This window comes from Podarcis pityusensis (genome assembly GCF_964106645.2).
Source record: "Podarcis pityusensis genome assembly, chromosome: 1".
Lineage (NCBI taxonomy): Eukaryota > Metazoa > Chordata > Lepidosauria > Squamata > Lacertidae > Podarcis > Podarcis pityusensis.
Window position 1 is genome coordinate 110,185,159 of NC_138028.1, and position 124,176 is coordinate 110,309,334.

The 124,176-nt window shown below is 41.9% G+C and overlaps 1 protein-coding gene across 6 annotated transcripts; it reads right to left on the reverse strand.

Annotated features, from left to right (window-relative positions):
- Positions 1–9,104: 9,104 nt before the first annotated feature.
- COBLL1 (cordon-bleu WH2 repeat protein like 1) lies at positions 9,105–92,271 on the reverse strand. Of its 6 annotated transcripts, none has more exons than XM_081005764.1 (15): positions 91,836–92,271; positions 36,949–37,134; positions 33,058–33,259; positions 32,135–32,363; positions 28,755–28,793; positions 27,241–27,338; positions 26,222–26,461; positions 20,873–21,023; positions 20,420–20,494; positions 19,159–19,317; positions 17,703–17,940; positions 16,554–16,639; positions 14,445–16,003; positions 14,073–14,252; positions 9,105–11,058 (listed from the first exon to the last, which is right to left on the reverse strand). In XM_081005764.1, the coding sequence occupies exons 1-15, from the start codon at positions 91,880–91,882 to the stop codon at positions 10,969–10,971; spliced, it is 3,579 nt and encodes a 1,192-aa protein (XP_080861890.1). In that variant the 5' UTR covers positions 91,883–92,271; the 3' UTR covers positions 9,105–10,968. The 6 variants fall into 6 exon arrangements, with proteins under 6 accessions (XP_080861890.1, XP_080861889.1, XP_080861894.1 ...); XM_081005763.1 differs by lacking the exon at positions 91,836–92,271 and adding an exon at positions 82,779–82,990; XM_081005768.1 differs by lacking the exon at positions 91,836–92,271 and adding an exon at positions 77,025–77,122.
- Between the last annotated feature and the right edge of the window lie 31,905 nt (positions 92,272–124,176).

The following is a 124,176-nucleotide window of genomic DNA, read 5'->3' on the forward strand; positions in this document are numbered from 1 at the left end:
CTTTATACTTTACTGGAATGCAGTTTTGCATCCAACCACTTGCCAGTTTTTAAAGGGAATCCCATATAAAACAAGCAATTACTTTAAGCCATTGCGTTTTATCGACACGTTTTCTATAGTTTTAATTTGAACACTGTCATAATTAAAGCTTCATCATTTCATACAGTCAGACTGCCTGACTCACAGCCCTTTGGATTCCCTCTTTATGAAAGGACACCCACGCATATATCAATGTTCCTATAAAACCTGGTTGGCTTTAATTAAAGTGGCTCAATGTGGAGGAAGAAGTGAATGAACCCTCATATTTTTGTACCTTCCACACATCTCACCTTCTACGCTGCATTTTAAATTATTATTATTATCATCATAAGTCAGTCGACACAGGGTTTATTCTAACATGCAGCTAGGCACATTTTGTGCCGTGTCAGAAAATGTCTGGAAGGCCAAATAATTTGTGATGCGGCTGGGCATATGGGATTTAATAAGGAGCTAGGTAGCTTCTAAAAAAGAAATAGATGAGCAAAGGAACTTGTAGGTTGAAAGGATGTACAAAGGATAGGGAACATATGGGTTAAAAGAAAGCAGAGTAAGCAATTTATCCTCTGCCCTGCTCAAAGCACCCCTATGTCTGCAAGGAACTCTTTCCAAAGGCAAAGTGGTACAGTACAGTGTTCAGCAGCCTGTGGTCCAAAAGCTGTCTCCAGAAGCTACAGTTCTCCTCAGGCCTTGCATGTGGCTCCTTTCTGCTCAGTCCTTCAGTAGAACTTAGGCCTGGTAGCATAGTTAGTTTTCTCCTTTTTTAAGCAGGCTGGTTGGCAAATTACAGGACAGGCCCTTGACTCTTCTTTCAGCTCTCTGTGCTTGTGCCTCCTTGTCCTTCTTTTTCCAACTCTTCTGTTGCTTTTAAAAATTATAACAGCAGCTACAGCTTGGGCAGGTTATGCTACAGTTCCCCAGGTTCCTGGAGCTTTGTTCTTTATTCTTTTTGCCCTTCACTTATCCTGGAGAACTTAACCTTGAAGAAGACTCATTTCACATGACTAGACTTCTGGAATGTTTGTAGCAAAAACATGCCATCAACAGATCACCCTAATCTGTGAAATGCTTGGGTGATGATAGAGTCATAGAATTGTACAGCTGGAAGGGACCCTAAGGATCATCTAGTCCAACCCCCTGCAATGCAGTCCCATGTGGGGATCGAACCTGCAACCTTGGTGTCATCAGCACCACACTCTAGCCAACTGAGTGGTGTTAAAAGATTTTACCTGGGGCCAAAGGGATGCTCATGATAGTTCTTGGCACATCTCATTGGGGAGAACATTTCACCGAGGGGGATAACAATATTAAGTAAATTGTCTTGGTTGGCTAGGATGCTTTTGAAAAGAAGTGGGCACATATAGTCTTGATCAAATCATCTGTAAATTAAAATACAGTTCAGTAGCAACTTTCCTAACTATTCTAACCATTCCTGTTAATCAAAAATCTCCATTCAGTAGTTGCTTAGGAGACATTCCAATTTCTAATCTAGCCATTTTGCTACTGCTATATAAAATAATAGCTTTTGCAGTACAAATAATCTTTCTACTTGATGGAATCTCTAGCTTACAAGCATTCCAGCAAGCAAAAGGAACATCGTGTTGTAGTTCAGAATAACCAGACGAGAGGGCTTTTTGATTATAAAATATATGAACATATGAAACGGGGGTTTGAATCTAGATCAAAAGTCAAACCATCAAATTTAAAGTGGGGTTTGACTGAGGAGCAAATAACTCTGGTGGTTATGGGATCGGAGCCACAGAAACAAAGGTCACAGATGCATCCTTCCCATGGACAATAAATCCCACTATGTTCAGCAAAGCTTCCTCCCTAGCAACTGTATTTATTATTGTAGGATGAGGGATGTTCATATAACATTACAGCTGCAATCCTATACAGTATAGGCCGAAATGAACACAGTGGGACTTACATCTGGGTAAACAGGCATAACATTGCCCTGTAAATTGCAGTGTAGAAAATTGCCATTCCTAACTAAGGAGGGATGCAGGTGGCACTGAGGGACGCGGGTGGCGCTGTGGGTTAAACCACAGAGCCTAGGACTTGCCAATCAGAAGGTTGGCGGTTTGAATCCCCGCGACGGAGTGAGCTCCCGTTGCTCGGTCCCTGCTCCTGCCAACCTAGCAGTTCGAAAGCATGTCAAAGTGCAAGTAGATAAATAGGTACCACTCCGGCAGGAAGGTAAACGGCATTTCTGTGCGCTGCTCTGGTTTGCCAGAAGCGGCTTAGTCATGCTGGCCACATGATCTGGAAGCTGTACGCCGGCTCCCTTGGCCAATAAAGCAAGATGAGCGCCGTAACCCCAGAGTCGGTCACGACTGGACCTAATGGTCACGACTTTACCTTTAACTAAGGATATAACCCTATGTGCTATTATGTGGAAATTAGACCATTTGGACCCAGTATTACAATAAAATCCACAGAATCTCTGCAAGAGCCATCAAAATGCACCAATGTTACACTGTTTCTACCACAAGTTTCCCACATGTCAGTTTGTGACAAAAATTAGGAGAATTTAGAAACGGCGTGTACATGAATCCTCTATCAGTGTACCACTGATGTATATACCATCTCTAGGACATGGCATGATTTGGCTCTACTGCAGCCCTTCTCATTGGAGGTTTTCTTTCTTGTTTTTTACAGGATGAGATGACAAAGATGACAGCATTGCCCAATAAATCTGTGCAAGAAGCAAATACTGTTTGACATTAAAAATCCTACACTATTACAGCCCAATTTAAGAGGCAATTTTAGGAAGCCAGAACACACACAAAAGGCATTGACTCTCATAGACAACTTCTACCCAGGAAATTGCTCTGCTTGCCACTTTGTGATAAACCTGAAAGCATAATTAAGGCCAGTAAGTGCATTTTAGGGTTAATTTTGCAGCTGTTCAGATTGCCTTATTGTTACAGCAAAAGTGTTAAGCAAAGCATGACATCTCATTTTAGAAAGTGCAAGGTAGTCAGGCCGCAAAGTTACAGTAAGAGTTCCTGAAAATTTTCAAAGCGTTAGAGAGTTATGCTTTTGCACATCACAATAGCTGTAAATTGTACAGTGTTTTCCTCCTTCCCCACCCCCTTTATAATATTTTTCCAGCACTGGCTTACATGGTGGGAAATCAGATGTTCCCACATTCAGCCATGCAGACAGGAAGATCTCTTGAATAATAAAAGCCAAAATAAATGCAACCATTAACATGAGCCTCATCTGCTGGACATTTCAGCCTTGAAAAATCTCTGAAAACATCTCTGTCTGGAACGTAAATTGCAACGGAAGATATAAATACATAACCTTTACATCCACATGACCTCCCCGTATTTGGCAAACAGCTTTGCAGCAAACAGCTGAGATTTCTTATTTTGTGCATGTAAGTGGGACCATTTGGAAATGTGTGTCAGATTGCACTGGAGAGGACTGGTGGGTGGTGGAAGAATTAATTGCAGGCGAGTGTGTTTGCAAAGTAGAAGGTTGTTGCTAGGTTAAAAGGCTTTAAAGACTTAGGACACAAGTGCTTGATGCAAATTTGCATATGACTATTTATATGCACGGCCAGGGGTCCCTTTACCTTTACTATTTATATGCACAGGTGCAAATATACTTGCAGAGAGAAAAACCTCTGGCTCATGCTTGCAGGCCTTACTCTGAGTAATGGGGTGCAACATGATGCTTTGAGCCAGTACACTGGATGGACGCTCTGGAATTTAAGATTGTGAGCAGCTGGGGTCTCCATTTTGCAATGTGTCCAGCTGCCCTGTAAGCAAAGGACGAAGGGCCCCCATGAAAAGCATAAGAAAACCGCTAGCAGCATGAGTTGTAGATAAGACAGACAGCAGCTCAATAAGGCAGGAAGTGATAGGAAACAGGCTCTGCCTGAGGTTCTGAAGAGTCCATGGGTAAGCAAACTAAGGCCCAGGGGCCGGATCTGGCTCAATGGCCTTTTAAAGCCGGCTCGCGAACGGTCCGGAAATCAGCGTGTTTTTACATGAGTAGAATGTGTCCTTTTATTTAAAATGCATCTCTGAGTTATTTGTGGGGCATAGGAATTTCTTCATTTTTTCTCCAAAATAAATTCCGCCCCCCACAAGGACTGAGGGACAGTGGACCAGTCCCCTACTGAAAATGTTTGCTGACCCCTGGAGTAGACAATATTATGTTAAGGGTGAGTTGGCTGAGTGGAATTTTGCTATTATAATGAGAAATTGGAGGGAGGGAGTAGGTTCTAATCAAAGGGCTGATTTCAAATGTACCTGCAATGCAGCAGAGGTACATTTGAGGACAGTCCAAGATTTCAACAGGGGATACCTCCCCTCCTACCTGGAGATTCACCAAACTTATACTACAGTGTTCCCCCCCAACATTTTCCCCATGGACCATTTGAAAATTGTTGAAGGTGTTGGTAAAACAATCCCCCCCCCCCCCCGCATTTTGCAGCCATTGTGCTGTGTTAGATGCGGGGCGATTTTTAATTGTGTTTTAACCGTTTTTAGTTCCTGTGTTTTATTGTATTACAATTTAGAATTGCATAGAAATCAAATTAGAATACAATAATGCAATGTAAGAAAGACACAATAAAACAGAATTAAAAATCACTATGTTTCATGTAATGGACATGCCATCCCCTCTGTCTTCAACCACAAATCCAGACATGCTATGGACCACTTGAATGAGCTTACCAACCACTGGTGGTCCACAGACCACAACTTTGAAACCTTGCTCCACTATACCATAACAGTAAATATAAACAGAACTGAAAATTTGACATTAAAAAAAAAAACAGAGAGAAAATTATAGTCATTGCTATTAAAAGATGAAGGGGGAGTCAGCTCCTATGCTTTCCTCAAGGTTGGGATAATTCAAAAATAGCAGAAGACATTTGGGGCTTTTTCAGGTAAGTTGTGAACTCCTTTTGGCATCCTCATCAGATTTTTTATTCTCCTTCAATTAACAATGTAGACACTAAATATGCATAAGCTGTATGCAGTCCTTAATGTTTTATTGTGTTTTTAATATCCTGTTGGAAGCCGCCCAGAGTGGCTGGGGAGGCCCGGCCAGATAGGCAGGGTATAAGTAATAAATAAAATAAAATAAAAATAAAACAGCAGCAGCAGCAGCAACAACTTTTGAGAACCCTAGCTGTCAGTGGTGGCTGAGGCTACTGGACCTGATAGACTTTGCAGATCACAGAGTCATGGTCAAAAAAATATCATAGGATTTGGCCAAGTTGCTTTGGTTTTCTCCCTTTCTTCCTCTCTTGTAAAGATACTGTGCCTTGCTTTGGTTCAGAAGCGGTTCCGGCTGTCACCAGATATTCAAAGTTGTATTAATACATCTAAGTATCTTACCTTGGTTGAGAAGGGGTCCCTGTTTTCAGAATTTCTAATGTGGCTTCATGCCATCATAGCTGTGTGCGCACTGTTTTCCTTAGGCTGACAAAGCCCTGTATGTGTTGCAGTTAATGCTGAGAGAGGAATGATCGTGTTCTGCACGAGGGGGATCCATAGCTCGGATGGCTTTGAATGCAGAAAGTCCCACTTTCACTTCCAGACAACTCCAGCTAAAACGATCAGGTGACAGGAACGACCTCTATTTACCGGAGACCCTGAAGAGCCACTCCCAGTCAGAATTGACAGTGCTGGGCTAGATGCAGTCTCAGCTGATGCAAGCCAGTTTCTTGTTCCTGAGCACCCTTGCATGATGCACCCTCCTATTGCCAGTCTCTGGGTCTCAAATGGATGTGGGCGCAGGCCACGTTTGAAAAGGAATTAAAGAATTAGGGCAGACAACCTGTTTATTGAAACATTCACGCAATTTTTTTGCAGCGAGACTGTTGGCTGCTTAGAAGGATTCATTCTGGTCTGTGGGGAGGATAGCATTGTGTCAAAGTGAGTGTTATCCCAGAGTTTCCACTACATCTTCCCATTTCCCTTACTGCAAAAGTCTGTTGTTTGAAGGGGGCAGGTTTCTCGTGCATGACTTCCCAATCAAATACAATTGTGCAACCTGAATTTGGCCATATGTGATTCAACTCCACCCCAAAAGAGCAACAGCCTGGAATGGGTATAGTCGGCCAAATGGTGTTAAAAAAGGATAGAACTTTCTTTATGTATGCAACAACAGCAGCAAGAATACTCATCGCAAAGTATTGGAAGACACAAGAACTTCCCACGCTGGAGGAATGGCAGATGAAACTTATGGAATATATGGAACTGGCTGAAATGACTGGTAGAATCCGTGACCAGGGAGAAGAGTCGATGGAGGAAGACTGGAAGAAATTCAAAGACTATCTTCAGAAACACTGCAAAATTAAGGAATGTTAGAGTGATGTTGGACTGAAAATAAGTGGTTTCCAGCTGCACAGGTTAAAGTTATGGAAATTTGATATTAAAAGGGAAAACTTTAAAGTTATATGATATTAAAACCAAGGACTAGGTTTAAAAAAAAATTGAAGTTATATATTTTAACATTTTACTAAATTAAAGATTGGGATTAAAAAAAGTGGAAAAGAAATTGCTGAACAAACAATGTGGACTGGAATACAAAGGAGGGAGGTTTGAGGAAGTCTAGAAAATAAGTCACGTAAAATTGGAAATGGAAAAGAGAGTTTGTTTTTAATTGTTGTGTTTTGTGTTTTTATTGTTAAGTTTTGTATTATTTTTATGTGAGTTTTTCTGTTCTTTTTTTGTGTTATGTTGTTTTAAACTTTAATAAAAATTATTAAAAAAAAAAAAAAAGAGCAACAGCCTGGAAGCACCCTAATTTGTTAGAACAGGTTTTTTTTTAAAAAAAAACACACCAAAGAAACCACATTTGTCTTGGTGACCATTTCCATTATTATAACCAGATAACCATCAGACTCACTGGCAGGTATTTTTTTCCAGCTGATATTACAGAATATCGTTAGTGTTTATTTATAGCTGCTACAGTTATTCCGCACAATTACCCCCTACCGTATTTCTTTAATAGCAATTAGACAGGTTGCCTGTGATTAGAAACTGTAAACTATTTGGATGAACTTCACACTTCAAAGTGATTCTCCATCCCTTGAATCTTTTAGCATTTCATTCAACGCGAGATTGTTCTACGAAAAGAAAATCCAAATTTAGGTTCTAGGAAACACAGGAGTTCTTCTGCCTGCTGTGCCTCTTTCCCTAATTGTGTCAAATTATAGAAGCAGAACCCTGTACTATTTTTGCATTTTAGCTGAGACAACTGAGAGAATTTTTAATGTGCTGTTCTCAGCATGTTACACATCTGTGCCTTAGCAGCAAAATTGTGTATTCAATATTGGTAAAATTCTTCTGATATTAATTGCCTCTAAGGTATGGGCAGCAAGCAGTCTCAGGGAATCCCACCTTTTCTCATATGAACCTGCCCTGGGCTAAGGGCAGACAACATGGTTTCTACCAGGAGCAAGACCCTTTTAAAAAATAATAATAATAATTTTCCTCTTTGGTCACTTTTCAGAGACATATAAAAATAATTTATATGTAAAGCAAGAAGATTTTGTGCACACAGGCATGAATTGATGCAATCAGCAGCTATGTTGCTAGTCAGTCAGTAGGCATCCACCTGTTTAGTGTGGACCTTGGCAATTTCACCTCCCAACATTGCCTGGGAAGAGCCATTGCTCAGTGACAGAACACAACTGAATGCAGAAAGTCTCGTTTTCAATTCCTTGCATGCATCTACAGGCCAGTTATAGAACCTAAGGTAGCAAAGGATGGGAAAGGCGTTAAGGATAATGATTTAATTTCCTGAAATGGGAATGTTTACTTATGTTAAATTACTGCGTACCTTTAACACGGGTGTGTCCGTCCCCCCGGACAGTAGCTCTCATGCGATTGGCTGACTGTGAATCCCATGACAGAGGCATCCCATTTCTGTTGTGACTGTTATTCCAGTAAATGTTGTTTTTTAACTGCTTTCTGTTTCGTGTGGTGAATGAAAGAGAGAGGGGAGAATGGCTGCTGTGAGAGGCTTCTCAGGCTACTACTGAGGACAGTGTTGTGTCAGTGTGATCTGTCTGAAGTGAAATAGACTTGTTCCGGCACTGATGGAAAGCCCCATGGAAACTTCCACCAGCGAAGGGACTGATAAGTGCTCTTAGGTCCTCTTGTCCTGATTCTATACCCCCTCTTCAGTGTTGGGGAATCTTTTGAAACCAGCTTCAAAAAGTCTTCTGTCAATGTGAGAGGCATCGGTATATTTAATTTCATTCTCTTTATCTTTCATCATTACCAACCTTTCCCAACTGTGATGTTTTATGTCAACATAGTAGGCAGCTACAACTACACTCTTCTTTTTACTACGCAAATGAGGCGTAGTCCTTTTCCACCTCTCCTCTATTCTGTCTGTGATTGTTCTTGCTGCTTCATTGAACTTGTTTCACTTTATCTTTCTCTGCTTGCAAGTAACCAAAATGGGATACTGATCTGGAAATAATGCCTTGAATAACAGTTTTTTATACTTCCATCTCGCTACTGGAAATGCCACACAAGACATCCAAAATGTTCATCTAATTTATAGCTCCATTGCATTAGTGACTCAGGCAGCAAACCTATGTTTGGTGCTGCTTACCAGGAGGTACAAGGGGAAATGGTGAGGTCAGAGGGTGCATCCATACAGGTTAAACCAATACAGCAGGCATAGGCAAACTCAGCCCTCCAGGTGTTTTGGGACTACAACTCCCGTCATCCCTAGCTAACAGGACCAGTGGTCAGGGATGATGGGAACTGTAGTCTCAAAACATCTGGAGGGCAGAGTTTGTCTATGCCTACGATACAGCATTGCTGCTGGTGCATTTGCATCAAATCAACCTCGTTGCCATCTACTGCCAGTAATGAGGAGTGATGTGGCCAATCAAAGGTCAGGTATGAAACAAAGTCATTCCTTTAGTTACCAACTGTGTATTGCATGCCTTCCTTCATTCTGGAAGTCCGGGGGGGGGGGGAGCGTAGGAGCTTACTTGATTTTTTTTGAGGGGGGGGGGAATAACAATAATGTTCTAAAACGATAAGTCGTTCAACGTAATCATTTAAGAATGAAACTAAATACAATTACTTTTATTTAACAAAACCGTAATTATTTAGAAAATATCCCAATATTTGCAGCATATATCTACAAATTCAGTTGCTTGATCAGAACTAGGATCACAAATAGATGTTGTCACACAAATGCAACATTAATTGGAGAGGAAAAGATGAACAGAAAAAGAAGCGCCACTGAGCATTTTGCTGTCTTGCACATAGCTGCTCAACCTAACATGTCTATTTCAGTAGCAATTTTTAAATTTCACAACTGTAGAATTTATTAGACTCGCAAAACTACTTCGTTGACATCGCATTGTTTAAAGTGTCATTAAAGAAGCTTTTATAATGCAGAAATCACCACCACCTCTTCTCCTACTTACAAAAAGAGGAGTTTGGGCTTTATTTTGTTTTGCATCCCCTAGCTTTAATTTTTTGAACTTAAAAGAAATATTTTAAAAGTTACCCAAACGTGAAATAAGATACTGCTTTTTTCTGAGAACAAGAATAAATTAAACTTGGTAGCTCTGGGCCAATGGCCTTGAGAATGCCTCAAGCTGTACCTGAGCCACAGTCCTCTTTTCCTTACCCATAAATTTGTATCAACTGCCAAATAAGGTTCTGGAGTCCTCACTGCAGTTCAGAGCCGTATTAGCTCTCGAGAGAGAGCTCTGCATGTCAGCTAACAAAATTTCCCATATGCTTCATTCTGCAGATCCCAAACTCTGCGTCCCTGCCCATGCCAGCACATCCCCCTCCCTATTTTTGCTCAGCCATCACACTTGCAGCACGCTGAGAGCATGGGGTATGCTAAAGGTAAGCACAGGACAGTAAGAAAATAAACACTGATTCCTATTCATACCTACTACCTGTTACATTTTAGATTGCGCAAATCTGCCCTCAACGATTCATCTCATAGAGCAGGGCCAGAGAACTTGTGGCCTTCCAGATGCAACGCCCGCCATCCCTGACCATCAGTGATGCTGGTTGGGGCTGAAGGGAGCTGAAATCGAACCACATCTGGCCTCAGATTCCCTGCCCTGCCCTAGAGGTTGCTAAAAAGTGCTCTTGACATGCTGCTCAGATTCTTCTATAGAGGCCTGGGATGCTGACCAAGTTATTGCCTTTGGAAAACAACTGCGATTTTATCAGCATTGTTACAGCAGTTAAGGCACTTTCTAGTGTGCATGAAGACACCACCAGATAACAATGCTAGTATTTATAAGAAAACTCACCTTCTATTTTATTTCTCCACTTTGGTACTGGAAAATATACAAAGGCCAATAATGCTAATCCTAAAAAGACATGATCCAGCCAGAGTTAAGCACTTTTAAACCCTACTGATTTGAACACAGAACTTAAGCAATCTATGGGATTCTGAAGCAGCATGACTTTGGATGGATCTTGTCCTGCACTTTTAGCAGAAGGAAAGGAAACTCGCCCAACTGCATTTCTAGAGAGTACAGCAATAAATTTCCAAGGCAACAGGTGTCAGAACTGTGCATTTAAATTCATGCATTTGTGAACAATATTATTAGGCAGTTAAGAGCTTCATACATTAGCATCATACAACATATTGCTAAACATCATTAATTAAGGTTAAAGTGGAAATCAACATTACCAGATCACAGCAGCAAAAGAACGAAACTTTTATGCCATGTTATGCGTTCTGAAGCAGCAGTTTCAGCTTTAAAAGGGCAAAAAAAATATTGCTATAAATTATATCTATTCTAATAACTCTTTCAGGACTTCCATGAAGTTTCTGTGCTTCACATGACAATATATACCAACGCAACCTTGCATTTACACACAGTCCTCAGCAATATGCAATTAACCGTAGTTTTATGCAGTAGTGGATAAAGTGCAAAATATTTGGTATGAAGTCCTAGTGATTGTTGTATCTTGCTTCTATGGACACTGAGGAATTGAGACTGGATCTTCCATTAATAGCAACTGTATTTGACGGAGGCGCAACCTGAGAGAGAAAATAAGGTAGTCAGGTAGATGGAAGACCTGATGCAAAATGGAAGTCACCCACCAGTTAATTTATAATTGCAACTGTTTCGAATGCTGTCACTGAGAGTAGACCTGCTGAAATAAACTGGGCCTATGCATCAGTCAATTAGAGTTCCTTAGGAAGGGCGGGATAAAATGCAGCTACAGGAACAGATATACTTACACCCTCCTCTCCAGAAAGGTCTGATGCATCTTACACTAATTTAAATGTCAAAATGCTGGGAAACTCAATTCACCACCTGGGTACATCAATAGATGTTACTCTGCCTTAGGTCCAATTGCCATATTACTAGGGATCTTCGGGGCACATCAGAAATTTAAGAGAGGTGCATGGTTGTTCCACAAAAATGCATGGCCTACCTTTGTTGAGCTAGAGTGATAGCCACAGAAGAGCTACACCCCTGTGGCTCAGTTTCACAAAGCCTATGTAATATTGGTTATGTTTGTGTGGTAAGAATTCATATGGTAACCAGCCTAGGAAAGAGACTCAGGCACTGAGCTTTCATATATACTATACTTTTCTGTGTATAAGACTAGGTTTTCTTACTCTAAAATAATGTTTAAAATCTGGGGTCATCTTATACATGGATATAAGCCCCCCATTTTCTTAAATCAAAGTCTCCAAAAATAGGCGTCTTATACATGGAAAAATACGGTATATATGCCTGTCAGTGTTTTTAGCCAATGAATAAAGCCAGAGCTGTGATTGTTAAGTGAGTTGTTTGGACACCAAGCAATAGGAATTTATTACTTGTTTCTCTTTTAATTCTTGCTCCAATTTGTGGTTTCATGTTCCCCACAAAGCTGATTACTTTAATGATGTCACCACACACTTGCCTCGCTCCTGTCTGCTAAAGCTCAACTGATTTTCAACATCACTACGTAAAAGCTAGCTAGTTGAAACAGTCTGATCAAACATAGGGTTCAATATGCACTCAGCCGCATGAAAAATATATAAAACCCATGTTTCCAAACCACACGAGCGATTATTCATCTGGAGAACATTTATTTCTTGCCACATCACTAATTTTACTGTGCACTGTAGACTAGGGCTGGGTGGAAGGTTAATTTGGACCCGCTGACAGATCGTTGGATGACTTGCAGTAGATTTGGCTCTGGCTAGTTAGAATTTACTCAGATGTAAATTTTTGTCATTGTAAATGACAGCCATCCCAGTGCATGTTTCGTGGGGTGGGGTGGGGCACAGGTAACTGGGCTCTGCCCATTGAGCCACCATTTTGCACCTGGCTTTGTTCTTCACCAAGCCACTGTTTTCCAATTGGCTCAAATTGGTTCTGGAACCTCCAGGTTCTAGTTTTTTTTAAAACATAGTTCCAAGCAAGCCTGAAGTTTGCAGATGCCTGCTGAAGACAACAATACAATGGGCCTATGCATTCATTTGATTATTAAACTGAAAGTAATGCCTTAAGATGCGTGAGCCCAAGGGAAACTAACAGGGAGAGTTCAGTCATATGATGGAAATATTCTGGAGAGAGAGAAATAGTTTCAAACCCCAACCTCATTTGACCCATTTGGTTAGCAATTACTGCAAGCTTTATTCAGCAGGAATAAAACTGCAGCACAAAAGACCACAGAGTTTGGCTCTGTACCCTAACGAGTTATTAAAGCAAGTGGGGGGGGGGGGGCAAATGCTTGGCTGAATGCAGTGGCAATTTTTGCCTTGTTTCTTGAATGCTTGGCGGATGCTGAGAGCACCTGACAGACCTTTTACCCAATTTAATAGCACAAAGCATTAGCCGAACTTTGCCATTTAAATAGGAGTTAAATGTCCTTTCACTTGTTCTTCACACACAAGTGAATGCAGTAACTTTGGGTCTGCTGACTTAAGTGTTTAATTTTTCCCCCGTGCAATACGCCTTGTTTTAAAAGTTGAAGCAATGTTTTACAGACACTGTCTGACTTCATCTTCACAAGAGGCTTAAAAATAAATTTGATACCACACTTTTCTCACCCCAGCTTCACTTCTTCATACTGTAAGATAGTGAGTTAGCACAGTCATTATCATGCTACTTTGAAAGAAAGAAAAATGTTCTCTTAAACAGAATATAATTGAGGGAAACTTAAAACTCCTGGAAAAAAATGACTTATACTTGATTATGTCAATACTGTCTGCATTCTTTGGTACTTGCTCTCCTTATGATGCTTCCTGGGAAGCGATTCATAAATTCATTAATTAAACAAATGTGGGATGGCACAGGAGGTGACAAGTGAGAGAGACAAAGTGGGATTAAATTTTGCATAGCACAGGAATAACAAAAGCAGAGAAGGAAGGAGATATCTAACTATATATGCAGTTTGGGCTAGAGAGCTTTAAAAAGGCATCTCTCATGACCATATTCTAGTCATGGACAATTCATAATAGGATAATATCATTGACAGGGCACTGTCAGAATAATTTTTTTAAAAAAGTTCATCTTCTTGCCACAAACCAAACAAAGCACTCTTTTTTTAAAAAAAATAAGACCCCAGGATATTCAATTTCCAGCTCTATATGGATGCCTTCTTTCCCCTAACTGATGAAATACCTTTCTGAAATCTGAGACAGGAAAGCAGAGCATTAGCAAGGAATTTTCAAATTCTGAAGATAGGTAGGAGAGGCAAGGTCCTTTTGACCTTGATCTTTAAAGCTTCTTCCTAACAGCTGTTTCAATGGAGGATTTGGCAGAGGGAATCAGCCCATACACTTTATACCAAATGTATGTTTAAAGGAAAAGCTGTATACACTCTTTCCTTTACTCAAAGCTAGCAAGAACATTTTGCAACCAGTCCTTACATCTCCCCTATTGGCACTATTCAGAAATCACACTCGTGAGATTCCTTCAACAAGATTAATGCCAGCACCGATTGCTATGGTGATTTTGAAAGTAAGCACTGTAAATCCATTGTTATTTATTTTAATGATGAGAAGAAAAAGGAAAGGGGAGAGGAGGGGAAAAAACCCAACCACCTCACCCTTCTCAATTTGGCAGCAGCTTCTCCCGAGCGGATTGCAGCCAGCAAGCTCTGGTGGATCTGTTCCGGGTCAGGGCGCTGGAGAGCCACAGCAATCCCTCTCTGACAGACGGCAGTTGTTGGGTGGCCAGATAAAGAGGGCACCTGCCTATTTTGCTCATCGGTTGCACAATTATTTTTCTGTTGGGAGAAGAAGAAAGAAAACCATTGCCCCGAGTGAGCTCACTCTACCTTAGACAGCAACACGCAATGCAATGCACACTTTTAGTGAACGACAGAACAGTTCTATGTTATTCTGCAAAATGCCAAGATATATGCATGTAAGAAAGCACCGCGTGGAAGTTGAGGACAAATGTTATTGTTGGGTTTTACCTTGTCTGCAAAATTCTGTTGCAGCTGTCCAGTTGGGCTCTGTAGAGGAGAATGGTTCTTTATCTCCGTGTTGGATACTGATGAGGAAAGGTCAAGGGACAATTGCTCTTTCAGTGGCCTGGGTGCACATGTTTTGCTGAACGACTGCGACCTCCTAACTGCTGAAGATACAGCAAGAGCAAAAGGTGACGGCCTGGAGCTGGAATACGGTTGCGGCAAAACGAAAGTCCTCAGGGTTTTCAGATTTAATGGAGGAGGCTGGGAGCAGGGGGAATTCAGAGGTTTGGGCATTGTTACAGGAGGAGTGGTGACTTTTGTCTTTTCCTCGCTGTGTCCGTTTTCAGTCTTTTCCTCTACTAATTGAGAAGGAACAGTAACTGTCCTAGGAAATGGAAAAGAAGTATGATCTGGCGAGGCCAACTTTTTTTCTGGCTCCATACTCTTAGCTTCGTTTTGCATAGGGCTACTAATGGAATTGCTTCTTGCAATCGCAGACGTTACATAATGAGAAGAAGCTCTCTTTTGCATCTGTAAATAGAAGTTGCTTGGTTTTGCTGTAGGACTTAAGATCCTTGGTTTTTCTTGCACCGGTGGGGGCGGACTTTTCTTCTCCGTGCTTAGCACAAATGGAGCTGCAACATGTTGCGGACCAGGTCTGTAATGCTCCCCTTCCATTTTCCTGCCTTCGGCATTAGGGAGAGGAACTGTGGCATTATCAGCACTGTATGTTTTATGCAGCGAATCGTTCCCTAGCAACGTAACTTCATGTCTAAAAACAGGTCCTGTTGGGCTCAGGCTTTTGGAGTTATTATGCATTTCTGTTTGCGTACCAAATTCATGGGAATTCTCCTTGGGAGACATGTGCAAGTGGGCCGCTTCCCGATCCTCCGCAGTGTCGGACTCCCAATTCTTCACTATCTCCAGAGATTTTGGAGGCACTATTTTATAGGTAGTCATTCCAACTTTGGGTATGTAGTCTCTTGTAATCTCATTGGAAGGTTTAGGTTTAGGTTTAGAGTCTTGCCAGTGAGGTGGGTAACCTTTTGGAGGAGAACTAGCAGGGCTTTTGATGACTTTCTGTGGTAAAATGGGGCTATCCTTTTCAATTGTGTTATATTGGTTGTCGTTAGAATTTGCTCTGTCATGTGCCGATTGTTCCCTCTGTTGGTTGAACTCTGTCATAGTTCCTACGGTCTCATGTACCCTGCTGAGGAGCCCTGAGGGTTGGTTCTCCTGAGCTGATTTGTGCAGGTGAGTTGAATCTTTGCGTGTGACCAGTTGGCAGCCTTGAGGACCAGTACTCTCCCTTACTTCAGTCTGACCCAAATTACCGTCGGGTGGGGTTGCCTGAATTGCAACATCCTGAGTCTTTACTGTCTCCACAATGGACTGATCCCATTTTTTATCTTGCACCCCTAGACATGCTTGAGGGCTGCATTCCTGATTTACGACTATGTCATTTTGATATGCTTGGCAGTTCAATGATTCAAGCTTGTTACTTTCTCTCACATCAATATTACTTTCTTCTGTTGGAGGAAGAAATTTTGCGTCACTGTGACCTTTATAAAAAAAAAGGAAACAAAAATTTGAAATTAGCATTAGGATCAAGTTGTTTGAATCATGAATCACTCTTTTTCATTCCAAATTGTATTAAAATGGAGCTAAACTTTCCCAGAGTACAGCTTTTTGGTACATAGCTTTTGTAGTCTTAAGTATATGTCATAGTATATGTCATATGACAGACATGAGAGGTTTTTAAAATATTAAAAATATACATATGCTTTATATTCAGGTTTCTCTGAGCAACTGCAAGGACCCATCAATACCACTTAGGAAAAAAATTGTGGAAGACTCCTTTACATTCGCCATTCACACAATGGGCTGCATCCAATGTAACACTACATGAATGTTCCTTCAGTGCAAGGATTTCTGCCTCCCCTGGCGTACCTCCGGGGGGAATTCCCATTGTGCAAGCAGAAATCTTTTGTGCTGATGGGACACTGTAGTCGGATACCAACCGGTATGTTTGAACAGACACCAACAACATTGCCAGGATTCCGCTGCAACTGAAAATACATCTTGCACAAATAACAATATAAATTTACTCACCATTGCTTGCATTTGGCTGCAATGCTCCAAGTGGCTTAGCACTGCCAAGTGTAATATTTGCAATGAATACTTGACTATGTTGAGCTCTGCAAAACATCACACCATAACAATAGACAGACTGGCATCAGTAACGTATTGAGAAAAACACTCAAATTCTATTCAGGCATTCTTCTCCTCATGTGATTACATCCTGGCCCCATCCCATGCATTACTGCCACTGCTTCTGTACCCCCACCAGGTGTTAAGGACTCCAGACAAACCATGAGCCGAAACCAAGCTATCCCATGGTTTACAGACTGTGGGTTGGTAGGAAAAGCTAAACCATGGACCAGGGTTTGGATGACACAACAAGCTAAACCATGGCTTAACTCAGCAAAACTGGGTGCAACCTCTTTCCCTGGCGCCTACACATTTGCTTGCTTGGGCTAAGCCACGGTTTGCCATAGCATTAAATGTAAACAAGGGCACTGAGTTTCCAAGTCTCAGTATAAACGTTCATGGGCTTTCAGATGTATGATGTGTTATCCTAAGTTGGCAGGTACTGATGATACACATAAGTAGCAAAGAAAAAGTAGTGAGCTCAGAGGGAAATGAAACACACACACACACACACACACACACACACACTGTTATAATTTGAATTATGTAAAATAATTTTAGTGACCATTCACAAAGCACTACTGATGATAAACACAAACATTATGGCACTGGCAAAGTTAATTATCACATGTAGCAAGTTAAAAAACCCACTATCTTGATTGAGGCCAGAAGTGTGATGGAAATGAACAAGTTCAATTCTATCAGTTCAAGTTATGCAGTGGTGTCACACTGGAGTCTTCTTTTGGAGTTATTTTGTTTGGCGCTAGAACAAGAGGGTGAACGACTTGTTTAATCGTAAGTAACTCAAAGAAGAAATACTGCTACAGAGCTCTGCATAAACACTGGGTGCATTGCTTTGTACTTCGGAGCACCAATGCACCACTTTTCTCAACCCCTTCTCATAGATAAAAGTATTGATGTACAAAGATACCATTACAGCGGACAGGATACCCTTGCAATCACAAACATAGGCTCAGCGATCAATTGCTCTCCTTCTAGGATATAAAGGGGGCTTACCACCATTTACAGAAAGAAGCCTGATGCACTCACTTGTCACGTGCAGTCTTATTTTCTGCTTCTTCATTTGAGTCTTGCAGAGTATTGTCACGCCCAGTGCTAGGATCTGAAGCCAACGAAGCAGGCTCGTTTTTCTGAACGCCCCGTGGAATTTCAGGAGTACTGAAGGAGATGGGGGCCTCTGGCATAGTGAGAGGAGCCCCTGCACTTTCTTCATGCATTTCTTCCTTCTCATCTATCTCCTCTAGACTATATTCGGAGCCTATGTCAGCTACGCTCCCAAGGAAAGCATAAAGAGCAATAATAAGCCAAGATAAATATATCACATTACATTGTTAAAAATAAAAAAAATACCATCCCAAATGGAAAATCAGAGTATGCTTACTAAGGAGTTTGGGGTGTGTGGGGTGAGGGGGATGCTTGTCCCTGTGGCTCAAATAGTTTAAAATTCTGATAAACGTGAGTATAGACCAGCAGGGCAGGGTGGTAGGTTTTGCTCTTATGGAGTAAAAGCTCGTATGAGCAGAGAAAGACTGGCAACCACTTGAAAACATTCCTACCTTAATGTCTCCTCATTCAGAAGATAATGAACTCATAGGAAGGCGACTTATGCACCAGGAGTCAGTTCGTTGGCTTATCTAGCCCACTGATTTTCTACACTGACTGGCCGCAACTCTTCAGGGTTCAGGCAGAACTCTTTCCCAGCCCTACCTGGCGATGCTAGCGATGGTCCCTTCCGCGGGCCAAACATTACCTCTACCACTAAACTACAGTGCCTCTCAACACGTTAACAGTCCTCTTTGTATTATTCTTTCATTTAATATTTCAGATTTATTTAGATTCCGGGGGGGTGGGGGCTGCTTGCATGAATCTCTTACAGCAAAGCAACAACAAATCACGTGGCACTTTAAAGTCTAACAAAACTTATTATGGCGTAGGCTTCATAGCCTATGAAAACTGCCTAACAGCCTGATCATAATTTTGGGGAGAAATCAGCTTCCTCTGAACCCCCTTAATAAACCAACAAGCTGAGCATAAAGGTGCTGTGTTTTAAACATGGTAGTTGGAAAGCAGGGCAATTAACATAAATCTCTGAAATCATCGGTGAGAGAAGAGCTAAATGGAATTGTACCATGGGGGCCCATTGTTGTGGCCACCTACCCATGACACTTGAAATGAAACTGAATGGAAAACCCTGGTGGAGCTGCAGTCTCTGAGAGCGCCACCCACAGGTTCCTCATCTGCTGCTCTAGAACCGGCTCCTCCAACCTGTTGTCCTTCAGATGTTGTCATATTACAACTCCCGCCATCCCTGACCGCTGAGGTTGCTGGGGGAATTGGAATCCAAAACATCTGGAATGCACCAGGTTTCCTGAAGGCTGCCCCAGAAAAGATACCCAATTGCTTTCCCGACTGCATTATCACGATAACTTTTGCGCAAGTAATCTAAATAAACCACTCCTAAAGGCAAAACATGACAACCACCTACATTTAAGAGACACTTCAGATTCATCGGGATTATCAGCATTAGCCAGATTAGTTTCGTCTGGGACTTGCAGCGCATTGTTTTGGTCATGATTGGTTGGCTCCAAGCTGCACGAGGCATTTGTTGTTGACACTACGGTCCCAGTTAGATCAATTACATTGCCTAAGAAGCAGGTTAGGAGACAATACAATGAATTAGCTCGCATTAATCTGATCACTAAACACAAGAAAATATGAGGAAGGGAGAGTAAATGCAGCAGAGGTGCAGCCCTAGCAAGTTAGTTACATTAAAGGAGCTTGCGTTACACTGTGTTAATAGGGCTGAAGCATTTAGTCGATTAATCAAATTGAAACAAGTTGATTGATTACAGACGTAATCAAGGTGTTTTTTTAAATAATAAAAAAAACCACACATTTCGCTTTTAATACAAAAGAAACTAGAGTCAGCATCTTGAAAGAGGCAAAACAATCATCCCTTTCACGTGGACAGCAATGCCTTTTCCAAAATCGTGCCTGCTGCAAGAGGTGAATGAATCATCTAAACACAAGTAATACCCTTTTACTTCAATTTTTAATTTTTTTTTCATAGATTCACATTTAATTTATTAATCAACTACTGTTTATTTAATTGCATGACAGCCCTACAGATATTAGATTGTATGCATGTTTGAACTTGAGTTGTGATCTTACTTTTGATCTTACTACTCAGAATTACCACCAGCATGGTGACTGGGAATGAGCCTTCTTCCCTACAGCAGAGTGAAATGACAGTATTAAATAGTTGTTGTTTTAAAAAAAACCCCACTCAAACTGGATGCACTGCAGACAATAGGGACTCAGTTAAGACTGGTGAAGAAAAAGCGATGTGTATGCGTTGTATGTGCCCCATACAATATTGTGCCACCAGATGACGACGTGGCGTCCCGTTTTTCTCTACCTGTTTTCCCTGTTCAAATTAACAGCACTTCAAACTCAAGTTCAAACATGCATAGAGTGTGTCTAGATCCAACCCAAATGTGGCTGTAGGGGGAGCTACAAGCAAAGCTGTTCTAAGTTACTTCTGTTAATGTTTGCAAAGAAATGATCCTTCAACAGGCTGCTGAAGCAAAAAGGATTATTAGCTGTTTTTCTTGGGGTCTTTTAAAAACTGTATGTGTGGCAAGTGACTCTCAGCAGCAGCAATGGTGATGGGAATGGAATTTTGTGGCCATGCTAGTGGCTAGACCTATGCCTGTCTTTCACTAAATGACACATGGAAAAATTACCTGTTGGAGATGGTGCTTCTGAGTAACTTCCTTTGATGCTGCCTTCTGCATGAATTGATTCTGCAGACTCTGATCCTGAAATGTTAATGCAGTTTAGAATACTAGAGGAAACATTTCCTATTCTAACGTACTTTAAATACAAACCTATATACATAGACATGGTCTAAAATTTATAGAGTGGGAGAAATAACCTGAATAAATTTTGTCAAAGATGAACAGGCATGAAAAATTGTCAGTTTTCTATTTCTCTTGTGGGACATTCCTACTTTTCTTTCCTGAACACGTTATATGATTAGTCTCCTCTGACTCTCTCTCTCGTGTGTGTGTGTGTGTGTGTGTGTGTGTGTGTTTAACCTAGACGCCATTACTCCCCAACAGAGCAAAACCGCCTCAAGATTAAGCTGTGAATTCAGAAATAATATAACCTAACCTAATTTGTGTTGTAAAGATTACCTGTCTCAATGCTGTTGTCACTTTGGCCTTGCAATTTTCTGGGAGGTGGCGTTGGGGCTTTGCGCTTTGCTCGCCTCAGAGAAGAATTGACGGAAGATGTGCCACTGAGCTGAAGAGAGCCTGTCCTCACTATTCCTATTCCCGAAAGTCCCTGGGGAATTGGGGGAGGGTAGGAAAAACAAACAAACAAACAAACAAACAAACATCAACGATGCAGCAAAAAGATTAGTAATTTGCAGAAGCAAAAATGTGAATGTAATGAACAATTCAGCAGCCCCATAACAGACACTTAACATTTCTCATAAGTGAATCAGAAATCCAGTTCAGACATAATGCTAAAAATTTGTGGCTGAACGATGGTTTAGCACAGCCTTCCCTAGCCAGTGGTCAGGGATTATGGGAAAAGCAGTCTAATATACCACGTGGCACTCTATTGGGAAATGCAGCCTTATCATTATGAGAGTGAGATGTGGTGAGCCTTCAGGCAAATTTTTAATGTTTGATGTTTTATTGTGTTCTTAATATCCTGTTGGAAGCCGCCCAGAGTGGCTGGGGAGGCCCGGCCAGTTGGGCAGGGTATAAGTAATAACTTATTATTATTATATTATTATTAAATTGCTCCTTTAAAAAAATATGTTCTTTTCGTGACTTTTAACTGGAGAGCTAACTTAGGAAGCAGAAAAAGAAAATGCCACAAAACCAGTAATCTCCTGTTGCAATACCAATGAGAGTTAGCAATTTCCAGTGTGATGCAGCAAGTGTCCTTATGAACCAAACATTCAGTTATCAGAGACTTAACTTCTCGCAAACAACTTCTGCATGGACAGAATTCTCCATCACCGGCCACCATCCAAAAAATAATAAAAAAGTCCCTGCATATAGAAACTCATGTCAGTGAGAAGTGTAGTTCTTCCTTTCTCTCTGAATTCCCTCTATGTGAGATAGGTGGATGGATGGATAGATGAGCATTTAAACATGTAAACTCTCCCCCCCCCTTTTTTCCAATGTGAAGAAGAAGAATTCAGGCACGGTTACCCCCTCATTTGCTCTTTGTGAGAGTTGCGCCCATTTGTTACTTGGAAACAAGCACCAAGGCTTGCACTAAGATTCTTTGTGGCTCCGAAATTTAGAACAAACACTCAAAATGTCAGCAAACCTGAATGTTACAAAGCAACTTTTATTTATTTTTATTTTCTGCTACTGCCCAGTCTAGTAAGTTGGAGAAACTAAGAAGGTAACTGAAGTCTTATATTTTCCATTTAAAAATAGTTAAGACTGCAATAAATGACACAGTAGAGTCAGTGTTTGTTTTTGGCTGGTTTTTTCCCCTTGCTGTTGTCTGATATTACCGTTCTGGCATGGATAAACAGCCGCACTTTTATCAGAATTGAGCAAATTGTTCAGTTTGGACAAGGACGCTTCAGTAATCTACTATAAAGGCAATGCAGCAAGAGACGTTTTGTTCGCTTTCTCCTATCTAACTACAGATTGTTAGTGCGCTGTCAAAACTTTGTGAAAAGGCTTCATTCCAAACAAGAGGGATGTAGGGAGGGCTATTGCCAGACTTCAGGAAGTCCTCAGCAAAATCCAGTCAACGGGCTCCCCAAAAACCAATTTCCCCACCAGCCACTGGATTCCCCTGGATCCCTATAGTGCTACCATCCTCCTCTTTCCTCTTGATCACCCTTGTCCCAAGAAAGAGCCAAGGAAGAGCCAGCCACTCTGGTCTAAGTTGGTAAGGAAAATGCCTCTGCCACCACAATGGTTTGTTGCAACAACTAGAAATACTTATTTATACTAGCTTTTTTTTTTTTTTTTTAAAAAAAAACTACATTCAAAAGGCCTTTCTAGCTGTCACAGCAGCATGGACATTTTCCAAATCACGATTCCTAGAATGCCTTCCTCAAAACCCACCTGAGGCAGCAGGTAGAGGAAGAAGAGGTAGCCAACTAAGGATGTGCACAACAAACCAAGAAATTACTGTGGGATCCTTTCTTTCTCAGGGCAAGCCTGCTTCCCCCATCCTCTGACAGATATACTCAGAAATGATTGTGCTGTCGATTTTGCCCCCCACCCATACTTCATCATCTGTTCTTACATGTTCCAAGACGGGCAGAACACCTCAGGCCCACTGGACGAACGTGGCCTCCCCAACCTCTCTATCTGACCCTCAGGCCTCACCCCTTCCCAGGTTACAACCTTTCCAATCCTGCTCCTGAATTCCTCCTGTCTGCCTGGAATTTGTGTTACAACTCTTTCTTGCCTGGAGGTGTGGGTTGGCGTTTAAAAGCTTCTGGCTTGTGTGTAGCTGGAATATTGTTCAAAGGTAGAAGTTATTCAGTTACAGTGGTACCTCTGGATACGTACTTAATTTGTTCTGGAGGTCCGTTCTTAACCTGAAACTATTCTTAACCTGAAGCACCACTTTAGCTAATGGGGCCTCCTGCTGCCGCAGCACCGTCCCCGCCCAATTTCTGTTCTCATCCTGAAGCAAAGTTCTTAACCCGAGGTACAATTTCTGGGTTAGCGGAGTCTGTAACCTGAAGCGTATGTAACCTGAAGCGTATTTAACCCGAGGTACCACTGTACTTCACCAACTTTGCCTCTGGCTCTGACCATTACAGGCATTTGCTGCCCCCCCCCCCCGCCAGAAGGTGGTCCGCAAAGGATTGTGGCTCCTAGTCCAAAAAAAAAAAAAAAAAAAAAGGGTTCCCCATCTGTGCCCTAAAATAACATTATTGATAGCAGATTAGAAAAAAGAAAAGAAAGGCTAGCAAGAAGTTTAAAAACCACAGCACAAGAAACACCAAACAGTAATTTACTGCTGCAATGAGATTTATGGGAAAACCTTTTAAGAAGAAGCAGGAGGTTATTGGCCTGGGTCCTAACTTGCACTCATGGAGTGAGACTTTCCATGCTTCTGTTGTCTAATACAGTTGTATCTAGGAAGTCGAACGTCTTGCGAGTCGAACGTTTTGGCTCCCGAACGCTGCGAACCCGGAAGTGAGTGTTCTGGTTTGTGAACGTTCTTTGGAACTCGAATGTCCGTCACAGCTTCCCACTGGCTGCAGGAGCTTCCTGCAGCTAATCGGAAGCCGCACCTTGGTTCCTGGATGTTCTGGAAGTCAAACAGACTTCTGGAATGGATTCCATTCGACTTCTGAGGTATGACTGTAATTGTTTCAGGTATGCTATCTTCCAAGATGATGCCTCCCAAAATACTAAAACCAAAATTGCATGTAACACTGAAGAGAAACAAACCATGCATGTTGGTTCGTGTGCAACGCTAAGCCAGCCATTCTATGGTTTGTTTCCCTGGTCTACAAAGTAGGGAGAAAAATGGAAACTGCTCTAGCATGACTAATCTCAATAGGCTTCTATGCCCTGAATTTTTACTTTTGTTGCTGTTGCTGCTATGTGTTTTTTTTTTACTTGGGCCCAAATTTGCCAAACTTCAGACATTTACACACTGAAAAGAAGAGGGGGGAAAGACCCCGTCTTCTTATTTTATATTTGGAGCACATTATATTTGGACCAGTAACTTTTCTCAGAATGAGGATCTTCTCACCAAGACGCAAAATCCCAAACCTCTGTTGAACAGCACACTCTGGTGGCTACTACTTAACAGAAAATAAATTCCTGTGTTATTCTTGATTTGAGTAAAAACAATATTAACTGAAGGGCCTTGCATCCAATTCATCTCTTGGGCCTGTTCTGTTCTTCATCTTCCTAGCAAGCTCATAGGCTAACGTATTAGAAACGATGGCTTTCATTCTCAATTCAAAGTCATGTCTGAAACACAAATATGCAGTGCTCCAATTTACACTGCCACATTTAGCTTTGAACTTTAATTGGAATTCACAACTGACAATCTGTGCTTTACCAAGATATTACCCACTGCATTAATTTTCCCCAAAACTGTGCTAGAATAAGTTCAGCACATATTGGGATTTATAGATAGATTTGACCTGGCAGCCTGCTTCATAACTTCATTAAAATGCATTATTACACAAGCAGGCAATTTTATTAAGATAAAAACATGAGTTTTGAACATCCATGTTCTTTCAGTAAGGAAAATTTAAATTTCCTTAAGGCTCTAACTTGTTCATCATAACACAAAGATTTGAACTGTTAAGGAAACCTTTTCTCAGTAACAGATTTAACTGCATTTTTAAAATACAGGGCTAAGAAAGGCAATTTGGTAGTGACATAAAATGTCAAATCCTTCTCCAGTTACTGAATATGTTAATGCGAATCATAATTTCCCCATATTTAATGCAAGTTTAAAGACTATCAGTTCAGTAGAGAACTGAGGGTTCCAATTCCAATTTGTTATTAACATGTTTTAAAAGAAGCTTTTTTCCCCCCAAAAAGTTTTTTTTTTTAATAGAACGAGTGGCTGCACTTAAAAGCACTGATGCTTAAACTTGTTTCAAATTATCTCAATAGCAGGATTTAGTATTACTGAACAATGTCAGACTTCCACCAAAAGATTAATTTTAATTTCCAAACTCAACTTTTAAAAGGACCCCTTTGAAAATAACTGACTAGCCTTTTCACTTAATGTAACATGCCCCTCCCTAAGCATAGTGTAGACATACATCCCACCTATTTCAATTCAACCTATTTCAAAGCATGGCTGAGTTAGATTTAATTTACACTTTCCCAGTGCAGCAACTGCTTTCCCAAGTGATCTCTTGTCATACTGGCAAAGTGCTCAGCTGGTGGGTAAAGGTAAAAGGTAAAGGACCCCTGGACGGTTAAGTCCAATCAAAGGCAACTATGGGGTGCGGCGCTTATTTCGTTTTCAGGCTGAGGGAGCTGGTGTTTGTCCACAGACAACTTTCCAGTTCATGTGGCCAGCATGACTAAACTGCTTCTGGCGCAATGGAACACCATGACGGAAGCCAGAGTGCACGGAAATGCCATCTACCCTCTTGCTACAGTGGTACCTATTTATCTACTTGCACTGGTGTGCTTTTGAACTGCTAGGTTGGCAGGAGCTGGGACAAAACAATGGGAGCTCACTCTGTCACAGGTATTCAAACCACCGACCTTCTGATCGGCAAGCCCAAGAGGCTGTGGTTTAGACCACAGCGCCACCTACATCCCCCTTTTTACATGTGATGTGGCATGGAATGTGACCACAAAGGAAACTGGTTTCGAGGCCACGGCGATTCCAGAGACGGCCTATAAATTAGGCTCAAAATTGTGGTCTGCTACAATTTATTCAGAATGTATAAAGCAATAAATGTTCTTGCTTATCTGTTCCGTAGCTAAACAGAAGTTGCTCTGATATTATTCTCACAGCGGAAATTTAAAGGAAGGACGAGACTTTTGACAACCAACCTTATCAGTTTCATCCACACTGCTGGATTTCACCACGCATGTCATGGGTCTGCCCTGGGTTTGTGCAAGATCCTGGGGCACACTCTGGGAAGCAGGCATTGGAGGCAAGGGCGCTCGTCGCTTCTTCGGCATTTCAGAGGGAAGGGTATTTGAGTCATACTGCTTGGAGATTGTATTCGCTCTCATGCCAAAGGTTGGTCTTGGCTTATTCATTAATGGAGTTGCAGGAGCGCTGGCGGTCTTTTGAGAAGGGGAAAAGAGGTCAACAATTAAAAAATAATCTGAATAGATTTTAGCCAATGTACTTCTCTAAACCAGGGGTTCTCAACCTTCATTATAGAACTTAATTCAAATTTACCATTACCAGAACAGAAGTTATTTCTCCGAGGGAAGATCCTAGGGTTACTACAGTAATCGGAGTACAGGTACCATTTGAATGAGGGTGGGTGGGTGGGTGTGGGTGTGGGTTGTTGCCACTCAGTCATCAGCCAGCCTTGAGAGTACAGTTTTCTTTATTCAGGGAGAACGTTAAGTCTCCACAACTGTAACCTACAAGTATCTAAGGATGAAGCAGATCGAAGTAAGAATAAGGGCCTTTAGGCCATGCAGGACGACATTATCTTTAGGCTGCAATCCTAAAAACACTTACTCAGTAGTAAATGCCATTTAAAACAATGGCACTTATTTCTGAGTAGGCATGTGTATGATTGCAGTGTTCAATCATCTAAGGAAATACTTCCTGGAACAAAAAAAAAACCTCATGAAATATATTGAGTGAAATACGATCAATCCGCAAAAAAGAGGGCACACAGTTTCATGGCAGAAACTGAAAAAAATGTCATGGGGCAGTTAGTTTAACAACGCATTTTTATTGCCAGTCCAGATAACTTCAAGAAGGCAGAAAGGATGTTGGAGTCTGCTTTCTCCTAGCAACTGTCTGGATCAAGAGTGAACCGTAGAGGATCCAGTTGTAGGGGATTTCTACCATACATTAATATTTGTAACTTATGTTGTCTTACCTGTTCTCGTTTCTTCTTGCTTCTCTGAAAAAAGCTGAAGAATCCTTTATTTTCTTTTTCCTTCAAAATATCTGAATTTTGCGAGTTTTGGCAAGAGTCTAAAAATAAAATACATTACTTGATGCCATCATTTACAGACTGTACTGTTTCTTTCCTTTCCTGCATCTCTGTTTCTATTACAAAATATTTCTTTCAAAAAGAACATAATTTACAGAATACCATGTTCTCTCCTTTACATGCATCCCTTTCAGTGATCATAACTGTTGGAAAACATTTCATTATGCAAGGTAAAAAACATAAAAACTGCAAAGCACATTTAGTCTGATTTTAGTAGTATTTTTTTCTTTTTTAAAAGAAAAGTCATTTTATCTATACCAAAAGTAAGATGTAATCTACATATCTTTCCCAAGCAATTAAAAAGACAAAAGTAATAATGCAAAACCCCACGACCCTGATTGAAAATAAATTCTTAAATTTGTCTTTTGTTTGCAATATTGTTTAGTTTGGAGTTTGCTTTTTTTTAAAAAGTTGCAAGTCACTTCAGGTGCCTGTGAGCAGCAAAGCAACCCATAAATATTTTAATAAACAAGGTAATAAACAAGTAATCTAGTTGAGAAAAATTCCTTTTCCATCCAAATACAGTGGTACCTCGGGTTACATACGCTTCAGGTTACATACGCTTCAGGTTATAGACTCTGCTAACCCAGAAATAGTACCTCGGGTTAAGAACTTTGCTTCAGGATGAGAATAGAAATCGCACGGCAGTGGCATGGCAGCAGCAGGAGGCCCCATTAGCTAAAGTGCTGCTTTAGGTTAAGAACAGTTTCAGGTTAAGAACAGACCTCCGAAACGAATTAAGTACGTAACCAGAGGTACCACTGTATGGTAGTGAATGAGCTTTTAAGTGTTTCCAAAAGTTTGGCACATGCATCTTTAGAGGTTTTGCAGATAAGCCCAAGTGAATGTAATATAGATAAATTCCACCTAATTGAAACAAATGGTTCAAGAAATACTATATAATGTTAACCTGCATAAGACAAGCCATGCTGTAATTCAAAGATGGCAAACCCACAGGCCAAATCCAGCCCATCTCAATCAAACTCGAATCCTTTCCTGGCTTCCAGAAAAATTTGGGTGCCTCCTCTTCCTCTGTAGCCATTGCTAAGTGGTCTTACTGGTCAGAAAATAGGAAAGAGTGCTATTTTCTGTTTCTTGAGAATGAAGACCTTTGCAATGCTGCCATTCATGACAAAAGAAATAACCCATTTTAATTCCTGTTATTTTTTTAAAAAAATTAAACTCCTCTGGTGCTGGTCAGTGAGTATTCATGGGCTATTCTAAGTTAGGAGAACTTGCATGCCATACCAAAATCTGTGTTGTTTACTCTTCTAACAATAATTCAGACAAATCTCATTCATATTAGAAGATACTTGTTTGTCCTAATACTTGTTTAACTGGGAATGCCTGTGTTTAAGAATACTACATCATTCACTCTGAGGTAGGTACAAACTCACCCTGTAAAGATGAAAAGCTGAATTCAGCAGTCGGTGTGACTAGAGAGATGGAGAGGGGAGGAAGATGAAAACTTAATTATAGTGACAATGCTTCCCAAATAACTCCTTCATCACAGTCTCAAGCAAAGGAACCGAAGGCAAATTCTCAAAATGCAGAAGTGTGTGAAGTGATCCCTTCTATCAAATTTCACCCGGAAAGAAAGAAAACATTGTAATTTAAGCAAGGATGGCCAACTGGGCAGAGAAGGCACCTGGCTCTGCCCCCAGAGGCACCTCCACATTTGGAAGTCTCTAATTTGGAAGTATTAAAAACAAATGAAATTCACCAGATCTATCCATCTAAAAATAGTGGTATCCGTTGGCATACAACCAGACCAAATTGTCAGACCCAAATGCTTCATAGGAAATAAATCATGAAATGAAGGGCTGATTAGACGTAAACTTTTTAAGAATAAAAGCTGGAATTCTAAGTACAAAAGCAAGGAACATGCAGGTGATATTAACCACCACTTCAGATGCTGGAGTACTGTATTTGTAAATTTAATATTTGCTTTTTACTGTATAAAATGCCCCTCCTAAAAGTTTCTACCATGCACAAATCTCTTGCAGGATATAACAAAACCATGCTTTTGAGAGCTGTTTTTTGCTGTTTCCTCCTCAGCTGTAAAAGTAATTAACAATTGTTATTAGTAAAACAAATGTTCATAGTTTTAAAAAATACAGTACCATTCAGTTCTAAGTATGTCAGTATTTGGAAAATGGAATTCAGAGGCAATTTTGTCATTTTATTTTATTTTTATTTCAAACATGGGACTCAAAACTGAGACTTGAAAATTATTTTTAAAAACTACACTGGTATTATGAAGATAGCTACACAATATTAATATAAAATGGGTTTCTAACATTTGGTTTATTAACTTGCTTTAAAAAAAATCTATTGCATTTTAAAAATTTTGAACAGCAGTATGTGACAATGGAATGAAGAGGGCAATCTATATAACTAAGAGTATAACAAACACTTTGTTTTGGAAATGGATACATCATCTCTAACTGCTAACTGCCTGAAGGTAAATTAATGTAAGCTCTTATTTCGGTGTGTATTTGGCTCCATCTAGAATTATCCAATAAACTAGTCTAGAACTCACACCATGATCAAAAGAACTTTAAAAGGACAAACTTAACAAGATAAATTAAACGTCTCCCTTGTCCAAGGGCAGTAAACAAAATGAAAATGGGTGCTTACCCCTTAAATTAATAGCTTCCATGATGAAAGGCTTCAGTAACTTCTGTCTGAATTTTATTGAATGTTCAATAAGGGACCCAAAAATCCCTGATCTAAGCAGCCCAGAATACTTAACCGAAACAAAAACACAAAAAGTGACACACCCATATATTGAGGAGGTATGTAAGACAAGAGCAGACCTACCCAGTTTCTATACATGTGGCCTGTCCAGAGTGGAGGCAGGAAACCTGTTTATCTGTCAACCTATTTATCCGAACAACCCATTTATCTTAAAGTATTTGAACAAACATAGGAACATAGGTAAAGGTAAAGGGACCCCTGCCCATTAGGTCCAGTCGTGACTGACTCTGGGGTTGCGGCGCTCATCTCGCTTTACTGGCCAAGGGAGCCGGTGTTCAGCTTCCGGGTCATGTGGCCAGCATGACTAAGCCACTTCTGGCAAACCATAGCAGCGCAGGGAAACACCGTTTACCTTCCCGCCGGAGCGGTACCTATTTATCTACTTGCACTTTGATGTGCTTTCGAACTGCTAGGTTGGCAGGAGCAGGGACCGAGCAACGGGAGCTCACCCTGTCGTGGGGATTCGAACCGCTGACCTTCTGATCGGAAAGTCCTAGGCTCTGTGGTTTAACCCACAGCGCCACCCGCATCATAGGAACATAGGATGGGGCTTTTTACAGAGTCAGACCATGGGCCCATCTAGCTTAGTACTGTCTAGTAGCCTTGCTCAATATGGTGCCTCCAAATATTTTGGACAATAACTTCCATAATCTCTAACCATTGGCCAGGATGACTGATGCTGATGACAGCTGTGGTCCAAAAACAGTTGGATCCCACCAAGTTGGCAAAGGCGGACTAGTGCTTAGCTCTCCAAGGTTTCAGACAGAGATTTTTCCCAACCCTACTTGGGAGATACTAGGGGTTGAAGCTGGGATCTTCTGCATGCAAAATGCATGCTCTACAGTCCTCCCCTAACAGCAATCCTATATGCACTCTGATACCTGAACAGTCCTTTATTTATGAAAGCTGCTATGTCAGCTTCTCGCTATAAAGGGAACAATGATAATAAAGCAACCATTAACAATTGCTACTATCCTGAAAAATCAGTTTTATGCATGCAAGTTCAGGAACCCCTAGAGAGGGTAGGAAATACAAATGTAGGATTTAGTAGGTCAACCTTTGTGCCATTTTTTTCCCTGCACAAAGACAGATGATGCTGAGAGGGAATGGAAAGAAGAACCTGGTGCAGTGGCTAAGAAGCATCGAACTGGGAATTCGCCAGTGCGAATACTATGGCAGCTCTGAACTGAAAGGGGTTCGTGGCCACTTTTTCTGTGCCTCAGACTTACATCAGCAATTCAGAAATAATAATACTGGATCACATTACAAGGTCTTTGTAATGGTTACAGAAGGAATTCATGTAAGATAATTTGCACACCCCAAAGTATTATATCATTGGTTGTCATCAAGACTCTCTAAGTGCTGAAACTGTTGGAGAGAGAACAGAAAATTTGCTACTGGTCTTGATGAGGTATGGGGAGGCAGGCACAATATTGGTGCACTCTGCTCCCCACTGTAGGACAAGTAGCAGTGGAGGCTTGTCCATTGGGATGAATGGGGCATTGTCCCAACTACTTCAACCCACCCATAGCCAGCCACGACCTCCCTGCCTTTTTACAACCAATTTAGGATGTAACATTGGCTGTCAGTTTCCTCCTCCTCATTTTCAGCACAGCCCCTGTAGAAGTCAGTGAGTCTGGGGACAAAAGTAGAATTAGTTGCCTCTGCCTGTCGCTGGCTCCGGTTCTGCTTACTGTCTCCCCGGCCTTCACACTATGAGCAGCAGTAGCAACTTTGGGTGGGCAATTCTGATTGAGAAAACAGTGCAAGGAGAAAAAAGAGAGTTGACAATCTCTTCCTCGGCCAGGTTGCTCCGACTGAGCCAATTCATCCCTGTGGCTAAAATATTTTTAAATGAATAAAACAAGATACCAAGTCATCGGTTTCTCACATCGATGCAGACTGAATGAATGCAGAACAAGTTAGTGAGTGCATGTAGGTTGTACTGCTTCTGAAGATATTTGCAGCATTAACTTTCAGGAATAGTTTTGGTAAGAGACCAGTTTATAAATCTTACCTCTGCTGACATCCATAGCATATAATTCTCTGAGCCCAAGCTCATTTAGGGATTTCGTCAAGTCAAGAGTTTCCTGAGATTGGTAAGTCTTCAGTAACAGAGTGTGTAAACGGTCGAAGTCACATTTGCTGCAGATGATTTGCATGATATCTTGCAGTGGTGCATGAGGATTAACTCTGACAATAGTCTTCTGTGTCTTCTTGTAGTTTACAACAACTCTCACGGTTTGCTGAAACAAGGGGAATTTTTAAAACCAATTATAGCCTTTTGCTTTCTGAAAGACACTCAATCCATCAAGTGCATTGAGTTCATTGCTACTAATAACTTTCGCAAAACATTTCATGGGGCGGGGATGTAATAGAATTCTAATTTATACCCCATATTCTTCCAGCTCTTCTCAGTGTGAAATGAAGATTTGGCTTAGGCCACCCCTATTAAGATTCAAGACTTGGAAGAGGATATGAACAAGGCCTCCCCAAATTCAAATATCCCAAGGATTTGAACTCATGAACTGAATATGGCTCATGTGGTAGTGATGTCTTGCCCCTGGTTGTCAACACTTTCTCTGCTCTTCATAGAACTCACAGGGAATGAGAGACAGAGAACTGAGAATAAGCAAAAGGACTTTTTGCACTTGCTTAAGGCAAAACCCATGCACACCCCTCCTTAAAGCAGATCACAGCAGGTAGGAACCCATGGAATGAAAACCTATCTCCCTCCCTAGGCAACCACTCAGCAATTCATCTCTGAACCCAGAGCAGTCACAAGGCATGCACTACCAAAGACAAATATAGGTTAATTTCCAGTGACTTTCATATGCAATTTTATGAACAAATTCTGAATGATGCTACTGCCTCCAAAAGCTTTAGAATTTAAATGAAAAGTATTTAGGAGGTAGAAAAAGTTTCTGTAAAGTATCTCACCTCTGGGATGACAGGAGTAGGCTTCTTTTTATCCATCTGTTTTGGCTTTAAAATCACTTTGTCGACTTCAAGCATCCCAATGGGTGTATTTGGTTTGAATTTGATCTGCTTTTTCTCGACTGTCATCAGGTCTATGGTATGGCTGGCAGGATTCAAACGGTATTGTGCACAAAGGTATACCAGTAAGTCCATCATTGGTTTGCTGGAATAAAATGTTAATATGACTATAAATGGTTATTATATAATTTCCCCAAAGGTCATTAAGAAAGACTTGGTTGTGGTGGAGGTCTAGCTCTTGAAGACGCTCTTGCCTTGCTTGAACCAGAAGACAATTATGTACAGGCAGCTCCCCATTTGCATGGGGGATGCGATCCAGGTCATTGCAGGTGTCAGCCCGCCCCACCCCCACTCTGCCCCCTTGCAGGCCAAAAGCAGTGCACGCGTCAGTGGTTGCACATGCCTTCGTTGTGTGCAAAATTATCATTCCCTGTACAGTACATTTCAGAAGATGTAGGCACTCTCAAGACTACCATATTTTTTGCTCCATAAGACGCACCTATCCATGAGATGCACCTAGTTTTTAGAGGGGGAAAGCAAGAAAAAAAATATTCTGCACAGAGCATGTAAGCGACTCTCGCTTTTCTTGCTTTAAAGCAAGCAAAGCGAGAGCCGCTTACATGGCTTCTCTCCCGCTTTGCGCAGCTCTCACTTTGCTTGCCCATCCCTCCTCCTGCCTCGCTGTAAAGCGCGGCGACTCCAGAGCAAGAAGAGGAGGAGGAGACACCGGGATAGGTGCTTTGCTTGCTTTACAGCGAGGCAGGAGGAGGGATGGGCAAGCAAAGAGAGAGCTGTGCAAAGGGGGACAGAAGCCATGTAAGCAGCTCTCGCTTTGCTTGCTTCCATCAGTCCCTCCTCCCAATTCACTGTGAAGCCAGCAGAGTCAGAGGCGCTGCGCAGCTCTCGCTGAAGCCAGCAGAGCAAGAGCGATAGCTGTGCAGCGACTCTGGCTCTTCTGGCTTCACAGCGAAGCGGGAGGAGGGACAGAAGGGAGCCCTTACATGGAGCCCCTTCCGTACCTCATCCCGCTTTCCTGTGAAGGCAGCAGAGCCAGAGGTGCTGCGCAGCTCTCGCTGAAGCCAGCAGAGCAAGAGTGATAGCTGCGCAGTGGCTCTTGCTCTGCTGGCTTCACAGCGAGCAGCGGACGGGAGCCATGGCTCTGGCTGCAGAGGCATCTCTCAGCTCGCGACTGCAGTGGTAGCTGAGGGATCCCTCTGCCACCCAGTGCATTCACTCCATTTCCCCTTACCTTTTAGGAGGAAAAAAGTGTGTCTTATGGAGCGAAAAATACAGTAATTTATTTCATTGGGATTCAGCAGCGTCTGTAAGGCAAAAGCCACTTTCAACACTGTCAAGAAATAGTGCGGCACAGAGATATCGAACACTTTCGTAAGATTAAAGCCCTGCAGAATGTCTCAGTGACTGTAAAAAAAACAAGCAACATTCCTACTCAAGTTTAATCTACCGCACAGTAACATTCAGCATAGAAGCTTTAAAGTTGCTCTTGGGTCAACCCTGATAATGAATAACAGAGATTATGATGAAATAATTTTTCCACCTCCTAATTGGAACAGCTTACACAACGCCTCCCTGAATTATAAAAAAGGGCCTTGTTGAACGCAAGGCTCAACAAAACATTTTACCAAAAGACTACCAAACAGCCTAAGAGCCAAGAGTAACTTTAAAAAAGAAGAAAAAATATGCCTTCCACACTGCTTCCTCCCCTGTGACTGGTTGCTGTAGTGGGAATAGCAGGTCTCTTGACTACATTTCTGAAGGTTTATGGAGTTTGTGGCGCATTTGGCCTTGCACAGCAAGACAGTTCCACACTAGCCAATTGCAATAAACAGAACCGGTCTTCCTGAAATATTTTACCCAATCACTTACCGTAAACCTTATTTTTGTACGCAAGTATACAAAAGAGCAAATCATATTATAAAATGAAACAATTCCCTCCTAAAACAGCTTCAGGAAGGGCAGGGGATGCAGAGACACAGCCCATTAAATAGTTAAGCACTGACTGGTGGTTACTTATTTAAAATGCTAGGACACATACCTAATTCCTGCTGGCTCATGAACAAGGACCACCCAGATATAACTAAAGACTAGTAAATACACATGCAGCTTTTCTTTGCTGTTTTACAGTCTAGTGAAAACAAACTAGTACTTTTACTACCGCAAACCCTGTATCAATTCTTGTAAGTCTTACCATGCTGAACTTAAATGACCTGTACAAAGGCTCCACTTAGAAGGGCTCCCAAATCACAATTCTTTTAAAAAGCTAAATTTGCCAAAATACCCAAACAAAATATTTTTTTTTCCACCCAAAAAGCTATGATTCAGATTATATTTTTATTTCAACTGCCTGAGCGGAATTTCATTGCAAGTAAACATTCAATTCAATTAAGTAATTGTTTCATCGGTCTAAAATTCAAGCGTGAAAACATCAGTCACCAAATCCTGTATTTTGCACCAAACCTTTTTTTCTATTTCAGCATCTATTCTGCATTAAATACAAATTTTAAACTATTAACTGAAAGCAATGTTCCACCAGAATTGTAGCAGCCTGCCAATCATGTTTGCACATATTTTCAAGGGGGTTCCAGTATTTCAAATTAGGCCACATTTTGGAAAATTACTTACTGGGTCCTATTCCTAAGTAAAATTCTGAGGAAGAAACACAGACAGCCAAACCTAACTACAGCAGCGACATCTGCAAATCCACTGGCCAGGGATATGTGATAAATAGAATACCTGGCACCACACAGATCATTACTGAAAGATCTAATTTCCACTAAAGTTTTGGAGCAGGTAAGAAACAGCAAGGATGACTCGCACGATGCCTTCCTTTCTCCACACACTACACAAATGAAAGAATACCCAGCCCACCTTCCCAGAACTTTATTCAAGATGCTTTTCTTACGTAGCAGATGGCTTAAACAGCCATCATGTTTTACACCAATCTTCACAGGTTTTGCTGCAGATTTTAGCATCTAAAGAGTAATTTAGAGGTCCTTGAAGGGCCACACTCTAAAAAGGAAATAATCTGGGCAGATTTATAGGCAAGAAAATGTTTCTTTCACTTTTGTTGCTCATCGTTAATTATTACTGAGAACTGCCTCCACTTTCCCCCCCGTTCTTTCAATTTTATCATTTTGGCCAATTTCCACAAACTAGAAAGAAGAGTGCATAAGCCCCCAAATGCTGTTTTTTAAAGGCTCCAGGGACCTGTGCAAACTTTGCCCTAGCTCACAGGAACACACAGCTCAAGGAAGCTCTTGACCAAGACTTGGGAGCAACAGAGCTGTGTATCAACCTGAGCTAAAGCTTAGGGCAAAGTTGCCTTACTCTCTGTAAGCCTTCTCTTTGGGCCATGTGACTGTGCCTCAACCCCACTCTCAGTCTTTCCTAGTCACGTGGAAGGAAGGTATTACATTTTCACTCAATCCAGCCAGAGAGTGTTTCCTAGAGTTTTGCCAGACAAGCTTAGCTTCCCTTTGCCTTGGCATTTCCCTGAGCTGTGCCCCACTGGATAGCTGAAGGGCTTCACTATTCCCCGAAGTCTTTAAAATCTGTCTTTGGGGACCTCTGGTTGAACTGCAATTAAGTTATCTAGGACAAAAAAATGAAAGGAACAAGGCTCATTTAAACTAAAAAACAAAACAAATGTACATCGGCGCAAGATAACAAAATCATGTGGGCACAAACAGCTTGTTGGGTTTTTGGATCACAACATAGACATTATTAGATTTCCAGGTTCAACATCCAGCTTGAAATTAGTACGTGCTAAAGCACTTCTGCTGCAAAACAGCATGAATTCTTTCTTAAACGTACCTGCCATTAACAGTAGTAGACTTGATCACATCACCTGGGAGAACCACAGACAGCTCAATGTCTCTGTCGATTATGTTTTCTTTTTGCTCCATGGTGAAATTAGTTAGTTCTGAATCATCAAAAGAAGAACAGTCAGTGATCCTTGTCTCAGATGGAGGACGAGGAGCTTTTGGCTTGGCTTTCCGTCTGAAATAGAACATAAATTTAACGCAATTAGGAAAAAGCGTATCAGCAGAACAGTACTGAACACTACAAGGAAGTGGTTAAAGGCTTCAGTGCTGGAGTCCTGGATGCAAGTGAGCTGTGCAGTTCCTGAGTTGTCTGCTAAATCCGAGGGAAACTCCCTGACCAAACTGAATTACCAGTACAGTGATCAAGCAATTCAAGGATTGTTTTGCAAAGTACCCCAAGGTTTCCTGAACAACTATACTGGAATTGTCTCTCCCCCCCCCCCCCCCGGCCATTAAGCTCTTTCCCCCTCCTGGTTCACACAATTGCCTTTTCTTTGCAAAGCTGCACTTTGAGAAGTCAAGTTTATCTAAGAGTCCAGATCCTGACTTATTGTATTTGGGAATTCTCATTTGAATGCACAGGACTGTGATAAGATGGAACAGATATTGGTTCTTCAGGGTTTTGCCAGTCTGATTTTGGACATCCCTTTGCAAACTTCCCACTTTTTTGAAGCAAGGACAACTGTGATTGTGATGGTTGAGATATATATGAGACAGATATATTTAACCTTCTCCAAAGTGCATAATCAAACAATGCAGTGTTTTTAAATTTCTCTCTACCCCTTTAATATTTGCTTTTCACAACATGTTACATGAAGATGGTAAGCTGAATGTTACAGAAATATACTACAATCATATTAAAATCAGCTCTGCATCACATATTTTAAAATGTAGGGCATTGGACATAGACATTATAACATTTACTTAAACACACTGCCAAGTATCTTTAAAGTATGTTGCACTATAAAATCTGGTAAAGGAACATGGGCAATACACAACTTAGTTTTGCTCAGGCTAAAACCCTTCCATCTTGCACTAAGCCATGCGGATGGGAAGAGCTCTGCAACGGCAATGATTTTGGGGGCAGGGGCGGGGGGAGGGACATGATGGTGGTAAGACACAACTTAGGGAGAGTTAACACATATACGTGCTCCATTCAGTATACAGTAATTTGATAACTTTCGGCTGAACATGTGTATTAACAGCCCCCAAAACACACATACACATAGTATTAAACACTGGATCTGAGGCAATGCAAGATTATATTTGTGTCTGATCTGTGAAGTCTGCTTCATTTTCATGCAACTTCACTTAGCAGAATGTTAGAGCAAACAAAAGTTAAGTAAACACCTGTGGGGGAGGGAGGGGAAATTGTTCTCAGAAAACACAACTATTAAGCAATTTAGCCTTGAAATTGAACAGCATGATGCACGTAGCAGGAGTGACCAGGTAAATATATGAATACAGCAGGAAATCATGTGTCATCTGTTTTGAAAAGCAAGACTGGGTTAAGGCTGCAATTCTGAGGCAGCTTGGAGTGGGGGGGGGGGTTCAGAAGATAATTAAACTATCTCATCCAGTGACCCTCCAGACTCACGTTGAGGGTAGAGAGCACTCTTGCGTTCATTTATCCCTTTTTTTAAAAAAAATTACTCTTCCCCTCTCATTATTCCCAACTCCATATTGTAACCCCAAATAACTCAATGGGAGAAAATGATGATTGTCCCAGCCCATATCTGCATAGTATGTAAAAGGTAAAGGTAAAGGACCCCTAGACGGTTAAGTCCAGTCAAAAGGGACTATGGGTTTGCGGCGCTTATCTTGCTTTTTAGGACGAGGGAGCCGACGTTTGTCCACATACATCTTTCTGGGTCATGTGCCCAGCATGGCTAAACCGCTATTGGCGCATGGAGAACCGTGACAAGTTCCACAGCACACAGAAATGCCATTTACCTTCCTGCTGCAGCAATACCTATTTGTCTACTTGCACTGGTGTTCTTTTGAACTGCTAGGTTGGCAGAAGCTGGGACAGAACAACGGGAGCTTACCCCAACATGCAGACCCGAATTGCTGACCTTCCGATCAGCAAGCCTGAGAGGCTCGGTGGTTAGACCACAGCACCACCCGCTTAGTATGGACCCCTGTGTGCACAGAGCATTCCAGTACCCTTATGGCAGCCTTACTACTTGATGCACTGGCCCCGTAGTGACAGATTCACCAAAATTGGAGTGAAAGGATGTCCTACTGGACGTCGTCCCCATCAGTAAGTACTTCCAGTAACGTGGCATAGCAAAGAACTAAACTGGGTTCCAGAAGAGATTAAGGTGATTTCCATATATAAAGCCCAGGCTTCCACTCTCTCTCCTCCCTCCCTCAAACCGACTACTAGAATTTTCAAATTCATAGAAAAAAGGTGACGGAACCAGCAGGAAAACAAGTACGCTGCTGTGCTGCACATATTTTATAACAGAGGTGGGGATCCAGTGGACCCCCCAGATGTTGATGGGATTTCAAGGACAGTATCCAACTGGCACATCTTAATGCAAGGATTTCTAATTGAGCAACAGAATGTCCCTCCCTCTTTGCCCCCATCACCTCAAATCTGCTCCCGAAATTTGGTGGAACCCCTAGAACAGATTTAGGGGGCACATGGGAGGGAGTGCAGGGGGAGAAGTTCCACTGCACAAATGAAACAAGTTACTCCAAGCTACTTCAGATACAATCCCAAGTACCTTCAGTCCCAGCCAGCATGGCCAATGGTCAAGGATGACCTACAGAATCTAGCAGCAATCCATAGAGCCCCGGGTTAGCCTACTCTGCTTTACAGAATGAAGATGTCAATAATATTTATCTTCCTTCTGGAACTGGGTGCGAGAAAGAGTGTGAGTAGACAACTGAAAGGAAACAAGTGAGAACAAGACTGCATGGATGTGTGGTGTTTCTTCAGTCTGTGTTGTCCACTGCCAACCTAGAGGCTAATCTGACAGTCAAGAGTTGTGCCTCGCACAGGCTGCATAATTGACGTGCAACACAAAGCTCATCTTGATTCAGAAAGCTCTGAAAAGAAAACTTTCAAACCACAAACAGAATACAGTACTGAGTTATGTGAAACTTCAGTGTTTATATTTAGAAACGTAATTCTAAAAGGAGTGTGGGAAAACAAATGAATGGTGCATGGGAGAAGAAGAAAAAAACCAAACAACTGGGCAATTCATAGCATTTTGAAGACGGTTTTTCCAAATTCAGTCCTTAATTTATTTCTTAAATTTAAAAAATGCCAATTTATGAAAATAATGAATCATTATCACACAACTGTCAACATGGTATGTGCTCTGATCATCATCCACCTACATCTTGGCTCTGAGTCCTGGAAGACTTGCTCCGTGTCTTACAGGTCTTTTCCCACCTGGCCTGGGAGGGCAGGCCCTGACTGACTCCAGCTACAAAAGCTGAGGCTGCTGAATAGACTCTTGGGTTAGGGTATTGCTAGGGGTTTTGGTTGGGAGCGTGGTTGTTCCTGTTTTTGATATTGATTTTTTTTGTATCTTTATTTTAGATCATCTAGTTCATTATCTTCTTTCTCACAATGGTTAGTCATTGGCTATTTTGAAAGCATTTACTGAATATTTGGAAGGAGGGATGCCATTTCTTTTTTTTTTCTCCAGACACTATTTTTAGAAAGGCAAAAATTGTAAATATTTATGTAAAGTTCCCAGAGCCTTGAGGACAGAGAAGGGCATAAAGCTAAAAAAATAATAATGCACAATATTAAAGATGCACAACCACAGCCTGGAGTGCCTCATGGGAATTTCTCACTTTAGAACTTCAATGTAAACAAAGTAAACAGGAGAACTATAGACTTATATGTGTGTGTATGTATGTATGTATGTATGAACGGAGAATTTAGGAAGGATTGGGGGAGTTCTAATCCCTGAGATTAGACCTTTGCTTTAAAAGAAGAGTATGGGGGGTTTTTTTGCCTTAAAAGGAAGTTGCAACTTTCCCCAACCTTGTAGAAAGGGTGGATTGGGGTAAAGCCACAACACACTGGATGAAGGAACTGGTAAGTCAGCAATTTCCCACCTCTACTGTTTCTCCCCCTCCTCTCACGTTCAGCCAAGCACTGACCTCCCCTCTCTGATACAGTGTTTCTGATCACCCAATGATTTTCTGTGTGGGCAGGATCTGGCAAATGCTGCACAACAAATGTGGTCTTGGGACAGGAAAGCAATCTCCTGCCCTTATTGATTACCGACATACAAACTCTGCAATTTCCTTCCCCCCTGCTTGCTTTCTGCCAATTCTGACCTATTCCATGTGATAAAATAAAACCTAAACTGAATACTTAAGGATTTCTAAAATAAATTTTAAAAACAGGTGTGCATGCGCAAACACACACACATATCACTTTCTATGAAATTTGAATCTTTCGTATCGGAAGCACATTTCATAGTTCAACCATGCATTGTGTAAAGAAGTACTTCGTTTTTTCCGTCCCAAATCTTCCAATGTTCAGCTTCATTGGATTGCTCCAGGTTCTAGTATTATGAGTAAGCAATAAAGTAAATCACAGTAAAGGACCGTGTTATTCCTCTCTTGTAAATGACTAACAAGTTCCATTGATTATGGGGTAGTGTGTGCCCTTTTTTAATTTTTTACTTCCAGCCAAAGAAAACATTTTCCTCTAATCCTGAAGGAACCCCTGTACTCTCCAGGAAGGTCTGTAAAAGATTCCTCGTCTGAAACACTGGGGAGCCCCTGCAAATCAGTGCAGATAACAGAGAGATAGATGTACCACTGGTCTAACTCTGTATTAAGGAGTTTCCTATGCAGCTATGCATCACGTATTTCCCTTAAATAGCTTTTATACATTTGAAGGGAAGAGTGATTGGCCCCGTAAAGCACGATAATTAAGCTGATAATTTAACAGAATGCTGGAAAACCCTTTTTTGTACCACACTGAAACCAGAAGCCAGCTCTGCCAGTTGCTCTCTGCTTCTTTCTAAGCAATTGGCACTGACCCCTCCGTAGATCTGATAATATGACCTTTGGACAGCAGCAGTCCTGGAAACAGAAACGCTTTTCAGCTGGCTCCAAGTCCAAATGACATTTTCTTACTTCAAAAGGCCAAAAAAGCATACTTTGAGCAGCAGGTTAAAGCCAAATCTGTCACAGATATTCATGCTTTCAGCCAGGGTCGTTATGGCCCCTAAGGAAAGTGTGTCAGACCCTGCAATAACTTGGAAAAAAAAAATCCACTGTGTAAGCCTTTGTTGCCCGATTCCATAGCTGAAGTGAGCCACTAACAGTGAGGCTCCGACTGTTAGCATCTCGGCCATTTAATTAAAAGGCTCCTGCAGTTTTTAAAACACACTTGAACTTCTGCAGTGTTGCATGACTGCAGATCAATCAACATACATACTAACAGCAAATGCGTTCTCCAACTAGCTATCATTACACAGCTAAAACAGCAACATCCACGCACAAGAGGGAGGTTATCAGCAGGTTTCTTGGAACCAAAGCATTTGCAGAAATAGAAAAACTTTACCCAGGTGGGGGCTTAACGGGCAGGACCCCTGAAAGATAACCCAATGGGGATCCAGCAGACTTAGAAGGAAGGAATAATAGAATCACTATAGCTAATTGTTGAGCTGGAAGGGACCTTGAGGGTCATCTAGCCCAACTCCCTGCAATGCAGGAATCTCAACTAAAGCATCCATGGATGGAATGGAATAGCCTCAGAAAGGTCATAGCTAGCTAGCTGGCAGGCAGGCAGGCAGGCAGGCAGGAACTCAGAACAGGAGCATTTACGTGCTGCAACATTTTCTTGCAAGCCCCACGTGTAGCCCAGCAAAGAAAAAAAGCTGCAGTCAATCCCAGGAGAGAACTAAGAAAACACTGGGTTAAATAAATCCTGCCTGTGGCAGTCCCAATCTGGACTGACACCACAGCCCAGCAGTTGCCAGGGGTGTTATATAGCTATGAGAATGGGGGTCCCAATCATAGCATTCAAAATTATATCTACTGGCATCAGTTCTAGTTTGACCCTAAATGTACCTTTCACTAAGGAAAACAAGGAACGAAATTAGACTGCCACCAGAAAAGCAAGGAAAGGAAAAGAAACAAGCTAACAGGCAGTAGGAATTTCTTTTCTATACAAAATACTTTTAATCTTTTAAATCCGTTTGTTAGATCTTGCTTTGTTGAATCAGCGGCATTATCCAGATAAATAAGTACAGGCGGATTTATTTGGTGTAAACAGGAGTTCAGAATTACAAGCTTCTCTTTCTTGCACTTTCAAGATAAAGCAGAAATAAACATGGCAACAATAAAAAAGTCATGGTTCCATGCATAAATTTCTGTTTTATTAATATTACGGGATAATAGTGAAAAATAATGAGTGTCGTTTGAAGGGAATCGCATGCCAGCAATATGGGAAGCTTTGCAATTTAAACGACTGCCTGGCCCCTTTGCAGTCAGCTGAATAAGCTGGAAAGATTAGGAAATCAGCTGAGGTGTAAGGCTGAAGACACAAGGGAGGGGGGATCAGAGACAGACCAATGTACACCCTCACAAGCAACGCATCCAGGTAGCGATACATTTGGGAATGTCTGTGCTATTTTAGCTTTTCTGCTTCCTGCGTGACAGACATGCTGGCTGCTTCAGGAAACACCCCGACAAGGCAAACAGGAAGTGAGTGGCACCAGCACCAGTGTGAGAAGAACAAGTCACCTGCCTGTCATCTGCAATATTTTACTTACACTGAGTGAGACAGCACTTAGCAGAGAATGCAGGAAACTTGCCTTACAAAAGTTTATAAACGAAGACAATTGGCATGCACGCACAGTTTCAGCTGCAGGAGGGTTCGGGAGAAGAAAACCAGCAATGTTTATATTTGCTGGCGTTTAAAGATTTGATACCCAGTTTATTTAGCAATATCCCTTGAAATACACCAGCAGTGTTCTACTGAAATTTAATGTGTGGTGCACAGTAGTTCTGAGCTTGCACAGAAGCTTGCAGTAGATGTAAGCTGTGCTGTGGCCTTAAAGAGACAAAAGGAACATATTCTGGGGAGGTGGGGAGATGATAAATTATTTATATAACCTGCAATGCCAGGGGCATAGATTCAGGAAACGTTAAGCACTTTTAAACCCCATTTATTTTCGCACATGTGTGGGTTTTTCCTGTTAAAATCAATAGTAATCCAAGGTACTCAACTTTTACTAGATTGTGCCCAAGACTTCTACCACAGCCTGAAATTTTTAGTGCATACATTTTATTTCAAGGATTTACATCCTACACTTCAATAAATTCCCAGTACAATGTAAAATACAATGAAAATGAGAATATTAAAATTACACAGTTTAGAGGAGCAGCACAACAGCAGGACAAATATATATTTAAAAGCCCAGGTCAGATTAAAATGTCTGGAATTTGTTTAAAAGGTTCTTGCCTGACAATGAAATATTAAAATGAAAATGAAATTTCCTAAAGAGAGTATTCTACAGTCTAGTACCACGAGAAAGAAGTTCCTTCCCCAAGTAGTCAGACACCAAACCAACAGCTGCTAGGGTACCAATAGAAAAGGCTTCCGCTGTATATCTTAAACTTCTGAAGGCAAGTAGAACTACCACTTCCTCCCCAATGCTGATAAGTCTAGCTATGGGCATCATAATCTATGGCACGGTATCCCCTGTCATTCATTTAAACCCAAACTTCCGAATACAAAACCATTTTGCAGATACCTTCAGATAACATTGCTTTAAAAGACACTATCTCACTAAGCACTGCTGCAGGAAATAGTTGATTTTGCACATGTCTAAACGGAGTAACTTTATCAAAGATTTCAATCTATTTTAGAAAGCAAGCAACCGACCACTCAATTTGTACCAAATAGAATGATGGTACAGCTGCTAACATCCATTTCTAACTCAAGTCACATGGGGGTGGGGTCCATTTTACAAACTACAGTGGTACCTCGGGTTAAGAACTTAATTCATTCCGGAGGTCCGTTCTTAACCTGAAACTGTTCTTAACCTGAAGCACCACTTTAGCTAATGGGACCTCCCGCTGCCACTGTGCCGCCGCTGCACGATTTCTGTTCTCATCCTGAAGCAAAGTTCTTAACCTGAGGTAATATTTCTGGGTTAGCGGAGTCTAACCTGAAGCGTATGTAACCCGAGGTACCACTGTATGTGCCACAAAATCTGACCAACCATTAAATGAACCAGAAGAGAACCCTTTGCATGCCTATGTGGGGGGTAAAACTTTATTCTGATTGTATTCTGATCGGGCAGTGTGTTTCTACTCCCTTGGAAATTAAAAGGATAAGGCACAGAGACATACAGGAGGGTAGCAAATATACCGGGTAGCAGGTGAAGAAAGAGGTGCTATCCATGTAGGGTTGCCAGCCATCCTTAGAAAAACGTGATTGTCCTTTTTTTTTTTTTTTTGAGAACAGTGTCCCCCTGTCCTGTATGAACTTCAAATGGGATGCCTTTTTCAGGTATTCAAGCTCCTCTTCTTCAAAACTGCATGAGAGCCAGTGTGGTGTAGTGGTTAAGAGCGGTAGTCTCCTAATCTGGGGAACCGGGTTCGCGTCTCCGCTCCTCCACATGCAGCTGCTGGGTGACCTTGGGCCAGTCACACTTCCTTGAAGTCTCTCAGCCCCACTCACCTCACAGAGTGTTTGTTGTGGGGGAGGAAGGGAAAGGAGAATGTTAGCCGCTTTGAGACTCCTTAAAGGGAGTGAAAGGCGGGATATCAAATCCAAACTCTTCTTCTTCTTCTTCATGGGAAACGGTGGGTTCGATGGGAGGAGAGCCAAGAGTGAAAGCAGGAGTTATCGTGGGACGTGGGCAGAGGTTGGGGTGGGGCCAACTGCGGTTGCAAAGAGTCAAGAGAAAGCTTTTTTTGTTTTTACAAGTTCTATGCTAATCATGTTGAAAACGCCTCCTCTAGGTGGCTTTTGTAATTTTGCCAAGTAGCAAAAATTACACAAGTATAAACTATGCACCTATTTCCATCACAAAGCAAGGAGTGCACATAATACAAATCAAACAGAGCACTCATCTCTGCAGATGTGGGAATTGAGTTCCCTTTCCTCAAGCTCCCTAAGCAGTAAAAGTTATTACATCCCACAAGCTGCCACTGTGTTAACTACTACCTAGCAAGGCAAGCACCTTTGGTCTTATCCAACACACATCCCTGACAAACAGCAAACAATGCTCTGACCTTGTAACAAATTACTAGAGCAGCATTACCTACCTTAGCAATAAAGCAAAATAATCCATATTATATGTGCAATGTTACAATCCTTAAAAGTCTGATTCTTGAGGTGAAGATTTCAGACTGTTCCAAAGAAACAGTCTGTTCCCAAGTTGCTAATACCTGTTTATTAGGTAAAGGTAAAGGGACCCCTGACCATTAGGTCCTGTCGTGACCGACTCTGGGGCTGCAGCGCTCATCTCGCTTTATTGGCCAAGGGAGCCGGCGTACAGCTTCCAGATCATGTGGCCAGCATGACTAAGCCGCTTCTGGCAAACCAGAGCAGCGCACGGAAATGCCGTTTACCTTCCTGCCGGAGTGGTACCTATTTATCTACTTGCACTTTGAAGTGCTTTCGAACTGCTAGGTTGGCAGGAGCAGGGACTGAGCAACGGGAGCTCACCCCGTCGCGGGGATTTGAACCACCGACCTTCTGATCGGCAAGTCCTAGGCTCTGTGGTTTAACCCACAGCACCACCCGCGTCCCTACCTGTTTATTAGATGACTAATAATGGCCAAAAAATGCCCTTCAAAGGAGAACTCACTCACCAATGCTAGTTTTTGTAAGCAACGTACTGTAGGGTACGGTCTAATTTAGCCCAGGCTGATGGTAAGACTCTCATAGGCTTTGATGCATTTACAGCAAGTAATAATAATAATAATAATAATAATTTATTATTTATACTCCGCCCATCTGGCTGGGTTTCCCCAGTCACAAGTGGTTCATACATACTAGAATTTAAATAAATAAGCCTCCTGGATTTCAAACCTGTGCTTCTCTTTCAAATATGTGCTTCTCTTTATATATCAATTGCACTGTTCTCTTCGTTTTTGTGGCAATGTTAGTGTGTGTTTGGGGTTATTATTGTTGTCTTAATTACATCATATCTACACCTAGCCGGACAGACATGTCTCTTATATGATGATAAATGATGTGTTTTGTTAGGATCAGAAAAAACAGGAGAGCAGTAATGGTCTCAGTGGCAAAATCAGAAGAGTAACCAAATGTTGAGAAGACATCTCTGCTAGTAATGAATAAGGGATTGCATGCGCACATTGTTGTATTTTGTTGTTCTTTTTTGGCAGTCCAAGCCAAAATCATGTGACTAATCACTGATTAACATATTGCCCAGCCAAAGGAATGTACAGCACAGCCAATGAAAGTACTGTGGCATGATTTTTACAGACACAGGTTTTCTCTTGGATTTACACCCATGTCTTTTCAGCTATGTGGCCATTTAGAGATGTGATTCATTATGTTCCTTCTCACCTGAGGAAAATAACAAAGCTGATCTAGGAATCTGTGCTGCAATTTGATGGCCACAGGTTTCAACCAGAACTTGATTACCTTCTTCATCTGTACCTCTCCTACCTGTTTTAACACAATAAATGGAAATCCACGCAAGGGAAATGGGCCAGTGTGTTGGACAGAGGTAGCAGGAAAAGTGGTTTCAGGATTACCACTGGTTCCACATGTAAACGTAAAAGAACCCTGGACAGTTAAGTCCACTATGAGGTGCGGCACTCATCTCGCTTTTCAGGCTGAGGGAGCCGGCATTTGTCCACAGACAGCTTTTCAGGTCATGTGGTCAGCATGACTAAATCGCTACTGGCGCACGGAAGACCGTGACAAGTTCCAGAGTGCATGGAAGCGCCATTTACCTTCCCACCGCAGAGGTACCTATTAATCTACTTGCACTGGTATGCTTTCAAACTGCTAGGTTGGCAGAAGCTGGGACAGAGCAACGCGAGCTCATCCCGTTACATGGATTCGAACTGCCAACCTTCCGATTGGCAAGCCCAAGAGGCTCAGTGGTTTAGACCAGGCTTCCTCAAACTCGGCCCTCCAGATGTTTTGAGACTACAATTCCCATCACCGCTGACCACTGGTCCTGCTAGCTAGGGATCATGGGAGTTGTAGGCCAAAAACATCTGGAGGGCCATGTTTGAGGAAGCCTGGTTTAGACCACAGCGCCACCCACGCCCCATTTGGTTCCGCATGTACCCATAAATGCCAATGCATCTGTGGTGGCTTTGCTGCTCAGTTTATACATTACAGCAGTGGCAGAGCCACTTTTTGTGGCTTTATCCCATGGTACTGATGTAATGTTTAAGGGCCAAAGAAACAGAATTATCTGGAGGGGAAAAAATAGTACAGGAAGGCCCATAATGATTTGCCTGGCCTGCATAGGGCTGTGCCTTTAAAACTTTCCGGCAGGACAGTAAAGCCACAGAAAACCAGTTTCCAGACCACTGCTGTAACATATAACCGTCACATTTACAAAACTGACAGAAGACTGGCAGAGAGAACTACTTTGCTTACAGCAGTTGGTTCTCTCTCTCTATATATATGTTTGTGTGCCTGAAGTTGCTCCCCAATGTTTGCAAACATGCCATTTGGATTTATGTGCATGAGCAGAACCTGAAATTACGCACACCACAGCAAATACCTTTTAATGTGTTCTGAGTGATTGTTTGCACAATGTGACTTTTGAATTTTTGGCTTTTAAATTTTTCTGGTGGAGGGTGGGGAGATGAACAAAACGTGTCCATTTACGAAGATACATCGCTTTGGTGAAAGGAAGCAGAACGTGATGCCTAAAATACAAGAACCAAGCCCCATTTTGCAGCCATTTTATACATCCTATATCTTCACAAAAGTCGTGTGAGATAGGTTCTGCTGATACCTGATGACTGGTCCAAGTTGAGAAGTGAAAAACCATAAATTAAGTGAGTTTAAAATGTGAGGCTGTACATGTTGAGGTGATGCTGAACTTAGTGCGGACACGCGATAAGCAGAGCTCTCAGCAGCCCTGAACTCCTGAGCTCAAGCGATCTGACAGCCTCAGCCTCTAAGAGGAGCTGGATTGCAGGCATAAGCCACTGGTTCTTTTGGAGATATCCAAACAGAGACTCACAGCTGCAGCTTTGAAATAAACCTTTCTTTCTTTTTTTAACTTCTCCACCCATTGCCCCTTGTCATTTGGCTAAGAGGGACAGCATTTTGGACTTTTGCTCCAGTAACCAGGAGGGAGTGGAGAGAGAAAGAGATGGAGAGAGAACTCTATATGATGGCAAACTAGTGCTTAGGATAAACAAAGAAAAAAAGGAGTTAAATGTAGGAATCAAGGCATGGAGTGTTGGGAGGGGTGTTTGCTTTCCTGGCTTTGTGTGTGTGTTTAATTTCACATGTCTCGCAACCACCTGCTGCCGCAATTCATCATAATTATTATATTGCTTTAAGAGTTATTCGGGATTATCTTTGGTTTGCAGATACCACTAGGAATGCAATGCAATACAGTGCCCATCTCTGTGTTGAAATTATTGCTCAACATGTTAGAAAGAATGCTAGCAACACTGCCTTTGCTCCAACAGCCCTGTCACTAGCAGGCCAGCAACTTGCAAGAAAGAGCTGGTTTGCACAAGATGTGCACAACTGTACTTACTATGTGGCTACAAACCAGACAATGGAGAAAGGGGAATGCTGAGCTTCTCCACCTGAAGTGATCAAGTCTCCCAAACAAGACATCTACCAGTCTCCTGGCATCCTTGCCGGCCTGACACATGGAAGACAGGTTCCTTGCCGGATGGTGATTCTCTGACAGGCAACACATTCTAGAGTACTGTCTCATGTGACTCTTGGTGACTAAAGGAGGCCAGCATCCCATGCAACTTTGGCAAATATGTGTGTTTTGGGGTGCATGTGTGTAATGTGTCCACTAAGAATGGGGAAACGGACACCCCTTTTAGAGAAAATCTGATATGCTCTCTACTTTCTCCTTCTAGAAAGTAGAATTGTAGAATTAGAAGGAGTAAAGAGGGTTGTATAGTCCAACCCCTTGTAATGCAGGAATCTTTTGCCCAATGTGGCGCTGGAACCCACAACCCTGAAATTAAAGAGTCTCATGCTCTACCAACCAAGCTATCTTGCTCTCACTGAAGTGGTAACGCTGTGTCTGGACAGCACCATTTTAGTCATGGTCTCGCATGAATAAATGCTCCTTCATATGAAAAGAAAAAGAAAGCCCTTATTGCCTATAACCCTCAACAAGGCTATTAATGCAAAAATAAGTAAATATGTTGTAAAGTGCAAGTATCCTCATCCAGTACAGCCCCACCAACAGTTCTGCTACATCTTTTCCAGAAATACTTTGTGAATTGCTGGCTTATAAATGAAATATTATTGGGTGCCAAGAGGTCTAACAATCATAGTTGGGGGTCAAATTGTGCCTCGGGAAGCCAGCTATTAACAGGGTGCCTCTGAGAACATGCTCAGTAGGAATATTCAGCACTCATAAATACTAAGGTCCTTTCTCTTCGTTCTCACCCATCCCAGAAAAAAAAGTCTTCTCAGCAACCTCAATTATTCTGTATGTAATAATAAGGGAACAACATTTTGTTGTTGCTAAAACTGCTGAGAGTCAAAAATCCCTACCCAAACTACTAAATTCCACTGGAAGATTCCAATCAACCTTCAGCTTGCCCTCATATAATAATGCATGTTGCCCAATATTAATTTTTGAAATGTAGCAGAAAGTTATTTTTACCCCACATTTGTTCTATGGACTCTCTAATACTATGATGTTAATAATAAGGAAGGCAGAGAGAGAGAGAGAGAGAGAGAGAGAGAGAGAGAGAGAGAGTGTTACACACCCCGTTTTCTTGGCCATACCTTATTGCTACTATAAATTGGGTCAGATAATAGTTCTTAGCCAATATTAGCTATTGATTGTTCTGTATTGATTTCAACAGGCTCAATAATAAAGGATGAACCACTGTAATATCTCTGAAAATAAGCAAATATTAAAATCCTAAGACTGACTTAAGAAATTCCAGTATGTTCCCTGAAAGCTTTTGCTAATGGATTTTTATTCATACATTAAAAAACAAACAAACACATGTTAATCTAGCAAAGGTCACAAGCAAAATCAGTATTCAGGTTGGAGAAGCTCAAAAGAATGCACTTACAGCCTATTCCTATGCATTTTTCATTCAAAATCTAAGTCTCACTATACTCCATGGGAGTTACTTCTAGGGACGTATGTGCAGGGCTGCAATCTTAATGCCACAAAACTATGCAAAATTTGCGCAGTATTTTTCTGCTTTGTTACAGGTCTCAAAGGCAGAAAGTGCCAATCTATCTTCCAAACCCTTACATATTTACTCTTCTACTTGTAAGAATTTTAAAGTTTGGAAATACAGAAACTGCATTAAGCAGTCAATGGTAAAAAGCACTCCCCCCATACACACTCCCGCCCTCAGACCCCTCTATACTCTTAATGTCTCTAGCTGCATGCCGCAGGTAAGTCACATAACTAGACTTACCTCAGGTATTTTTCCAGCAGTAGGTGCCTCACCAGCAGCTGTTCTGGTGTATGGCTCTGAAGTCAGCTCCAAGCATGGAATACAAAGAGCACTTTTACTCTCCTCTTAGTACATGGAAGGGGCGGGAGGGAAAACACAGTTCAAAGTCCTATTTAAACAGAACATTACAAGCCGCTTCCTAAGTTGCCGGTAGCTCTTATCCCAGTTCTTCTCCCCATTTTTACAGCTACGCCTGTGGAACAACCCATGGAAATGCCTCCAAAAGGGACACAATCTCCTCCCAAATTCTGTTTTCTCTTCCTTTCTGGAGAAGAGAAAGAATGCTTCCCCAATAACAGAAAGTGTGCGTGGAAGTTGCCAGTATTTATTCCCTGCCTCTAAGGAGGCACGAATAAACCACGCCCACTTGCTTCTAAAATTCCTGTAGAAAAAGAGGAAGGCAAAAAGAGGGGAGAAGTTCCTTCAATTCGACAAGCCAGCACCTCTGAAGCAGCTGAAAGCTATGCAAGGTGTTGGAAAGCCTATCCCCATCAGAGCAGAGACTCACCTGTTTCTAAACTTAGTCTCCAGGCAAGGAAGGTGATAGATTAAATAGTGTGTGCTGCATCTGAAGACATTTAATGGCAAGCTGCTATCAAAAGGGTTGGTTTATTATCCTGCGTCTCATTCATTTTCAATCAAAATGGAACTATCTTAGGTGATTTTGGAATCATGCCCTATTCTGTTTGGGGTTTTCTTTTTAGTTCTGGAGATAGTGTTGCATTTCAGTGTGTTAATTTGTCGGTTTAATGTTGTGTATATTGTTCTGTGAATAGTTTATTCACACTATGGTACACCGATATGAGAACTTTTGAAGTAAATTTAAGCATAAATAAAACAAACGTTTTAATAAGCCATCTAAAACACAAAGGGGGGGGAGAACATATACTCAAACGATGCAGAACATTTCACAGAAGAGGAATATGAAGTGAAGCGATTGTTTATTCCTATCAATTACTAATTGCTAAGTCAACTAGCATTCAAGGTGATATGCAGAAGATACATCAAAAATATAACATTATCAGTTAAAACCCACAATAAAATACATACAAAATGTAAGTCTAAGACAGATTTGATGTTCAAAATTACAATGATAGGAAGTGGGAATCCCCAATATTACCGCATCCCAACCCCAAATCAAATATTTCTGCTCAGGACTCCATCTACCAGGAAATTAAAGTTTTAAAATACTATTTGGGACTTGTGGAGTAGGGGAAGTTTCAGCAGAGAAAAGGGACACCATCTCCTTTTCTGGTCCCCTAAAATGTTCCTGCATTGTACCATACAGTGGTATCTTGGGTTCATTCGTTCTGGAGGTCTGTTCTTAACCTGAAACTGTTCTTAATCTGAGGTACCACTTTAGCTAATGGGGCCTCCTGCTGCTGCCAAGCGGCCATCATGCAATTTCTGTTCTCATCCTGAAGCAAAGTTCTTAACCCAAGGTACTATTTCTGGGTTAGCAGAGTCTGTTACCTGAAGCGTCTGTAACTCGAGGTACCACTGTACTAGACCATGACTAAACAACCTGTTCCCCTCTAAATGTTGGGGTGCAACTCTCATCATCTCTGACCACAGGCCATGCTGGCTGGGGCTGATGCTTGTTGAGAGTCCAGCAACTTAAGAGCAGCAGCATATTGGACACCCGAGTAACAGATCCAGCCATGGGCAATGCATGTGTTGAAAGGAGATTCCGTATTGCACCTCCCATCATATCACATACACAAAACATCTCTGATGATATAGAGCAGGATGCACAGATCACAGCGCACCCTGTGTTTCAGGCATAGACCGTTAACCCAGAGATCGAGTCACAGAGTCCCCCGTCTCCTGTCACTGATCATCTGCACATCAAGGATAAGGTGAGTTCCAAAAACACTAAAAGCTGTCTAACTTGGTGCAACTCAATAGACAGAAAGGCAGGCACAAAACTGCACAAGTCCTCCAATGACTAATGCTTCAGTCAAACATCAAGGAGTGTCATGTGTCTCGAGGCATCACCGGGTTTAGGTGTGGAATGACAGGTGGAGATGGATGGGGAGGGGGAATGGAGGGTGGGGCTGTATCCAAGGAACAAGGAACAGAGGCAGGAGGAGACAGGTACTTTCTTCTCCCAGGATATGGTTGCTCTGGACGGGGAAGCAGAACTCCCATCTCCACTCTTCTCTCCCAGGGAGAGCATCAACCAACTGCTGGGGGCAAAGGGATGGAGTCAGAGCTGGCCACCAAGCATTTGGTGCTGCTGTCATTGGGGAAAGATCTACCCTCTGCGTGACACAGTGTGCATCATCTGCATGCTCAACTTTCTCACAAAGCAAAGGAGTCTCGTGAGTAAGCTTGCCTTGCCTATCAAAGCTTGGCGGGTGGGTATGCCAACCCATTGGGACAACTCCAATTCTTTTACTGCCTTGCCCCAGACTCAAACTTAGGCCACTGCTTCTAGCCTGGCTACTTAGCCTGGCTAGTCTTTCCTTTCCTGTCAACCAGCCCAAGTCTGCTGTGACTCACCGCCAGCTGCTGAGACGGCACCTTTACTGCGCCTCAATCATCCTTGTTCTTAAGTAACAAACTCTGTCATCATCGTGGTATGAGCAACAGCCAATATAAGCAGTAAAGGAAGAAACAACCGGCTTGTCATCTTTTTAACATGTCTTCTTGAAACAAACACAAATAATTCAACAGAAAGTTATATTCAAAGTTTCAGCAATTTAATATGTAAATTAATTGAGGAAAAACGGAATATTGAAGTTTGGGGATGTAGTACAAAATTAGCAGCTTCAATTTATCATATTTTGTCTCCCCGCTCCCACCCCTTTTCATCAAAAGAAGGGAGAGGCTTGAAACATACAGACTTAGTAAGACCTACCCATGGGGAATGTATTGACTCTGAAACAAAGACACACGCCTGATACAAAAGTAGTCTAATTGTACAGAACTCTACACCCAAGTTATTTTAAGAATCGGTCTTTGTTAAAAAATTGTTGCAACTTGGGTGTTTCTCTGGCAAAGTCATTTTCAGATATGCTGAGATTCTTGATAAATTATGACATCAGTGTGCTTTAAAAATCATAGCATTTGAAGACTGAACATCTATATTTAGACGGGGGTGGGGGAACACTCAGTAAAGTTTAGCCCAGCATTCATTTATATTATTTGCTTAAATTTTTTTAGAATACAGTGGTACCTTGGTTTTCGAACGTCTCCACTGACGAACATTTCGGTTTTCAAATGCCGTAAACCCGGAAGTAAATGCTTTGGTTTTTGAATGCGCCTCAGAAGTCAAACATGAAACGCAGATTCTATATTGAATTTTACGTTTTGAGACTTCCGTATTGAGTTTTCCATTTCTGAGCGTTTTGGAACTTGAACGGTCTTCCAGAACGGATTACTTTCAAAAAGTGAGGTACCACTGTATAATGAATTCATTAAAATTAAACTAATTTAACCACCAGCCACATTCACTATTTATTCATTACGGCTTGAATGAATATAGAACTAAAATCCCTGGACTAAAGTTGCTTCCAAATGGGGGGCTCCTAGTGCTACCCAAAACTTGTTCATCCACTGCAAGCAGAATCACAACTGACTTTTCACGCAATCAGGATTACTGTGCTTTTTATTACAGGAATATGATAGCATAATAAGAAAAAAATGCATTATACTGCTATTGTGTTAACTGCATTTTTCAATGAAAACAAGGCATACCATACCATAATGCTAACTGCATGATCATACAATATTATTAATTTTTGAAAATGAATTTAGAAACTTTCTGGTCACTGCTCAAACGGGAGCAACCAGAAATGCTCTTTTAAAATATATATTTAAAATAATAATAATATCATAGCATTATGGTGGCATAGCACTGCAGGTCTTTCATTAAAATAGCCAGCAAAGTGTTCTAGTAATCCAAAACGGGGTCATAAAAGGATATAACCTGCAAAGGGTTATAATGAATGTGTGCTAAGTCATTGTATGTTCACTTTTCTAATGTATCACTGACCGTGTCAAAACCCCATCCTTTTAAAATGCCAAAAGATTAGCACTAAAGGCACCTAAACCTGTAGAGATGCACTATTCTCCTGTTCTGGAAAGTGATGTGCGTTTCTGTAGCCTAAGAAAAGACAAAATAACCACAGGGAAAATACAGGACAACAATGAAGCTGGTGTTTTCTAGGTACTCCATGAAGAGAGAGTGAACAAAGAATCGCAGTTCTGAACACCTAATGTGGAAGCACTTTAAATAAGTCTGCAATCCTACACACAGACAGATGCCTAAGAGCAAGTACCACTGGATTAAAAGGAACTTATTTTTAAGTAAGCACACATGCAGTTATGCTGCCAGTTTTCCAGCTGTTCTTAATGTTCCTTTCAAAGTGTAAAAGATACATAAAGCTCAATTTGTATTATTGAAAAACTAAAACATCACATAGAAGCAGCCAGTAGCATTTCTAAAAGCAGTCTCAGCAAGTTAAATTAATCCAAATATAAAACGAGCAAATCAGACTTCAGCATTGGGGAATATTAGAATAAATTTATTTGTAGTTCACGGCTATAATCCAGCCAGGCAGTTATGAACCTCTAAATCCCACGGATGAATCATGGACTGCAGCCCATGGCTGAGATGTCTGCAATATACTATTTAAAATATCCACAACCAATAAAGAATGACTAAGATTTTGTGTTTTTAAAGCGGAGCTTCAAAGGTTGCAAAATAAATAATACAAAAACTAGCCAACACTTTGAATATAAAGTTTCTTTTGTCCTGTAAACATAAACTCACCCCAAGTATGGTTACAAGATAGCATTAAGCCATTACAAAGAACAGATTAAACAGAGACACTGACAACTATCGATAGTGACTATATAAACTTCATAACCTGTGATACCAGACCTCTCCAGCTACTAGGATATACAGTATACTCACATTAATCAGTCTGCATTATCAACACTAGCTTTAAAACACTGGAATTTTAGTGTACCCAATCTTCTTAACGCAGAATGCCTCTTTTTCCCTTTGTTTTTTTACAAGTTAAATATATTTATCACAATGCACTAAATGTTCAGCTTACCCCAAACTCGACACATGTTGATTCTTCAACACCACCTCAATATAAACCCCTAAAGCATACATATAGACGAACTGACCATCTCGCCTCATCCATTGCTCTTCAGCTAATTACATCATTAAGCCTTCCTATTTATAATCCCACTGCTGGACCAAAACAACCTAGATAACACATTTACAGATTTGGATCGCCAGTAATCCTGACATGTCTGCTTCAGCTAATTCCAGAAACTGCATTAAGCAGCCTAAATATTTTCTGGTAGCTCATACAGAATAAAACAAATCAGAGCAATCTGGTGGGTTGCAATTGAAAGTTTAAAACATTGAGAACTGATAGTAATGGAAAGATCTACTTCCTGCTACGGAAACCTCTACTTGGATGAGATTAAGGCATCTAAATACCTTGACAATAGCATCGAAGTAGCCCATGTATCCCTGTGCTGAAGGAATCTGAGTGTTCAATCAACTGCTTCTACTGTTGGAGATTTTTCTTGGAACCAACAGGTGCTGGATACAAAAAGAAGCACCGTGAACAAAGGTGTACTGAGCAGGCAGGAGGCACAAAATACCAAAGAGATAGCAGCCCAGGAAAGGCTTTGGGAAACAAATGCATTCAATCATCCCTTTACTCAGGCGAGTAAACTGTGGAGGGGACAGAACTTATGCATGTGGATGCAGATGTTCCCAATTTCAATTCCAGGTACCTCTATTAAAAGAACGAACATGAGGGGGTAGGCATTAGAAAGGAGAAATGGAATAAAGGCGTGGAATCATAAAGCAATTTCAAATATTTGCAGCATTGTTAAAAGTCACCACCTTTTGTTTCAAACTTAACTCGGAACCATCTCAGATATTTCCACCTTAAAGGTAAAGGTAAAGGGACCCCTGACCATTAGGTTCAGTCGTGACCGACTCTGGGGTTGCGGCGCTCATCTCACTTTAATGGCTGAGGGAGCCGGCGTACAGCTTCTGGGTCATGTGGCCAGCATGACTAAGCCGCTTCTGGAGAACCAGAGCAGCGCACGGAGACGCCGTTTACCTTCCCACCAGAAGGTACTTCCCTACTGATCTATTTGCACTTTGATGTGCTTTCAAACTGCTAGGTTGGCAGGAGCAGGGACTGAGCAACGGGAGCTCACCCATTGCGGGGATTCGAACCGCCAACCTTCTAATCGGCAAGTCCTAGGCTCTGTGGTTTAACCCACAGCACCACCAGCGTCCCTATTTCCACCTTGGGGAGCTATTTATTAAAAAGTTCTCCCATGAAAAAAATCTCACTCATTAGAAGTGGGGAAATTTGCCACCTCGGAAGAGGGGTATGATTTGCAAACAGGAATACAGCCCCTAAAAGCGTTCAGCATCTCAACCAGGGTTAACGCTTGAACCAGTCCTCTGCATAGCTGGAAGCCTGTGTAGGGAGCTGGCTTGATGGACATGGAGAGGGTTCCAAGCTCACAGAACAAAATACTGGAAATCAAGAGTGAGAGTAGAGGACCAAGGCGACTGCAAGCATATGAGCCTGAGCAGAGAGCACAAGGCAGGAAATGAGGGCAAGAAAAAGTCAAGGGTGGATGAAAGCCCTTAAATGTTGGCTTTAAAGTAGACGTAAAACAGCAAACAGGCAAGGATAGCGAGAGACACGCTTAGCAGGAGGAAGACACCTTTACAGCAAAAATAAATATATTCTCGGCGCAGAAATTTTTATTTGAGTAGGGAAAGAAGGTAGAAAGCCAGTTCAGCTAGAGTAATTAAGATGGTGGAGCACAACAGACTTAGCACAGAAAGGAGACAGCAGAGCAAGCTCAGCAAGGTCGACCAAAAGGCCATCAACGGGCAACAAATCTGGAGAAAGATCAGCTGCCATCTGGTGCCCACTGGAACCGGTGGGGCAGAAGGCAGGGAAGCTAACAGCAGATGGCGCCAGAGTCACTGACAAAGCAGAACTGACTACCGGTAGTTCTTGTTCTGTCCCCATCCTTCTCTACTAAGGGCAACAGTGAGACTAAGAAGGAGGAAGCTCACAGCCAGTACCAGCCCTGGGACTGTATGTAAACAAGAAGGCAGACATGTAAGGGCTGGCTGGCTGGCTGACGGCAGACCAAGGTTGAGGTGGCAGTGCCCTATTTGTCCTAATCAACCAGCCTCCATTGCCTGCTGCCTTACTCTCAAAGACAACAGAAGATCAAAACCAGAATAATGGGCAACATTGCTTTTGAAACCTGCACCCGCACCAAGATCAAGGTGTAGAATGCATTCACACAGGAAGGGGTTGAGCCAATGCCAGGGCTGCAGTTGGTGAACAACTGATATAAAAAGTTTTCATAATAAAACACTTGTTATCCACAAATTCAGTTATCCAAACAAAGAATTATGACCAAACCTCACTACACAGCTGATTCTGATATCCTAACAGTCAGAGATTGCCCACTTCCTTACTTTTGTGGTTTGCTGGTCAACAGCAGTCACTTTCAGGAAGAAACCATGGAGAGATATTAGACAAATCAGTTTTGTTTTGTTTTCAATTTCTCTTTTGCTGGTTGGCTGCAGCCATTTTAGGATGAAACCATGGTGTGACTGGAGATCAGAAATATTCCTGTAGGAAATAATGGAAATCTGCAGCTTGTTTTATGAATGCTCGCCTAATGAACAATTTCCTGGTAAAAGCGGGACCTGTGTGTATATTAATCCACGTTTGTTACTTCTCTAAAATTCAGCAGAAAGCTTGGAGTTTATTGAATGGGATGTCACTTGGACAATTTGGAATTGAAGGAAATCTTTAATTTATTTGAGCTCTTATTGCGTAAGGAAATTTCACTCATGCAAGTTTCCAGATCTCAGCTCAGTGTGCATCGTAAGGAAGGACACAGAAGATATCATCACTAACTCTTGGTAACCAAAAGACAGCTTACCAGGAATACTCCAGGAGGGTTACTCAGCTCCCACTAGTGTACAGTACAGTACACACTACGGTATTAGTGCCACAAAACAGAGCCAACAGCACATGCTCAAAAGGCACTCAGCCCGAGATGCTAGAATTTTTATGGAGGGGAAAAATAACATCCTTAACTATCACATGGTACACTGTGCATTTCCTATGTGGGAGAGGGGTTCTCTGTGTGATCTGACATAGTCCTTTGAAAAGGTACCAGAGAGTAGCAGAAAGAGTTGGCTCCAAGAAGGATATTGTGAAATGCAGAAGGGGAAGTGTAAAACAAACTTTTCAAAGGAAAAAAAATGGGAAAGCACTGCAAAAGATTTGTTTCTGGACCCCCAGCATCACAGCACAGATGACCAGAAGGAAATGAAAGAGTTTAAACACAGAAAGGACATGTGGCAAGTTGGATACAGACTCCCAAAAATCTTCCTAATTCTTCTCTTGACTTGGCAGCTTGCCTGCCCAGCATCCATCTCCTTCGGCTGAAAAACAAAGCACCCCACAGATAGGTGCCTGGGATAGAAGGCAAGCAACCTCAGGCATCCAACTGTGGTGTTTTGTTTCCCAGTTGGAGGAGAGCAGCAGCAGTAGCTGTGCAAGTAGGGAGGGACAAGAATTGACAGGTCGGTGTTTGATTGGCTGATATTGCTAGAGACCCACATTAACTGACAGCCTGAATTCGCTGGAGTGCTCGTACACTATTTTTCAAAATACTAACATTACAAGTGAGGCCATAGCAACTTAAAAACCCCAGAACTCAGCAAAACCTCAGCAAAATTGTTTTAACAATTGCCGCCCATTGCAGGAATAGTTAGTATAGTTGACAGCTTGGTAATCTTAGATGTCGCCTAATGTTTTTCATTACACAAATGCCTGGTTTTTGGAAGTTCGGAGCAATCCACTGAGATTATGATATTCAGCTACCAAAGGGTATTTTGGACAAACACCTTTTCTTTGCCTCAGTAAACTGCCTCAGGTATGGGTAAGGCACCGCCTTGCTTCTTTCATCCCGTTTGGCCTTCTAGTGGCATGGCAAAGAGACAAATTAAACATTGAAGGGTGAGCTCTGGTGAATGCTGCTTCCTTGCTCCCGGGTGTCTCGTGGCCCAGATTCTTGTAGTCACTGCTACGGACCGAAGATCATCTTCAGATGCCTCAAGAATTTTCACCACAAGCCCAAAGATGCACAGTTATGACTTTGTATTTGGTTGCGAGCGTATTCACACACATCAGCAAACAAGGTTTATGTCAATTCTGTCTCTGCACCGCATAAGAAGAGCTCTGCTGAATCAGACCAAAGGTCTGTCTAGTCAAAGCATCCTGTTTTCACAGCTCATTCTGTAAGCATGAGCATAACACCACACTCCTACTGTTGTCCCCCTGAGGACAGGCATTCAGAGGTTGCTCAGTTGCTGTTCCTAATCCATATATTTCTGATGGGTAGAAAGTCTATCAATTAGTATTTCTAGTTTCTATCCTACTTTTCCCTCACCCTCCAAGCTGCATGCATGGTTCCCACTTCCAACCTCATTTGTTCCTCACAACGATCCTGTGAGGTAGGTTATGTGGAGAAGGGGTGACTTAGCTTCAAGACTAAATGAGGTGTCGGACCTTCGGTCCACTCAGTTATGATGTATATGTTGATCAAAAGCTAGACATCATCATCAGATATTATTATTATAATATTATTATTATTATTATAGCAACTATTATTAAAATTTTAACAGAACAACAACAAAGCAAGCCTCATCCAGAGTCACAGACTACACGTTACATATCAGTAAACTCTGTGCCTTATACCTAATTGGGCATATTTATTTCTTGAGATTCTGGTACAAAATCTCTTGTTTAACGTGAGAGCTCACAATTAAACCAAAGAATCCCTCCATAAGGACCCCTGAAAAAGAGGACGAGCTAGACTCTTTATATAGTGGGCTTATGTGAGATCACAAATAACTGACGGAAACTCCTCAGTTTATCAGACTTTCAAAGAAATGTATCAACTGGTTTAAATTTGATTTTAGACCAATTTTAGGGATTCCCCCCCCCCTCCATGTTAGTTAATATTTTAATTGGCTAAAATAACCCCAAAGGTAGCTCGGAACACCTAGAACCACAAAATTAAACCTGCATACAAGACTTCTTGCTGGCCAAATAAAACTATACAGAAACTTAATATAGATTTGTTTAAAAAGGAAACAAATATATTTAAACCAGCATCTAGCTATGCTGCCACCTAGTGGGTTGCATTTGCATTGCTCCGGAAACTTTTCAAAGGGAGCCTTCACATAGGAAAGCATTATGGATACATTATAGCATGTTTCACTCAAGTGGAAAGTGATTCATAAGCAAATAATAATGCCTAGGCATGTATAACTGTGACCTCTGTTGGTTCACGAAGGATAACTCCCACCAGGAGTTGTTTTTGCCTTCTCTGACACATTGCGGTTGGAAAAGTCGCAGCTGCAGAAACAGTCTTTACCTATGCAACTCCAGGCACATTCGCAGGAGCTAATCCTAAGAGGGCTCTGGCCTACCTCAGCCCTTAACTTTCTTTCCTCTTTCTAAGCTGCAGGTTTATCACACTTACAGCAGACCCTCCAAATGCCCCTATTTTTCAGAGCCAGTCCCAGATTTATAGAAGCCGCCCCAGTTTATGATTTGATCTCCCTGCTTTTCCTTAGGATGTCCCTATTTTCATCGGAGAAATGTTGGAGGGTAAGGAGTTATCTGACCCCCGAGCCAAGGAGATAAGTAATTATACAACCTTTAGAAGACATCTGAAGGCGGCCCTGTACAGGGAGAGAGTGTATGTAGCTGCCCAGAGTGACTGGGGCAACCCAGTAAGATGGCTGAGGTATTATTATTTTTATTATTATTAAGGATGTCCCTATTTTCATTGGAGAGTTCAAGGTAGTGCACATGTTCCCCTGTCCCTATTTTATTCCCAGAACTGCTCTGTGAGGTAGGTTAAGGTAAAAGTAATTGACTTGTTCAAGATCACCCAGCAAGCTTTGTGGCTAAGCACACATTTGAACCTGGGTCTTCTCAGTGCTAGCCAGACACCACTACACCAAACTTGCTTTCAAATGGGCCACAATATGGGTAACACCATAAACATTACAGCAACAGTTCCTTTGCACTGGCTTCACAAAAAGATGAAATCACCACACTCACTTGAAAAGGAGTAATTTTTTTTAAGGCAAAAAAGAAGTAGTAGTAGTAAAATAAACCTCATGGAGTTATTCCAAACCCCCACGTTATTATATACTCATAACTCTTTTAAAGACTCACCTGAAAACGTAACAGCATTCTTTTAACTTAGGTCTGGAGGTTTTTTGTTTTGCTTTTTAGTACTCTTTGCACTTTGCCTTGCCAAAATATTTCCAAATTATAGAGGAATGCAACTGCTCCCAACACACACACACACACACACACACACACACAAACCAGAGCACACTTGCTTTAGCATATTACTTAAACTGTTAAATCTTCATAAAAATGAGGTAATTGAGCTAAAATGTGTCAGGGCATCAACCAAGCTGCAAACTATTTCTAGTTTTTCCTACCCCAGGGGGGCAGTCGTTCTGAGAAGCAGAATCTACTTTGTCAAACAAAAAATTCCAAAGCTCAGTGTTAACTGTATTGCCTTGCCAACTCACAACTAAACTTCAGTCTCTCCAGTAAAAAGGTTGTTGAAATAAAAAGCTTGGACAAAAAAAACAAACCCCAAACACACACACAAACCCCAACCCTATAAGATTACATTATGACTAAACTGCACAGCCAGCTACTAATTGAGGTCTTTTGGAAAGAACATCTTAAGGAGGCAATGATCAGCTGGTAAATTAATAACAGGAGCTCCTGATCACTGGTGCCAGGATTTTAAAGGCCTGATTCAAATCTAAGTGAAGTCAAGGGGAAAACCAGCTAACTTCAGGGATGCTATATCAGATCTAATTCCATTTATAAATATGCTAAAGAAAATATTATTTCCCAGGGTAACTCAATGAAATGGGGCTGAACAATCTTACAAAATGCATTTTTAAATACTGTAAGCATAGCACAGGGAAACAAAAGAAAAACTTACAAGGACTGACCTTACAAAAAAAAGCACTAAACTGAAATTCCAGGTGTATTCATGTGCCCATGTCCCCTAAAGTTTTCCTGAAAATTCTTTCAACTATTATGGTGCTCTGTATTCCTATCACCACCCTAGGATAAAATTAATATGGATATGCATTCTGAGTGAGCTGAAATTAACCAGGCTTCTCAAAAGGGTTTTAGGGGTGTCCTACCAAACTCAGGTAGAGAACATAGAAGGAAATTCAAAAGGTAGGGCCACGAGGCAAACTATGTCATTTTATTTATGTATGGAATTTCTGTCAGGGTGTTCCTCCCAAGGAGTGGCAGACAGATGCTCATAGACACTTCCAAACAGGGCAAAGATTCTGCACCGGCCCTAATATTTATTTGACAGAATTGGGAGAGAGAGAGAGAGAGAGAGAGAGAGAGAGAGAGAGAATATTCCTTCGCCTGTTGAAGAAGCTAACAGATTACTGTACAGTGGTACCTCGAGTTAAGGACTTAATTCGTTCTGGAGGTCTGTTCTTAACCTGAAACTGTTCTTAACCTGAAGCACCACTTTAGCTAATGGGGCCTCCTGCTGCCGCTGCGCTGCCGCTGCACGATTTCTGTTCTCATCCTGAAGCAAAGTTCTTAACCTGAGGTAATATTTCTGGGTTAGCGGAGTCTGTAACCTGAAGCGTCTGTAACCTAAAGCATATGTAACTCAAGGTACCACTGTATTTGACAACTTCCCTAAAGATGATCAGTTGCACCACAGAAACTAACTTACATATGGCACCTTTACATGACTTATTGTTTTTTATTTTTCAAACATGGTCACAACACCTGGAGCAATGCTGGTTCCCCAGCTTTCCCATATCCTCTTTCTCTGAAGACTATTGACCAAGAATTCTTCACACACATGAAATGGGGGTGAGGTACAAAAGTCAGCTTTCACCTTCAGTGAACAGTTCAGAAGTGTAACTGCTGACCAGGGCTGTCCAATGTTTCTCTTTATTGCTGCTTCTTAGAGCGTACAAAGTCTTCTACATAATAGCTTCTATATTTTGCTAGGATATTAGGAAGTAAGAATACACACATCACAGAATCTCTTCACATTATACTATTCTCTGCAAAGCCACATTTTGTTTTGCGTTTAACTTAGCATCTTGTTCATGCCTACAATTATCAAATATAACATCTAGGATATGACGAAGCTGTTTTAATGAACAATGTGGTTATGTGTCCATCCGTCCCCAAAGATTAAAAAAGCTTTCCTATTATAACAGAAGACAGAACCTGAAAGACTTGTTCTCACATCCCCTGGAGACCATAAAACTAAATATCCACCGCATAGTTTTACTTGCGTCATGCCCAACTGAAATACTGGACAGTACACAAATTTTGATCTCCATCACATGCAGGCACACAAACAATCATGGGAACTTGGGAGCTTAGCTGTACATCTGCTCTCTATTTATTGTTTCTAGAACAGAAACATCTTCCTTTTAAAATAAAATACTTTTTATTTGCACAAGATCAGATAAATACAAAAAGGACAAAAAGAAATATTTGGAATGCTATTTATGAATGACTGCTTGATACCTCTGAAATACACATCTACATATCTCCTAAAGAGGAAAATTAGTCTCCAGAGATATCTCTGAGTATACACAGAACCTGAAAATAATAGAATGCATTATATATTGCCAGACTGTATGGAATATTCTCAAAACAAACCAACCAACCAACTGGAAAAGAGGCAAACACTGAAGGACTGAAGGAATAATCTTTTATGTGAATGGTTTTCAAACCAGAAGAGGAGCATTCTCCCCAGCTTCAACTACTACATGGGATTTATAAACAATTCAGTAAGGTACTTGAATTTGTAATCAACAGCTGTATGGGGAGCTGGCTTCAGGCACCAGGCCCATTGGCAGACCAACTCTGTGTTACCAAGATGGCTGCAAGCGTGACATGAAGGCTGGCAACATCAACTCTGCCATGTAGGCATCCCTTGCAGATGACCGCTGTACCAGGAGACAAGCAGTCAAGTTGTGTATCCATAGCAGTGACCAGAGGAGGGATGGCCGCTGGGATAAGAAATGCCATTGCACATCTGCATCAGCACAACTGGATCACTTCATCTGCCCCAGCTGCAACAAAATATGTCTCTCCTGCATCGGTTTCTACAGCCACAGCAAGCGCTGCAACCTTCCAACAGCTTGCCCTCTCCCCCAAGGGTGCACCCAAGAGACAGATAGGTGCCAACAAGCAACAGCAATTGTACCCCTAGCAACCAACCTGTGCTCATTTGCATTCTTAATAGGATTCGATAAATCAGCACAGTGAAAATCTTCAGAAGTAGGGTTACAAGACTAACTGTATCACACCATTACTGGCAAAACTCCTTTATCATGCTCCCATTCTTCCCACTGTAAAAACAAACATGCAGACAATGCAGACAAAGGCCGTAGGTTCACATGATATTTTGACACACTAGGCAAAGTTGTCAGTGACTTGTTGCCATTTGCCACTTTTAGAGTACCATTTGTTTCAATTAAGACCATCCCAGATGCTGGGCAATCTTGAGACATTATTTCTATTTTTGGCAGAATCACACAGCGCTGACTCTTACTAAAAATAGAGCTTCCTGCATGACAATTGCATCAGATTCCTGCATGACAACTATAAGTATACCAAGCCTTTCTCTTGTTGCCCACCAATTCATGATTTTGTTCTATAACTTCCATACGTCGTTAAATGCTTCCTTAAAGGAATATTTCTCCGGGTTCTGTGTTACCCTCCTTTCCAACTGTAGGTTTGACTACTTTCCTATGAAAGAAAGCTCAAAAACTAAAACATGCAATAGAAAGGAAGTTTTAACAGTTAAGTGTGCGTCATATTCCCTTGGCAATAATGTGGAATTTCCAGTAGGCATTAATACTCTGTGTGGGTGCATCACATAGAATTTTTTCCTGCCTGGTTTGGAATGGGATTCCCATGAGAAGGGGAACCCAGGGCATCCTAAAGACTAAATAATGGTTGCTTCCAAAGTTATCACCACTGAACTGCTTCTGGGCATTGTGACATGGCAAACAAAACCGCAAAAAGCAACACAGATGAAAGCTCCCTCATGGCAGTTTGTCAGATGATAAATTCTCATATTTGTTTTATTTCATTTATTTATTAAATTTGAATGCCCGTAGGTTACAACGAAAAGCTGCAACATAAATAGCACAAATTGCATAACAAAAAATAATTAAAACAGTTAACAACACAAACGAACACAAACTAATAAAAAATACAATCTCCGGCAAGTCCCTAAACAATACCGCAGCCCACAAATAAAAACTACAAAGTAACGTATAATATTCAAAAACAATTTTAAACAACCCCACAGTTTCACTACAGCAAGTTTCAAACAAGCCAGCTTCTAAATCTAGGTACTAATGCTGTCTTAAAGATTCAACACAACCCCTTGTACAGACAACACAGCAAGCTGTGATGAAGCAGAAATTGAAGCTTCCAAACTTCTTTTATTTATTTATTGAATTTGTATATACTGCCCTATACACGGAGGTCTCAGGGCAGTTCACAGAACAAAACTCATTCTCTTGACTGCACTAGAAATGGACAAAGGAGAGTGAGCCCAAGATTCACAGTGGCTTGTTCCTGCTTGTGTACATCGTGGTGAACAAATGAAAATCTCTTCTACACTGCACTATTAGGGGAATATTGTTATGTGGCAATAAGGGATGGAGCTTTCTCTGTGGTGGTGCCCTACTTGCAGAATGCCCTCTCCTTACAAGCACAATAAGTGCCAACATTGTTATCATTTCAGCACCAAGTTAAAATTTGTTAGTTGTGTTAATTAAGTTACACTCGGGGTAGACGTACTGAAACCAGTGACTTGACTAACGAAAGTCAATGGGCCCAACTCAGAGAATGGCTTAGTCAGATACAACCAAACTTGTTTGCCCATGAATTTTAAGCTTGACGTTGTTTTTAGCTGCCTGTTTTTGATTAGCTGGTTCTACAGTTGTGTATCTATATTTTGTTTTATGCTGGACCCCACCTTGGATGGTATCTGTGCTGATGGACAGCAAGTAAATCCTTCAAATAAACAACCGAAACTTATGGCTTAACATAATATGTAAATACAGCCATTGTTTGGGATCTTGTGCAATTCCTTTTGTTTCTCACTGATTAAGTTCTCTTTCCACTTTAACCCTGAGGAATTAAAGAAATTATACACAACAGATAATGTTTCACTAAATATTTGCCCAGAGTTCTGCTGATATCCTGGGGAACATCTATAATCCGAAACCAAACTCATTCAAACCCCACCCGCTGTATGTAGCTACAAATACTTTCGGATATTCCCAGAACTTCTTAAACATCAAAGAAACAAGAAGTAAACAGAAAGCTTATAACTACTTACTTGTTTTGAGATAGACCATTAGTATTGTCTATTCCAAGATGGGAAACCTGTGACCCTCCAGATGTTATTACACTACAACCACCATTATCCTTGTCCATTGGCTATACTGGCTGAGGCTGATGGGAACTGGAGTTCAGTAACTTTTGGACAGCCACAGGACGCCCATCCCAGTTCTATTCAGGTTGGCCCAAGCTCTCCAGGGTCTCTTTCAGCCATGTTACCTGATCCTATTTAACAGGCATTTATCAGGAAATTACACCTGCAATCCCACACACGAAGGGCTATCCCTACTGAGCTCTATGCTCATCCCAGCCATTATACCAAATTAAGAATACAGTGGCCCCTCTCATTTCCCTGGTGGCACAGCCCACGGAGAGGGCTGGCAAATATTGCAGCAAATAACAAAAGGATGAAAAGGAACAGAAATAATAGACTAAACCCAGTTGTTGTAAACTCTTGTGTTCTTTTGAAGAACACACAACACTTATTCTGTAACCAGAACTAAGATAAATTTTATGCAGAACTAATGATTGGTAAGCTGTTCAAGAGCAAGATTTGAGCCAGGAGGTGGCATTTTGTATGCAGAAAATCACGAGCATTAATTTTCTGTCACAGAAAGAAAAAAATGTAAAATCTTATTTTGAATGGCACTTTAAATGGACATATGGTTTTCTTTTATTTTTAAACACCATGGTGAAAGGCTATTCAGGCCACATTATCCAGAAGCTAAATATGTGATATGCTGCTGTTCTGCTCAGTTTGTATTCTAAAGCAGATGCTGTTTTTGAAGATGAACAGCAGATAAATGCAAACCAAATGTCTGACAAGGAGCAGCTTCAAATTATGCAAATATAGCGTGATCATAAAAGGAATAAGAATTCTTCCTAATGCCTATTTAAAGCTGACTCACACAGATGTTTCAAGTGGAAAACTCTGTCCACTGAATGTCCATGCCAAAAGGGTGTTTCCCACAGCTTATTTGCCCGTAGCACATACAGTTTTAGATTTTGAAAATTAATATAGAAATAAATTAAATTGCCAACCACGGTTTCCAACGCCAAGGCTCTTTACCCTGATCTTTGACAACAAAGATGCATATTTTCAGGACCGAGCCTATTTTTTAATCATTGATTTTTTTTTGTAATTGTTAAGTTTTGAAAACTGTTTCAATCCACAAGGACTATTGTACTTTGAAGATTCCATCTACTTTCATCTCTAAAGAAAGTTATAACCATTTTCAATAGCAAGGAGGGCCAAGGAGGGCAGGTGGATGAAGCAGACTCAGATGAGCCATGAGCCAAACTGGTCAGGCTACAAAAGGCTTGAGACCAAGACAGTGTGTTTTTCGTAGCACCAGACTGCTGCCCAGATCCTATCTTGTGGCTGGTGTATGGCCCTAGGCAGAGGTGACATGAGCAACTTTAGCAAAGGGAAGTGGTGGCCAACAACCATCCTAGGACTTCCTCCCCTGACAGGAAGGAAATATGAACACAAGTGCGTTCTCCTAGAGTAGCTACAGTTCCTGATCAGCATCCTTTGCATCCTGCTTTCCTGATCCAGCAGGATGAAGACCCATCTCAGGCCACAAATATGGAAAATATGGAAAATATGGCAATGCCCCCATCATCATCACCACTGGACAGTCTGCACATGTGCAGCTATCAAACAGGGATTCTCGAGAACCAAAACAATGGTGCTTTTTGGCAGAATGCTATGGGATATTTCCATGTACGTATATGCACACAGAAAGTGTTTGGTCCACCTAGTCCTGTATTATCCATTCTAACTGTTAGGAGCACTTCAAGTTCTTAGGCAGAGAGCCTTCTCATCACTCATCCACCTGACCTTGCCATTGACGATGCCAAGGGTTAAATAACAAGAGCAAACTGTGCTGTTCATAGTTGCATCTCTGTGTTGGGAACATAGGAAGCTGCTTTTGTACCAGGTCAGACTGTTTGTTCATCTAGCTTAGCATTGTCTTCTCTAGGGTTTCCCAGACTTGAGTTGTTTTTGGACTACAATTCCCATCATCCCTGACCACTAGCCCTGCTAGCTAGGGATGATGGGAGTTGTAGTCCGACAACAGCTGGAGACCCAAGTTTGGAAAACCCTGGTCTACTCTAACCGGCAGAGATTCTTCCACATCACTTGCAAACCGAGCCCTTTGGTTTGCTGGATTAAACTGCATGCAAAGCACGCAAGCTACCACAGCTCCCCACAGTGCTACATCAACCACTTTGCCTAGCACAGATTGGCAAGGGAGGAAAAGTTACAGAGGAAGCCCACAGCCTTGACAGGAAAGATCACAGTTCAATGATAGACCATGTGTCTTGCATGCAGAAGGGACCAGATAAAATCCTAGGCAACTCCAGGCAGGGCTGGGAATGTTCCCTTTCTGGAACCCTGGTGAGCTGCTGGTGGTCAGCGCAGACTCTGCTGAGCTAGATGGACCAATGGCTCAGTATAAGGCAGCTTCCTATGTCCCAGACAGATGTATCCTGCAGTCTTCTCATGGAGGACCGTGTGGGAAAAAAATAAGGAGCAGAGATTGGAGCAAATTAAAATGGAAATCATGCAGCTGCCTTCCACTCAAAACACACACACAGCACTCATAGAATTATGGAAAGAAGCCCAAAATTCTGCCTTATTATGCAGTAAAAATGTTGGCAACTAGCCTAGAGGCTAACAAAACCTGCTGGACAGGGATTTTTCCCCCTCTCCTGGTTGGTTAGCAACCCTAATACAAAATGGACACCCCTACTTCAAACTGGAGGAGGAAGAACCTCATGTTGTGATATTCCCCCTTTTATTTAATTAAAAAAAAACCTTGCAAGCAAAAAACTAGTACAGAAAATAAACAGGTAGTAGTACAAATTCCACCATCACCACACTTGACTGTGCTCTTTTCCACCTGCAAGGAGGTTTTTTTTTAAAAGGAACAATGAATATGTGCATTCTTGTCCATCTTTTGCTGCATGTATAGATCTAGTAGAAGGACCAGACTAAACAATATGACAAAGTTCTCTTTAAAAAAAGAAAAGAATTGTAGCTGGTAGGGGAGATGATTAAATAACTAGCACTTTCTTTTATTTTTCTGAAAGTAATGGGAGTCTGTTCCCTCTGCATAAATATTCTACAGGTTGTCCTCAATTTCAGATTCCCTCGATTTCTCATTATTCCAATCTTAAGCTCAGTTCTCCACATTTGCACATCAGTCTGAGGTGCGTTGTTTTTTTTTTTAAAAAAAAGTTCTGATGTGCAAAAATCTTCAACCCTTTACTGCGTATGTCTCCCAATACATTATTATATGCAATTTCACCCAGTACACTCATTTTTCAACTCTCCCCCCCCCCCGCACACTCGTGAACACCTAATTTGGTTGCAGAATTTCACTGCAAAATCTGGAGGAGTATGAATTGAATGTCAAACAATGGCTGTGTTTGCATATCATTTTGGGAAGGGAGAATTGGGGGGGAGGGTTTACTTTTAAATGCAAACTGAACCTAATTTCTCCCTAATCCTTAATCCTCAATATCACAGGGGTGTGTGGTTTTTTTGCTTTTTACCATTGTGATATTAATAATTGTAATTTTTTTTGGTATGTTTTCTAATAGAAAGCCTGCTGAAAACATTTTAAAAGATAATACAGCAAAGTTTTAAAATCACTCTCGGTGGGATTTTAAGTCTTAAGACAATGTATATAGCAAACTCCTATACATACATTATTAGACAAATCTTTTCATTTATAATTTTAAGGAATTAAAGGAGCATGTCATCTTTAAAAGGTTGGGAAAGTAAGACACTTTGGAAAAGCTCAGCAGACCACACTTTAAAAAAAACCCCAAGGAGGAACATGTCCTCAATAAATATGGTGACTTACTATTACTCAATGCAATACAGTTGACTAAAAGGTCTAACACTTCCTTCTATAAATAGAAACACATCCTTTCATTTATACTGTAAGGGTTTATTTTTTTAAAAAAAGAAACAGAACCAGCATCCTGTTTTCCTCCTGTAAATGCAGTATGCTTGCTTTGTGCATCACTGTTTCCACAAATCCTTTCCAGTCTTCACCCTCCAACATGGCAAGTATTTTATTTTGGGGAGTGTTAGTTGCTGAGCTGCTAATTCCAGTTTTACTTACGTGGAATGTACTCCTCCCCCCCCCCTCCGCTCCTAAACACCACATTTTCCCCCCTTTTAATGTAATGGTATGGCCATATCTTCTAAAAATCACAAGATCTGTGGAGGTAGGGAGGCCCACACCACACCATGTAATCTGCTCCCCTTCTCCTCTGTTCTGCCATTAAATAAAACAAAACCCTCTGATTAGTTTGGACAGACTTATTGTACCCTCCCCTCTTCACAACCATTTGCCACTTCCTCTATTATTAGGCCTGGGTGGTGAATGAGAAATCGAAGTGCACTTCCATCCACGACATATATCTCAGTAATTCATTATCCTAATTTATTAGGGGAGGAAAGAAGACCTTGTACAAATTTTATCGCTTCATAACCTCATCTTTCAACATCAAAAAAACTAAGATCATGGCCACTGGTCCTGTCACCTCCTGGCAAATAGAAGGGGAAGAAATGGAGGCAGTGAGAGATTTTACTTTCTTGGGCTCCACGATCACTGCAGATGGTGACAGCAGTCACGAAATTAAAAGACGCCTGCTTCTTGGGAGAATAGCAATGACAAACCTAGAAAGCAGCTTAAAAAGCAGAGACATCACCTTGCCGACAAAGGTCCGTACAGGTTACAGATGCTTCAGGTTACAGACTCTGCTAACCCAGAAATAGTACCTCAGGTTAAGAACTTTGCTTCAGGATGAGAACAGAAATCGTGTGGTTACGGCACGGCGACAGTGGAAGGCCCCATTAGCTAAAGTGGTACCTCAGGTTAAGAACAGATTCAGGTTAAGAACAGACCCTCAGAACGAATTAAGTGCTTAACCCGAGGTACCACTGTATAGTTAAAGCTATGGTTTTCTCAGTAGTGATGTATGGAAGTGAGAGCTGGACCATAAAGAAGGCTGATCACCAAAGAATTGATGCTTTTGAATTATGGTGCTGGAGGAGACTCAATATCAAACCTATCCATTCTGAAGCAAATCAGCCCTGAGTGCTCACTGGAAGGACAGATCCTGAAGCTGAGGATCCAATACTTTGGCCATCTCGTGAGAAGAGAAGATTCCCTGGAAAAGCCCCTGATGTTGAGAAAGATAGAAGGCACAAGGAGAAGGGGACAACAGAGGACGAAATGGTTGGACAGTGTTCTCGAAGCTACTAACATGAGTTTGACCAAACTGCAGGAGGCAGTGGAAGACAGGAGTGCCTGGTGTGCTCTGGTCTATGGGGTCACGAAGAGTTGGACACGACTAAACGACTAAACAACAACAACCTCATCTTACCAACGAACCATCCATCCTTCAAGGCAAAGAAAGAAAGAAAGAAGCCAAACCTAAAGTCTTGCAAGAAAGCAACACATGTGCATAGAAGGTATCAGTACTAAGGTAACAAAGGATAAGCTGAAATGAAACGAACAGGTAAAAACATTAATGGAACGAAGAAGGGGGCAGTGTGCACAATGGACAGTGCAGTTTGACAGCCTGCTCAGAATGTACATGCTTTAAGCATGTCAGCAGCTTTGCCTATCTCACACAGTTAAAATTAGGATGAATGTAGGAACTTTACATTTATTTATGAACACTTCCCCCCCCAAAGAAACTATCTAACCAGAATTAAAAATAATGTTTGTCTGCATTTGTGTGCATGTAAGTAGTATTAATTTCATTACATATAAAACAACCAATATACTATTCCGTAAAAAAATATAACGAGTTGCCATTTCACTAATAAAAGAGTTTCTTTCTTTTTTATTAAAATGCTAGGCAGTGATAAGGACCTATGCAACTCTCTTCCAACTATTTTCTGGAAAGGAGACACGACACACATGCGTCCCAACGTCACCCTCTCTCTTGGCTCAGTCCACCAATAATTCCACTTTTAAAAAACCGTTCTCTGCTATTTCTGCATCTCGGCTACTCCCCCGCTGCAAAACGCAAAGCCAAAGAGTGTGTCATATTATACACATGGAACTGAAGTATTACGTGTGTCACTGTACAGCGATTTATGGACGCATACCATTCTTATGCTGTCCTGTTTTAAGAAACAGAAATATCCACAAAGTATTCCTCTATCCATCCACTCCAGATATGGAACAACTGCTGACAGTCCACACCAACTCAGTTTCCAAATGGCATTATGCCAGAGTTAAAAACAAACTATTGTTTCGTGTGAACAAGCAATGTGCTGGTGCATGGTCGACATGGTTTATTTAGAGAGATGTCACATGGTTTATTTAGAGAGACATCACAGGAAGCCGGACTCTAGTTTGTTTCCTGGCAACTTGCCCACAGCATGAAGAGAGGCCACTGGGAGTGAGAAACCTTTTAACAGTATGCACCAACAGGCTGTGCATTCAACATTTAACCATGGTTTGTTGTTAACTATTATTTAATGAGACATGCAAAACAGGCCATAGTTTGCTCTCAGACCACAGACTGAAACTGGGTCATGATTTTAATCTCCGTTCTGAGAGCCAGCTATGATAAGCAGTAACTGTAGTGATGCCAAGGATTTGGCAATCAGGCCAGCAGGGCATGTTAGCTTACCCAACAAAAACCACTCCTAAACTCTTAGTAACATTCCACAGTTGTCACCGATATACAGGTTCAATGAAACACAATCTTTACCTAACTGTGACAAGGGTTTTTTCTCTAAACCAGGTTCTAGTTTAACCCACATCATCCTTGCTGTTGACAGCAGCAAAGAACAGTATGATGACTGATTACTGATACAGGATTGATTCATGTGAACAAATACGTTTTGTTGAAGCAAGTAATCCATGCCACTTTTTCCAAATACAATCCCATAAATCAAGTCAATTTGCTTTTTTAAAAAAAATCAGCTTCAGCAAACAGGTCCATTTCTAAACATGTTTTGCGGATGACCCTTCAATAATAAGACATTTGCATTTGTATCCACAGAAATAATTTGATAAGTCACCCAAATGAGTGGCCTGTTAATGCAAATATTTTACCTAGTGTTTTGGCTTCTTCCAAATCTCTGGGTCACGCCAGTCTGCTGCACCAAACCCTAACAGATAGGCTGCTCTAAAATACCAGTGAAAGAAACATCCATTGGCATTATCTGAGAAGCATCTGGATTTTATCTTCAATCTTTTGCAAAAAGAAAAAAGAAAAAAAGGAAAGAAAGAAATCAGGACATAGCTAAACAATCTAAGTGGATGCAATGTGACAACAAAATGTTGAAATAAAGCCATCTGTTTCGCATCAGAAGTTCAGATGTCTGGTTTTAAAAATGTAAAAGGGCTTTATCCAAATTAAATATTTAAAAACTCATATACATGAGTGTAAAATTTTCCAGAATGCCAACTTTTGACATACCAGAAACCAGGTTACAACAAATGGTGTTAGCTGTGTAACTAACCCCAAAAGCGCAATTAGCAAACCAGTATCTGACGTGGTGACAGTATATTGACCCCTAAGGCTGTTTACAGAATACCAGTCAGCTACTAATTTTTCCAATGCATTTTAAATTTTTGTTTAACAACTACCGTACTTTCATTTTCACTGGCTGAAGAAGCTCACTGTTAAATCAGTATGCAGAGAAAGTCAAGTAAGTTGGTAGAGCAGAATACTCTTAATCTGAGGGTCGCGGGTTCAAGCCCCACATTGGGCAAAAGATTCCTGCACTGTGGGTTGTTGGGACTTGATGACTCTTGTGGCACCTTCCAGTTCTACCATTCTATGATTCTAGGAAATAATTTCAGGACTACATTAACCTTTGCTTACCCAACAGCAAGTATTTCACAAGTTTCCACATCAGTTTTCAATCACCAAATCAGAGGCAAGCAATATCTTAAACAAAAGGCCACAATAGAACTGAAGCAGCCAATCAGGTACAGTGTAAAATATTTAAATACAGTGCATACCCAAATGTACATTACTGTATTCAGTTTGTGCCCAGTGAAGTAATATCTCCGTTTCCTAAAAGCAGGACGAAAAATGCAAACTCTCAAGATGCTTTGGGGATGATCAACAATATAAGGCATCAATTTACATGTTTTAAAGATCTGGTAATCAAACTGATGGCTCACGAAGCTATTACTCTTTAGGTTCACATTTGAAAAGTTCTTTTTGATATATGCTTTTCAATATAGTATTTTAATATATATTAATATTCGTTTTAAATATATGCTTACCCAGATTCCCACACCCCGAGTTCATTTATCAGTTAGATTTGAATACCTAAATGTCTAAGTACGGACAACCTATTGATTCACCTTTGTGAATTTCAAAATTATGATGGCGACATGAACACTGAATGAATGGTTTCTTCTGATCTCAGACTTTATAAACCTGTACTAGAGAAAGAGAAGAAACCTCAATATTCCGGAGGGGAAATGCCATGGCAAATTCAGTGCATATTTGCCACTTCTTGCTCACCAGAACTAGTACTGCAATATTCTGTCATTAAAATCTCTCCTTTAATTCCATAGTTAAAATCTGATGAGAGTAAAAATGGGGGCAAGGGATGCCAGCATGTTACAGAGAACTTAACTGTGTTTGAAATTCAAGGTCTGAGTTAAATATGTTCATTATTATAGTTATTTTGCAAGTAACTTTGCTTTTTTGTCTTTCTATCTGAAACTTGTTGATAAAAGCTAACTTTAAGAAAAAGCAATTATACACCAAACTGCAACTCAAAGTGGCATCTTTGATGAATATGCAACAGAACTTCATCAGGGGACAGGACATAAATTAAAAGTATGATTGTTATTGTAGTCTTCACTCTGAAAGGACTGACTACACCAACAAAATCCCAGCTACTTACCTTCTGAAAGCAAGCAGAGTTTCTATGACTGCATCAGAGTAATGACTACTTGTATAATGAGAAGGAGGGAGGAGGGAAGCCTCCGAGCTGTCACAACAAAAGTGAACTTTCTTCTGGGAACCCAACCTGTTGGTGTTGAGTAAACTATTCAAGCCCTGCCTGTACACTACACAAAGCCTATCCTTTACCAGCCGGCAATATTGCAAAGGGTGATTCTTTCAGCTGTTCCATGAATGCGATTCCCAAAGGTTTACACAACTATGCCATAAACAAATTTGCTCTGGGCTGAGTTTTGGCAAGCTGGAAATCCTTCCACAACCACAACCACCTCCCTCTTCTGTGCTAGTTTTGGCTGCTTTTCAGCGTAAGGAACTGTAGAATGAAGAGCTGGCTGTTTGGACGATGGAAAAGAATTAAAACCAAGGACTACACCACTATAAATAGAGAGAGAGACCAGAGTGGGTTTTTATGCCAGGTAATTTTTGGGTGTGTTCCTTTTCATCCCAAGAGAAAGAAGAGTATTTCTCAAGCTTGCAATGTTCCTGTGATTTGTAATATTTATTCACAGGCACAGTAAGGCATCCTCACTATTAAGGACTGGAAGAGCAATATCAGGAGAACGATTTTTTAATACTTGCACAACCATAAGGGAAGAGAATGTTAAGGCTTCTTAATATCCCAATAAGCACCTCGGCTTCATAGTGTTTGGCCATTCTGATAAACAGAGAGCAGAATTTAGAAACGCAAGTAAACTTAGAAAGCACAGTCTTTGTGTTTCTAATTCATTCTAAGAGGCAATTTAGGGTCCTGCTTTTGTATTTACTTGCAGTCAAGGATAGTTATCAGCACCATATTTGTGGTACTGTCCAGGTCTAGGAAATAAAAACAGTATACAGTTAGGACTTTGGTTGTCTGATTTCTGTATTCTAGATATATTATCATGGTGGCAACTCCTGCTTCTGCACCTACTGAAAGGATTACATGGTGCTCTGTGGCTCTGGGGTAGGGCCTGGGCAGGCATTACACAGCAGAGCTAGTCAGCTGCTTTGTGTTTATCTGCTACTCACCTCCTTACAGATTAGCCCACAGATGCTAGTTAGGTGGCTCAGGCTTGAGCCCTGGGTGTTTGTGGCTGCACAGTCATACCAGTTGCCCTGGCAAGTGCAGGTGGCTTAATTACTCCCGACTTTGCTCATCCTACTGGTTATTTCTAATTTCGGTTATTTTAATAAAGCTGCAGCATTTAATCTCCAAATCTCATGTCCACCTCTTTTTACAATTTTGCACATCAATCTATTTGAACTAAAGCTGGACAGACAAAAGGCACCTCAGGCTTTACCTTGGTGGCAACTATTTCCATTCCAATACCACTTGGAAATGAGAGAAACAGAAGAACTACAAGTCTGGTCCTCTGTAACACACATTTTGACTCGTCTTTTATAATGATCACCAATTCTCATGAGTAAATCAATACGTTTGATGGTGAGTTGATGTGGCCTAGATGTGTGACACCAACGTCTACAATTGTCAATGAATTCACAGCCATGATTTCAGCTGATAGGCCACACATCAGTGGTAGAGTATATGCTTTAAAAGCAAGAGGTCCAAGGTAGAATCCCTGCCATCTCCAAATAGCACTCTTGTCTCAAACCCCGGAGAGCAACTCCCAGTCACTGTAGTCAGTACAGTGGTACCTCAGGTTACAAATGCTTTGGGTTACAAACGCTTCAGGTTACAGACTCCACTAATCCGGAAGTAGTACTTCGGGTTATGAACTTTGCTTCAGGATGAGAACAGAAATCGCGCTGCGCAGTGGCAGCGGGAGGCCCCATTAGCTAAAGTGGTACCTCAGGTTAAGAACAGTTTCAGGTTAAGAACGGACCTCCAGAACGAATGAAGTTCTTAACCCAAGGTACCACTGTACTCAGTTAAACAGTCAGTGGTCTAACTCAGTGGTCTCATTCACACATAAAGCTGAAATCTGAACCATAGTTTAGTGTTATGAGGACAAGTCACAGCAAGAATGAGGCTCATGCACCCTACCTGGCTCATTCTTCTCCAAGAGGAGGTGGTTTAGAAGCTTTGGCTTCCATTTTAGAGTAGCCATGGTTTGTTCTTCATAACCACACCCAGACAAACTAAGGTTAATCACAACTGTGGTTTGTCAAAACAAGCCAATTTCAAACTGTAGTATATGAAGTTGGCTAGGTTAAAAAAACAACCATCCAGTTAAGATTAACTACAGTTTGCATTTCCGACAACACACTAAACTGCAGCCAATCTGAAGTGGAAGCAGAAGATTCTCGATCTTCTCTCAGCCACACAGGGGTTGGAGCAAGGAAAGCACGTAAGTCTGCAGTTTGCTGCACCTGACATGCAACAAACCAAGGGAGCAATGGAGCAAGGGAACAACAACGCAAGGGAGATTTTAAAATCACTTTCCTGAATTGGCCGAGATACTACACACTTAACTTTTATATGTTCCCTAGGCCACAAATGTTGACCCACCTAATACTTAAAAAATAAAAAGCACCCACCCACCTCCTATTATTACACAACATAGCTAAGCAAAGACACAATCTGCATCATTCTGCAATATCAGATCTGTTCTGCCTGTCTACCTAAACATTAAACATATTAAGTGGCTTTTGCAAAAGTTGGTAAACTTGCAACGCTGTGCTAAACAATAGGGAGGTACCCAGGTATTCCTCTCCCTTCTTTAATTGTCTGATTTAACTCTGATTGAAAAACAGCTGCAAACAATTTAAATTGAAAGCATGTGAAAGTCAGTGCAATGACAACAAAGAAAACAATATTCATTGTTATCTGTACAACAGGAAGAGCCTGTTGCAAGCTTCCCACCACATTTCTGGTAAGATTAGTGGCTGAACCTGAACCTATTATGGCGAACGATTCCCAAAGCTTGCTTAATCTTTTGCTTACTTACTCAATGGGCACACAAACAGGAAGTATATTTCTAATACATTTTGTGAGGAGCATATGATTATTTTCTAAAAGGATGCAATTTTTATGCTGGAAAGTTAGGGAAAGTATTCTGATTTTAAAAACAACCAAGTCAGAAAGGGACAGATGACACATACACACACAAGACTATTTGCAGGGAATATCTGAAACTAAGCAATACAGCCATTTAGACTGAAACCATGGAAACTCTTGTGATCCGCTTCTATGTTCATCTTCTGATTTGTTTTTGGTCTATGTGCTAATTCAGATGTGCATGTACATGGTTTATCCTACACCACTCAGGGACTCATGTACATGCTGAACATGTGAACTCTTTCTGTTGGGAGTAGGGGAATGTACTGGAGATGATGTGAAACTCTGACAGTTAGGGTGATCTGCACTGGTTTCTTTGGTCATTTAGGTTACCAAGCAATGGGCATGCAAGCATGAACTCAGCTTCAGCTGCCTTCTTCTAGTCTTTTTAAACTTTCCCAAGTGCTTTGGACTATAATCAGCTCCAGCCAAACATGGCTAATGGTCTGGGGGTGATGGGAACTGTAGTTCAAAACACCTGGATCGAACCAGGTTGGGAGAAGCTGCCTTATTCTATAGGATGAGTTAAGAGAGAGAGAGAGAGAGAGAGAGAGAGAGAGAGAGAGAGAGAGAATCAGAAATCAAAATCTCTTTGTACTTAGAAGACAAAACTCAGGACCGAAATGGCAAAGAGTTCCAGACCCTTCACTGCTCTCTTGTTACAATTCCAAGTGTTCTTAAGATGCACCACTATTAACAGAAAAGGAAAAGTCACAAAGTCTTCCACAGAAGCACACAAACAAAACGGCACTGCATCTTAAAGCAACACTGTTTAGGTTTCTAATTTAATCGAGGCAGAATTTGGGTAAGTCATCAGGCCACATCAGAAATTCTTTCGGCCACTGGTATTTTAAGGAATGTCAGAGCCCAGCTTCTGTTAGTCTAACACAGAACAAGCATTGTTCACACTGCTCTGTGGGCTGTTCAAAGACGCCTTTTAAATAAGACTGAGCCACGTTACCCATACTAACAAAGTAGATTACTTAACATCCAGCACATCTTGGGCTTCCAAAGATTCGCCACCACCTCCCTGGCAAATGGCAGGTCTTGTCTTACAGGCTGTTAATCGTGCAGTTTTTAAGCTTATGAATAATACTAATGGTTCTTGGGTTTTATTGCAATATGAATTAATTGGGTGTTTTTTGTACAGCCTGTTGGAAGGGACCGTTTTATTTTAGGCTTCTGAGTTGTTTTGAACTGCCCTTGTTATTGAGCAATTATGAATTGACATTTGGTGATTTGTTTTACACTTTTCTGTGGTTGGATTGTTTCATGTATTGTTTTTATCCATTACTTTGATATTTACTCACTGAAGAGACGAAGAAGAGTTTGGATTTGATATCCCGCCTTTCACTCCCTTTAAGGAGTCTCAAAGCGGCTAACAATCTCCTTTTCCCTTCCTCCCCCACAACAAACACTCTGTGAGGTGAGTGGGGCTGAGAGACTTCAAGGAAGTGTGACTGGCCCAAGGTCACCCAGCAGCTGCATGTGGAGGAGCGGAGACGCGAACCCGGTTCCCCAGATTACGAGACTACCGCTCTTAACCACTACACCACACTGGCTCTCACTGCCTTATTGTGATTTATATTCTACATAATGAGATACTATAGAGACCATTTCTGATTTCTCTATACAGTGGTACCTCGGGTTAAGAACTTAATTCGTTCTGGAGGTCTGTTCTTAACCTGAAATTGTTCTTAACCTGAAGCACCACTTTAGCTAATGGGGCCTCCCGCTGTTGTCGCCATGCTGCCGCCGCACAATTTCTGTTCTCATCCTGAAGCAAAGTTCTTAACCTGAGGTAATATTTCTGGGTTAGCAACCTGAAGTGTCTGTAACCTGAAGTGTATGTAACCCGAGGTACCACTGTACTATCTCCACTGTCAAAGGTACTATGCCTCTGAATACCAGTTGCTAGAAACTACAGGAGGGGAGAGTTCTGTTGTGCTCAGGTCTTGCTTTTGGGCTTCCCAAAAGGCATCTTCTTTGGCCACTGTGAGAACACAAATGTTGGGACTGGGTTGACCACAGGCCTGATCCAGCAGGCTCTTCTGCATCTGGTATACCTGCACACTGTCTCGCCATAATGGTACATGCTCTCGTTATCTCCTGCTTGAACTACTGCGATGCGCTCTACATGGGACTGCCCTTTGAAGGTGTCTTGGAAACTACAACGGCCTCTGTCCTGTATACCTGAATGAGTGTCTCCACCCCCATCATCCAGCCCGGACACTGAAGTCCAGCGCCGAGGGCCTTCTGGCAGTTCCCTTACTGCAAGAAGTGAGGTTACAGGAAACCAGGCAGAGGACCTTATCGGTAGTGGCACCTGCCTTGTGGAACACCCTCCCATCAAGGCAATAAGCAACTATTTTACTTTTAAAAGACAACCCTGTTTAGGGAAATTTTTAATGTCTGACACTGTATTGTTTTTAATATTCGGTTGGAAGCCGCCCAGATTGGCTGGGGAAACCCAGCCAGATGGGCAGGGTATAAATAAATTATTATTATTATTATTATTATTATTATTACTATTACTACTACCACAACTAATCCAGAATGCAGCTGCCAGACTGGTGACTGGGAGCGGCCACCGGGACCATATAGAACACCAGTCCTAAAACTTCAACATTGGCTCCCAGTACATTTCCAAGCGCAATTCAAAGTGCTGAAGCCCTAAACAGCTTCAGCCCTGTATACCTCCATCGTTCATTCTGGAAACAGATCCAGCTCTGAGGACCTCCTGGCGGTTCCCTCACTGCAAGAAGTGAGGTTACAGGGACCAGAGTTGGATTTAAACTACTGTGGGATGCAAAAGTCCCTGTCAAAGGCCTCGCCTTCTGCCAGGTTTCAACCTCCCTCGCAATGCCATAAATCTTTCCACAAATGCCAAACATGCCACAGTGTTATTCGCAAACTCTTGTCCACTGCATTTTAATTGTGTTTATGAATAAGAAAGAATAATGCAGATATTACTCAGCAATCTTTCACAAGTCTTAAGAATTTGCTGAAGAAGCGTTCTCTCTCACATAGTTCTCAGTATAATTTTTGTTAAGAGTTCATGAGAGTCCTGCTGCACTCAGCCAAATCAACAAAAGAAAACAATTTTTCATCATATTCAGCAGCTGACAAACATTCAGGCTCCCTAGGGCAACACCTCCCAGATAGATGAAGATTGTTCCCTTAATCACCGCAGAACCTTCAGATCATTCTTAAAGAAAAAACACAATATAACAGTGTTTATATATAAACAACTGGCATATAGCCACTGTTATCTATATGACATAAAACTACTTACGCGCTAAATACTTTAACCCGCATTGCCTACCAGGCATGCTTACTCATGCATTAGTGTAGCAGTTGTTCCTTTTTCTTTTCAAAGCTGGCATCTTTTTTGTCATGCAAAACACAGGCCTTCAAGATGCAGATTTATGCTACACGTACAAGCGGTGACCATTTTAGACGCATCCAACTGACGTGTGATTGTCAATGAACAGGTCCTTTTGGATCTGGAAGAAGGTAGGACAGGGGCAGAGCAGAACGAGGCGGGGGGCCACGTTTATACATGCTGCACCAACGCATGTGGTGGCCGGGAACAGAACCCCCACGCAAAATGGTCGACGACTTTATCCAAAATGTTGTTTAGGCCTCAACAGGCTGCACAAAGAAAACCAACTCCTTAGTTTTCACTGGAAAGATTGTTTTGAGATGGACTGTCTTCTAGCAGTAAAGCTGCTAGTAGGGTCCAGTATGGTTTCAAACTTAGAATAAGAAGAACCTTGTGTTTCAAACCAAAAGTCTGTGACTGTTTTAAGCCAGCGACTGGATGCAGTGGTAGGCTGGGTAAGGGTCAAAATATTGAGACAGGAGGTATCTAAGAGCACAGTGCTGTTCAGGGGCATTGTTTTGCCTATGGGTGCAATACTAGCACACCAGATTTACATATTGCTAACTGCTTTATTGTATATTTATGCATTTAATATGCCTTCTGTAATAGTATGGTGTTCTTGCTCTTTACCGATTCCATTTCCTAACTGTTTTCACACCTAAAACAAAATCACAACACCGAATTGTCAAAACAGTTTTTCCAAGTATAAAAATGCTTAGCAGTAAGAGCTGTTTTCAAACTTAAGAATAAAAGCACCATACTATTACAGAAAGCACCCAAATGCATTTATATTTTCCTGCAGAACACACATATACACAATAACATGTTCAGTAATATTCTCAAGTTTTGGACCTCTTTTCTCTCTTAAAATATACCTTCAACACATAGTCATCCATAAGCCCTATCATTTGTTTATAGACTTCTGACAGGATAGCATTCATCTTGAGCTAAATTCTACTTGCACACCCTTGTTTCTGCTCCACATGTGCACATTATCTTCCCACACATCTTTTTTTTCCACCCTGGTAGCTACATTCCCCAACCCCCAAAAGCTCCCTTGATCTGCTTCCCACAGCAAGACTCTCCAGTGGTGAAAGGCTACAACATCAGCACTGAAGATATTTCAAACACGCAATGAGGATTTCTGGCAAGCTATACTAGGAACCACACCAATTCCTGGACACAGCAGGATTAAAAACACTACAGGCCTGCGTCATAGGCCTACTTGGCGCCAGCTTAGTTTCAGAACAGAGAAGAGGTACTACAACTACCAAAATCACTTTCCACCCTCCTTACCACGAGGTCATCTTAGCACCTTCCATGATAAAGCAATAAAAGAAAATTAAACACTGGGTTTTGAAACTGCCCGCTTGGAATTATGTCTACAGATATTTTCAAAGGAAACGTTCACACACTGCAGTTTACAGCCATCTTCTAAATTTCAACTGGCTGCAGTGCATAACAATTTTGCAGGAGAAAGGGAAGTGCTTAAACCTGATTCTGAGCAGCCAACTTAAAATGTATAATCGTATTCTTTCAGGTCGGACTGGTGGTTTTTTTAAAAAATTTGCACTGTGATGTTCGCTAGCCCCTCTTCAGGCAAATAAATAGTGAAATTTAGGGGGTCTGAAGCACAGAAAAAGCTAGTGCATTCTTTTCGGGGATGAGAAACAAATGGCTTAAATGCAAAAGTATTTATTATATTTTATGTATATTATTTAGCTGCAGCAGAAAGGACCGGTTTACAGAATTTCACTAGATCAATCTTCCTCTCCATTCTCAATATTTGTTACACAAACTTCTCTAATCTTTGTTATGGTTATCACTACTGCATTTTTATCTTGTCCCTTCTTCAATAAATACCAAAGTAGTATAAAAGGTTCTTGCCCTCCTTTTTTACCCACACTGCAACCCTGTATGGTAGGCTGAGAGAGGGAGTGAATCACCAAAGGGCTTCCAATGGAGTTCATGACTTACAGAATTTTTGAACCTGGGGGTCTGGGTCCAAGTCTGACACTCTAACCCAGGGTTTCCCCAAACTTGGGTCTCCAGCTGTTTCTGGACTACAACTGCCATCATCCCTGACTACTGGTCCTGCTAGCTAGGGATGATGGGAATTGTAGTCCTCTCAACAAGTTTGGGAAACCCTGCCTCACCACTATGCTACAAGGGCAGCCAACATCATACACCCCAGTATCTTCTGTTTGTATATGTTTTTCAGAGCAGGGTTGCCCTAAAGAAAGACGACTAGCGTCTGCCTCACAGCTGTTCACCTCCCGTCTTCATGCGGACAGGCCAAAGCTCAAGCCATTTTAACACATTTTCCTTTGGACTGGGTTTTTGTAGCCAGAGTTAAGCCAATAGCGTTCCTGCTTAATTATCATTTATAGCCTGTCCCACCTGAAAGGCTCAGGGTGGGGAACATAAACAAAAGAACAAAACCTGAACCTTAATGAAAGCAGAGCGGAATTCCAGTATGGTAAAATCCATAAGCAAGAACCATGCGATCCTCTGTCCCACCTCCCACTTCTCTTGAGAAATGCCAATCTTCCCAAGCAATTATACTGATCCTATCCCGACTTCTCTTGCAAAACAGATCACATATTTACCTATGTGTGCTTTTCCGTGCATTTTATTCAGCTATGAATCAATTTGTAATTATCTATACAATATTGTTTTCATCATAAGGATACGGCTTTTTGCAAAGAACACAAACTTCAGGGGAACAAAGGCACACAGATAATAACAGATAACAAAAAAAAAAAAAAAGAATCTGAGGAGTATGTCACTACTGAAAACATTAAGACCAACAACAACAATCATCATAATAACTCTTCAAACGCTAGAAGCAGCAAACGAACTAGGGAGGTAACTGTACCTTCAGATGGCAAGGGAGTCAAGAATGAGCTAAAGGAGGAAAAGGTGGTTAGAACACTGACCTTAGCACACTGCCCTTAAAACTGTTTTATTTTTCGCTACTTAGAAAAACTAGGATGATTTAAGTGCAACACATATTTGTTCCCTATGTTCTCTCCAACTCCAGGAGAGTTGCTGCTTCAGTTAAAAAAGCCTTGTGGTAGGATGAACAAGCTGCTAGGAAACATGAAGTTACTTGGGCTATGCGGGGAGTGTACTTCTGCAACTTAATAGTAAAAAAATCAAATGCAACAGAAGTCATGTGGCTGCCTCTAAAGCAGTTTCCCCGTATCTCTTTCCTCCCCTTCTCTCCCCAGTAATATCCGAGAAACTAAACCTTGTGATAGGACTTCATCACACCATGAATTTTTCCCACCCCCAGAAACAGAAGCTAATAAAGTGGAATGGAGAAATGAGCAATGCAATGGCATCCCATCATACATTTCAGTTGCTGCTCCTGTCAGCAGTCATATGATCCCTACTGTTTCTCATTCCAGCCTCCAGATGATGTTTACAGCCGTAGCATCTGCATTTTGATGTTACAATAAAGGAATGCACATGCATATTTCATTCAAAAATCAATTGCTTTCAGCTAGCGTGGGGTTTAACTGCCACATCCATTCTAAGAACATATGAACATCAGTTCATGGAAGAGACTGCCTTCATTGTGTTGTTCATTCATTCATTCATTCATAGGAAATTACTATTACAAACACTGTCCCCTTTGGGGGATTACACAATCTTTCCAGTAACCTCGTTCAGATACGGAGGCGTGGGAACTGCTGTGCTGCAATAAAATGTTTCAGTGGATCATGTTTACCAGTTAAATTCCAACAGTTAAAAAATAATAATTATGGGAAATAAAGATTAGTGGATACCAAGCTACTACAAACCAGGGCTGAACCTCACACCAGAAATAACACAACATGTTACTCATTTATGACTTAGCAAGGGAACTTAGCTGAGTCACTTGATCTTGTATACGGATGGGTCTCTCCCCCCCCCCCCATATCTACAGTATTTCCTATGGTCGCTATGGCAGCCCCAAACAAATGAAAACACAACACTGAGTTGAGGACCACATGGATATGAAAGTTAGCAAATATTTCCTTTTCAACACATTTTAGAATATGGAAGGGGAGGGGAGGAGGAACAGATATCGTCACCAAAAGGCTATAGGTGACCTCAACAATGGTTTTCTCATCTTGTTCAAAGCATACCTCCCTAACAGCACATCTCAGAAAACACTAATTTAGGGGACTGAATGTACTTCACCTAAAGGACATTCCTAACTTGGGGGTGCTTCAGCTCACTCACTCACTACGCCAGTGTGGCATAGTGGTTAAGAGCGGTAGTCTCGTAATCTGGTGAACTGGGTTCGCTTCCCTGCTCCTCCACATGCAGCTGCTGGGTGACCTTGGGCTAGTCACACTTCTTTGAAGTCTCTCAGCCCCACTCACCTCACAGAGTGTTTGTTGTGGGGGAGGAAGGGAAAGGAGAATGTTAGCCGCTTTGAGACTCCTTAAAGGGAGTGAAAGGCGGGATATCAAATCCAAACTCTTCTTCTCTTCTTCTTCACATCATTTCCTACCTAGTCCCCACAGCAGATATCCACTGGCAAGGGACAAGAGAGAGTTGCACAGTCCAGAGATGCTAGTATTCTTGTGCACCATTTCCTACGAGTTCAATAGCTGTTTGTATACTATGTCTGAACATATAAAAAAGACTACCTTATACCAAGTCCACCTTATACATGGGTCCATCTAGCTCATTAACCTGACAGGAGTTTTCCAGGGTTTCAGCCAGCAATCCTTCTCAGCCCCAACCTGGGACCTTCTTCGCGCAGAACGTATGTTCTACATTGTGTGACAGCCCTTCCCCAAAGCAAAGCTACCTTGGTTTTGCTTCTGTGCACGTGGCCTTTATAAGCAAACTTCTCTGCAACGTCTCTACAACTCTCCCACGTACAGGGAAGAGAGACAATGATGTTTTCTTTGGGATTTTCTTTGGTATTGTTCCTGAAATGCCTTTGACGACATAATCCTATTCACACTTACCTAGAAGGAAGCTTAACTGAGCAAAGTGGGACTTGCTTCTGAGGAAACCTGTATAGTACTAGGATTGCACTCTGGCTGGCAACAGCTCTCCCAAAGTTTTAGACATGCATCTCACGCAGCCCTACCCAGAGAAGCTGGTAAATGAATTTGAGACCCTCAGCATGCAAAACAAAACCTGGAAGAGTGCTACTCGGTCATATCCTAAATGGAATAACAATCTGTTTGCACTTCCCCAAAAAATGACATGTCTAAGACATTTTATGAGTAAGTGGAGTAGAAATGCACGTATGTTTTAAGTGAAATATATGAACTGGGGCATAACAAAGGTCATTTGGTTTATAGCTGACTTTTCTGTGTATTTATTCCATTAAATTTCTATCCTGGCCTTCCTCCCAGGGTAGCAAAAATAAAAATAAAACAATAAAAAATACAAACATATTAAAAACATTTCAAAACAATTTAGACTGTAGGCAGTCTAAACCATAACCCCAGAGGTATACAGTAGTACCTCGGGTTAAGAACTTAATTTGTTCTGGAGGTCCATTCTTAACCTGAAACAGTTACCACTAAGGTACCACTTTAGCTAATGGGGCCTCCCGCTGCCGCCGCACCGCCGGAGCACGATTTCTGTTCTCATCCTGAAGCAAAGTTCTTAACCCGAGGTACTATTTCTGGGTCAGCGGAGTCTGTAACCTGAAGCGTCTGTAACCCAAGGTACCACTGTAAATTTAAGAGTCCTATGAAAAGCCAAAGGATATCCCACCATTCTGAATCAAAGTAAGGGGCACACACAAAGCAGAGGGACTTCAACCTAAACGAAGTTTGCTAGGAGGCACCAGGTGCCTTGAAACAAAAAAACACCCCATCAGCCACTTATCTGTACTATTTATACCCTAGTCTTCCCTCCATGGAGCTCAGAGCAGCCTTCCATATGGTTCGCAGGTGGTCTACCAACCAGGAACTGTTCAGGGGCAGATGCCTTTTCACTTTGTTGAGCCACTTCATGTCCCTTCGGAGTGTTCATTACATCCTTTGGCCCTGATCCCAAAACCACAGCACATGCGTTTTGCATTATTGTCTTGTTTTTATTTAACAGCCTTTGTTCGCATTATTAAAGCAAGCAGCACTTGAGTTCTGATTTGTTCTTCTTCCGTTACAGTTTCCCTACTTGCTGTGCTTCGGCATGGACAACAGACAAGAAGCAGACCCATTCTTCTCTTTCCAACTTCTCTTTCTGGCTCGCAGACACGGCGAGTACTCTCTGCAATACTGTCAGCTAATCCAGACTACTAAGAAATATTCCTTCCACATAATTAAGCTTTTAAAATAGGCTTGGTGTCCCAACAGATTTCCTGCCTATAACCAAGACATATTAACGTACAATGATATGAAAGAACAGGTTCTGACCTGTTGCTAAAGTAAATTCCTATCATAATCTACAGGGAAAAATGAAATCTGCACTTTTGTGCTTCCACTATACTTGCACACAAACCCGACACAAAAGACAGATTAGATTATTTTCAGAGCGGCGTACTCTATTTCACACACCCTCATTTATACCTGCAAAAAACGAACAATGAAATGCCTTGGGGAAGAGACTAGAGTGTTACTTAGCCTGGCTACATTGCTCCTGGTTTCTTTGGACAAGGCCAGCACCTAAATTTCTCCAACAATATTTTCAGATTGTCAAGCTGCCATGTGCTGAACTACCTGTTCTTTTATTTTGTGTACACAAACGCTAAGTACAGTCAGCACACTTGTTAACTCTTCAGATGCAGCCCCTGAGGAGGAAGTGAAAAGAACTGGAGACACAGGAACAACATTCACCCTTAATTCCCCTTGGAAGCATGATTGAACCTAACCATTCCAATGGACTGGAGGCGAGTTTCAACTTTTCAGTTTAGTGACTTTTTCTTTTCAGTAACCAAAGGACGATAAGGAGAAGATAAAGCACACTTATGAGGTTATTCTTGCAGTGCCTTCCTTGCACTACTAGATTGTAACAAGCCAGAAACTGCATTTTTGATTTTGTTTTAAGGTTTTCTTTATTAGAAGCACAGCTGTTCCCTCCACTAACACCCCACATATACTTTCCCTGTTCAGAGAGATTTCCCTTCAACTCTACATCACAGTCACATACATGCTAAAGATGGTTTGCTACGTAGCCAAGGAGATTTTCAAACTCTGTGCAGATTCCTAAGCATTCCCAGGTATTGCCTTTCAAACGCTCGAGCCCAACAATTGCCTTTTATGAAGCTAAGTTGACCTGACCTCCATGCGTGTATTTACTGAATCTGAACAGGGTGCCTTGTAAGGTGTATTCTTTTTTCACCAGAACACTCTGTCCACATCCCCTCCCTTTTCCCTCTCTCCAAGTGTTTCCACATTGTATTTTACTTCTAAGGATGGGTTTCTCCCACACACAAACTTTTTATAAATATAACAGGAAAAAATATCAGCATTTTACACCAGATTGGCTCTCCATTATATCATAGAACGCCTTTTGCAAAAAACAAACACACACACACACAAACAACCTCACAAAACCAGGCTGCAATCCTGTGCACACTGATGTGGAAATGTGCACCGTGGAACATTAAATGGGTATTCTGGTTTTATGCCTTTTCATTGAGTCCTGATCTGCTTATTCCAAAGTAAATGCCCCACAGCCTGCTCCCAGTCCCAAGCAAACGTGTATACTATACACTGCTTAAGAGATACACACACAGACAGACAGACAGACAGACAGATGGATAGATAGATAACGTGAGTATGAAATACGTGCTTCTTACAGTGCGAGTCTAAGCAAGCATGCTTACTCAGAAGTACTCCGGCGAGTCTTAACTGCAATCCCCAAACAGAACACCCAAAACTGTCAGGAAGAATCAGAAACTAAATCCAAAGAGGAAATGCCCTGTTCGACTAAGAGCTGTTCGACAGCCGAACGGGTTTCCCTTGGGACGTGGCGGTCTCTCCTTCCTTGGAGATCGAATGACCACCTGTCGGGGATTCTTCGGCTGAGATTCTTGCATTGCAGGGGGCTGGACTAGATGACCATAGGGGGTCCCTTCCAAATCTACATTTCATTGATTCTATGATCACAGCAACTCTACAGAGCACGTTCTTCACGTGTTGAGGTCTCTGTCGAGTCAAAACCACCACCACCCCAAACACAAACGCCCCCACCCACCCCGCTCCACCTCTATTGAAACTCTCGACCTCTTGGCCAGGGCAGAAGAAAAGGAGGCGGAGCGCGCCAGAAAGGCAACTTGTTGCAACTTAGCCAAGTTGCTCGATCAATCCGCAGAGGCTTGCAAGGGGTGGGGGTCGGGGGGGTGGTTTGCGTTGCTTCCGCGCGCCTTGAAGCAGACGGCAAAGGCTGCGGGTGCTGCTTACCCGGAAGGAGGGAGGCGAGCCGGTGCCGCGCACGTCTGGCCGTCCATTCCTTTCCGAGGCGGCTGAGGCTGCAAGGCTCCAGGTGGAGGAACTTGGAAGTCTTTTCCGGCGGCGCGCGAAGGAAAGCGCCCCCGTCGAGGCGCGCAGGCAAAGGCAGCCGCCCGTCCGTCTCACCTGTGGCGGCGGCGGAGGGGCAGAGCGTGCTCAGAGGCGGCGGCAAGGGCTGTCGCCCCCCCGCCGACGGAGCGCGCCGTCCCGCCGCCCTGGGAGGCAGCAGCCCCGCATTCTTCGCCTCCTTCCCCGGCTGCTGCCCTCGCGCGCCCAGACCGTCCGCTCTGAACCCCTCTCTCTCTCTCTCTCTCTTTCTCCTTCCTTCCTTCCCTCCTCCTCCTCCTGCTGCTGCTTCCCCTGGGGCTCAGCGGGAGCCCGGCACGGAGCGCCAGAGGGATGGGAGGCTGCCCTTTGAAACCACACCTTGGAAAACTTCGCCAGGGAGTGGGGAACTGGCAGCCAGGAGCCTTCCCGGACGCAAACGCCAGAGGGAAACAGAGCTTCCCTGTTCCTCCGCGCTGCTGCTGGCGGTGGCCGCCGTCTCCTCCTCCTCCTCCTCCTCCCCCCCCCCCGCTTCGGGGGAGCCCTAGCCGCGGCTTCCCGCCTTGGCGCACACTGGCCTCGCCACACGCGCGCGCCGCCGTCCCTCCGCGCGTTTTCCCGGGCTCAGCCTCGGCGCTGGAATTCCCCCCTCTTTTCACCCAGCGAACTGCCGGAGCAGGAGCAGCAGCTGTTCCCGTTAACGGGCTGCTCCAAGCTGCCGTCCCCCATTCCGGCCGCTAGGGCGGGAAAGGCAAGCGGACCGAGAGTCCCTTGCAGGTGGGGGAGTGGGAGGGACTGATCCTGCAGCGTCTCGCCCTGCGCTCCGCGTTTCGACCTCTCCTGCTCTTTTCCCGCCTCTTCTGCTGGAGGAGAACGCTTCGTGCAGCCTGATGAACCAGCGGTTCTCAAACTTTTTTTTCTCTGCGCCACACTTTGGGAATAAAGAATTGCTCGCGCCACTGCCCAATTTGTTATTGATAAGAAATACGCTGGGAAACGAAAAGAAAGAACTCTTGGCAGCGCTTGATTTCGAACGCAGAGCACAACTACTTTACAATGTGATCATGGGACGTACAGAAAGTATAAAACAATGCAGCTACAATGCATGAATCATTCCCAAAATATAATAAGTGAGCCACTTACATATGTACCTTAAGAATGTCTAAATTATTATTATTATTACCCTTATTATTATTATTATTTATTTGGCTTCCAACCAAATATTAAAAACTCGATGAGAGGTGTGAGCTTGCTATTGCCAGGAAATCTCATTTATTTAGGTCCAGTTTGAGACAAACAAATTCTCATCAACACAAAGAAGCTTTTCTCTTTTCTGATCTTTCATATTTGTTGAGAAATGAAAATCCCCATTCACAACAATATGAAGTGGAGAACGGTAGAATAGCCGATGCTCCTGAATATCCATATTCTGCAAATAAATAATAATCATTTGATACTATACTACACTGAAATGTTTAAATGTTTCTTTGATGGTCCTTGAATCTCCACACTTGCCATCTTTTCCTTGCACACCTTTGAGAACTACTGCTCTAGCCCATAAAAGCCCAGACGACATTTAGTTATTATTACATTTATACAGGGTTAGTCTTTTAAAAGAGGCCCCGTGGAACATGTGTACTCTGTATCCACGGGGCCTCTTTTCAAGGACTCACTCTGTATTATGTTCCACCTTTCCTTAAAATGGGTACATTGCTTTTTCCTCCCCTTGTCCTTACGATCCTCACAGCAACCTAGCGACGAAGCTTAGGCTGAGAACTGAGAACAAGCCCAAGGTCATTCAGTGAGCTTGCTGACTGAGCAGGGATTTGAAGATGTATTAGAGTTGTGGAAAACACAGATGGGGAGACTGCTGTTGTGCTCATGTCACAAGGACTACCTGATTCCTTATGGTTCCACCTTGATCACTGAGATCCTTTGATGGGGCACTTCTGTTGGTTCCCCAAGCCCCTTGGGCCATCACCAGAGACAGCTTTTTTTTCCATGTGGCAGGCCCTGTGGAACTCCCTACTGTAGCGATTCAGTAGGAACCATTCCTTCATTCAGATGCCTCTTGAAGACTTTCTTGTTTGACAGGCCTTTGCGACATGAATTCTCTTTTTAATCCAGTCAGTATCTAATAATGTTTTTAATTACGCTTTTATGGATCTTTGTTTCTTTTGTTTTTATATGTTACATTCTGCCTTTTTATATTGTGGGCATGCTTTTTAATGAAAGTGTGGGTTACATATTTGCACCTGGCACTGACTCCAAGGGGCCAAGACAGTTTCAGATGCCCCAAATGTATTTTTTAGGGGAGTTTGGCTCTGCCCCCTGGCTTCTCGTGACATCAGGACATTGTGTGACATCAGGGGCCCCCAATCCTCTGGAGAAGCCAGACCCTCTGTACATTTGTAAATAAACTTCCTTCTTGAGGGCTTCTGATAGACATCTGGTTGGCCACAGTGAGAACAGGATACTGGGGTAGGTGGGCATTTTGTGAAATCCAGCAGGGCTTTTCTTATGTTCAGTTGGCATCATATGATTGCTGTTTATCTGACAAATGCAGATAACCAGCTTTGTGCTGGACTTGTTTTTGGTCTCCTTAAAGCTGGCAAGAAGATCATAAATGTGACTGGTTGTCTACATATTACATAACTATTCTTTCAAGAGATCTTAACAGTACCTAATCTCACATCAAAAGCACAGCACATTACATATATGGATAAGTAAGCCTTTGTTCTCCTTACGTTTGCAGTGCGTACCACATAATGCAAGTTGCATAATAAAAGGAAATGAGCAAACAATGGTTTTTATATCTTTTGTTGATTTTTCAGCCTGCTCCTTTGGTAAAACACACAAACGCACCAGAATCTACCGCTGTGCAGAATAGCTTAAAGTAACGATGGCATAAGAAAAATCGACGGGTCATGCTTCCCTTATGAAATGAATGTGTTTTCTCTGGAATTTTCAGATTATTCAAAGACTGAATGAACTTTTTTTTTTTTTTTTTTTTTTTTTGGCATGGATGCTCCATTTTGCTCCTTGCTTGCTTACCAGGTATCTACATCCTGATCACATGTTGTTTCTGAAAACACCCTGCTAAGCTGTCCTAGTTCCCAGCCCAAGACAAAAACTGCTAGAGAATCGGCTGGATTTCCATTGGTGCTCTGTCGCCTGAGCTCCTAAAAAGAAAACAGTCTCTGTTAAGTCCCTGTAAGGTGAACAGTCCTGGACCTGATCGGTGGCTATATTGATGAACACTGGCTTTACTGAAATCAAAAGGAGTGGAATTATACTACCTGTGCCTGTTTGGGCTCCTCTTTCTCAGGGCAAAATAAAGACAGAGAAGGGACCAGTGGGAAATTTCCATTACTGTGAGTGAACTTACGCTGCTCTCTAAGCTACAGTTCCCTGAAGCATGGGACACGTTGGCATTATTCCTTTATCACATGCTAATGGAGCAGTGCCCATATTCCCAGCTGTGAGGAAATGCAAAAGACACATCAGCCACAGCTGCAACCAGGAGAGTACAACTGTGTCAGCTATAAGCAAGTGAAAAGTCTTTTGTGTGCTTGTTTTCCCAAGCCCCATCCACTTGCACTTTCGGACTGCAGGCACAGATCATTTCTATTAAATCAACTTTTATTCCACTAATATTCTATTAATTCAACTTCCGTAAAATGGATTTGTGCTTTCTCATGTTGTTTGTGGGGGTGCATATGACCAATTCTCTAATGCAGGGTAGCAAGAAAAAAAATCGTGAATCCTAAACTGATTGCCCATTCAAGTCATTTAAAATTTTATGTTCAATAGGCATAGGGTGTCTGGTTTTTGTTTTGTTTTTTTAATACCTTGAGCATCACCAGGGGAAATGCTTATAGGCTGCTGACAATGAACAGTTGAATTGTCACACCCTTTGTGCTGTGCCAGATTTCAAGTGCAGAGTGAAAGTAATTTCCCATGAAATTACTGTACTCCTGAAATCCTTTGCATTTATCTTTCTGTGTGTGCCGTGTGCATGTGTACACATACTTGTGCCTATTAGAAAATGTTCAGTTATTTTCAGCTCTAAATAGGTCCTCTTTAGCCTGTCACTTGATTCTACAAAATTTCTTCTTCTGATAATACATCATTTTCTTCGATGCCTGTATTTCCTCCTCAGTGTTTGTTTTGATCTCAGGATTACATTGCCCACCCAAAAACCAGTGAATTTCAGAGCATTTGTTGCAATCAGTTCATTTTTATGCCGCATACTAATCTGATATGTAATCCATGCTCCTGAGGAATAGTCATATGTTGCCTGAAATACATAGGCAAGATTTCAGCTATCTCCTTATGGCATCTCCACATACAACATTATTTGGTCATTCAGTTGCCACTTCTTGAGTAGAAGCCAAATGTGTTGCATAGTTCTTTTCAGATGAAAAGAGGTACGTATTTTAAAAATACATTTTGCAGTTTAGAGTATGATGGCAAGTGTTTTATTCCAAATTCATATTAATTTAAAGCAAATGCTTTAAAGGGAATTTCTAACATCGCTGGTGTTATAAAAGTTCATCCCATGATCTTTCCAATGGCAAAAAGTCACAGGATTTGTAGAGAACAGAGGCCCCCTCTCTTGTTCATGTTTCCAAAGGGATGGCTTGCTTCCCATAGCACTACGCTAGGGTTCTGCTACAGGCTATTTCAGGGTTGAATATGCCACCATCTATTGAGCCATTTACTGATCAGATTGTGCAGAAGGTGTTCTGCGTCTTCTTTGGGTAACTAACTAGCACATTCAGGAAAAGAAAGGAGTTGAATTCTGTACCTCTGCCCAGAGTTCATTCATTGCAGGTATCATACCCTCCAACATCTCTCCGATGAAAATAGGGACGTCCCATTCCATAATGATAATTTTACTATTTATACCCCATACATCTTACTGGGTTGCCCCAGCCACTCTGGGCAGCTTCCAACATATATAAAAACATAGTAAAACATTAAACATAAAAAACCTTCCGTATATAGGATTGCCTTCAGGTGGCTCGGGGGTCAGATAACTCCATACCCACCAACATTTCTCTAATGAAAACAGGGACATCTTACCATACCCTCCAGCAATTCTCCAATGAAAATAGGGACATCCTAAGGAAAAGTGAGACATTCTGGGATCAAATAAGAAACCGGGACAGCTTCTCTAAATCAGTGACATCTCTGGAAAATAGGGACACTTGGCAGGTCTGAGATGTTATGGGTCTGTACTCTTCACTTTGGCTGATTTGTCCCATGTATACAAACAGGTCAGAAAGAGAACTGCCTTCTATTAAGGAGAGCCTCCAGATATTGCTGGACTACAATTCCCATCATCACTTGCCATGTTGACTGGGGCTGATGGGAGTTGGAATTGAGCATGATCTGGAGGGCCACAGCATTACCCATTTGTGGCCTAAGCTTTGAGCGGGAGAACAGGAAGCCATGTTGAAATGTGAGGCAACAACTGTATTGAAGGATAAGCAGGAGCTGTGGAGGCAGCAGAAACTACTCCATACATTTAGCAGAGATGGGGTGGGATTTCCTGTCTTTCCAGAGTTGTTATTACAAACAGACAGGACACTTCAGCTGGGTTCATCCCAGAAATGTGTGCACAATAAATCTACACAAGTCATTTGATAAAGAGCTCCCCTGTCCACAAACTTGTGTTGTCATATTACTTTTTAAGGACTGCAGCTCTGGAGTTGTTCATGCCGCTTATCCCAAAGTACTGTGAATTTTTCATTTCCTTCCAGTCAAAAAGCCACCATTCCTAAATGATAACTGCATCCCAGATGTTGCGGAGGGGGCTTAATTTTTGGAACTGGATGTTGGGGCAGTTAAGGTGCTGCGTTGTTTAGGAACAGCAGGTGGATGTTCAGTTTCACTGAAAAAATGTTAGAGGGCCAGTGTGTTGAGAGAAGAGGGATAAAGTGGCAAGTTTCCTCTCAAATTTCAAAAAAAAAAAAAAAAAAAACTCTGGAAGTTGTTTTTGACAAAAGAAGTCAGGCTTCAGCATAACACCAGGCATAACCTAATAGTTGTGCTATCTTCTGCAGCACTCTCAACGGTAATGTGGTCAATCATTTACCCAAAGTACTTACCCACAGCTTGTATCTTGGCCCACTTGACTGAGTTAATGTGCTAATTGCCACCTTCAAATTTCACTGTGGTGAGTGGTGCAGAACGCTTAAGGTTTATCAAATTCTATCCTATGTTAGCATAACTTGCAGGTACCAGGGACAGCTTGTTACAATTTATACTAATCATGTATTAATCAAACCCCAGAAGAGTTGCCATGTTTGTCTTTTCTAGCAAACCCAGCCGTAAGTCCCACAGTCTCTTAAAGATGAACAGTTGTGTGTGTGTCTGTCTGTTTGCACGCATCATTCGCAACGTTGTCTTTAAAACACATTCTATGTTTTAAAATTTAGTACAATGGACTTTGGAATAGTATTGTGCAAGCTGGGTGTGGATTATAAAAGAGAAGGGTGTTTTCCTTGTTAGATTCATATTATGACTCACTCAGCTAATTAGGTGGAAAATAGAGGTGCCTTCTTCTATTAATAAAGTACAGATAGACAGCATTACAATTTTGCTGTTGCAGCGCAATGATGAAACACAGGACAATGAATCGAGATCTTCTAGGATCTTCCTCTCCCAAATAGCTTTGCATTATTGTTATTATTATTTTCAGATAGTTTTTGTAGCATCCTGTTCAATCAGTGTGTTCCATCATGTTAGCCTCCAAGTATCTCTCTCAGGGAACAAGTAAGGGCAGGTACACGCCACATGAAGTATTGCTATGAGCCAATAGTTGTTTCTTCATTTTAATCATTCACCCATTTGCAATCTACCCATTTAATTAAGCCTCAAAAGTACTTTGTGGTGGTGGGACGCTCCTCCTTATTACTTCATGTACTCTTACTCAAGATGCACTTTGCAAAGGAAAGAGCGATGAAAGAGAATAAGCAGGAACAAGGACTCCCAAATTGCTCCCCATGGCAGCAGCTAACCTGTGTGGTGAGCTCTTCCTTTTGCTCACCTCACCTTGGAGTTATATATCTATGTATTCCATTTCACTAGTGAGGCTTCTCCATGCGACAAACCACTGCAAAACAGCTCAAAGCATAGAGAGAACTACTTCTACAGGAAGACAGGGATAAAACCCTGTAGCACCCCACTTCCCACATTTTTCTAGGATGAGAAAGAAGCCCTGGTGAGCACTCTGGGTTCGGTCCGTCAACCAGCCACAAATCCACGTAAACCGTAGCATAAGACTCAGCTATACAGCTGCAAATAAAACATTCCAGATGTGTTGTAAAGTGCAATATACAAATGTGACACTAGATGACGAGACTGAGCTATGCAAAATTCAATGTATTTCTCAAAATGTTTTTTAATATGCATGTAGATTCCACCATAGTCTACCCTGCATTTTACAAGTTTCTCCACAAGAATGTCATTGAAAGCCTTCCTGAAACCAAGATATGCTACATCCATGACATTTCCTCGGTCCACTAAGCTTGTAACTCCATAAAAAGTAAGAAGTAAGATTAGTATGTCATGACTTGTTTTTGAGAAACCCATGCAAACTCTTAGTAAACAAAGCATCATTTTCTAATTGCTCACAGGCACTTAGGTCCTATTCTAGGACCTTTCCTGGTATCAAAGACATGTTGACCAGTCGGTAGTTACCTGGATCCTCCCCCGCCCCCCACTCTGAAGAAATGGCAAATTTTGGCTGCCACCATTCCACAGGGACCTCACCTGTTCCCCAAGATTTCTAAAAAAAATATAGACGGAGTCTCTGAGATTACATCTGCAAGTTCCTTTAGTACCCTTGGATGCAGTTTACTCAGCCCTGGAGATCTGGATTCATTTAAAGTAGTTATGCGTTCCCTTACCACCTCTTTTCCTATCTTGAGCTGCAGCTCCCTCTTTGTATTATTTATTCTATTATCAACAGGTTGGGCACTGTTTTCCTTTTGGGAGAAGACAGAGGCAAACTAGGTGTTGAACAGTTCTGACTTCTCTCTGTCACCCGATAGCATTGCTCTGTCTTCTTCACATAGATGACCTACAAATTCCTTGTTCTTCCTCATCTTTGAACATAGCCTCCCGAAAACCCCTTTTTATTATTATTTTAAACTTCTCTTGCAAGCCTGTATTCATTCTGAACATTAGCCCACCTGACCTTCTCTCTGCCTAGCTACCCCTTTATATTGTTCCTTCATGATTTCCTTCTTTTTCCATTTCTTAAACATGTCCCTTTTAAATCTCAGCTCATCTGAAAGCTCCTTATGCAGCCGCACCAGTTTCTTTAGATCCCTTCAAATGCGCACTCCTCCATTGTCTCCTGAGATGGACGGATGCCAACAAATTTTCTTTCTTGTTGGAACTGTTTGTGATTGTGGCCTTTAAGAAACTCCCATCCATCATGAACTCCCTTCTCTTTGAGTATTTCTGACCATGGGATCTCACCTAGTAGTTCCTTATACTTTTTGAAATCAGCTTTCTTAAAGTCCAGAGTGCATGTCTGACTGCACTCAGTTTTCCCAGCATCTCTGTGCTGAGTTACACACACACACACCCCTGTAAAAATTAATCAACCTTATCATGCTGATCAACTTTATCACACTCTGAGTCACCCTGGTGCTGTCTTCAATCCCTAAGAGTATAGAACTAGTGGCTTGACTACTTACAACATGATGAAGGCATTCTAAAATGTAAAGATTTGTAAAGGTTTCAGCGGTGGGGGGGGGGGGGGTTTGAAGTTCCCACAATAGTAAAATTTTCAGCAGCTTCCTAGTGGCAGGGTAGCATGTGCAGTTGCTTTAAGTAAACATGCTTAGTAATGTCTTTCTTTTTGTTATTCCTTCTTCCTAAGAAGTCAACAGTGAACAAATCGACTCAGAAACATTGGAGACGTTTATATGTTTTGCCTGTTATCTTGTTGAGACACGGTCAGGATCAGTGCAGTGAATTCCATGATGATTAATGGGGCTTTTGTTAACCATTAAATTATAATTGCTACCATTGCAGATTACCTGTAGGCTTAAGTGTAAGTTGAAAAAACAGTTGTTGAGATATTAGAGAAAGGCCTTTGCTGTGAGTTGTAAAAAAAGTGGTGAGTGATTTGCAAATCAGGAAAGGCTATGCCTTGGAGTAACCAACTACGACGATAATTGTTCCTGTAAACGTTTTGTATGTGCTTCAGAAGTAAAATAAGGATAGCAGTTTGTCGCAACCACTTGTATGTCAAAGGCAGCCACGTCCTATATGACAGATGCAGTGGTACCTCGAGTTACAAATGCCTCAGGTTACAAACTCCACTAACCTGGAAGAGTTACCTCAAGTTGAGAACTTTGCCTCTGGATGAGAACAGAAATCATGTGTTGGCAGTGCAGCGGCAGCAAGAGGCCCCATTAGCGAAAGCACACCTCAGGTTAAGAACAATTTCAGGTTAAGAACGGGCCTACAGAACTAATTAAGTTTGTAACTAGAGGTACTACTGTAATCCTTTGTGACCTCAGTTCTGTAAACAGAGCTATACTGAATTCACCATTGTGGGTAACTGCCATGAACCCAAACACATAAACTCTCCTCCATTATTTTCAAATTTGGACATAAATTGCTGATTTCAAATCAAAATGTTTGAGAAAAAACAACCAGTGGGTTCCCACTGGACTATACAATGCCCATGTCTATTAGGCAATGATTGTTATTACACATAAGCTTTGCTCCCTTTCCCCCACTGTCATTATTCCTACTCAGATGTCACACCCTATCCCGGGAACAGCTTCTGCTGCATGTAAATTGCTCCACAAAACTCACTTGTTCTGCTGAGCTATACCAAGACTAGTAATTATTATCCATCCCTAAAGTTGCTCAGGGCAGTGTACACTGTCCCTGCCTTTATGCCCTTCACAACAATTATGCAAGGTAAATTAGGCTGAGAAATAGTAACCAGTCCCAGGTTGTCCAATTAAGCTTTTGTGGTGGCGTGAGGATTTGAACTCGGGTCTCCCCACTCTAACCACTGAACCACACTAGTTGGTATAGTGGAGATTAACTCCTCTGTTCTCAGATACATTATTTCAATTAATCTTTCGTATTCCAGCTAATTGTGCAAAAACAATGCCTCGCACCACTAAATGACTCTGAAAGGGAAAACATGGTTGCTTCCACACCAGAACAGCTAGAGTAGAATAAAATTATCCAGCATTGTCCTCCATGTGGCTGAGAGGCCCCATTCCACAAAAGTCTCTTCCCGTGTTATCAAAAACTTCTTGCTTGCAAGTCAAAGTGAATTGTCTAAACATGTCTACTCAGAAATAAGTCTTATCCAGTTTCAAAAAGATGTTGTTTGGATTCTCTAAAATAAGATACAGTCATACCTCTTGTTACGGCCGCTTCAGGTTGCGCGTTTTCAGGTTGCGTCCCGCGGTGACCCGGAAGTACTGGGAAGGGTTACTTCCAGGTTTTGCCACTCGCGCATGTGCAGACGCGCAAAATGACATCACACACATGCGCAGAAGCGGTGAATCGCGACCCGTGCGTATGCAGACGCGGGTTGTGTTCCGTTCAGGTTGCGAACGGGGCTCTGGAACGGATCCCATTCACAACCTGAGGTACCACCGTAATGTATAGAAGATGCCAATTCCACAGGAAAAGTACCAGTACTAGGGTGCTTCCAGATTATTACCATTTTCGGAGGTCACAAACTGGGATATTCAGGTTGCAGAATTAAAATGGATTTGGTGCTCTTATACAACAAACCTGCTTCTCCCTCAAAAGTCAGACTTTCGGTGTTAGGGAAAGTGATGGGAGAATGCACTGCAAAATGCGCATGACATTCTCTTGACGCAACATTGTCTTACCCAGTGCTTTTTTTCTGGCGGTACTCACTGGTATGCAATACTGGCACCTTCCTCCCCCTGTCCCGCGTGAAGATGCTCAGCCTCATGGGGAGCCATGACATGAGGAAAGCCCCTCCGGGGTTGGCCGCTGCTGTGACCACACCCCGGGGCTGGCTGGAGCACATTAGTCCCTCTCCATAAGGAGCACAAGCGCACCAACACCCTTTTTTATAGAAAAAAGGCACTGGTCTAACCCCTCTGCAAATAAATCAGAACAAATGCTCAATGCACGGCCAGTGTTGTCTAACGTCTCTGCAAACTTTGTGCCATTGGATCAGGATAAATGTTCAATAAGCATGCTGTCTGAAAGCAACCCTAGTATGAAGGGTTGAAGAAACTCCACTGAAGAAAATCCACTATATACTGTTGAAATGTTATAGAATTCTAGAGTTGGAAGGGACCCAAAAGTCATCTATTCCAACCGCCTGCAATGCAGGAACCTTTTGCCCAAGGTGGGGCTCAAAGACCTGACCCCAAGATTAAGAATCTCATGCTGTACTGCCTGAGCTATCAATTGCAATTTCTATAAATCACGCACAACCTTTTAAAAATAATAATTTAAACAAATATTATTATTTTTTAAAAAAATGTTTAATTTCCAACCTTCGTTCCTTCCCCCGAAGGCACTGTTTCCATAACAAATTGCTGGATTAGGGTGCTTCAGTCCTGTCTAGCTTGTTTGTATTTGCGAACCTAATTCAAATGCCTATATTGTTGACAAAGTTTGCAAAAGTGAAAGAGCATTACTTATAGATTTTTTTATTTCCATTTATTCAGCAACAGGTTGTGCCAGTAAACCACAGCCCCAGGCACCCATCTTGATATCCAAATTGTCACTTGTTAGTAGCTATCCAAATTATGACATTAACAGCATAATAAAATATCCTCCTATTATGTAAAAGTGTTAAGAAGCAAGTGATTTTATCCATGTCATAAATTATTTTTTGGGGGGGGAACACACATGATAAATAAATCCTACTTTTTGCTCTGTTTATTATGGAGTAAAAAAAAAAGTATTCATATGCTAATTGTAGTGTTAGCTCTCTCTAGAAACAAAGTCTACATTGTTCTTGCTGCTAGTGAATTCAGTTATTTATCCTCGATTAGAAAATGTGCACTAATTCAATTTGTATTAAATTGAGATGCTGAAATATATATATATATACACATACACATCAACAACAACAAAAAAAAAATAGGGACTCGTGCATCAGGTGCTTAACCTTAGCTGTTATACAAAGATATTCAGAATTTACACTGCATCTTTTTCCTGAATTCATCACACTAAAGTTGAGAGTCAGATTCATTTGGGATTCATTGCTGCTTTGGCAACTGGTTTTGCATTCTGAACAAGGCCTGCATGACTTGTCATTTGACAAGTGAAAAGCAGTCCATCAGCCATCTATGGCAGCCCAATAAAGACTGAAAAGGAGCCTCTTAGTTTTAGTGCCTGGGGGATTGTTGGCTGGTGGACTGTGTTCAACATAGGTAAAAGTAAAGGGACCCCTGACCATTAGGTCCAGTCGTGGCCGACTCTGGGGTTGTGGTGCACATCTCGCTTTATTGGCTGAGGGAGCCAGCGTACAGCTTCTGGGTCATGTGGCCAGCATGATTAAGCTGCTTCTGGCAAACCAGAGCAGTGCACGGAAACGCCATTTACCTTCCCACCAGAGCAGTACCTATTTATCTACTTGCACTTGACGTACTTTTGAACTGCTAGGTGGGCAGGAGCTGGGACCGAACAACAGGAGCTCACCCCAGCGTGGGGATTCGAACCACCGTCCTTTTGATCAGCAAGCCCTAGGCTCTGTGGTTTAACCCATAGTGCCACCCGCATCCCTGTGTTCAACATATTGGGTCATAAATTAAGCCTGTTGTAATTATTTATTCTATTAATTCTAGTGATGTATGGAAGTGAGAGCTGGACCATAAAGAAGGCTGATCGCCGAAGAATTGATGCTTTTGAATTATGGTGTTTTAGGAGATTCTTGAGAATCCCATAGACTGCAAGAAGATCAAACCTCTCCATTCTTAAGGAAATCAGCCCTGAGTGCTCACTGGAAGGACAGATCGTGAAGCTGAGGCTCCAATACTTTGGCCACCTCATGAGAAGAGAAGACTCCCTGGAAAAGACCCTGATGTTGGGAAAGATGGAGGGCACAAGGAGAAGGGGACGACAGAGGACGAGATGGTTGGACAGTGTTCTCGAAGCTACCAGCATGAGTTTGACCAAACTGTGGGAGGCAGTGGAAGATAGGAGTGCCTGGCATGCTCTGGTCCATGGGGTCACGAAGAGTTGGACACGACTAAACGACTAAACAACAACAGCAATTACTAATTCAGTTCAGCACTGGTGAAAGATTCTTAACAGTGCAGCCCCATACCCTCCAACATTTCTCCAGTGAAAATAGGGACATCCTATTCCATGATAATAATAACAATAAATTTACTATTTATACTCCACACATCTGATTGGGTTGCCCCAGCCACTCTGGGCAGCTTCCAACATATTTTAAAAAGCAATACAGTGGTACCTCGGGTTAAGAACTTAATTCGTTCTGGAGGTCCGTTCTTAACCTGAAACTGTTCTTAACTTGAGGTACCACTTTAGCTAATGGGGCCTCCCTCAGGGGTTGGATAACTCTAACATTTCTCATATGAAAACAGGGACATCCTAAGGAAAAGCAGGATCAAATCAGAAATCAGGAAGGCTTCTGTAAATCCGGGACTGTCCCTGGAAAAGAGGGACACCTCGAGGGTCTGCGGTTCATTCCACACCCAGTGCCTGCCTTTCTTTCTTTCTTTCCTTCCTTCCTTCCTTCCTTCCTTCCTTCCTTCCTTCCTTCCTTCTTTCCTTCCTTCCTTCCTTCTTTCCTTCTTTCCTTCCTTCCTTCCTGCACCCCCAATTGCTTTCGTTTAATGCTGTGTATGTGGATTTATAAACAGCTCTACGTCTGCACCGATCCTTCTATGTTTCAGGTGCCTGGGGCAGACAAAGCTAACTCTACCCAGGCATGGCATCAGAATACCAGACATCTCCCATAAGGCAGTAATAGATGCTATGATCATCTGTCTGAGAGGCACTTCTTAGAAAGCCTGACTCACAGCCAGCATCAAACATGGGAGAAACAGAAGATATGATGAATCAGACCAGCTACTGCTTCTTCCTAGACTTGAAGCCCCAAGCAGGAGCCAGATGCTTAAAACAGCCATATCCTAAATCACACCAAGCAGCTATAACTCCTTTCAAATGAAGTTACAGAAAACAACCCAGAGCTATTTCCATCCATCTCCCCAACTCCCTTTCTCCAAATTAACTGTTTGAAACCACTTCCATTAAGCGACGACATTAGAGATAACACAGCCACTTGTGTGTGGAGATATATGAAGACCAGAGCATCATTAAAACAGCAGTTCTACAGGATGTGGTAAAACCCCTATCTTTTCACGTGGTGTTGGTGGGGAAGTTGCAATCCAAAGATAGAAAGAAAAACCCCTCAGTTATAACATGCTAAGTGAAAGGTGTTTTGTGTCCAAGGAGCTAGACCAGAGGTCAGCAAACTTACTGCGCCTTGGGCTGGTGTCTCCAGCGCCAATTGCTCAGCGGGCCGGGGGGGGGGGAAGCATGTGCCCATACGCATGCGCACACACTATTTCCGGCGCACTGCCGGGTTGGAAGAGCACCGGAAATAGCTTGTGCTAGGGGCCTCCTCTAACCCGGATGTGCACCGGAAATAATGCTTGCGCATGCGCAAATAACGTATGCACATGCACACAAGCTGTTTCTGGTGCTCCTCCGACCTGGAAGTGGGCAGCTGCGCAGCGCAGTGCTGGTAAGAGCGGGCAGCGGGGGTCGCCGCGGGCCAGATAAACAAGTCCCTTGGGCCTTATCTGGCCCGCAGGCCTTAGTTTGGGGACCCCTGAGCTAGATTTTCATAAACGCACGCTCCAGTTAGAATGAGTGGTGACCGTATGCAATTTAGGTTCCCCCCCATACACATATATTGCATACACTTCAAGTGCCCCAATTTTCCAGGGACAGTCCCAGAATTACAAAAGTCATCCCATCTTCTGTTTTGAAAATGGAATGTCCCATTTCCCCTGCCAGTGATGCTGTTGCTAAGCTCAGGGTGGAGGATGAGCCGGCGCCTGTCCTGAGCGACGGTGAATGCAACTGCAGTTGCTGCAAAGGAACATCCTATGACCTCTCCATGGCCGCCACTGCTGGCCTCCTCCCTTGGGCAGCTTATAGTGGCTTCTGGAGGGTGGGTGAGGAGGAGGAGACTGTGGCTGCCAAGCCCCAGCCCTGTTAGTATATATGCATAAAATGTGTGATTTTGTACCCATTGCTTGGCTGAAGAATTGCAAAATTTGGAAAAATGCAAATTTCAGCAGGGGGCTGTGTTTCATTTTACTTGTTTTGCGGGGAGCAAATTAGGTAAGCTCCCTTAAAAATATGAATGGGGTGAAATTTCTCCTCCCCCACCCCCACCCTGGACACCCTTTCCAGGGTCTCGCTGCCTAACAGCAGCATTAAAAATGCTCTTTCTTTTTCGGGAGGGTGAATAATTAGCAGGTCCCTTGAATGATATCAAAGAGAATGATCTTCAGGAATTGCCTCCAAACATTTACGACGTTCAGTTTCCCAACCGAGAAGCCATCAATAACTTTTTGTGAGACAACTGAAGGGGAGACTGTTGTTCAAGCAATTTAGCGACAGCTCTGAAAGGATAGATTCCAGAAATGTATCTGCAGTGGGGAAGCTGTGAGGCATTCTCTAGGCGGAACGCAGAAATGTGCCACTCCCATGATATGCCTGATTATTATATGCACAAGAATGTAACAGATGGTTGACTCTTACGTTTCGCCTCTTCCCCTCCCTTCCCTCTGACATGCTCAAATCCGATGTACTGGAGAACTTTGGTGAACTTTTTCAAAAGGCAGCTGGCAAGATTTACTGGCTTATTTCTACGTCATTCAGAATTATATTCTGCCTTTCCACAGTGGTGGCGAAGAACAATACTAAAACACAAACATGCCATACACAATGACGATAGAATTTAAAAGCAATATCAGAACTTGTAAAATCAGAGGGTGAGATTTTTACATGCTGAAGGTAGATGACTTTTTAACAGAAGACAATAATGTGCCTCCCCAGAAATTCCCACTCCTACGGCTATCAGACAAACTGAAAGGGCAGGCCCTACCATTAGACAGAGTAAAGCAGTTGCCTTAGGTAGTTGATTTAAAGGTAAAGGGAACCCTGACCATTAGGTCCAGTCGTGACCGACTCTGGGGTTGCGTGCTCATCTCGCTCTATAGGCCGAGGGAGCCGGCGTTTGTCCGCAGACAGCTTCCAGGTCATGTGGCCAGCATGACTAAGCCGCTTCTGGCAAACCAGAGCAGCACACAGAAACGCCATTTATCTTCCTGCCGGAGCGGTCCCTATTTATCTACTTGCACATGACGTGCTTTCGAACTGCTGGGTTGGCAGAAGCAGGGACCGAGCAACGGGAGCTCACCCCATCACAGGGATTCGAACCACCGACCTTCTGATCGGCAAGTCCTAGGCTCTGCGGTTTAACCCACAGCACCACCTGTGTCCCTTAGGTACTTGATTTAGGATGTCCTAAATGGCAGAAAAGTGCTGCTTAGTTGTTTATTATTATTATTATTATTATTATTATTATTATTATTAATTTTGACTGCCACAGAAGGAAAGAGGAATTTGCGAGATATACTGCCTCAGGTGTCAAAATAACTTGGCCAGCCGTGGGTACAATGTGCCTTGATCTGGGAAGGGAGGGCAGCAAAATTGGGCTAGCCCTATTCCTCCTTGGTTCACAGCTCAGGCTGCATGTACTCTCAACCAGTGCTATATTTTTGGAAAAAGAGGTGTCGGAACTCACCATGAACACCTCAGGCACCCACCGGAGAAGTTCCAGAACCGAGTTCTGGTGAGTTCCAGCTGAAAAAAGAAGCAGCAGCCCTGCTGTCAACGAACACAAAAGCAACAGTTTCCCCCATGGAAACACCATTTGTGAAGTTTGTGGACTGTTGCCTGAGGTGGAGAAAAACTCCCAGAAAGGCACTTCTGTCAGAAAAGGTAAAGGATGTCAGAACAAGTCTCTCTCAGCCTGCTTTAGCTTACATTCCTGTATCTATTCCATTTGATGAATCTTGTGGAAGCCACCATGGGTAATTTTTATTTGAAAGGGAGGAGTAAAAATAAAAATAAAATAATCCTGACAATCAGGCCCCTTTGTATGTGTGTGTGGCCTACCCATTGGCGACTGACATTCTGCTATTGTGCTGGTCATCCTGCACTGCGCTACATCAAGCTCTCTGATAGCAGTGTTGTAAGCACAAGGGTAAGATAAGGACAAGTTGTTTTTAAAGTCTAATGCTGTAATAGTTTTATTTTGAGCAACTGCCCTGTTTTTGAAGGGAAAAGGACTCTTGGTAGCTGTTCACAATGTGCAGAGGTCAACAGATCTCACCCATACTTGCAAAGAAAATTAGGAAACAACTGTTTTTTCCAGACATAAAAAAACACACATGCTTATTGCAAAAACAAAATAGCTGCTTGGATGGAAGGGAGCTTGAAGTGTTCATTTACTAAGGGGAACACAATGTCCAGTATCAATTTACCTTCTAGATCAGGCTTCCTCAACCTCGGCCCTCCAGATGTTTTTGGCCTACAACTCCCATGATCCCTAGCTAGCAGGACCAGTGGTCAGGGATGATGGGAATTGTAGTCTCAAAACATCTAGAGGGCCGAGGTTGAGGAAGCCTGTTCTAGATTAAGGGGAGAGGACTGCCTTGGGAGGTTGTGGTCTCTCCTTCATTGGAGAGGTTTTTAAGTAGAGATTGGATGACCATCTGTCATGGGTGCTTGAGACTCGGACTGGGTGACCTTCGGGTGATCTCTTCCAACTCTACAATTCTATGATGCCATGAGATACCGTACTTGACCGCTTAATGGTCACACAGTTTGTGCCCATTTTTCCTTTCCCAAAAAGGCGCGTGTGACTATTATGCGGTAAATTACGGGGCGGAGGTGGAGGAAGGGGTTGCAGACGGGTGGCCGAGGTGGTTCACCTGCTGTTTTCCCTTCTTGGCTGGGTACCAGAGCGAGAGCCCAAGGTGAGCAGCAGCAGCAGCAATAGGAGCAACATTAGCAGCCTCACCTTGCCTCCTCCAGCTACCTCTGCTTCTTGACTGGATCCAAGTGAAAGCCAATGGCGCCTGTTTAAAGCAGGAGCCCCGCATCCATACCGCCTCCTTGCCTCTCGACTTTGTGCAGCCCAAGGGGGCGCAATGGGCCTGGCTTTGCCTTGCCTTCTCCAGCTACTGTACGTCCGCTTGGGCTGGCAAGCAATGAGCCCTCACTTCCTCAGGAGCCCCCAGGCTGACCCCCAGCTCACCTCAGAATTACCTCTGTGATTATTATGTAGGGGATGCTCTGGGACCGATTTTAGGGCCCAAAAAAGGGGTGTTGTGACTATTACGTGGTGGTGACCAGTGAAATACGGTATTTGTATCTCACTTCCACAGCAAACTGGTCCCCAAAGCAGATTGCAGCTGTTTATTAGAAACAACAGAAGAGTATTGAAACAAATTTTTGGAACATTACAACGAAACTAATGCAGAAACGGGAGCAAGAAGCTTTTGACTGATAATAAATTCAAATCCTAAGAATTAGATGTGGGCGAAAGCTTGGGTGAACATCACATTTTCAGTTGTCTCGTTACTACCTGGAACATTTGTGCCAGGTGCCAGATCTCTCTGCCCCGCTGCCATTGCAAACTTACTTTTTGTTTTCAGGAAACTTTGTTGATATTTGGGCACCACAAAGCACAGTATGGGTTACACTCATTCACCCGCCAACTTAATTTGCCCAGAGGCACATGCTGGACAACACACCACTCTGCAGCACCCCTCCCACAAAATAAAGCTAAAAAAATATGTTTAAAAAATCTGACCCAGGACATTCGACACTTAACAGAAGCTAAACTGCTGCCACCAAGCCTGTCTAAGGCACTCTGGCTCTGGAATACATTAAACCAGGAAAAAGAAATCATCTTGGTCATTTCAACAGAACTGAGCACACAGATGCAACCCAAGGGCATAAACACAGGCTGCTGCCAGAACCACAAGAATAAGAAGTGCAGCTAATTCTCTCTGCCTTGGGACCAGAGGCGAGACATGCACCCCAACCCTGTACATGTCTATACACAACCCAAGTCAGGCTGTAACCTTACGCACTTCTACGTGGAAACAAATTTCTTTGCTTACTTGGTGGTGTTTTATATACAATATTGGGTGAATTTTAAGCAGATACACACACACACACACACAAACAAACACACACACTCATTCATTACATTAATACTGGATTTGTTTGACGACAGTTGTGATATCTATGTGGCAATGGCCCAATGTGGTAGATGGCAGCCTTGCAAACTGAAAAGTCTGTTTTTAAGCATGGATACCAAATTGTTGGTAGCAACCCATTTGCTCTGTGTTTAAGTACAGAGTGCCACCTGGTGGTTAGTTTCTGTCCCAATAGCCAGAGCTGCTGCTAATTTCACAAGGTGATTCAAAGTTAAAAGTGTCACCACTTGGACGCTTCTACCTGTCCATCCAAGACAGTTGACATTTGCCGCATTTACAGATTTAGCTTGATGTTTCATCAATTCAATACCAAGCTATTACAGAAATTAAATATATAGCCCCTCAAGGCCTAATTATAACATACCAAAACCACTAACACGCTGCATCTCTGAAACATATTCCCCACTAATGTATTGCTTTCAAGTGAAATCTCAAGTAAGCATATTTTATCCAATATAATTCCTTAACAATTAGTAAGTTACTACCACAGTCAAAACCTGGTTTTCACGTCTCTCTTGTAACTGCTTCAAAAGTTATTTTACAGATTCTTTAGGTCAGTGGTTCTCAACTGGGGTGCCTTGAACAATAATCAGAGGAGCTGCAGGTGGGGGAAGCCATGGGCAGCACCGATCTCCCTCCCTCCCTCTTCTGATGATTATCAATGCCCCTTCCACATGCATAGCCGCGGCTGCAGCTGCCTGCTTTGGTCAAGGGAGCTGCGGTGTCAGGGCTGGAGTCAGGCACAGGTCAGCAACAATAAATCAACCAAAGTTAGGGAAATCCAACTCTTTATTCAAGGAAACCAACCACAGTTCCTGGGCTAGTGGTCTCAACAAGTCTTTCATGCCCCTATGAAACAGTTGAGAGGACTGAAGGCCCCCACCTTCCCAGTGCCCACTAGGAATCCTCTTCTCTGGCGTCTTTCTTGTGCAGTCTCAGGCTGTGTCTGTGCCCAACCCCCACCTGCTCTGCCTTTTTCATTTATCTGCAAGTTCTAGGAGACCAGGGGACAGGGAGATCTGATCGCAGCAGGAGGGGAGCGGGTTCCCTGGATTCTTCAGGAAGCCTATCTTCGCTCTGCCTCTTGGCCACCCTCCCCTTCAGACTCCAGAGTCTGAACTGCTCTCTGCCACAGCCTCTTCCTGCTCACTAAACCCTGTCACCACTTCTGCTGACACCTCCGCCTCCCAGTCTGCTCCACCTTCTTGTTGCCCTCTAGACTACAGACTACAACTCCCATCGTCCTTGACAGTTGGTCGTGATGGATGGGACTGACGGGATCTAAACTTCCAGAGGGCACCATGTTGGCTATGCCTGCCTTAATCCCTAGGTGGGCCAGAGAGGGTTAATGAGATCAAACGAAAACAGCCTACCGGGCTACTTCATTCTTCTCCTCCCCCCCCCCCCACAATGCGATTTTCACACACCCTCTCTCACCTCTGCCTCCTCTTTTAAAAGCTGCCCAGCGTCAAAGTTTATTTGAATTCATAAGCTCCGGAATCCGCTTATCCTAGAGCTTATCCCTAGCCTCTTTGAGAAATGGGCCCACAATACAGTTTGCTGATGGAACAACATATGGCCGGTTATGCCTTGATACAATGAACGCTTCCTTGGCTGACTAGAAACTGATGTCTCCTTAATCCTGTCTTGTCTAAATTAGAGTCGCATGCATGTGTGTGCGTGGGGGGTGGGAGAGAGATAAAAACTAAAACTTCAACAGCTTGTAGCACCTGAATCCAAATGATCAGATCCACATTGGCAGCTGGGTGGATTGTGGTTCCTCGGGACAGATGAGATCACAAGTGACGGGAAACCACCGTTAAATAATATTGTCAAGTGTCCCATGGCATTGACCACTATGTTTTTAGTTACAATGGCCCTGGCAGAAATCTCCAATTAACTTGGAAAAGTTTGCTCCAGTATGTATTTACAGGGCCATTACATCACCCTGCCAAGGCACAATTATTATTATTTTACATCACTCTGATTGTGGTGAGTAAATTAGACAAACGCTCCGAACCTGGGAGTCTATCCAGCACAGGCATTTTGATGATCTAACCCAGAGTTACTAAGAATGTTTGTTCAATGAAATGGTTTCAATGGGTGATAATTGAGAAAGCTGCAGACAGTGTCTTCCAGGGTGAAGACCACTGTTCGCTGCAGAAAGTTACAAAGATCTGGCAACATGTTTTGCACATGTCCTTACACACTGCAGAACCACTCATATACTAACGAATGCAAGCTTATTTAGAAGAATTTAACAGTAATGATAACAATTGTGCAAGTGTGATTATTACAACTGTTCTATATGACCTGTTTTTAGGATTAAAGCACTCCACATTGGGTCTCCTTATTTCAAAAAGTTGCTCCAATGTGACACATGATAGGATTTTTTCTAGTTGTTCAGAATTGACCTTGTTCGCATCTCATGAAAACTAAAGTATGGTTTGTGAATATGTTGGCTCCTGGAGAGGAGTTTGTGGCTGTTTTGCTTCTCAGTGCATAACAAGTAAACCAAGGTTTGGCTCGGCATATCATCTGAATTCAGAATCCTGATTAGGGTATTTCCCTAACTATGAGCTGTAACCATATGGAAAGCTTTGACTACAGATCATGCTGAAGGAGGAGAGAGACCTTAACCATGATCCCAGGTTTGGATGACACTCTAAACCAGTGTCTAAACTTGGGTCTCCAGCTGTTGTTGGACTACAACTCCCATCATCCCTAGCTAGCAGGCCAGTGGTCAGGGATGATGGGAATTGTAGTCCAAAAACAGCTGGCGGGCCATGTTTGGGAAACCCCGCTCTAAACCAAGGCTTGGCTTAGCTGCTGTGCCCCCCTGAGCTAAAGAGCTTGAGGAGGTTGTTATTTAGTCTTTTAGTCATGTCCGACTCTTCGTGACCCCATGGACCAGAGCACGCCAGGCACCCCTGTCTTCCACTGCCTCCTGCAGTTTGGTCAAACTCATACTGGTAGCTTTGAGATCCCCTTCATGGATCACTGCCTTCCCCTTCATGGACCACTGCCTTGCCGTGGCAAAGGGGCTTGAATAACTCAGAGAAGCTATGAACTATGCCGAGCAGGGCACCCAAGATGGACAGGTCATAGTGGAGAGTTTTGACCAAACGTGATCCACCTGGAGCAGGAACCGGCAAGCCACTCCAGTATCCCTGCCAAGAAAACTCCATGGACAAAGACAACAGGCTTGAGGAGGAGTGAAGTGTATATTTAAAGCACCTAGCTTTCCCCAAAGCATCCTAATAACTACAGTTTATTAAGGGTGCTGGGAATTATAGCTTTGCGAGGGGTAAGCTACAGTTCCCAAAAGGCAAAGGCTGTTTCCAAATCTCTCATACTTTTATGCAAGGAAAGGAAGCCCCTACCTCTCCTACCTTGTCCTATTCTCCAGTTTATGCTCCAAGGTCACTCAATTTCTCATAGAAACATACACAGAACCATTGGTCTGTCTAGCTCCTTTTTGTATACACTGTTTAGCAGTGGTTCTCCAGGGTTCGAGGCAAGGGACATTCCCAGTCCTACCTAGAGATGTTGCAGGATGAACCTGGGAATTTCCATACATACACACAAGAACTCTCTCCCACTGAGCTACAGTCTTCCCCCAGTAACAGACGCAGTGCTTACACTACCCCAAAGTGCAGGTCTTAAGAAGACAACCTTGCTGGATCAGTCTGAGAGTAAAGCACACCATCCTGTTCCAAAACAATGGACAGACAGATGTTTCTGGGAAGCCCCTGGCAGGAAGTCCAGATAACCTTGGGAGGAGGAAGTGCATCTGTACAGGAAGTCATTAAAAGGAGCACTCCAAGATACAGAAAGGCAGCACTGGACAAAGAAGAATATGAAGAACGATGTCTACAGGTAGTGATGCAGACAGATCAGGAGCCTCTTAAAGCAGGTCAGGATTGCACACCATTTACCAGGGTGTAGTCTGAAAGCACCATTTTGCTGACGCTAAGCAGATCTGGGCCTGGTGGTCAGTGCCTGGGTCAATGACCACATGGGAACCGCATGTATGCTGCCTTGGGTTTCATGGCAGAAGAGAAGAGGAACATAAATTTAAGCATCCATATCTTTATGAAGAGCCCTCTAGATGCTCAGCCTGTCAGCTCTGATTAAACCCCAACACCCATGAACTTAAGAAGGGGAAATCTGGCACTCAGGGATCTGGGGTGATCCCTGTTCCCCCACTAACCCAGAGTGATATAACGCACAGCAATGAAAATGTTTCTAATCTGTCATTTGCTGACTATTTCAGGTGCCCCACGCCCTTGCTGAAGCCATTTCTACATTTTCCTAATCTCATCCAGCCTGTAACCTTTTTTAAAAAAGTTTTTTATTTATACAACAAGAAAAAAACACACACACAAATACCAAATTACACACAAATTACAAAAATAACCGTAGGCACATAATTTTCTTAGCAAACAATAAAACATCTATTTTTTTTAAAATGATATTTATTGAGAATTTTAAGGTTACAAAGAAATAAGAAGGAAAAAACAAGAGAAAGAAAAAAGGAAAGAAAAGGAAAGAAAAAAGTAGATAAAAGTAACAATTAAACAATACAAATCAGTAAAAACCAAAGTCAAAAAGAAAAAACAAAACACACAATACATCAAAATCAAAAAGCAAAAATAAACAAAAAAATTAAAAACAAATCCAATATTCCCAAATCCTTAACTGTCATTACCTTATTTCATCGACCTCCTTACACCTCCCTTTTTTGTATTCTAGTTATTAATTATCTCAGCAAATCCTTTCCATCTTTCACAATATTCTGTCATTAAATTACCTTAATCTATTTTAACCTTATCTTACCATAAAAAATCCTAAAACTTAAAACTTAAATCTTATTTATACCAAATTCTCTTAACCATTACATATTCTTACATAATTCTTTTTAACATTTCTGCTAAAGCGCAATAATTTCATTCCAACATTTTTCTAATACTCATTAATTTTACAATACTTTTCTAAATGAATTTTTAAAACTTTCTTCCAATCTTCATCCATCGTCTCTTCTTCCTGGTCTCGGGTTTTGTCAGTCCTTTCTATCCCATCCATCTAGTCCATCAACCTGGTGACCTTATGTCCGAGGCTCTTAAGTCTCTTCCATGTCCCTTCCGCAGGTCATCTTCATATTTATACCTGTACTTTACTTTGTCTTTTGCTCCTTTCACTCGGGGAGACTCCAGCTTGACAATATTTTTGTCCCTTCTTGACAAGTCAGCCCCTTTTCCATAATCAACACTAAAATCCACGTGGTATTTGAAGGCATGTTTCAAGGCCCCTCCAAAGTTAAGGGCCCCCACAACTCCGAGCTCCCCCCAGGCCAAAGCCAGACTTGAAAAATCAGAACATCCCTGCATAGGGGGGTCCAACCCGGCCCCCCATCTCCAAGCCAAACAGAACTCCATCTCTCCAAATCTGACTTTTTCCAGGTTCATTCGTCAAATCCAACAACTCATGTTCCTGCTGGGCCACAGCTCCCTCCATCTCTGCCACCCGAGGTCCAGCAACAACCTCCTCCTTCATCTCATCTGTCAAAGCACATTCCTGGATTAATTCCTGAGTGGGTTCTATATAGGTACCCACTGCCTGTCCAAAATTTCCGATCGCAACAGTCATCAAATCCATCTTCTCATGTAACTGTTCCAATAAAGCACTTGTCTTGCAAAAGGCAAGCACCAGAGCCTCCGAGTACATTCTTGTTCAAGGTCGAAGTCTGGTCCCACGATCTTAATCTATTACAGCTGCAAAGCTCCCCAGTTCGGTTTTAATAACAGTTTCACAAGCTCCCTCTAGGGGAAACAATTTCTATTTGTATCCATCCTTTTTTTTTTTTTTAAAAAAAAGCAGATCTAGCAACAAAGTTTTCCTTTTTCGGATATTTTGTCAATATTTTGTTCCTTTTAAATGCGAAGGGGAACAATGGAATCAATATGTTTCTCTTCTTTTAACTATCTGTCAAAAACGTTTGTCCATAGTCAATGAACTTCCCCAGAACGTCTGTCCTGACACCCCGCTCCCAGGTTCAAGACGGTGGAAAATTGCCTTTCTTTACTCTCTCTTCTGCAGGTTTAAACAGTCTAAAAAAGGTTCCCCCCTCTTCTCCTGCTTCCAAGGGGGGGGGGTTCAGTAATTTTAAATGATGAAATTTTGGTCCTCTACAGACGACTTTCTAAACTCTAGCTTGCCGTGTCTTTGCTTCAATCTATCTACAAAAGCGGAAGGCGGACTTCCTGTTTAGACCTTCCCGCTTCAGTGCCAAATTAAAAAATTTCTTAATCCAATTTTCAGTTCTACTCACAGGCAGTTGTTTAAAATCCAATTGTCCACAGGAAAAAGTCAGCGCTCTCCAGCAACAGCAATGCGGCTTCACTCCGTGAAAGAAGCAGTCGATTCAAAGCACCGCGCCACTCACCCCACGTCACTCCGGATCCCCAAAACAGGGTTTCCCCGTGAGTAGGGGGGGCGCAAAGGTGCCAGCCGAATCCCACGTCCACAGGCTTCTCCCGCCTGTGGTTTTTGATGGGTCTCCGCCTCGCCGTGGCGGTTCAGACCCTGTTTTCCACGGAGCGGATTCCTCCTGAAATCCGCCATTGCCAGAGGCGCCAACCCGGAAGTTCTAAAACATCTATTGGTCTTAACACTAAAGACCCAACCTCCTGTCTATTCCATATTTCAAATTCATATTACTTTTTGCCAATATACGCTTTTATCATAATTAAACTTATTCTCAATAAATCTAATTTCTTATATCTACCTTGCGAGTATTACTGAAGTTCCTCGAATGCTGCAACAGAATTTAAACTACTATATTTATTTTTCAGATAATCTTTGAAAACCTCCCATTTTGAAACAAATTCCTGTTTTGATTTATTCTTTATTTTTTCTGATAAACCATCTAATTTGGCATATTCTGTCAGCTTTTGGATCCAATCTTGTATAGAGGGGATTTCATTACTCTTCCATTTTGCTGCGATCAAAACTCTTGCTGCCGCCGTCGCATATAAAAAGGTACCCTTCCTCTTTTGTGGAATATCCAAATCTGTTATTCCCAGGAGGTAGGCCTCTGGTTTTTTATTGAAAGAGATCTTTAGCATTTTTTGCAGTTCTACATGGATACTCTCCCAGAATACCTGTATTTTCCTACATATCCACCACATATGGTAGAATGTTCCTGATTCACCGCATCTCCAACAATTACTTGACACATTTTTATACATTTTTGAAAGTTTCCATGGTGTTAGATACCATCGATGTTGCATTTTTTGAAAGTTCTCTCTAATCGTGTAACAATTTGTGAATTTCCAATTGATCTTCCATAAATTTTCCCATTGGGCCATGGTTATTGAATGGCCAAAATCCTGGGACCACCTCACCACTGCCACTGTTACCTCCTCCTCCTTGACTGTCCAGTCAAGAAGGAGTCGATAAGTTTTGGAAAGAGTTTTTCTTTTAGAATTTACAAAATCAGATTCGAATCAGGAAATTTCTGTTGAGAACCCCTTTTGTTTGTCAGATTTAAATTTTTCAAATAACTGATGGTATTGGAACCAGTCTGAGATGTGTTCTCTTATTTCCTCAAAGTTTTTTAATTTTATTTGGTTATCTTCATTTTTTAGAAGTGTTTTATATGTTGGCCAGCTTTCCTGAGTATTTTTCCGTTTTACTGCTACGGCTTCTATTGGAGAAGTCCACCACGGGACTTTAGGTTCCATCAGGTCTTTATATTTTTCTCATACAGCAAAGAGTGATTTTCTTATTATATGGTTGGTAAAATTTTTATGAATTTTCGCTTTTCCATATATCAGGTAGGCGTGCCATCCCCAACGGTTGTCAAAACCTTCCAGGTCCAAGAGGTCCGGATCCTGCAACATGCACCAATCTTTTAGCGAGGTGAAACAGGCTGCCTCATAGTTAAGTTTTAAGTCGGGTAGGGAAAAGCCTCCTCTCTCTTTTATGTCTATTAAGATCAGGTGTTTAATCCTAGGTTTCTTCCCTTCCCACAGGAATTTGGAAATTTCTCTTTGCCATATCCTAAGACAACCTGCTTCGCCCAGTATTGGAATCATTTGAAATAAAAAGATTAATTTTGGAAGCACATTCATCTTTATAATGGAAATCCTACCCAGAAATGTTAATTTTAGTTTACTCCAGGTTACAAAGTTTTTTCTAATCTCTAACCAAGTTTTGGTGTAATTATCCTGAAATAAGTTTATGTTCTTGGGGGGTGATCCAAATACCCAAGTATTTCGCTTTTGAGGAGATTTTCAGGCCCAATATTTTTTCTAAGTCGTCCTTTTCTTCTGTGGTTACATTTTTAACAAGCATTTTTGTTTTTGTTATATTCAGCTTAAAGCCTGCCACTTCTCCAAATTCTTTAATCAATTCCAGCACTCTTTTAAGACTTTCTTTAGGGTTTTCACTCATAACAAGTAAATCGTCCGCAAAAGCTTTAATTTTATATGTTTTGTTTCCCAGAGTGATGCCTTTAACAAGCTGATCCTTTCTTATCTGATTGTTCAAGACTTCCATCACCAAGATAAATATCAGTGGTGACAGTGGGCAGCCCTGTCTCGTTCCCTTGTTTATTTTGCACTCCTCAGTGATTCTTCCGTTGATGATCAATTTTGCATATTGTTCCGAATAGATGGCATTTATTCCTTTACAAATATTTTCTCCCAGTCCGATTTCTTCCATTAATTTTTTCATAAATTTCCAGGACACGTTGTCAAATGCTTTTTCAGCGTCCACCAACATAATAGCTGCTGGTTTATCAATTTTAATATCCAAATATTCTAATACATTGATCACACATCTAATGTTGGATTGCATAAATCGTCCGGGAAGAAATCCAGTTTGATCTTTATGAATTATCTCTTTCAGCACCATTTTTAATCTATTTGCAATAATGTCTGCGAATATCTTGTAATCGTTATTTAGGAGTGCAATGGGTCTGTAATTGGCCATGTTTGAGGCATCTGTTCCCTGTTTGTGGATAAGAGTAATAAAGCTGTCCTTCCAGGTTTTCGGTAGCTTTGCATTTGCCAGAATATTATTCATTAGGTCTTTCATGGGAAGAAATAATGCTTGTTCTAACTTTTTATAGTAATTAGCTGGGAGACCATCTGGGCCCGGTGTCTTTCCTAATTTTGATCTCTGTATAGCTTGTTGCACCTCCATAGCTGTTATTGGTGAGTTCAAGATTTCAGTTTTTTCCTTAGGTATTATTGGTAGTTTATTTTTGCCCAAATAATCAATTATTTTTTCTAGAGTCTCTGGACCTTCTTTATATAGTTTTCCGAAAAAACTAGCAAACTTTTTACTAATTTCCTTCGGTTCTTGAATCCATTTGTCTTCAATTTTAATTTTATTGATAATTCTATCTTCCTTTTTCTTCTTTAATTGCCAGGCCAGAAGTTTGCCAGGTTTATTTGCAAACTCAAAATTTCTATGTCGCAACCATTTTAGCTTCCATTCTATCTTTTCGTTTATTATCATGGAGAATTGCATCTGTAAAATGCAATTTATATTTTGCTTAATTAGTTCATCATCTGGTTTTTGGAAAAGGATCCTTTCCTTTTTTCTAATTTCCTCCCAAATCTCCATTTTCTTCTTCTCCTTTATTTTCCTTTGGAATGCGTTTTGTTGGATAAAGAAGCCTCTTATGACGGCTTTACCTGCGTCCCAAACCGTCTCTAGATCTACTCCTTGATTTAAATTAAACTTAAAATATTCTTCTAAGATTTGCTTAGCCTTCTGTACAGTTTTTTCATCGTTTTGCATATTCTCATTAAGTTGCCACCTTTTAACCTTTTCTTCTTTTCCTTTAAAGTTAACCCAGACTGCGCTATGATCTGAAATTGTCCTTGGATGGATTTCTGCTTTTGTAATATTATTTAATAAATCTTTTGTTGTCCAGATCGCATCGATTCGTCCCACCGATTTATGTGGCTCTGAATAGTGTGTAAATTCTTTCTCTGTTGGATTCTTAAACCTCCAAGCGTCAAACAAATTCAGGAGTTCTATTAATTGGAAAAATGCAGTTGGGAGTTTGTTCTGCCTCTTTTCTTTCTTCTTTATTGTTCTGTCCATGTTTGGATTGACTACTCCATTAAAATCTCCTAATAATATAATTCCCCCCCTAAATATTCTATGACTTTTTCCTCCAAGAATTGATAGAATTCGGATTTTCTTTCATTTGGTGCATAAATTCCAATAACTATCGCTTTTTCATTATTGATCTTAACTTCTATAATCACTGTTCAACCTTTTTCATCATTGTAAAGCAGTTTTGGCTCCAGCTGAGGTTTTACATAGATTACCACCCCTCTCTTTTTTTCTTTACTTGATGCAATAAACTCAAGCCCCAATCTTTTATTTATTAATACTCTTGTATGTTTTTCCGCTACATGAGTTTCTTGCAGACAGATTAGATCATATTTTTGCTTAACCAGAATATGTTCCACCTTGTTCCTTTTTGATTTTTCATTTAATAGCCTGTAAACTTCAGCTCATTATGACTGAAGCCATTTGCCAGTTTGTCAGGGGAAATTACAGTTTTGAGTGAAATGGTGTGTGATGAGCAAAAAGAAAAAGAAAAAAAAGGCCGGAAACTAGACAGTCTGCTTTTCATCCAGCACTATATAATCTGCAAACATGCCCCTTTAAATTAACTAATTAGGTCTCCCTGAAGCTGATTACAGTCAATGCAGCGTTTGAACACACCCGATACATCAGCAGCAACAGCATCACAACTACTCTAAGACCACAAAAGGAAAAGGTTTTAGTTGCAAAGTTTGTTTCAACTTGTCCCCTCAGAGGCTGAAGGCAAATGTTACCTGCAAGTCCTTTCAGTGAAGTCCTATCTCCACAGACAATCCTTATACCCAGTACCAGAATTCCCAATCCCAAGAGATAATATGCAAAAGGCACTCCTGCACCTTTAATCAAGCAACACCTGCTGAAAATCCCTCTTTTACTGGACTATTAAAGGTGCAGAAGCCCTGTTCTCTTTTGCCACCCTAATTCTGGCTCTTTCCCCCCTCCATTCTCCTAAACGGTATTCCCAGTTTCAGCCACCCGCTCCTCCACATTCATGTGGTTTGAAATGCAACAGGAAAGCTGGCGGCCCCCATTTTCCTGAAGATGATACCCCAGCAGCCAAAGAAAATCATTGCAAGATGTTGGTAATAAACAAGCAAAATGGAAAGCCGGGGACCATCATGCCTTTGCTAGGAGCATCCTTTCCATGACACCTGGCTAACTGATGCAGGAGATTCATCTCTGGATTGGATGTGGCTTTGTTCTAGGTCACATCCACCCATGCATTTATGGGGGGGGGGGAGAGTTGAGCGGGGTCAGTTGGGGGGGGGAGTGAGAAATGTCCTTATTTTCACCTGAGGGATGTTGGGAGGGTATGTGATACTGGCTCTGGCTTACCCCTCACAACTCCTAGGACCCATAACAAATTACAGTTCCCATGGTTATTTGGATGAGGCCATGTTCTTTAAATGTAAGGAGTGGATGAGACCCTAATTTAGCAAGGCAGTTCTTACCTTCTTAGGCTCTGAATTGCTCTTTCTGTGTACTTTCCTTGGCCTCAAATCATTCTGCAGCGTTAAAATAATATTACAAATACAAAATTATCTATGCATGTTTCTCTCTCTCTCTTCCTCTCTGTAAAAAGTATTTAGTTATTATGCCTAGTTAATCCATATTAATTACTTTTTTTTTGGACATTTCTCACAGACTAAGTAGGTTAGTTTCAAACAGGGTTAATCCTCCAAATCTCTACTAAGAGCTAATTTAAAAAAAAACCTTTTAGAAATGTAATATATTAATACAGCAAATAAGAGGGGGGTGGGTTGGCAGACAACACCAGATATGCAGTATTTTTGGGTTGTCTCTCCCAGGTTGGGTACACCTGTGTCTAAAATAGCAGCATGGGTGGAGATTGTAACATGGGAAGAAAAGGGGTTGCTTTCTTTTTTTCTTCTTCACAGCTGCCCGCAAAAAAAAGGACTCTGGTATGCTGAGGCAGTTCCTGCTTTTCAGCATGCCTGTGGCTGTCTTATAAATACGTACAAATGTGTACAAATAGTTCCAGTCACATGGTTTTAAAGAAAGGAACGGCAAATTGTAGAGGCATGCCCGTAGGCTTAAATGCAAAGGCTGGTGCAAAGACCCTAGTCCTCATGTCAAGACTACTGAAACTAAGCCTTTTTCACAAGGCCTCAGGCTTTTAACTATCTGTGTCCTTTTTGCATGGATGGGACATTTTAATGTTGTTCTTTTTAAAAAAAAAAAATAAATCCTGGTTTTAATGTACGTATGATAGCTTGTTTTGTGTTCAAATGTTTTTATGTTGCCCTAATGTTTTGTGAAAGGGTGTGTGTGTGTGTGTGTGTGTGTGTGTGTTTGTGTATCCCTTTCCTCCTGGCCTCTGAGTCCTTCCAGACACCTCCATTTGCTGGAGCTTGGAAGCAGCATTTAATGTTCTATGTGAGGTTCTCTCTGGTGCTGGTAGTCTGCCAGGGAAGTGGGAAAGAGAAGAGAAGAGGGAGCTTTGGCTGACTCTTTGATGTACATCATTCTAAGGAGCCTGGGGCCTGTGCCACAACCGCTCCAATGTCTATATGTGAGTTTGTAGCCATGGTTACCGCTGCTGGGCCCTTGCAGGACTCATCTGCTGGCTTCATGTGTACGTGCTATTCTGTCCCCTGGAGCTGAAGATTAGGTAGAGGCTGGTGTTGATGTTTGGGTGCGTGGTTTTGTTCAGTGTGAGGGGGAAATACTATTTTTTCACTCGTTTCAGCTGACGGTGGATAGATCCTATATTAGCACCCCCCCACAGAATCCACATTATTAATAGTAATGGGTTGCCAATT

Excerpts from the sequence above, each read along its gene's own strand:
- COBLL1 (XM_081005763.1), bottom strand. The coding sequence starts at position 82,975 with ATGTTTGGCATTTGTGGAAAGATTTATGGCATTGCGAGGGAGGTTGAA. Across the intron at positions 27,339-28,754 it reads CAGCTTTTCATCTTTACAGG|ACTCTTGCCAAAACTCGCAA; the intron begins GTGAGTTTGTAC and ends TTTTATTTTTAG. Across the intron at positions 21,024-26,221 it reads GTGTGGATGAAACTGATAAG|GGACTTTCGGGAATAGGAAT; the intron begins GTTGGTTGTCAA and ends CCAATTCCCCAG.